The sequence below is a fragment of the Ostrea edulis genome, chromosome 2 (genome assembly GCF_947568905.1).
Source record: "Ostrea edulis chromosome 2, xbOstEdul1.1, whole genome shotgun sequence".
Taxonomy (NCBI): Eukaryota; Metazoa; Mollusca; class Bivalvia; order Ostreida; family Ostreidae; genus Ostrea; species Ostrea edulis.
The window spans coordinates 200,051-344,229 of NC_079165.1; the positions used below are offsets into that span (position 1 = coordinate 200,051).

A 144,179-nucleotide genomic window follows, 5' to 3' on the forward strand; every position below is an offset into this window, starting at 1 on the left:
TAATTTATTTCAAATATTTTTATATATTCTAATAGCCCTGGTATCAAAGATGTGCAGAAAGTTGACCGAATGAAAATACTCAAAGTATTTTAGGAGATAGTGCTAGTTCAACCAGTCTATTCCATCAGTTTTAGAGTAGTATTTTTGTCGAGCTCGGTCCATTCCAGCCAGATTTTTCCATATACCTCATTAATTTATTTCAAATATTTTTATATATTCTAATAGCCCTTGTTTTACAGATGTGCGGAAACTTGACCGAATGAAAATATTTCAAGTATTTTAGGAGATAGTGCCACTTCAACCAGTCTATTCCATCAGTTGTAGAGTAGTATTTTTGATGAGTTTGGGCCATACCGGCCAGGTTTTTCCATATATCTCATTAATGTATTTCAAATATTTTTAAATATTCTAATATCCCTGGTTTCACAGATGTGCGGAAACTTGACCTAATGAAAATACTCCTAGTATTTTAGGAGATAGTGCCAGTTCAACCAGTCTATTCCATCAGTTGTAGAGTAGTATTTTTGTCGAGCTCGGTCCATTCCGGCCAGGTTTTTCCATATACCTCATTAATATATTTCAAATATTTTTATATATTCTAATAGCGCTGTTTTCACAGATGTGCGGAAACTTGACCGAATGAAAGTACTTCATGTATTTCAGGAGATAGTGCCAGTTCAGTCAGTCTATTCCATCAGTTTTAGAGTAGTATTTTTGTCGAGCTCGGTCCATTCCGGCCAGGTTTTTCCATATATCTCATTAATTTATTTCAAATATTTTTTATATATTCTAATAGTCCTGGTCTCACAGATGTTCGGAAACTTGACTGAATGAAAATAATGAAAGCATTTTAGGAGATAGTGCCAGTTCAACGTGTCTATTCCATCAGTTTTAGAGTAGTATTTTTGTCGAGCTCGGTCCATTCCAGCCAGATTTTTCCATATACCTCATTAATTTATTTCAAATATTTTTATATATTCTAATAGCCCTTGTTTCACAGATGTGCGGAAACTTGACCGAATGAAAATATTTCAAGTATTTTAGGAGATAGTGCCACTTCAACCAGTCTATTCCATCAGTTTTAGAGTAGTATTTTTGATGAGTTTGGGCTATACCGGCCAGGTTTTTCCATATATCTCATTAATGTATTTCAAATATTTTTAAATATTCTAATATCCCTGGTTTCACAGATGTGCGGAAACTTGACCTAATGAAAATACTCCTAGTATTTTAGGAGATAGTGCCAGTACAATCAGTCTATTCGTTCAGTTTTAGAGTAGTATTTTTGTCGAGCTCGGTCCATTCCGGCCAGGTTTTTCCATAGACCTCATTAATTTATTTCAAATATTTTATATATTGTAGTAGCCCTGGTTTCACAGATGTGCGGAAACTTAACCGAATGAAAATACTCAAAGCAGTTTAGGAGATAGTGCCAGTCTAACCAGTCTATTCCATAAGTTTAAGAGTAGTGTTTTTGTCGAGGTCGGGCCATTCCGGCCAGGTTTTTCTATATATTTCATTAATGTATTTCAAATATTTATATATATTCTAAAAGCCCTGGTTTCATAAATGTGCAGAAACTTGACCGAATGAAAATACTCAAAGTATTTTAGGAGATAGTGCTAGTTCAACCAGTCTATTCCATCAGTTTTAGAGTAGTGTTTTTGTCGAGCTCGGGCCATACCGGCCAGGTTTTTCCATATATCTCATTAATTTATTTCAAATATTTTATATATTGTAGTAGCCCTGGTTTCACAGATGTGCGGAAACTTGACCTAATGAAAATACTCCAAGTATTTTAGGAGATAGTGCCAGTTCAACGTGTCTATTCCATCAGTTTTAGAGTAGTATTTTTGTCGAGCTCCGTATATTCCGGCCAGATTTTTCCATATACCTCATTAATTTATTTCAAATATTTTTATATATTCTAATAGCCCTGGTATCAAAGATGTGCAGAAAGTTGACCGAATGAAAATACTCAAAGTATTTTAGGAGATAGTGCTAGTTCAACCAGTCTATTCCATCAGTTTTAGAGTAGTATTTTTGTCGAGCTCGGTCCATTCCAGCCAGATTTTTCCATATACCTCATTAATTTATTTCAAATATTTTTATATATTCTAATAGCCCTTGTTTTACAGATGTGCGGAAACTTGACCGAATGAAAATATTTCAAGTATTTTAGGAGATAGTGCCACTTCAACCAGTCTATTCCATCAGTTGTAGAGTAGTATTTTTGATGAGTTTGGGCCATACCGGCCAGGTTTTTCCATATATCTCATTAATGTATTTCAAATATTTTTAAATATTCTAATATCCCTGGTTTCACAGATGTGCGGAAACTTGACCTAATGAAAATACTCCTAGTATTTTAGGAGATAGTGCCAGTTCAACCAGTCTATTCCATCAGTTGTAGAGTAGTATTTTTGTCGAGCTCGGTCCATTCCGGCCAGGTTTTTCCATATACCTCATTAATATATTTCAAATATTTTTATATATTCTAATAGCGCTGTTTTCACAGATGTGCGGAAACTTGACCGAATGAAAGTACTTCATGTATTTCAGGAGATATTGCCAGTTCAGTCAGTCTATTCCATCAGTTTTAGAGTAGTATTTTTGTCGAGCTCGGTCCATTCCGGCCAGGTTTTTCCATATATCTCATTAATTTATTTCAAATATTTTTTATATATTCTAATAGTCCTGGTCTCACAGATGTTCGGAAACTTGACCGAATGAAAATACTGAAAGTATTTTAGGAGATAGTGCCAGTTCAACCAGTCTATTCCATCAGTTTTAGAGTAGTATTTTTGTCGAGCTCGGTCCATTCCGGCCTGGTTTTTCCATATACCTCATTAATTTATTTCAAATATTTTTATATATTCTAATAGCACTGGTTTCACAGATGTGCAGAAACTTGACCTAATGAAAATACTCCAAGTATTTTAGGAGATAGTGCCAGTACAATCAGTCTATTCGTTCAGTTTTAGAGTAGTATTTTTGTCGAGCTCGGTCCATTCCGGCCAGGTTTTTCCATAGACCTCATTAATTTATTTCAAATATTTTTATATATTCTAATAGCCCTGGTTTCACAGATGTGCGGAAACTTAATCGAATGAAAATACTCAAAACAGTTTAGGAGATAGTGCCAGTTTAACCAGTCTATTCCATAAGTTTTAGAGTAGTGGTTTTGTCGAGGTCGGGCCATTCCGGCCAGGTTTTTCTATATATCTCATTAATGTATTTCAAATATTTATATATATTCTAATAGCCCTGGTTTCATATATGTGCAGAAAGTTGACCGAATGAAAATACTCAAAGTGTTTTAGGAGATAGTGCAAGTTCAACCAGTCTATTCCATCAGTTTTAGAGTAGTGTTTTTGTCGAGTTCGGGCCATTCCGGCCAGGTTTTTCCATATATCTCATTAATTTATTTCAAATAGTTTTATATATTCTAATAGCCCTCGTTTCACAAATGTGCAGAAACTTGACCGAATGAAAATACTTCAAGTATTCTAGGAGATAGTGCCAGTTCAACGTGTCTATTCCATCAGTTTTAGAGTAGTATTTTTGATGAGTTTGGGCCATACCGGCCAGGTTTTTCCACATATCTCATTAATGTATTTCAAATATTTTTATATATTCTAATAGCCCTGGTTTCACATATGTGCGGAAACCAGCCTGAATGAAAATACTTCAAGTATTTTAGGAGATAGTGCCACTTCAACCAGTCTATTCCATCAGTTTTAGAGTAGTATTTTTGTCGAGCTCCGTCCATTCCGGCTAGATTTTTCCATATACCTCATTAATTTATTTCAAATATTTTTATATATTCTAATAGCCCTGGTTTCACAGATGTGCGGAAACTTGACTGAATGAAAATAATGAAAGCATTTTAGGAGATAGTGCCAGTTCAACCAGTCTATTCCATCAGTTTTAGAGTAGTATTTTTGTCGAGCTCCGTCCATTCCGGCCAGGTTTTTCCATATACTTCATTAATTTATTTCAAATATTTTTATATATTCTTTTAGCCCTGGTTTCATAAATGTGCGGAAACTTAACCGAATGAAAATACTCAAAGTATTTTAGGAGATAGTGCCACTTCAACCAGTCTATTCCATCAGTTTTAGAATAGTATTTTTGTCGAGCTTGGTCCATTCCGGCCAGATTTTTCCATATACATCATTAATTTATTTCAAATATTTTTATATATTCTCATAGCCCTGCTTTCACAAATGTGCGGAGACTTGACTGAATGAAAATACTCAAAGTGTTTTAGGAGATAGTGCAAGTTCAACGTGTCTATTCCATCAGTTTTAGAGTAGTGTTTTTGTCGAGTTCGGGCCATTCCGGCCAGGTTTTTCCATATATCTCATTAATTTATATCAAATAGTTTTATATATTCTAATAGCCCTCGTTTCACAAATGTGCGGAAACTTGACCGAATGAAAATACTCCAAGTATTTTAGGAGATAGTGCCAGTTCAACGTGTCTATTCCATCAGTTTTAGAGTAGTATTTTTGATGAGTTTGGGCCATACCGGCCAGGTTTTTCCACATATCTCATTAATGTATTTCAAATATTTTTATATATTCTAATAGCCCTGGTTTCACATATGTGCGGAAAGCAGACCGAATGAAAATATTTCAAGTATTTTAGGAGATAGTGCCACTTCAACCAGTCTATTCCATCAGTTTTAGAGTAGTATTTTTGTCGAGCTCCGTCCATTCCGGCCAGAGTTTTCCATATACCTCATTAATTTATTTCAAATATTTTAATATATTCTAATATCCCTGGTTTCACAGATGTGCGGAAACTTGACCAAATGAAAATAATCAAAGCATTTTAGGAGATAGTGCCAGTTCAACGTGTCTATTCCATCAGTTTTAGAGTAGTGTTTTTGTCGAGCTCGGTCCATTCCGGCCAGGTTTTTCCATACACCTCATTAATTTATTTCAAATATTTTTATATATTTTAATAGCCCTGGTTTCACAGATGTGCGGAAACCTGATCGAATGAAAATACTCCAAGTATTTTAGGAGATAGTGCCAGTTCAACGTGTCTATTCCATCAGTTTTAGAGTAGTATTTTTGATGAGTTTTGGCCACACCGGCAAGGTTTTACCATATATCTCATTAATGTATTTCAAATATTTTTATATATTCTAATAGCCCTGGTTTCACAGATGTGCGGAAACTTGACCGAATGAAAATATTCAAAGTATTTTAGGAGATAGTGCTAGTTCAACCAGTCTATTCCATCAGTTTTAGAGAAGTATTTTTGTCGAGCTCGGTCCATTCCGGCCAGGTTTTTCCATACACCTCATTAATTTATTTCAAATATTTGTATATATTCTATTAGCCCTGGTTTCATAAATGTGCGGAAAGTTGACCGAATGAAAATACTCAACGTATTTTAGGAGATATTGCCAGTTCAACCAGTCTATTCCATCAGTTTTCCATATACCTCATTAATTTATTTCAAATATTTTTATATATTCTAATAGCCCTGGTTTCACAGATGTGCGGAAAGTTAACCGAATGAAAATACTCAAAGTGTTTTAGGAGATAGTGCCAGTTCAACCAGTCTATTCCATCAGTTTTAGAGTAGTATTTTTGTCGAGCTCGGTCCATTCCGGCCAGGTTTTTCCATATACCTCATTAATTTATTGCAAATATTTTTATATATTCTAACAGCTACCAAGACAAGAAGAAACACGCTTAGAAAGTAACCTGACAAAAAACTGGGCGGAGTCCCGCAATCCTGCACCCGGAACATGTCAAAGTGCCCTATCCTCAACCCTCATACACTTATACTCAACGCTTAAAAATTAATCCTCAACCCTCAGAATTTTATCCTCAGCCTTCAAGAGCTTATCCTCAACCGTTTGAGACTGATCCTTGTCGCTTAAAAATTAATCCTCAGCCATTAGAATTTGATCCTCAGCCCTCGAAAGCTTATCCTCAACCCTTAGACACTTATCCTCATCGCTTAAAAATTAATCCTCGGCCCTCATAATTTTATCCTCAACCCTCACTTCCTTATCCTTAACCCTCATACACTTATTCTCATCCCTTCATAATTAATCCTCAGCCCTCAGAATTTTATCCTCAACCCTCACTTACTTATCATCAATCCTCAGATACTTAACCTCATCACTTAAAAATTATCCTCAACTCTTTTACATTGATCCTCAGCCTTCACTTGCTTATCCCCAACCATCAAACACTTATCCTCAGCGCTTGAAAACTAATCCTCAACGCTCAGAAATTTATGATCAACTCTCACTTCCTTATCCTTAACCTTCATACACTTATTTTCATCCCTTAAAAATTAATCCTCAGCCCTCAGAACTGTATCCTCATCCCTCGAAAGCTTATCCTCAACCCTCAGACACTGATCCTAAACACTTAAAAACTAATCCTCAACCCTCAGAATTTTATCCTCAACCCTCAAAAGCTTATCCTCAACCCTCAGACACGGATCTTAAACGCTTAAAAAGTAATCCTCAACTCATGGAAATTTATTCCCAGCCTTCAATTGCTTATCCTCAACCCTCAAACATTTATCCTCAACGCTTAGAAATTAATCCTCAACCCTCATAATTTTATCCTCAACCCTCAAAAGCTTATCCTCAAACCGTGGACACTTATCCTAAACGCTTAAAAACTAATCCTCAACCCTCATAAATTTATCCTCAACATTCAATTGCTTATCCTCAACTCTCATACACTTATCCTCAACGTTTAAAAATTAACCCTCAACCCTCACTATTTTATCCTCAGTTCTCAATTGGTTTTCCTTCACCTTCACACACTTATCCTCAACCCCTAAAAATTAATCCTTACCTTTATCATCAACCCTCATTGGGGCTGGGATATATAAGCGCGGAAGCATCACATTTCAATCAGTTAGAGTTTAGCTGTAGAGGACCTGGGTTAGAAGTAGGTTTCCTTTATAGCGGTCCTGTACACATTCTTATTAAATATTATAGTTGGTGCTTAATTTTTCTTTCAGATTTGCATCAAATTTGTTTAACTATCTAAAGTAATGGGTAAGTATTTGATTTTCTTGAATATCATTCGCCTCACCATATTTATCTAAATTATCTAAGATAACGTTAAACTTCCACTTCTTGTATTGAAGAGATAAATTCTTTTTAACTCTTTTTCTGAAATGGTTTATGGATAACACATTTCTTGGCATTGAAAATACACTACTCATCAAGAAAAAAATAAAGTTTTATTGATAACTAGGATAAACATTTCACAGGAAGTAGTTTTAACAAAAATCAAACTCGTTTCATTGATTTCACTGATTGTTTTCTTTAGAGGGAGATAATGAATCAGTTATCGTGCAAGTCTTGGATCGCAGGGTAAATGTTGGAACAACATTTCCCCTCTCACCAACGAGGTCCTGTAAACCATAGCGCGACCAAAACAAACTTCGTGACAAAATAGGCGATGAAATGGTAAAGGCAGCATGAATGCTCATGTTCTGTCACGAATTATTGTACACCCTGGGCGTGTAATAAACTGACAGAAAGTTAACCAAAACAAGGTCCAGATTTATTCCGTGCCAATATATGGTAAAAGACTGAAATACAAATTGTAACAATCATAAGTACAGCATTTGAATAAGAAATCATTTTGATGTCACGAATTGCGTTCCGTAGTTTTGAAATTTGAACAGCATCTTAGAGTAAGAAAATTATGCAATAAAATATCTGATTCCTATCAAATGTCTATAGTTATTTCGCTTAAACAATTATCAAGTATAATGATATTCAATAATATTAACTATTCACTAAATATACATTCATGAAACACAGACGCTTAGAGAAGACAACGAACGACGCGCCATACATCTACATGTGGCTTACTGATTGTGCAGTTAACAAAACAACAAAGCATTTATCTCCTAACTTATGCATTGAACAGAATATTCTACATATTCATTAGAAAGTTTCTGCATACATACAAAATTACTTACACTGTAATTACCTGAGATTTAGATAAAAAATCAGACGGAGACTGTCGACGCGTCTGCATCATGACGTAACATAAAGGTAACCAAAAATAGCAAGTCGTACCAATTCGATTCGCTTATCGCGACAGCACACTCCCCGTCTGATATCTTTAAATATCACAATATTTAAACTTCAACTATAAACAGTAAGAAATTCGTAATGTACATGTCTGTGTCTATTACAACTAAATATGTCAAACATATGTTCTAACACTGCCTGAAAGCATTTTCAAGATTCAAAGAACAACATATTTCTGAAAGTACATCACTGTTCCAAGAGGATAACAATATCGTTCACCGGCCTGGTGTATGAAGTGATCTTGTCATTCCGGTTGACCTTGACCTCCACTTTACGCACTAGGTCATCTTGTCCAGGAAACACCTTGGTGACGATGCCTAAGGGCCATTCATTTCGATGCATATCTTTCTCTCTCATCAGTATCACATCACCAACACGAACATTTCTTTGGGTCTGATGCCATTTCTTTCGAGTCTGTAGAGTGTGTAAATATTCCTTCTTCCACTTGTCCCAGAATACCTTTGCAAAGTGTTGTACTCTTTTCCACTGAACACGCATCAAATCCTTAGAATCAGTTTCACAAATCTTTTCGTTTAATACATCCATCTTCTGAGTTAGTAGAATGTTTGGTGTGAGGATGAATGATGAGTTTGGGTCAGAAGGGATACCCGTCAATGGTCGTGAGTTGATCATTGCACTAGTCTCTGCTAAAAGAGTAACCAGCACTTCATGTGTAAGTCCAACCCGTCGGTGATCTAGCAACATGCTATCAAGAATTCGTCTCGTTATCTCTATAAGTCTCTCCCATACACCACCCATGTGTGATGCATGGGGAGGATTGAATTTCCAAATGGTCCCTTCGTTTTAAAGGAATTGTTTCAATGGAAAGTCTTCGACCCAGATTGCATCTATGTGTAGAGGGTCAACAGCACCAACGAAATTTGTACCTCTATCCGACCAAAATGTCTTCACTTTACCACGGATTGCCATGAACCGTCTTAGAGCATTTATAAATGATGATGAGGACATCTCTTCAAGGACCTCTATGTGTATTGCGCGAGTGACGAGACAGGTAAACAGAGCTGCCCATCGTTTGCTGCTTGCCGAGGATCCTCTGGTTCTACGAGTTATGACGTTCCATGGTCCAAAAACGTCTACCCCTACTGAAGTAAAAGGAGGCTGCCCTGGGTTCAGGCGTTCTTCAGGTAGGTCAGACATTTTCTGGGTCTCGCATTGTCTACGCAATCTTCTGCAAACTACACAGTTGTTTAAGATCGAAAGGACAAGGCGCCTACATCCAGTTATCCAATATCCACTGGATCTCACTTTGCCTTCCGTGAAGTAACGACCTTGATGACGAACTGACTGATGACACTTGATGATCAGAAGCTTAGCGATATGATGTTTCCCAGGTATCAATATAGGATGTGTGCATACGGTGTCCACTCGAGCATTTTTCAGCCGACCACCTACACGGAGGATACCTTCGTCATCTAGGAAAGGATCTAAAGAGAGTATAGGACTGTTTCGTGGTAAGCTTCGTGAAGAACGTAAGCAGTCTGTTTCCTCAGCATATATTTCTTGTTGTACGGCTTTGATGATAACTTTTTCAGCTGCCTTATATGAATATATGGACTTTGGTATGATCTTGGTTTTATTCTATGCTCAAGAAAGCGTTTCAAAAGAGCAATAGCTTCAGTGAGGTGGTTCCATTCTTGGAATCTCTCAAACCTGTGGGTACCCAGCGTAGGTGTGTACTGAGTCTTCAAACAGGTGTTACGAATTTCTTTGTCCTCTCGGGGTTCAATGAGTTCGAACATCTCACTGGTTGTGTCAGGAGTCTTGTTCAAGAAATCAGAGGGTCCATTTAACCATACACTCCTTTGTAGGTTCTCTGCCAGTATTCCTCTGGATCCTTCATCTGCAGGATTCATATTTGTTGGAACATAGGACCACTGTTCAGGTAGACTGAGGTTTCTGATCGTCTCCACTCTGTTAGAAACATACACATGAAAACGTCTTGTGTCGTTGTGAATGTAACCTAGGACAACACGACTGTCAGAAAAATATTTCACATCCTGAAATTCAATATCAATGTGATCTTGAACATTTTGAGCAACTTCTATGGCTAGAACTGCTGTGCATAATTCAAGCCTTGGAATTGTGTGTCCTGATGAGGGTGCAACCTTTGTTTTTCCCAATATGAATCCGACTTGTTGAGATCCACCCTCATATGTTGTCCTGAGATAAGATACCGCCGCTATTCCTTTTTCCGAGGCATCAGAAAATGTTAAGAGTTCTCTTTTTGTAGATTTGCTCAAATTTTGTGTGATTGCACGTGGCACATGACTTCTTTCCAAGGCTTGTAATGATGATTTCTAAGTTGCCCATTGAGACTTGACAGGTTCAGTCAGTGGTTCATCCCAATCATATGTTTCCGAGACGACCTGCCTCATAATGAGTCTTCCTACGATGATCACTGGTGCAAGAAAGCCAAGAGGGTCATATAAACTGTTAACTGTCGACAAAACGCCTCTTCTTGTCAATGGTTTGTCCTCTGTTGAGACACTGAATATGAAACTGTCACTGGTGAGATTCCAATTGATGCCAAGACTCCGTTGCATTGCTGGATCATCCTCCAAGTCAAGATAATAGACACCATCAGCCAAGTCATCAGGATCAAGGGTTTTCATTACAGTGGAGCTGTTCGACGCGAACTTGTGTAATCTTAGATTGCCATTTCGTTTCAATGCATCTTGAGTTTTCTGCAACAAACTTATGGCTTCTTCGGCTGTGGGACATGATGTTAGTCCATCGTCTACATATAAGTTTCTACGGATAAACTGTGCGACTTCTATTCCATGTGTGTTCTCGGATATGTCAGCAATTTTACGAAGACCGTATGTTGCGACTGCCGGGGATGGTCTGTTGCCAAATACATGCACAAACATACAGTATTCCATCAGCTCGTTGTTCACATCATTGTCTCTGTGCCAAAAAAATCTCAAATAGTTCCTGTGTTCTTCTACAACTTTAAAACAATGGAACATGTGTTGTATGTCTGCCACTACCGCTATCATTTCTTTACGGAAGCGTAGAAGTACACCTAGGAGACTGTTCGTCAGATCCGGGCCTTGGAATAAAACATTGTTCAAGGATGTTCCCCCATAGGTAGCTGAGGAGTCGAACACCCCTCTAATTTGGTCTGGTTTCCTGGGGTGGTAGACCCCAAAGAATGGAAGGTACCAGCACTCTTGGTTTTCTTTAAGAGGTTGTGCTGGGCCAGCATGTCCTCTGCTGAAGATTTTCTCCATGGATGATATGAAATGTTGTCTCTTTGTGCCATTCTTACGGAGACTAGTTGCAAGAATGTTAGCTCGTTTTAAAGCCTGTGGCCTGTTATTTGGCAATTTTTGTCGGTATTTCTTGAAGGGAAGAGGGACTTTCCAGCTCCCATCGCAGTCCCTTTTGAAATCTTTATCCATTAGAGCGACGAAATTTCTTTCTTCCTCAGAAAATCTTATCTTCTCATCGTGAGCAGATCTTGTGAATATACCTGGATCAATAGGATTCTGGATAGTGTTTGGTTGACCAATGGTAGATTTGTTTGAAGGGAAGAGGGGCCTTACAGCTCTCGTCGCAGTCCCTTCGGTAATCTCCTTGACGTTGAAAGCACTGTTGCACGGTAGAAATAAGGATGGACGACCACTTCCAAGGATGTTAATTTTATTCACATTCACAATCTCAGGTATGTGGGTCTGGTTATGGCAGGCTTCTCCAACAATCACCCAACCAAGATGAAGTCTTTGAGCATACGGTGTGGTCTTAGGACCAAGGCGTTGATCTAAGACATGGTGTGCCTCTAATAAGTCTCTACCTATTAAAAGCAGTGTGTCGCATTGATCGTCCAAATCGGGAATTGATCCAGCGATGTCCCTCAGATGGGGGTAGGATCTGGCAACACATGGAGTTGGGATCTCCGAACGATTGTGTGGAATGTGGTTGCACTCGATAACAATGGGCAATTTAAGTTGAGTGCTGCCATCTAAGGACTGTATTATGAGACCAGTAGCACTTCTTCCTTTGGTAGGACTCGAACCTGCACATGACGTCAATATGAAGTCTATGTATTCACTCTTGACTTGTAGATCATTGAGTAGTTTTGACTTTACTAGGGAACGATTACTCTGATCGTCTATTATGGCATACAGTTTTACTGCATTGTCTGGGAAGCCTTCGCGGAAAACTTTCACTAAAATTGTCTTGGAACATGATTTGCTAGTGAATCGAGCATTACCACAAATTTGGGTACATTTTGAGTCAACTTCTGCGTTGTGCTCCCCGTCATGAACTTCAGTCATGTTGTGAGTTCTCGTTAACTGAGGTGTGATGTGCAATGCTGAGGGGTGTGTGTCGCTACCGCACTCTGTGCACTTTATGACTACCTTACAGTCTCGTTTGAAGTGCTCCTTGGATCCGCAGCATCGAAAACATAAACCATTCTCCTTCACGAGTTGTCGTCTCTGTTCAATAGACTTGGCCCTGAATGCTTTACATTCGTTCAAAGTGTGCTTCGAGTTAGTATGTAGAATGCACTTAAATACACTGTCAGTGTTGCCCTTCGTAGCTTCAGTCTTTCTAACGTTCACTTTAAGTCTGTTGTGAGTACTTGGGTTCGTTGAACTTGGTTTCTCTACGTTATTGTTCACATCGTAGATGAAGCTAGGATCGTTCTTTATCCGACTCATTTCTTGCATAAACACGACAAGTTCGTCGAAGGGTGGAAATGTCACTCTGTTTTCTCTTTTGTAGCGGACAGCTCTTGACGTCCATTTTTCTTGCAAGGCATACGGTAGTTTCCTTATGATGGGGAGAATGCCTGAAGAAGTGTCATAATATGCCAAGAGATTATGGTACTGGTGATTGTCCTTGATGCTCTGTATTTCCGCTAAGATGTCAGTTAGGTCGAAGAGCTTCTTGTTGTCTTTGTTAGACAGTTTAGGGAAATGTTCCAATTTCCGTTTTATAGCCTCTTCCACCATTTCAGGGCACCCATAGTGATCATCCAGTCTCTCCCACAGCCTTTTGAGTCCTAACGATGGATTGTTCACACTGGAAATTTTGATGCTTTTAGCATGAGAAGAAGACACTGGTCCCAGCCACTTTATCTAGAGTTCTATTTCCTCAGAAGCATCTACGCTTAGTTCCTCCATTACACGTCTAAAGGTTCCCTTCCATGAGAGATACGACTCTGGCTCCTCTGAAAAAACACTTAATCGTGCAAAGAGTAAGTCTTTCTTCAACAGAAATCTGGTGAATTCCGATGACATATGATTTTGAGAAGGATATGTGTTCATGACAAATGGAGGCTCTCGGACTTCTTCCAGATGTGTGTCCATCCTCGATCGTGGTAGTGGTCGGAACAACTCTGGCGACCAATTGCGATCTTGTGCAGAGTGTGGATGAAATGGTCTTGCAGCTGGGTTTAAATCAGCATGTTCGTTTAAGTTAGCATGGCTCTTTACATACTGTTCAGTTCGACCTGAAGGGCTCTCCTGTTCTTCCAGTAATCCATCCAAGAGGCCTCCTTGCTCCGGTTCACCTCTAGCCATCTCCATTGCTTTGACTTCAGCTTCTGCTGCGGCCAATTCTCTTTCATATTTGAGACGGTTAAGATTTGAGTCTATCTCAGCCTTCCTCCTGGCTGTCTCAATCCTCATCAATGCTTCTTCTTCTTCTAAATTGATCTTCTGTTTCATAATATCTCTTTCTTTATCAGAATATTTGATCTTCACTCGAGCTGCCTCTACTTTAGCAAGTGCTGTGCTGGTGTTTGAACGATTAGACTTCGCGGATGATCGTCCTGAAGATCTACTGCCTCTTTCCTGAAGTACTTGTTTAATTTCGTGAATTTTCTCAAAGGTTTTTTCAACAGCCATGTTTCTCTGTTTGTTTGTTTCAACAAATACTTCGTACTCCTTCATTGCACTTTCATCATTGTTTCTAATAATGAACTCCTCGCAGTCTGACACTAATTTTGAATACAGCCTAAACTTGTCTGAAAGTTCTTGTTCCTTGGTTTCGATAATTGTTATGCTTTGTAATTTGTCCCAAAATGTATGGTGTAGGATATGGTCAATGTCCTCCCATAAACGGTTGATTTTGGTAATTCTTTTCATTTTGTTTTCCTCGAAAAATTCTTGCCCTTTATCAGTGAGGGTCCTTTCTCGTGGAACTCCTTCCCTGGTTTCCTGCTCCATGCTGATCTAGTGTAAGGAAAATTCTTTTACTGTTCTGTCACGAATTATTGTACACCCTAGGCGTGTAATAAACTTACAGAAAGTTAACCAAAACAAGGTCCAGATTTATTCCGTGTCAATGTATGGTAAAAGACTGAAATACAAATTGTAACAATCATATTAAGTACAGCATTTGAATACAGAAATAATTTTGATGTCACGAATTGCGTTCCGTAGTTTTGAAATTTGAACAGCATCTTAGAGTAAGAAAATTATGCAATAAAATATCTGATTCCTATCAAATGTCTATAGTTATTTCGCTTAAACAATTATCAAGTATAATGATATTCAATAATATTAACTATTCACTAAATATACATTCATGAAACACAGACGCTTAGAGAAGACAACGAACGACGCGCCATACATCTACATGTGGCTTACTGATTGTGCAGTTAACAAAACAACAAAGCATTTATCTCCTAACTTATGCATTGAACAGAATATTCTACATATTCATTAGAAAGTTTCTGCATACATACAAAATTACTTACACTGTAATTTCCTGAAATTTAGATAAAAAATCAGACGGAGACTGTCGACGCGTCTGCATCATGACGTAACATAAAGGTAACCAAAAATAGCAAATCGTACCAATTCGATTCGCTTATCGCGACAGCACAAGCGTCGTTGTTGTTTTGAAATGAACTCTCGTCATACGCGTGATATAACGATATAGCCCAAATCCTGGCTGTCAAAAATTGGCGTTTACCTGTTGTACACGAGAGAAGCGAGGTCAACAGGGTACCAGTTTACCTTCGCATGAGATAAGGAGTAAACATGTGTAATGGTGTAGGCCCATATGTCGCATTTATAACATCTATGATTTTCTGTTGTTTAGAGACTGGTAAGTAGATTCATAAATCCACCTAGTTTTTGTTGACATTGTATCTCATTCAATTATAACGTTAAACCGAGCATTTGGTTCATATCTTATGTTCATTACTGGTGCGTAGAATAATTGGAATGGCGTCTCAATACGAATGGCGCTGTAAAAACCGGAATGCGACACAAAATTACCGTAATAGCGATCATATGTTTATGAGTCACTCAGGTACTTATTGCTATGAGTATGCGTCCGTATTCGTCCGTCGTGCAATAACAGGTGGATATTATAACTTCTTGATAACTACAATTTCATTTTGATTTCAAATTAGTATGAAAAATCTTCGGGATAGAAGAGACATAAATTGTAGATTTCAGGACTTTTGCTCCCCCAGGACCTTACGGATGGGGCAAAGGCTGCCGGAATGTTATCGATTTTCAAAACTCGTTTTCTCTACAAAGGTACATCTGTAAGAAAAAGTAAATCACGTAGAGCTGGAGACCCTCTAACAAAATTGCAAATTTCATGATCCTCAGCGATAGAGATACTGGTTCCTGGGTATGGCAAAACTTGGCATATTCTGTAAAAGATTTAAATCATATTTTCTTTAACGTTACTGATACCAAATTGAAACTGAACAAGATATTTAGAGGGAGCAGAGAGTCCTATCTTAGAATTGTGAATTTCATGATCCCAGAGGTAGGGATTTTGGTACCAGGGTTTATGCCAAAGTTGTCATAGTGATTAATGTTTTTATCATTTGAAATATTTCTTGTCCATTGTTTGCTGATACTGTACCAAAACTAAATGCATTAAGAAAAGATGAAACAAATGTACCGAACATGTATATTTCACATACCCAGGGTTCTGACTCTAGGGTGGATCCAAATATTCATAGTGAAAGGTGAAGATAACGAATGACGATCAGTCTCATATTTTCTTGGGATTTGTGTTCTACGGAAACATCTTGAATGTACTACTGCTGAATATCAGAAGTAGTCATAGATTTGCAGAATATATAAATTATTATAGATTTCTTAGCCCTTGGGAATAGTGATATTTTAATCTAATACTCAGGTGACTGACAATGCATGTCAGTGAACCTCTTGTTTGAGCAACGAATAGGTTATTTGGATACTAATTCTTTCTTTGATTATTACTGCATGACTGAATATAATGCACTCAAGTATTTTGCAGCGTGTTTCTTTTTATTTCATGTTATTTTACAATATATATTTTCTGATACTATGTAAAGGAGCGTAGGTATATCATCCGAGGCTCTCACGTGTGGGTGTACACCATTACTTTCATATATTCTGATAATCTTCAGGCTGCAGGGATAATGTTTGAGAGTTAAGCTGTTTGTCCTTTGGCGAAATTTATGTATTGCGAATTTTTTTGTCATCACTTTTGCATACTTTGTAAAGTAGATCTTTAAGATCTACAAATAATAATGTCAGTTTTTGTTTAGAGCTCATGTGATATAATCTTTGCTCCAAACCAGTATATTAGTATCCAAAATGTAAGAAATTTAATGGGCCGTTATTATTTTAAAAAAATATGAAATAAGTTATTCTTATAATTATTATTATTATTTTGCATTGATATTTTGGTGAAAAACACACGTTTGTTACAGTCCGTAACAAAACACTGTCCCTTCAGTTTTGTAAACCACATAAAATACATTTTTTTTTTAAATTAACCCGGCTGTCTAAAATATGTATTGTAATTTAGAGTTAAGATTAGGGTAATATATAGGATTAGCTATTCCAGTTAGTTGTTTACTTTTGTGTTTTTGATTTTTTTTTTTACATATCTAATAACCATTAAAGACTGAATAATTGGTGCGTCAATCTAAACCGAATTTTTAAATATAGTAGAATGTCATTATCCGCCAGTTTTCTCTGCTTATCCGCCATGTCATTAATTGATTTGCTATATAAGTTTAACGTCCATCTCGAGAATCTTTCCTTCATGCATGCATGGAGACACCGCCATATGAGATGAATATTCTATTGTTATATGTATCTAGGATTATAAGCTATATAAGTTTACGATTTTCGCCACGCTTCATTTGCATCACTGTTTCCGATTTACCTGTGCGGATAGCCTCGACAGGTAACATGTATACATACGATATTAAAGCTGAAAAAAATTAATTAAATATAGTAGAATTCTCTATGTCCGCCATATTTATCTGCTAATCCGCCATATTAGATGAATTTTTTATTGTTATATGTATCTGGGTTCACATGTTATATAAGGGGACGAGTTTTGTTACGCTTCACTTCACATCAGTGTTTTCGATTCGCAGTTGTGTTAAGTAGGGTCTTAGGAATATGTCAGGGGAAAAACATTAATAAACGGATCAGTTTTTGACAAATTCTGTACACACAAACCTTTTATGCAAAAACAATATGTATATATAATTAAGTGCATATTGACCCCCCATGCATTTTTCACCAGACCGACAGTCTCTACATCAGCTGTATATCACGTGATCAAATATCACGATAAAATCGTATCGTGTATGTATAAATCGTTCTATTTGCACGATACCCAGATAGCAATGCAAGTTGAAGTTGATAACTTCAAAGCATATTAAATCTTAATTTGGAAAGTGATGGGAACAAGTTTATCGTGACCTGTAACACGTTTAATTTTTGCATTGAATATGCAAGATGCGGCGATTTATGCATATACGAAGTTGAATCTAGCCTGAAAAACATGTTTTCTGTTGAAGCCACAACTTGCTCCCCTAACTTTCCTTTTACACCGAAGTTCACGTCACACAAATCAAACATTTTTCACTCAAAAACCTCGGGGTTTTGTGACGATGATGAAATTTTTATGTACGGAAACCCTGTTTATGCAAATGAGTCCATTGTGAAAGGTCAGTATATGTGCAGATTAGGGGCGATATCAAGATCAGAATATAATATGGATATTATTTTAGCATGTATGTTATATAAAGATGAAATTGAAACTATTTCAATACCAAAGAGAATTAATATAACCCATTTGACAGAAACTTTTACACTATTGCGGTTTATCGTTTGACAGCGGTGGTAAATAACGAAAAAATATTTTGACATTTCCAACCGCAAAAGGACTGTAGATATGTACTTCATGACCTTCGTCATGACGTATTTTGCATTGTGACGTGATGTAATGTGCCAGTGCGGTAAAGTACATTTTTACAGCACTGGTATTCATGGGGAAAGCCTTAACTCAGCCGCGTTTACCTGTGAGGGTAGCTTCGACAGGTAACACGTACATCTCCAATACTAATTTATAGGACATCAAAAAGAAATAAAATCACGTTTTGGAACATGCACCATGCAGTGATCAAAACTTACAACAAAAATATCAAACTGTAGTAATAAATCATTCTAATAGTTTTGAATAAATCAATTTAGATAGAATGGCTGCTCTTTACATGCAGGTACGTACAGTTGCAGTAATAATGTCAAAAAACAAAAACAACCCGCGAAATATTTTTTCGATTATCTATTGATAAAATGGAATAAACAAAGGTCATAACATTTATTCCATTCACTCTCACTTCAAGTCAAATGCAAATAAATGCGACTGTACTTACGCACATGTCATGGATGCTAGCCATGAAAAAGCATTGAATACGGACGACTATTTACCTGCGTCTATCGGTAAAGGACCGCAGATGTACGGTTGTCGAAAATATCCTAAGTAGTAGTAAAACGCCCTTTATTTGCATAATCCGTGAAACAAACGATAAACTCCATTTTGGAGGTAAGATATTATACTCTTTATTGCTTAAGACATAGGCTATGTCTTATCACATCAATTTCATAAATACATAAAAATGACATTGTATGGCGGTGTACAAATTCAAGCAAGCAACGGAAAATAACTTTTAAACAAAGTTTTCTCGAAACTTAAGTGCCAGACATAAATATTTCCCTAAATTTGTATTCCTACAGTAAACACCGCGATAAACTTTGCCCCTGCCGATCAGATATCTTCAATCAGGGGAATTATTAAAGTAGAATATGTATCCTGTTTTGTGCATGAATCCTTATACCATATACTTTACTGGTCAGAGTGTTGCAGATTTGTAAATCGGGAAATCGTTTAGATACAAAAAATGTGCATGCATGTATGAATTTGTATATATATATGTACAACAATCTACGAGTTATGGGATTGGGATTGGGGAGAGAGATTTAGATAAAGAGAGATTGATTCAAACGATGATCATGTTGTAATATTGTGCTCTAATCAGGACAAATAATATCGTTAATTCAATAAAAGAGAACAGTAACTCAATAATGCTCTCATTAATTGATAGTACAAATTCATTTGATTTATCTAAAGCACGTAATAATTAAAAATTAAACACATAATTAAATAATGTTATTTTCAATTACTTCATCTTATGCTAATTTGTCGCTCAATAGATCTTATATATCTATGACATTTTGCGTCATTACATTCTGCGTTGAACTCGATGCAAATTCCATTCTACGTTGAACTCGACGCAAATTGTACAAGTGCAAAATGTAATAATTGAGTTTATTATATTATGTGTCATTATCAGGCACATAGAATCAAGGGGAGGGGACAAGGGGGCCTGTCCCCCACCTTTATTAACACCCTTTAATTGTAATTTTGTCATAGTAAAGTAAGGAAGTAAGTAATTTTTATTTAAAGTCGGAACTATATACAGGTAACAATAAACATGAGCTAAGAGCTCTTTAACCGACTATATAGCATAAAAAACCCACAAAGCACTAATGATATATAATTGCATACATAGACATAAAAACAGAAATTTGAAATAAAACAGGACGCATACATGTATACAGACATCACAAGTCATGCATATATATACACAGGGATTAACTATATTAAGATGCACATGCAGCATTGAAAACAGTTTGCAACACAAACATAAAAATATGGATATATACATAGACTAAATAAACATGCATACCTAAGAGACAGAGCAGAGTAAAAATAATACAGTTAAATTTGTACATGTAAGCTTAGAAGCATAGTTAGAAGTTAGATCAAAACTTTAAGATTTAGGCAGGAGAGGCTGGAATCTGCATGAGCTGCATTTACAATTTAATTCCCCACACCAATTTTGAATATAATTTGAGAATAGATTATATGATGTAACATTTCTTGCTTCGTTTGGCAAAGAGTTCCAGAGCTTTGCTGCCTCATATCTAAAAGATTTAATCCCGTACCTGGTTGTTCTAGGTCTTGGTACTTCCGCTGTATTTGTATATCTAAAATTGTATGAATGGTTTTTTTATAACAACTAGATCTTGTAAAAAAAAAAGTGGGGACATTTTGTTGATAATTTTAAAAGTTTCTAAAGCTATTGTTCGCATTCTTCTGGTTTTTAGTGAAGGCAATTTAGATTGTTTTAATAGGTTTTCGTAAGTACTTTTATAGTCACCATAGATAAACCTCAGAGCTCTTTCCTGAATCTTTTCAATTTTGCGGGTGTTTTGTTCAGTGCAGAAGTGCCATGTCAACGGGCAATAACTAAAATTTGACATAATAAATGAATGATATATGGTTAATTTACCTAATTTGCTAAGATGTTTGCCTATTCGTTTAAGAACAATTAATTGCCTTGCTGCCTTTTTACAAATATTGGTAATATGTGTGTTGAAAGAAAGTTTAAAATCAATTGTAATGCCCAACAATTTTATTTCTTCATCACATGAAATTTTTATCGCATCTAAATCAAAAACTGTGTTTTCATTGTGTGTTTTGTTTCCAACAGAGATAGCTTGGAATTTTTCTGGATTTGCCTGCATTTTGTTTGATTTAAACCATTTAATCAGAGATATACTGTCATCTTGAAGTGCTGCTATTACATGATTTAAAGATTTATCTGATTTTGATAAAGTATTGTCATCTGCATAGTTGTAGAGATTACATTTATTTACAAAGTGAAAGAGGTCATTGATAAAGATGTTAAAGAGTAAGGGGCCGAGGATAGACCCTTGTGGCACACCTTTGATTATATTTGACATGATGCTGGTGTGCTCCCCTACTTTAACACACTGTTTTCTACATGAGAGATAGTTACTTAACATCTCTTGTGCTGCTTTTGAGAGACCATATGCTTTTAGTTTAAGAAGAAGTAGTTCATGAGGAAGGCAGTCAAAGGCTTTAGAAAAGTCCATTAAAATTGCTGCTGTGTACTCGTTTTTATCCAATGCTTGTTTCCAATCTTCAATTACTCTCAATAAAGTTGACTGACATCCAAAACTTGACCGAAAAGCTGCCAAAAAAGGATTGAAAACATTTTTAAAAAACATTGTTAACTGATTTTCAATTGCTCTTTCAAAAACTTTTGAGATTGCAGGAAGAACACTAACAGGTTTATAGTTGCCTTTCTCTAATGAACTATTCTTCTTGTGTAATGGTGTCACTTGTGCTATCTTAAGCTGGTTAGGGAAAGCTGATGTTGATAGGGACATGTTAATTAGTTGACTTAGAGGTTTGCTGATAACTGGTAAAGCGATGTGTAAGAGTTTTGGAGAAATTCCATCAATACCAGTGGCTTTTTAAAATTTATTTTCTTTATATTTTTTGTTACAAAGTCTTCAGTGACAGCTTTAAAGGAAAATGGATGTTGTTGTGATAATTCTGTTTTATTTGCTTTTATTGCCTGTATACTTGGGTGATTTTCATCTACTTGTTCTGCATCCCCAATATTTTTAGCAACATTTATGAAAAAGTCATGTAAATAAAAGATACATTAGGTGACCCTTCCAGCATTTGACCCCAGTTTGAAAGATTTGATATAATAGTAAGAAACCTACCAACACCACCAATTAAAAAGATGAAGACTGGGTAAAACAAATGACGAGGCACTCATAATAGAGGACTCTAACCACCCCAACCCCCAACGATTAAAGAAAATGAGGTGGGGGTTATTAAGGCAGTCATTTCATTTATTCGCTCAAATCATTCACAATGGTACCTGAGGTACAAAACTTGGTTTTGTAATTATATACTAGTAAACAATATTTCCAAGGGTATACATATATAAATAATGCATGCATATATATGTTCAATAGCACAAGATAGAGGTGGGGGCATAATGCATACACAAATATTCGGTCATATAAGAAATATACATGTCAGGGAGGACAGCAGACTATCTCCTGAATTTTAGAAATAAATATACATAGTTTTTCAAAGTAAAAGGCCCTTTCAACCCCTCCCCCACGAAATAGGACTTTGAACATCCAACGAATCATATTGCTTTGTGTTTGGGTTGATACAATGTCAATATACTATAATACATAAGTAGGATTTGCAAAAGCCAATGCTATAATTTTTGTTGTTGTTAGTAGTATCAATGTCTACATTTATATGGTCACGAAAAGCATTGTATAATTTACATCCGGATTCATGTACTGATTTGGGTATCAATAAAGAACAAAGCTGCATTTATTCTGGGGTTTTTTCCTTATAATAGATGTTTTGCACACTCGGTGCCGCCATATTTAATTACCTAATTATATATGCGTGTCAAAGGTCATAGGGAAAAAAACGACGTAATCATGGACGCAGCCTTTTGACAAATCAACGATGTATTGCTTTTCCCCCCAAAGTTTTTAATGATTTATCTCTTAGATTATGATACAATTTGTTTACATAATTGGTAAAGAGGACCAAAGGTTTACTTTAGCATATCTTTTATGGAAAAGTTCCTTTCTAGAATTTCTATGAGAAACTATATATAAATATTGACAACTACTATGATCAATACAGATACTATTTTTTAAAAGAAAATTTTACAAAAAAAAAAGGGGGGCGAGATTATACGCACGACGACAAATTTTGAAAATCACTTGTAGTCTACATATTTAGTGAAAGTCAGAAATAATTCAGGGCTTTTCCAACCCCCTTCTCTCCTTACACTCGTCAAATACACCACCATCTCCTTACATTCGTCTAATGCAAACCCTCCTTTCTTAGAATCGTCTAGTACCCCCTCCTTTTCCTTACACTTGTCTTATACACCCCTTTCTCCTTACACTCGTAAAGAGAAGGCGGTGGTTTAAATCAGACTGCTGAAAATGGATTGACTAACAGTTCTGTATTGGGTGGTGACCCATCAAATAAATTGCCTGGTTTATAATTAGTATCCTTATTATTTGCAATAAAGTTTCTAGCTTTAATATATATAGGTCTACATATGTTATACCTAAAAGTGAACTTTGAACTGGTCATTTGTCAAAGTTAGAGATAAATTAAATAATTGTGTAGACATCTCGTTTGATTTTTTTTAAATTGTCAGAAGCTGATAAGATTTAAAATCATACAATTAAATATATCTCTAACTCTGTCTCATGGGCAAGAAGAAGAAATTTATAATTGGAAAAGAATATCGTGCGGATAGGAGCTCTAATATAAAGCCAATTCAACTTAATTAGTAGATTATCATCCAGGGTCAGCAAAAAGTATGGGGCCGGTGGGAGGATTTTATTTTTCAATTTTTATTTTCTGAGAAAAATATCAAAGACAAACGAGTTTTTCCCCCAACAGATCCGCATCATTTAATGGCAGATGGATATCAATCTATGATAGAGGGCGAAGCCCTCTCACGGCCCGAAGGGTCGTGAGAGCGGAGCACTCCCTATAGGTAACACATATATACATGTTTAAAAGGAAAATATAGAAAACTAATGAAAAATTAAACCATACCTATGGAACTTGAAAATGTTGGTCCCAATGGCGTCGATTCGAATATTAGCGCGTGGACATGTATTTCTCCATTTTGAATCTCGTCTACCCTAGTTCACGTCGTTCTGAGATGTTACATACAATCCGTAAAAGCATGCAAATCTTATTTTTTAATCATATAATCACTCCTCGATTAACGCCATCTCGTGCCATGGCTCCTATTTTTGTAAATTTGCTAAATACCGACGTTGAATATGACGTCACAATGCACTGTTTACATCAATACGGGACTTTCGAGATACGGATCCACTCTGACTTTTATCGCGCGTTGAACGTAATTGTAGGGCATGTCACTTCCGGATTACAATAACAACTAAGTAAACAAACATGGAATATTTCAATTGCTATCAATTTCCTGCATTTAAATGCTATCTTTGAAAGAAAGGAATCATTACAACCATTCTATAGGGAAATGGAATTGATTAAATTATGCTAGTCGGCGCGGGAAATAAATCTAGGGAATATCTTGAGGATATCGGTAAAACTTCACGCCTTGCATCCAATGGTACGCGTCTAAATGCGCCTTTTCCCTTCCATCTAATTTACACCCAGGTACTAAGCACCAATAATGACTTGGATCGTCATCGTGGGACTGCGCATAACTCTTTACGGACCGTCTGTTAGCGAAACACCATATGTATCGATGTCAACTTTGCCCTACAATTGGTTATTATCACGTGACCGTGGTGTATAAACGTCAAATATAATCGGTCGTTCCGGCATATCCCGAAAGTTTCGTATTGCGTTATATTTCCCGCATTCAATATATAGGCGGATCAAATGTCCAAAATTAGGATGCTTTGATTAAGCTCTGTCCTCGTGCTAACTTCGGGTTGTTTTTTGTCCTGTTTTGGATATAGATACTAATGCCAATACTTTTTGCTTCACCCTCAAACACGATCACACCGCAAGACATTTTATTTTCATACACTAATTCCAGATTAAGCTTTAATTTAAGGATATAACGCGAGTAAGAAAACCATATCAATCTATTTTCTTCACGTGACTTTTCACGTTCCTATACCGGAAATGTAAACAAGGAGTGTAAATACCGGAGTCGGACATGAAAATATTCCGGAAATCGCAAGTTTCGCAAAATAAAAAAATTCGGGCCGGGCCAATTTTTGAGGGGCGGGTGGGGATGATAATCTATCAATTAAGTTGAATTGTCCTAAGCGCGGCCGTCGTGCGAATAGTGAAAATTATTGGCACGACAGTCATGCTGATAGACACTTAAAAAACCCACCAAACAACTCGTAAAACTTACTTCAATCCAAACTTCAAAATCCTTAATTGTGGGAGGGGTGACTTAATTCATAGGTTCAAACTTAATTACTACTCAGTACTGCATACCACAGAAGAGATAGAGAGAAGAGGGGGTAAGCCGATAAATCAAACCACTTTGTCATTTTAAAAGAAAAAAGACACATTGTCAATAAAATTATTGAACTGTTATCACTTCTCTATACAATGTACTACTTCACTGGGTTAATTTTAGAGAGCTAATGACTGTAATTCGATAGAAAACATCGCAAGTGAAAGTAGCGAACAGATATAAACAACCTATACTTCACCAGCTCAAATTAAACAAATGTGAATGAAACATTCTAATGTGCAACTCTTAGTGGTAACTTTAAAGTGTATTTTTTACGAATGGTATATATATATTTTTATCATCTTACATGCTTAAACAAACTATGTCTCACCAATAAAATGTTGGTGAGCAGCCGTCGTCGTTCGTTGTTTCACATTGACAAAGGACCCGGATGTAAGATTCCCCCCTATGACCTTTTGACCTAGCATGACGTTAGAGTGTGCAAAACATCTATGAGTGTGATGAAATTAAAAGGATGCCTCAGAGAAAAACATGCAAAATGGTCCAGTAGCAAAATTCTCTGTTTGGATTCAAACTTTGCAAGTAATTTCTAGTATGAATGAATTGAAATTCTGAATATTTTTATCCCGATCATTCTACTGGTACAAGGTGTAGACCTGTTTCTAAAAATAGACCTTCTGTAACAATATTTAAAGTCAAATTTTACTGGTTTTTGTCCAACTTTGGGGATAAATCAAATGGAATCTTAAATAACTGTTGATAAATCAGATAAGCACTTCTTGCAATTACAGTCAACATGGCTGACATCCATCCTGTTTAAGCGCGAAAAGGTCATGAAATTGACACATTGTTACATTTTGAAAAATATGCAAATATTCTAACCTTTTAAAATACTCTTACAGCCATAGTGGTGAATCAAATTAAAAAAGTTCTTTTGCTTATTGTTAACCAATCTATTGTATACAAAAATATAAAAAAAATCCGCAGACGGCAAATGCATTTTATAGTATTTTTCTAGTGTAGGAATATATGGTATATTTTCATGACAAAATGTCAAAATTTTTAGAGCATGGGTAGTGTTATACACACAATGAATTAAAAAAAATTGAAAACATCAAAATATGTCACTGTGGTTGTTCAAAAATATACATTTTAAAAGAAAAATACATCTATGATTTCATTCAGATCATAATAAACAACAAATCATTCATCAGAAAGGGGGGTGGTGTCACATTAAAATGCAATTTCTAACAGATACCATTCTCTCTAACAAGTTTGTAGACAAGTGCAAAAAGGTCAGATTCTAAAAAAATCTTGGAATGTGTCTAATTCAGCAATACACGTACAACAATACCTAGATAATCATCAGATTAGAATTTCAGATTACACATTAACTTTTCTGACTACTGATGAGGTTCCTTAGTACAGTCAAATAATTTTGTCTAGTATATATATATATATATATATATATATATATATATATATATATATATATATATAAACTTTAAAAAATGTACCATTCTGTAGATTGAAATATATTTCCTAATACGTTTCATAGTTATATGCTAACATGCATGGATACTTATTGAACAATTACAGAAGTAAACACATCACTGACAATACTACTCATTTGCTCAACATGATCATTTGAGTGTAAAGCAGAAACAAACATTTTTCACACAACAACTGCTTCTTTTTTTGGCTTCAGGAGGTTCAATGACACTCTTAATTTTTTGGACAAATATGAGGCAATTTAACCACTTAATGGAGAACTTTGTGGCCTTTTTTTGCATTTCAATGTCCATTCAGTTCTTTTTTCTGCTACTTCTTGGTGGAGTCCATTGTCATAAATTCCTGAAATGACTGTTTATATCAGCAGATCATGAGAAATACTGTCATACATATTAACTGCTGTGTCCATACTTGATGTTCAACTTGAATTGTAAGAATGATTTCAAATTGCCAGAAGTTTTGCAACATTCTTGCATGATGAGTCTTATGAGAGTTTTGAGATTGATCACTATTCGTTGTCTTCGCCTTTTCACAAGGATAATATTGTTGTTGAGTACTATTATCTGTGCTTCCTGTAGAACGACATACAGAACTGTTATTGTATGTAAGTATCTTCTGACTCTTGATCAGTCAATTCATGGTGTTGATTGAGCAAAACAGTACCTCTTCTGTGTTCCTTTGCTCTTGGAAAATCCTGTATGACCCGCAACATGGAAAACAATGCTTTAAAAGTTGATTAATGATTTATCATATCCAAAACCTTGCCACACTAGTGCCATCACAGTAAGGCCAAAATAAAATGTGTGTTTCCTGTTTCCCTTTTTGCTGCTGACCGTAAATATTTTAAAGATAATATACATGTATGAAAAATAAAATAAAAATCCTGAATTTGGAATTTCTATCTCTTTGCATTGGAGTTTATCTGATGTACATCTTACTAGTATTGATCTTCAAAATGTATGAAAAGCATTTGTAATGTATATACCTGTATTGAAAGCATATCAAAAACTAAGATTTCAAATAAAATATTTCAATAAAATAAAATGTTTCACCTACCTTAGTACCCTACCTAATTTTTTAAAGAGTGAAATAGGAAACACACATATCTTATTTTGGCTTAATCTAATGTCAAATACCACCTTTTTGAAACTTCTTAAACTTGACTAAATATGCAACAATTGTCTAGTATGGTGTAAAAGACAAGATAAATAGTAATTGTGAATACTTAAATCATTACATGTATATCATATGTGAGTCTGTGACTCTTGTGAAAACACTGTATATAAATTCAAAGATTTTACCTGCGCAATCCTACAAGTATTCCATTGTTAAATGGTAATATTATAAAGAATGAATTAACTCTATTCTTACTGTGACCAGGCAACCATGCAAGTTGCGAAAAAAGTACTCGTCCTGGACAAGTTAAAATTGGCCCAGGAAGAGTGAATGTCATAGTACACTCGTCATTAGTGACAAGTAAGATTTTCTGTAATTGGGGAATTTATTAACATTTGAACTAGTTCCAAGTCTCAACTACCTGTATCATGAATCATAAAACTGAACTACACGGATAGGAGTATAAAAATTGAAGATATATTGGATGAAACAGAAGCTGTAATATCACACAGATTTAGAACTTTTTGGTAAATCAATCTTTCCACTACAATTTTCCCCCCAGTGTTCAGACTAAAACGATGTACTTTCTGTTTGCACGTTACTTCCGCAGTAATGTCAACATCTAGGACCCTATCACCGGACATGATAAAGTGTATTTAAAAATATATTTTAAGATTTGTTTTGATCAAATAAACTGTTTTCTTTTATAAATTAAAAAGGAAGAAGTTTTGATGCAAAATAATTGATGTGGTTGTATGTATATACATCCTGATATTCAGTATGATGTCCTGAAAAATCATTTGTACAGAAATGATATATTGTTACAAGTTTATACAACCATATTCTAATTATGGTGATGATTCTTAATATAATGTTAATAATTTCAAATTAATTTATGATTATTGTTCTGGTTATAACTAAACAAGAGTGTGGGTGTATAAAACTCTTATTATGTCATCAGGTAATTCCAATTTTAGGAGTAGATACTAGTGTAATGTCCTGATGAACTTTTTCGATTGTTGACATGATATCTAGGCTTTTCTATGATTTGTCTTCTTGATAGAAACAAAAATATCTTTAAGAAAAACTCAAAAACTTATTGATGTCGGAGGGGGTGGGGGTGGAGTGGTTAAGCTGAAAGAGACTGATACACATGTACTACCCAGGTTCACCTTTATCATATTTACTGTTTAATGACTGAGTCAATATGTCATTTTGTTTATTCATGATTAAAATTCACTCCCTAGATATATACCAGTACACACACAGAAAAGTGGGTTATGTGTATGTGTGTGCACGTGTGTATATATACACAAGTGAAATATAAACATATGTAAAAATCATAAATAGATACACATACATACTTATGATATTTATTTTCTTCAATTTGTTTAAGAATTAGGTCCTACCTGGTCCAACCATAATTACAATTGTCCGTATCGTTCTCAACCGGCCAGTGTTGACAAAGTGTAGAGGTTGCCCCTCATTGTGGTTTAGCTTTCTGTGTTGTGGTCTGGATGACAGCACCTAGCTTTATTTCTCCTCCATTGTAACCCAAAATTCGATCGAAGCTTTTGATATATTCTTTGTCTTGATATGCCATTGTCCATGTAAATATTACAATTTTAAACATCAGAAAGATTGCCCCGGCACTTCCACATATTTACCATACTGTCCAGGAAGTTATTCAGAGCATTGTAACAGTCGCAGGTGACAAGATACATGGGCCCTACATTCATATATTTGAAATATATGGCATTCACTAACGCAGTGTTCGAAAATCCGCAAAAATCATACATCTAATGCAATATATAATGCAGTCGCGTCTGCTCGCCATTTTTCCTGTACTTGAATAAAGAGCGGTATTACGGGAGATAACTCTTCCAAACATCCTCATAATCTTGTAATATTTTTTTCATTTATGGTATGTACTGTTCATTTTTATGTTTTGCATTCTTTCTTGACTTTATAATATTCATTTACAATAAAATTCGTTTATTACCTATAAAATAAAACAATATGAATTATGTTTAGATAAAAATATCAAGTAAACAAGATATTGGTTAAACTCACTATGGTCATTATTTCAACTACTTACTTAATATTTTAGATATGAAAAGCCATCAGTGGATTTTATATATTTGTTAAAACCTAAATTGATCTTTATAATTTATATCATTACATGAAATTTTGATCTCCATTTAAACTGTACTGCTGCACCAAACTTGCATATTTTTTCTGCAATTCCAAAGTTTAGCCTACATATGGCTTTATCCTTAATTATAAGTAGATGCAGTCAGAGTAAAACATTAATATTCTTTAAATTTAATGTATGTTTTGATGATATAGCAAAGATAATATTTTTTTTAAAGTATTGCAATTATTTCAAAAGGCATCAAACTTCCATAATTACTGCTATGCATGAATGTCAATTATTGCTATATATCAAAACCAGTTGTTTCTAAAACTAGAAACACGTGAGGAAATTCCAAAGCACATTTTTCATATCATGTTACACCCCAGATAATAAAAACATATAACAAAACGGAATGTTCTATGTACCCATCTGGACGATTTTAGCTATTTTGCATGTTTTTTCTGTGAGACATCCTCTTAAAAGAAAGAAACCCACATTTGTATTCAATCTAGATGCAATTCAAAATGAATTCCTTTCTCCTCTGACCAAAAGCATGCTTCAAAATTGTTCGGTGATGAATTCCACAGATAAAATGATTAATAGGGGAAGACATAAATTCGAGCTCCTTTTGGATGTAATGAAATGTATATATGCAACTTTCTTTCAACACGAATCGAACTTGTGTAAATGTTATATCAGGCATGTATACCAGACGTTGGGATGGACACAGGGCCTGCTAATTTACTTCTCCGTTATTCTAACATACAAAGTCACTATTTTCTACATGCAAAGTTCAACCTTATAGTTTTTTTTTTTTTTTTTATTTCTAATGAAGAAGTCAATTATAAGTATCAACTCCTGTAAGTTTTCAAAACATTGTCAATCACAAATCTTAAAATAGCTGGAAATCTTTAATGCTTGTAAGCTTACAATTGTATCAGTGATCAATTATCTTTCCTTCTGTGAAATGATATTGTACATAGAAATAGGATAGTCTCTCTCTCTCTCTCTCTCTCTCTTTCTCTCTCTCTCTCTCTCTCTCTCTCTCTCTCTCTCTCTCTCTCTCTCTCTCTCTCTCTCTCTCTCTCTCTCTCTCTCCAATCAATAAATATATACATGCAAAGTGACCGTAAATAATTATGTGATTCCCAAAGAGACAACGAATTTTGAAAGTTGAACTATATTTTCTTTTATGCCTCCTATGAGAAGAGTCAGTCCAAACAGTGAAAAATAACCCAACACTGTAATGCAATGGGATGGGGGGATCTGGAAGCCATCCCTTAAAAGAGCAGCCAGCTGCTGAACTCAGATGTGGATGGAGATACATTTTAGAGATTATATGTCAAATGAAGAGATGCGGATGTGTCTGTGAACTGCATTTGAGCGCCATCTTCCCAGCTCCTGAATGTAGTATAAGTTGTAGCACCAATGCGAAAACAGTGTCCTTTGTATAATTTTGGGTTGAGGCCTATGAATGAGAGTAATTTGTTTAGCTGCTGGTTGACATATCGATGTGTGACAGGTTCCCTACTCATATATTGAAAAAGTGGCCCTGAGGTGTGAGCAAAGTGAGCAATGTAATCATACAAAGCCCTCACAGGGCAAAGTGTAAAGTGATTGGTTTCTGTTCGATGTTATGTTTGTAGTGTTTCATTATAATGATAACCACAGACAAAACACCATTAGAGAATTTGAAATTTACATTAGAACGCTGTAAAACCTGACTGGCATTAGCAGAACGAGTAGCTAATGCACCCATTCTTAAAACGCTTGAAAAGCCAAAAAGATAGCAAGCTTTGAGTAGTAACCTATTTCCCCAAATAGGTTCAACAATGTTGATGGCATGAATGATTTGATGAAGGATGTCCGTTGTAAATGGAAGCCTAGCATCCTGTTGTGGTGTTAGTGCATTGCATCCTTGTTTAAGATGAATGTCTAACCTGGTCTGTACACATTGATTCTTTATGCAAGACACTTTCACAGAAAATAGGCATTTTACGTCGTCTGCAAACTTTATGTCAAATGCAGCATTATTGAAAATTTATAACACTGTTATATTTCCTCATTTTAACTATTGTTGCACAGTTTGGTGCTCAGCCAAAAACAGGGTTTTTATTGACAGGCTTTTTAAGTTACAGAAAAGGGCAGCCAGAATTATATTAAAGGTGAAAGTAACTTATGGCATGTCAAACGTTGCAATATTTGACCCTTTCCATTTATACTGCATAATTTTCCATTTGTATTCTATATTTTCCATTTGCATTGTATAATTTTTCATTTGCATTGTATAATTTCCATTTGTATTCTATATTTTCCATTTGCATTGTATAATTTTTCATTTGCATTGTATAATTTCTATTTGTATTGTATACTTTTCCATTTGTGTTCTATATTTTCCATTTGTATTGTATAATTTTCCATTTGTATTCTATATTTTCCATTTGCATTGTATAATTTTTCATTTGTATTGTATCCAGGGAATGTTTATTTTGATTTGTTACGAAGGATTTCATTAGTTAACGTCACTGATGTACTACATCTGTAGACGTGCTTAGCACACAGGGCCGTAGCAATGACGATTCTTTATCGTGCCAACGCCTTTGCAGCGATACGGAATATCTGTTTTAAGGTCATTACGGAAAGACCCGTGATTATCACTTTAAAATGCCGAGTGTTTGGCAAAGTAGCAATCACTGTCTTTGTTTATGTCTTAGGTTTGATGCGGCAATGACAGTAACAGTTCTCGAACTCACGACCTCTCGCCCACAAACCAAGCGATATATTACTGAGCTATCGCGATCAGGTCCATGCAGGACTAGTTATTTTTGAAAATACGTAGCTAGCTCTAGTAATGACGAATCCCCCCCCCCCTGATAATTTAAAAAAAAAAGTAGCACTGTCCAGAAAAGCATGCATATTTTCATTTAGTCAGAATTCAGTAGATTCGGGGGACTTAATTCTAAAGCCTAGTGAGTCCAGTACAAAGCCTTGGCGGAGGGGGGGGGGGACTTGCAGGGGAAGGGCAAAGTCAGTGGCGAATTTAAGAGGGGGCGCAACCGGCGCCCCCCCTCCCCCAATTTTTTTTTTCAAATTTAAGGTAAATCTTGGTATCTTGTTTAGAAAAATGTATTAAAAGATAAAAGAAGCAATAATTTCTTCCATTCCCGGAGAAATAAATGACAAAATCTTTCGATTTCTTGAATTACTTTATTAAGAGAACTTAATTTTTCTAGAAACCCTTAAAATTTTCGTCATTTTACTAATTTTACTTTATCAAAAATGACATATTTCAAGCCCTATCAAATCTGTAAAATCCAGGAGCTTCCGGTGGCTTCGCCCCCTGGAACCCTACCAGGGCTTCACCCTGGACCCACTGGGGGCCGCCTCAAGGCGGCCCCCAGACCCCCTGCCTCATAAAGTGGCGCCCCGTAACCGCAATTTCTGGATCCGCCCCTGGAAGTCCCCTGGAACAAGTGCGTTCTGACAAAATAAAACGTACATGCATGCTTTTTTCGACATCAATATATAAAATCTATTTGTGAAGGGAGGGGGGGGGGGTCTCCCGGCGCAAGATTCCTCATTGCTAGCTAAATGTATGTTCAACTAGTCCTTATATGGAACCGATTGCGGTAGTTCAGTGATATACCGTTTGGTTCGTAACCGTGAAGTCGCATGTTCGAGTTCTACTCATGTCATGGCTGCATCAAACCAGTTAATACTTTCCCATACGTATTGCTATCTAAAAGTGAGAATCACAGATCTTTCGGATAATGTGACCTTAAAAGCAGACATCCCGTGTTGCGACAGGCGTTGACACGTTAAAGAACCCCACTGCTACGCCACTGTGAGCGTACATGTAGCATAGTAAGTCTATTTCTGGTACGTCACGGCTAAATGTAAGTGGGACCTAAACTAATGAAATCCTTCGTAACAAATCAAAATAAACAATCCTTCGGAAAGCTTTTGCAATGCAAATGGAAATTATACAATGCAAGCGAAAAAAATATATTATACAAATGGAAAATATAGAATACAAATGGAAAATTATACAATACAAATGGAAAATATAAAATACAGATGGAAAAATATACAATACAAATGGAAATTATACAATGTAAATGAAAAATTATACAATGCAAATGGAAAATATAGAATACCAATGGAAAATTATACATTACAAATGGAAAAGATCAAATATTGCAACGTTTGACATGCCATAGTAATTCAGACTTCTACAGCTGATATTTTTAGTGTTCTTAAATGGATGCCTGTTCATGATTATTTTGTATATAGAAAACTAGTGCTTGCTTTTAAGGTTCTTAATAACATGACACCAGAATATATGAACGTTTTTAGTTTTGTCAGCCAAGTTAGTTCCAGAACAACAAGAAGTAGCGATAGTGGCATTTTATATTTACCAAAAGTTCGAACTGAATATTATAAACGGTCTTTTAAGGTATCCTCCACAATTTTATGGAATCAGTTGCCCGAGTCTGTCAGAAGCTGTGGTTCTATTACATCTTTTAAATCAGCATATTTGCAGCATTATTTCTCAAATAAGTGATATATAGATATGATGTATATGTTTATTTTTCCCCCAGTGATATCGTGTGTATATTTTATGTATATATTTTATATTATGTTATCTATTTTTCTATTCTCTCATTTATCTGTCTGTGAATATGTTTTATACAGGACCACAATGTAACTAGCCATTTGTACCAATTGTGCTATCCTGTCTAAATAAAAGAATTTATTATTATTATTATTATGAAGGCGTTTTTTGGGGAAGGAATTTTTCTGTAGGATCTGGTAAGCTGCAAATCGTGTGCAGGTAACCTAATGTTGATACGCGTGATGAAACTGAGGATGGGTATAATTCTCTGAGAATAGGTATCCAATGAAATTGCACAAATCCACTTCAGATACTGGTATTGAAGTGCAAGACAGTTTCCATTGAAGGAAGAGCTGCCAACTTCGAGAGTATGCAATCCTTGAAGATGGTGAAAGTGCCGCCTGAAGAAGATGTTGAGAAGATGCAATCAGATCTGCAGTAAGTGAAGTGGAATAAATGTTTGTTTTGGAGATAGATATGCGGCAATTTTGGCAGCCTCCTGAAATTGAAAACGAGACAATTTATCGGCTAAAGACTTAAGTTTTCCAGGGACATGGTTTGCTTTAAACAATATATTGTTTTTCAAGCAGCATAACACAAGACGCCGGACTAATGGCATGAGGGCAGTGTTCGTTGATGATGTTTTATTTACAATGTTCACCACTGCTTGATTATCAGACATGAATAGAATCTTGTGGTTGGGTAAAGATCGGACCCATACTTCCATTGCAAGTACAATAGGGAAGAACTTCTTAATAGCTATTTGGTAATCTTCAAGCTGCTTTGGCCATTTTAGAGCAAACCACTTGTTCCCCAACACACCAACAAAACCTATAGACCCTGCTGCATCAGTCAAAAGGGTCATTTCCTCCGATTTGACCCAGTATTGTGACAGAAAGATCGATTTACCATTGAAACAATCTGTAGAAATCTTCCACATATTGATATCTGCTTGAGACTCTTTATTAAGACTGATGGAATGAAAGGGGTTTGAAATATTGCATGTAATATTAATCAAGCGGCGAAGGAAAGCCCGGCTTGGCACCACAACTGAGCAAGCAAAGTTTAGGAAGCCCGCGAGTGATTGGATTTCCGTTAAAGAAGTCTTGGATTTGCCCTGAAATTACTGCAGTTTTAATTTTTGATTTTTTCAACTTTTTCTTGTGGTAATCGACATTCCATGGAAACTGTATCAATCTGTATACCATAGATTGCGAGGCAGGTAGCAGAAGTGACTGTTTTTTTCTAATTTGACAGGACTTTTAACCTGACACAGAGAAAGAGAAAATTGGTTAAGTCATCTCGACAATTTAGTTATCAGAAGGGCCAACAAAAAGGAAGTCATTTAAAATATGTGACATACCAAGAGCGCCGAGCTTTGTATACATTGTCCACTCTAAAGCCATGCTGAAGGATTAAACAAAATGGCATGCACTACTGGCCCCATAGGGAGACAACGGTCATAAAAGATTGCAATCCCATGAAAAGCCCAGAAGATAATAGTCTTTAGGATGAATGGGTACAATTCTAAACGCATTCTGAATGTCTATCTTGTCTAGCAAACTTCCTGTTCCAAATTTTTGAACAAGTTCAATGACATTATCAATATAATCATAGCTTAATTTGGAATTCTCAGGAGGAATAAACATATTAACTGAGTTGGTCCTTGGATAAGACAAATAGTGGATAATGCGAAACTTACCTGTCTCAGATTTTGGAACAACCCCAAGTGGAGAGGATTCAAATTCTTCAAATGGAGTACTTCAAAGGGACCAGCTAGCCTACCTTTTTGTAAACCTTCTTGAATGAAATAGACTATGACTTTTGGATGCTGGGAACAGCTTTTGTGATTCTTAGAGACATTACTAGGAGGAGAACCTTGCCAACCTAAATGAAAACCCTCTGATAAACCTTGTATCAATTTTGAGTGGGCATTTTGGTCATAACCTGACAGGAAGTAATTAAGGTTGTTTAGGTTTACTGGTGCTGGTAGTGGGGTTACTTGTGTTAGATTTAGATTGCTTGGTGTAAACTAGGTCCTTGCAATTGCGCTTTGGGTGTGATCCTAAATTAAATGATGGAAAAACTGAAATAATGGTGGTTGCTAGTGCCCACAACCAGTGCCGTGTGAATGATATCCGTCTGAAGATTGACACCTAAGTCTACTGTAAAAAGCCTTGGTGCTGCCCTGGACGCCACACTATCAATGGAAATACAAGTCAGCTCCGTGGTAAGGAAGATGTACTTCAACATTAGGAGAATGTCCAAGGTGAAACGCCATCTCACCCAGGAATCGTGTGCAAAGGTCACCAATGCAACAGTCATATCCCACCTTGACTATCACAATGCCCTCCTGCTTGGCATGACCGATCGCCCCATGCACCGACTACAAGTGGCTCAGAACAACACTGCACGTTGTCTCACAAGAACATGCAACATACAGCATATTTCGCCGGTACTTCAACAACTACACTGGCTGCCTGAAAAAGCAACGTGTTGTGTTTAAAGTGCTGACAACCATACATAAGGCACTACACTCTTTCTCAGCATAATTGATAGAGCTATGTCCTGTTTACCAGCCACATAGGACTTGAGATCATCATCCGACAAACGGAAACTGGTAGTGAAGGAATCGTCAAAGAAATACGGTGCAAGAGCCATAAAAAATTAGGTGCACAATTGTGGTATAAACTGTCGTTGGAACGTCGAGAACTTGAAGCACATGGAGCATTCTGCAAGACTTAAAAACACTATTGTTCAAGCGATAAGATGCCCAGTGAATGTAAAATTCAGTGCAATATCAAGGATTCCATTTGCAATCTCTTGCAAACTGAATTTTGATCCAGTGTACGAATACCGGTGTGCCAATTTATCTTGTCTAGTCAAAGTTAACAACTTTGTTATCTTACTACCAGGTTTTATTTATATTCTTTCTATTGTTTTATCATTTCCTTTATAGCTCTTGCAGATATTTTGTCGGTATAGTATCATTGATTATTAGCACAAACATTGTACAGCGCATAGAAACTATATGTAATTTTGTGCTTTATAAATCGATAAAATAATAATAATAATAACAATCCTCTGCATTGCTGGCAGATGTGTGGATTTTGACTGGGGAAGGATTTACACTTGTCTCCCCTGTTGAATGCAAAATAAACGTTGTCCCATTTGTTGGATTGCTAACTCTTGTGTGTTGGCCCTTAGATTTTGAAAATGCTTTGACATGAAGGTCTTCCACTGACTTTCGCCAAGGAAGATTGGTGGATTGCCTTAGACGACGAAAATTGTCATCGTATGTACGTCAATCACCATCGCTTGACAGGATGTAAATCTCTCTAACTAAGCTGCAATATTTTAAGAGATTGGGGCCTTCGAAAGGATGTTCTTGTAGAAAGATGCAGGGAAATATGAGGGAAGCATCAGTCCACTGGTAAATAATTAAGGGGATTTCTGCTTATTGCAATGTTGTAAGTTGATGGAACCTGCAGCAATGGTAACTGACACAGGGTCGTCAAATTGTTTTGGCAATACGGAATTCATATCTATGAATTCGTTGTCTCAAATGTTTTGTTTTGTTTTTTGACTTATCCCTGCCCCTAGAGGAATACCATTTGAAATATCTATGATGGGTAAATAATTTTTCCTTGCTGACTCACCTGATTGATTTCTAACACATTGTCAATTAAAGACAGTAGATCTGCGGGCTGACTCTGAGCCGACATAGATTAAGCTGGTAAGGATTGTGGTGAAGTGGATGGAGCTGCAAGGGACTGAGGTAAAGTGGAAGAAGCTGAGGTGGATGGAGATAAGTTCGAAGAGGGTACGTGATGAGATGCAGCGTGTTGTTGCTTGATAATTTCAGCTGCCAACTTTTCATAGTCCACCTGAATACTTTGGGAATTCTGGTTTGAAAGTGCCATAATTTCATTTGGTGTTTTGTTTGTGTGTTTTGCTGTTCGTCTTCGGTTGGGTGGCTCCACTGTTTATTGCTGAGGAACACATCTCTTTTGCCTCGGCATGGTCCCTGTGTTAACTGAAGAAGTGCTTAAGACAGATATGTTCATAAACTACCATTAACTTAAAGCTGACATCAATTAATAAATATAATAGAATTCTATGCGTCCACCATATTTCTTTGCTAATCCGCCATATTAGTTGGAGATTCTATTGTTATATGTATCGGGGTTCGCATGATATATAAGGGGGGGGGTTGCTACGCTTCACTTTACATCAGTGTCCTCGATTTACCTGTGTGGGTAGCTTCGACAGTCGACAGGTAACACGTACATCTCCGATACTAATTTATAGGACATCAAGAAGAAATGATATCACGTTTTAGAAGACCATGCAGTGCTTAAAATTACAATAACGATATCGTACAGTAGTAAATCATTCTAAAAGCTTTGGATAAATGAATTTAGAATGGCTTTTTTTTACGTGTATGTACGTACATTTGCAGTAAATATGTCAAAACTCAATAAAAACGCGGATGAATATTTCATCTATTATCTATTGATAAAATGGAATAAGCAAAGGATATAAAATCTATACCATTCACACTTCAAGCAAAAGGCAAATACATAAATACTACTGTACTTATAAACATGGCATGTATGCTCGCCATGAAAACGCATCGAATGTGGACGACTATTTACCTGGGTTTATCTGTAAAGGACCGCAGATGTACGTGTACACTTGTTGAAAATACTCTAAGTAGTAGTTAAACTCTATTTATTTGCATAATCCAAGAAACAAAAGATAAACTCCATATGTATTCCAACAGTAAACAACATTGACTGCGAGACATGTAGTCCGTGCCGATCAGCTATCTTCAATCAGGGACAGTATCAGAGTATAATATTTACCATGTGTTGTGCATGAATCCTTATGCCGTATGATATACTGGTGAGAGTATTGCAGATTTGCTAATTAGGAAATCTTTAGATACATAAATTGCATATATAATTTGCATATACAACAATGTACGAGTGGTAGGGAGAGGGCTTAAATAGGATATGCCTGCTGCCCGATCCCATTCACTTAGTGAATAAAATGTAGTTTAAATCCGAAATTAAATGTACATGTGTATGGAGAGAGAGAGAGAGAGAGAGAGAGAGAGAGAGAGAGAGAGAGAGAGAGAGAGATTCAAACGAGGATCTTGTGAGGATCTTGTAATAACCGCGTTCTTATTAAAACAAATGATTTCGTTATTTCAATAAAAGAGAACAGTAACTCAATTTTACTCTCATTAATTGATAGTACTGATTTATTTGATTCATTTAAAGCCCGCAATAATTAAAGATTAAACACATCATTCAATAATGTTATTTTCTATTGCTTCATTTTATGCTAATTTGGCGCTTAATAGATCTTATATAGCTATGCCATTTTGCGTTATTACATTCTGCGTTGAACTGGACGTAAATTGTACTCATCAAAATGTAATAATCGAGTTTATCATAATTATTATGCGTCGTTATCAGGCACATAGAATCAAGGGGAGGGGACAAGAGTGGCTGTCCCCCACCTTTATATCACTGTTCGTTATCTTCACCTTTCATCCATTATTTGTTATTTTGTAATGCAAATAAAAGATATATTGGGTGACCCCCACTTGACCCTAGCTTGAAAGTTCTGATATAATAGTAAAAGACACACACCACCACCAATTAAGAAAATGAAGATATTATGAGACACTCATAGTAGAGGACTCTAACAACCCCACATCACCTCCAACGATTGAAGAAAATGAAGTGTAGTGGAAATCATTGAGGCTTTCAAAGTAAAATACTCTTTAACCCCCGACCCCACCCCTGAATTAGGACTTTGAACATGGGACAAAACATCTTGGTTTGTTTGGGTCTTTCGTTTTGTTTATTGCTGTTTTCGTTCATCTTTTTTTATTATTATTTTGAATGGCAAGAAATTTTGAAGAATCCAATTTTCCAATTTTTCTTATTGCTGTATCCCCATGAAAAATGACGACACATGCCTGATTATTACATTTTGCTTTGCAACACATGTATGCATACTAATTGTATGGTGTAGAATTACACCCTTTACCAATTTTTTCTTTATTTACACAGTGTAAGGAATAGTAAACCAAAATCACAAAACAAAATGCATGAAGACCAAGCTATTTTAGGCTTAGAAACTTCATTCACGAATACATTACTACGTGTACATTGCATTAAAACATCGCATGCATGCATTGGATTACAATAGCATATGTGTGTTTTAACGTTTCTGTAACATGCAATGATGATTACTTTCAGGCCTGAGTGTAATTTATTCATAGATATTTTCATTTCGTAGATCTGGGGCAATGGATATATACTGAAAGTAGACATACCGCTGTATGTCGAAATTTCAAATTCAAATGTATTCAATAAGATGTTAGTATTCATAAATCAGTAAAATTCGTGTTGATGTTTTTTTTTATATTTAAATTGGACATATTATATTGTATGAATATACAAAGGGATTGGTTACAAGTTCTTGCAATTAAAAAAACCTCTCCCGTATACAAAATATAGTATGTTATACATGTCCAACTATCTATTTTGTATTGCTTATAGGAGTTAAGAGATTGATCACTGTTCATTATCTTCACATTGCACATGTACAAATAAAGATTGTCGTATCATAAAAAATATAATATTCGTTATAACATACAATTATGATAATATACAATGTAAGTTTAGGTTCATGTAAGTACATAGTCAGGCATAAAATGTAAAACATATTTTAAAGAGATTTTATTTGATATGATACAATGTCAATATACTAATGCACAAGTACGATTTGCAAAAGGCAAGGGTATAAACATTTTCTTTTTTCAATAGTAGTATGAATATATGAATATCGAGGAGCGGATCTCTGTACCTAGAGAAAGTACTATCACCATTTCCTCACAGTGATGGGAGTGGACCACTTATAGATTATCCCCAAAATTTCAGTCCCCGAAGTAGGGGTCTTTAATGATTCCGAACCCGATGTTTATTCATTAAGTGCTATGCGGATCTCCTTAACTAGATAGAGTACCATCACCATTTCTTCACAGTGGTGGTAGTTAACCATAAATACCCTACCCCCAACATTTCAGTCCCCGGAGTAGGGGCCTTCGATGATTCAGAGCCTGATGTTTATTCACTAAGTGTAATGCGTTATGCATACAAATTGGAGGGACGAATCTCTGTAACTAGAGAAAGTATCATCACCATTTCTTCACAGTCGGGGGAGGGGGGTGGACTTTCGATGATTTCGATCCCGATGTTCATTGACTAAGCATAATGCATTATTTCATTAGAGTACTGAAAAACGATAAGTTGACTTCATGAGTTATGTCTGTAATGTTAATGAGCAGGAACAACAGGAAATTAAGTTCATGTATTATTCTTTCTTTTTTCTCGCACAACTAAATAATACATTTTCTGTAAGGAAATAAGAAATATGGATGGGAAACAATGTCCTAGAACTTTTCACTGTGTTGAAATATAAACTTTATATGCCGTTGTTAAACACAATGTTATCCACAATAATTTTGGTCACATCTGGATCCTGTCCTTGGATCATGAAATTTACAATTTTGGTAAATGACACTTGCTCCTTTTAGATATCTATTCAATAAGAATTTAGTACCAATAGCATTAAAGATGATGTTATAGAAATGTTTACACATAAACACTATATACCCATTTTGGCCCCACCCAGGAGTTAAAACCTATATCCCCAAAGATCATGAAATTTACAATTTTAGCAAAGGCCTCACTGCTCCACAAGACTATGCAACATTTTTTTTCCTTACTGATGTGATGTTGCAGAGGAAAATACTTTTGGAAATTGGTTAAGTTTTGGTAGTGCTTGAAAAATTGAAAGCAATTGTTATGGTAGCTTTCAGTTGAAGGTGTTCAATTGTTATCACACAACGGACGCTGATCAATGACAATAGAAATAAATGGAAACTTTCAAACCTATCATCATTTACAATAACTAATATCTAATATATAACTTACTACTGTGTTCTAGTTTGTGTGAAACGTTTTTAGAATACAACTAAAATGAAACAAGTCACTAGTTTAATATATACATGTATGTCAAACACGAAAGAAAGGAGCAAATAAACAACTGGACAAAAAAGAAAAAATACACATAACCACATATACCAAGTAACAAGTGCCACATATATTCATGTAAAAACACATCAACTTAGTAATGTAGATCTATGAAACACTTTACACCCATTTCATCACCTTACCAGAAATCATTTGGATGTGTACATAAATATATATCTATATGACTTAATAATGAAGTTGATTTCAATTCAGAATCGGGTTGGAGAGAATGCGAATACAAATAAGCCAGTTAGATATATATACAATTAAAAGCAAAATTCAGGAAGTTATTTCAAAAAAGATATGTTCATTATACATGTGCAATATTAATAACTTTAAAACTGAATGCTGCTTTATCAACAAGGATGGAAAGAACCGATTTTTAACATGAAAGTTAGTGCAAGAGGATATAACAAATCTAATGTAATAAATTAGATTAATATATATGTACATGGATTTACATCTAGTCATTGTAGCGAGTGTTGATATGCACATCTACCCCCGCAATACTTAAATACTTAGAGATTGTACACAAGTACATTATATACTGTACTCATCAACATGTGTGTATTACAGTCCTGGTGTAAAAGATCATATCCATATTGCGAAGGAAACTCACTTCTTAGTCTTGGGTTTGGATGAGACACAATACATTGCTATTGTTTGAATCTTACAAAAATGTTCTTTATATGAAATTGCAAATCAGAATATTCACTGCTTGTGTAGGAGTTCTAATATGAAAAAAAATCATAACTGAAGTGAATGGCAATAAACATATTTACAACATGTAAATGTATAAGCTCAATGAGAATCACAAGCTAGGCACTTAAAAGTTACATGTACAAAAGTAATTTTCAAATGGTAATGTTCAAACCTACTGTTATACCCAACTAAGCTTGACAGGTCCCTTAACAAAGATATTACGGAATAGGTAGAACCAGTCTGATATTGACAGGTGTAGCTTTTGACAAAAGCTTGGGGAGTCCGCCAGTGAAATTTCCATAATCAAATCATCTACATATTAAATGCTCTAAACTCAAATACGGACTGTATATCTATTTGGTATCATCATCTTCCGAACGGGGAGAGGGTGTCGGTCTCCATCAACTTTAATAAAAATCATCACTACTAATATTGCTACTGTTAGAAATAATAAAGAGGCATCTCGCCGAAAAATACATTTTTTTTTATGTGAAAAGATCATTCACATAATACATCTGGGGACGTGGAATACAGTCAGTAAAAGCATGCCCCTAACTTCTTCATCTTTTGTACGTTTTGAAATAGTATATACCTGTACCTGTCATTGTTAATTGTTTTTGTTTGAAGAAAAACAAATTGAAAACACGACTCCTTTACATTTTGTGTTGCATGCTGTGGACCTCAAAGCATTTTACATTCATGCTTGATGCAATGGCAACCTTTATCTAACACTAATAGATGTATTTCAGTGAACAGTTCTCGTAAAATTCGAGGCGGTGTTTTAAAACCAAGGCATTGTCTTCCGTAAACGCAGACATATAATTTTTTATACCTTTTGTCTTTTCCCTCCCCTAACAACTTTATTCTTATCTTTGAAACTAAAAACAAACATTTAACACCATATGGCGATATAAAAGGTTTCCTGTTTTGCTTAAAATAATTGGTAAATACTTTATCATGAAGTATACATATTACCTTTTTCAATGGTTTCACCTTCGGTATGTTTACTTATTGAAATAATAGCAAAATGTTCAACTAAATTAATTTCTCCTGTCAGAGACTAGTAAATGAGTATACTTATATAATTTACAAAAATGTCACTTTTTTATACATATTCTATCCATTGTCCAACGAACTATATTTCCGAACAACTGCTGAAAATTACCCGGACGGATATGAATGTAAATCCCGTTCTAGGTCGGTTGCAAAATTACGACTAATTTAAACACGACTTGTTTACTACAGCGATGCATAAATTTGCCTATAGGTGGCGATAAACCGGAAACTTGATGACGAAAGCAAAATCCAACTGGTGATATTAAAGTGCAGCTACGCTTAGCTCTTTAAAAAGTTGGAGGAGCGGATCTCCGTAACTAGAGAGCGATTATCATCATCATTTCTTCAAAGTGGGGGTAGTGGACAGTTGATACCTTACCTCCAAAATGTCAGTCCCCGGAGATGGGATCGTCGATGACTCCGAGTCCTACGTTTATTGACTAAGTGTAATGCGTTATTAAAAAAAGGAGCGGATCTCTGTAACTAGGAGAGTACCATCATCATTTTTTCACAGTGTTTGGCGTGGACCACTAATACCCTACCCCCCAAATTTCAGTCCAAGGGACAGGGGTCTTCGATGATTCCGAGCCCGATGTTTATTCACTAAGTTTAATGAGTTATGCATAAAAATTGGAGGAGCGGATCTCCGTAACTAGAAATAGTACTATTTGCATCTCTTCACAGTGGTGGAAATAGACCACTAATATCCTACCACCAAAATTTCAGTCTCCGGGGTAGGTGTCTTCGATGATTGCGAGCCCGATTGATTGATTGATTTATTGATTGTGTTGATGTTTTGTTTCAGTTATATAGTGGTGTCCCGTTTTTGTTGGTTGAAGAGAGAACCCATATACAATATAACTGGGAAGAGACCACCGACCTTCCAAAAGTAAACAGGGAAACTTTCTCACTTACCGTCGCGAACGGGATTCGAACCCGAGCCCGATATTTATTTCCTATTTGTAATACGTTATGCATATCTATTGGATGGGCGGATCTCCGTAACTAGAAAGAGTATTATCACCATTTCCTCACAGTGGTGGGAGTGGATCACTGATAACTTACCCCCACAAACTCAGTCCCCTGAGTAGGGGTCTTCGATGATTCCGAGCCCGATGTTTATTCACTAAGTGTAATGCGCTATTAAAAAAAAGTTGGAGGATCGGATATTCGTAACTAGAGGGAGTACCACCACCCTTTCTTCACAGTGGTGGGGGTTGACCACTAATACCCTACCCCCAAAATTTCAGTTCCGAGGTAAGGGTATTCCATGATTCCGAGCCCGTTGTTTATTCACTAAGTGTAATGCGTTGTGCATAAAAATTGGAGGGACGGATCTCTGTAACTAGAGAGAATATCATTACCATCTCTTCAAAGTGGTGGGAATAGATCACTAATACCCTACCACCAAAATTGCAGTCCCAGGGGTAGGGAGGGGTCTTTGATGATTCCGAGCCCGATGATGTAATGCGTTATGCAGAGTACCATCACCATTTCTCCAGTGTTTGGTGTTGGTAAATGGCACCACATTCTTATAATTCCATTCTGGAGTTCTTTTTATGCAAACAGAAATTTGAATTGCGAAATGCGTTCTAGAATGCAGTTCACTATTGAATTGTGGATAGTGAACTGCGAACTGCGTTCCAAAATCTAATTGCCAGTGATTTTTTAATCGGTTTTCGTGATTTATCTTGGAATGAAGAATTTTACATTTCAGGTTTATCTCTTGTTGTGAAGGTTAATCGAAAAATGTCTCCAAATTTATTTGTTACGGTATTAGTTGATTTATAAATTTGTTAAGTTTCCACTGTACTTTAGGCGAGACCTAAGTACAAGTTTCAGTAATAACAATAAACTTGCTAGAACTATTTTAGGGAAAAACAGAGTGCCAAAAAGTGGAGTCAAATTCGTCTAAGGATATGAGCTATGCATGAGCGAGATAATCCTTAATTTTGAAATGAATTTCTAAATTTTATCGCAGCAATTAAATATAAATCCATATTTTGAAGTTAGTAGCGAAGTACTTAGCTACTGGGCTGTAGAGACCATCGGGGACTAACAGAAAACCTGGTTTTGAAAATTCTTATTATAATCCTCTAATCCCTTTCTTCATTAAGACATGTAAAAAAATTATGGTACCGGTGATAAATATTCTTAAAACACTATTTGATATATATTTAATATGAAACGGTGAAGATAACGAAAAGTAATCAATCTCATAACTCCTATAAGGAACACCCAAATTATGAGTTGGGCAAACACGGATCTCTGGATATACAATGTACCAGATATCAGGTGCCAAGAAAGAGTTTACATGTTCATAGGTATCCTGGTGCTATTGCACATAAACTAGGAAATGTTATGAAAAATTGCTCTTCATGGCTTGTAGATAATAAACTGTATCTTCACCTTGGTGAAACAGAAACCATTTTATTTGGACCAAGCCAAAAACTGAAAATGTCACAAGTTCTAAAGTTTTATGTAATGGTCATGAAATCAAAGGATCTGATAATGTTAGATATTTAGATATATGTATAGATGCAAGGTGAAGATCACGAACAGTGATCGATCTCATAACTCCTGTAAGCAATACAAAATAGATAGTTGAGCAAACACGGACCCCTGGCCACACCAGAGATGGGATAAGTGTCTCGCATGTGAAAATATTGTTTTAAGCAGCATACAAAAAGGTAAAAGCAACACTTCATTTTTTGTACAGAAATGCATCTTGCCTAAATTAACAGTCAAGGAAGACCTTATGTTCCACTTTAATACAACGCTATTTTGATTATGCATGTTCTTGATATTGTGGCAATGACAAACAAACACAAAGTGCAAGAAACCCAAAAGAAAGTTGTCAGATTTATTTTCAATATAGGTCCTAGAGCCAGCATTTCTTGTGACATGCTAAATTCTTTGGGCAAGTTAAGAGTGGATGACAGAGCTACTCAATTAAGATTAAACCATGTATTTAATATATTTCATAGTGAAGTCCCATATTATCTTTGTGATCAATTTGTTCTAAACAATAATATTACTAGAAGTGCTACAAATAAAAATGGTATCATACCTAAGATGAAAGACAGGAATATTCTTGTTTTTACAATGATATCAAGGTTTAGAATAATTTACCTTTAGATACAAAAGAGTTGGAAATGAAGCAAAATTAAAGGAAAAGCTGTAAAGTCCTTATCAACCAACAAGGCAAGGGGTATAACAACATTACATGTCCAATTTTGTTTAATACTTATTTTTCTTAACACTTTAGTTTTCTATTATAAAATATGTCTGAAGCTTGTCATTTTTCAACGCATTATGCAACTATCAATCAAAACCTGCCAACATTCCAATTGTTAGTCATTTTTATTCTTTTTGTCTGTTGATCATATCTATCATGTAAATATTAGGACCTCATTGGAAATAGCTAATTTAAGCTGTTAATGGGTTATCCATAGGTTATTATATATCATCATATGCCGTGTCATTCATACATTTACTTATTCTTTAACTGCTATAATTGCATAATGCTAAAGATTATGCCAGTTTTTAATTTGTTATTTTGAAATTATAATTATGATATTCTGTGATATTTTACACCTGAATACGATGAAAATTAAGGCACCTCCTGTCTACCGACAACACCCGCCTGGCGTCCTATATCTTCATCAGGTAAACGGAGTTATTTGTAGTCAAAATCAGTGTGTAAAGAAGGGACTAACAATTGGTATGAGACACGTCAGACAATATTTGACGCAATGGCATGTTGTAGATAGATTATCTGGAATGATAGCATACAGAGAGGTGTCATCCGCAAGCAGCCTTATATCATTACGTAGATTCTCAGCACTATCATTAATATACATTAGATATAAGAAAGGGTCGATGAGATAGCTTTGGTATACTCCTGTTCTTGTTGTTTCACTAAGGGAAGAAAACCCATCACGTTTTGTTTTCTGTCTGTAAGATATTGTTCAACACACTGAACAACAGTAGTAGAGATTCCATAAGCATATAGCCTTTATGCCACAATCTATCAAAAGCTTTTGAAATGTCGCAAAATGAATCTTACCTTTACCTTTATCTAAATTTGAAACAATTATATTGCATATATCTACTAGCAGTTGAATCACCAGACTAATACTTAAATAAGATGTTTTTATCAATGACGAAATTGTGATGGCGGTTAAAGAGAATTAATTCCATGAGGTTTCGTGTTATACTTGTTATGGAGCTAGATCAATAGTTAAATGCATCTTGGGAATTGCTCTTATTCTCATACACTGTAGTTCTTATAGCTAATTTCCATATCTTTGGAATTTTTTTTATTTGAGTAGATTGAATAACTTAACTAGTGGTATTTCAATTGACGATGCTATTGGTTTTGATAATTCAGGAGATGTTACACCAAGTCCAGGTGGCTTAGTAGCATCTATTGTACATGGAATTAAATGGAACGCCCGCTTTCTGATCAGGCGGTCGTGAATTCAAAACCCGATCGTGCTATTAAATCTAAGACGTAACAATAGGTAGTGATTGCTCCTTCCGGTCATTTGGATATGATTTTAAAAGCAAAGATCACATATCGCGGCAGGCAAGCCTCATTGCAATTGCCCCGACCACTAAACATCGATCCACAGTGGCACATCACATACAGTTGGTGACGTCCGAATATGAGTAAAACATTATCGAAGGGACGCAAAACAACAAACAACAACATCAAAATCTCTTTTATTCAACCATGCAACCTCGCACCATCAGTCTGAATGTACACATATATCGTTGTGTCAAGTCGATCGTTATAAGTGCAACATTGCTACCCCCATATGATAAAACCACTAATACTGATATGCCTCACGGGTATTTACTGGTAGTACAGATACAGAGGCATAAAGGTTAAAAAATCATCAACACTTTTACATTAGCGGGGGAAATGCCACTTCGGGTATGAATGATTCCTCGTTGCAGGTATGAATATTTCATTTAATTTAAAACTACTGCTAAGAGCATTTAATGAAAACGTTACGATGTTTACAACGGGAACGTAACCACAAAAAATAACGTGGCTCATCTATGGCATCAGGGCTTAGATATATACTCAATTGGGTTGTCACGGAGGCCAAAAATATCTTACAAAGTGTCATACCCGTGAATAAACAAACGGTCCGCTTCATTCAAATTCATCGTCAAGACTTGAGTATCATAGCCTATAAAATGTTTCATTATAAAACAAGGAGGAACTGGATTCTTAGGGGGAATAATCATTCGACATTTCTTTATGAGTGTTGTGGTAAGAAGATAAAAAAAAAAACCATGGATATTATCTACTCCTTTCTTAAAGCTAACACCCCCCCCCCAAAAAAAAAAAACACCAAGGAAAGTTCTAAAGAAAGTTACAAAACTGATCAGAAAAGTAGATGTCTTAAAACCAGTATTCTGATGAAGACTCGTCCTCTGTTGTGTAGGATCATATTTTGTCTGCGGGTTATACATACGTTTGAATCCCTTAAAACATCATATCAAATATGATCCTACAAAAAAAGGACGGACATTGTTCAAACATGACTCATACGAAAAAAATGTGAATCCCGATTAGGACCTCAATAACATCTCTGACAAACCTTATCCATCCCTCATTATTCACCGAACATATTGCTCCAATTTCTGCTTTTCAAAGACCTGTGATATCGTGTACAATATATGAAAAGGGGGCTGTTCCCCTTTCACTCAGAAACGACGAATTACTTCTAAGAAACACATTATGAAGCACATAGTATATCTTCAACCTGTGAAAAAGACCTTTATTCATCCAGCAGAAAAGAGGATTGGTCATCTGTTTACTGTAAACGGTATCATTTCCACAGGGTCATATTACCGCAAATTTGAATTTTCTCTGGTCCGTGACTACGACATTCTGCAGAATTTTGTATATCTAAATTTGTAAAATATGTTGCACATATACTGGGTTTTTTGTGTGTGTGCCTCTAGTTAATTGTGACCACTATGTTGCACAATAACCAATCGTAACGTTAAAAGAATGCATCTTAAGTGCTATTACAGTTAGTTACAATATTCTTCACTGTGAACAATAATTATCGTTATAAAAAAAATGCTGATACCTATTATTATTCTTCAATTTATTACGTAGATATCGACTTGTATACACAAACGACGGGATATGATCGCTAATCGACACACCTCCTGAGACGCTGGTATAACAGTCTGTTGGAATCCCCATGGTCACGAATTGTACTCCTTTGTTAGCTGACCTGCTTTTATATTCATATAAAACAGAATTTATTCAAAAAGTTCTACGTGAGAAGAAATACCTCTTGCTGTGGGCTTCAATTTGACATTTAGATATATCAACGATGTTTTATCTATTAACAATGATAATTTTCATCCATATGTCAATTCGATATATCCCTGACAACTCGAAATAAAAGACACCTCAGAGTCGTCCACTTCTGCTTCATGCTTAGATATTTCATTCAAATTAGATATTAATGACAAACTAACAACAACACTTTATGACTCACGGGATGATTTCAGCTTCTCCATCGTCAACTTCCCATATTCATAGAGCAATATTCTATTATCACCTGCATATGGTGTTCATATCTCTCAACTGATTCGATACGCAAGAACTTGTTCTACTTATGGTCAGTTTTTAAATCGACACAGGCTACTGACAAACAAGTTGATTCTTCAGGGGTTCCAAAATATCGTTTAATGTCAGCCTTTCGCAAATTCTATGGTCGTTATAACGATCTAGTTTGCCAATACAACCTATCATTGGGTCAAATGCTGTCTGACGTGTTTCATACCGATTGTTAGGCCGCTGCTGACACACTAATTTTGACATCGGATAATTCCGTTTAACTAATCAAGATATAGGGCTCCTGGCGGGCGTGACCGGTCGACAGGGGATGCTTACTCCTCCTAGATGCCTGATCCCACCTCTGGTATATCCAGTGGTCCGTGTTTGCCCAACTCTCTATTTTGTATTACTTATAGGAGTTATGAAATTGATCACTGTTCGTTATCTTCACTATTAATACACCTTCATGGTGTAGAAGTTTATGATTATAGTGATTGATAGATACATCCTGTTTCTAATGACCCAAATAATTGATATTTAACAAACATTGAAATATTTTTCGGCATTTGAACTACATTGCAGAGAACAAAATATGATGTAACATCACATCGGTAAGTGTTTCCTCTACTCTAGTTTAGAAAATAAAAAGAATCGAAAATAAAACATTAAAGGTTTAAGTCACATCGATATCGTGTTTCTCGTATATGGATTTTTGTTTTTATTTCAGGTGGACAAACGATAACATTATGTTCCAATCCTGTTAAACAAAGTTCATGCTTAATAACATGCAGTACACCAGATACTACGCAAGATGTTACATTTTTCCGGGGGCCTTCATTACAAGGAGGTTGCATTTATACAAGAGGACCCCCAATTTGTCCTCCGGATATATCTCAGAAAGGAACCGTTACTATATTCACCATTTCATCACTGTCCAAACCTGCAAATGAAGGAGACTGGACGTGCAAATATGGAGCCCAGACTTCAACAGCTGAGACTCTGACAGTATATAGTAAGGATTATATATTTAGTCCATCAAATTGATAAATTATAGGTTTAAACGTTTAATATACGGCCCTTCAGTGTCTTTCATTTGTCATTGATATTTTCAACTTTTTCTCAGAAAATGTTTGACCAAGTAACACCAAACTGGTGTAACTTCAGTGGTGGTAGGGATATGGGACCTCTCCCATCTTATTATTACTATTCTGATATAGGATTAACACACTTATATCCATTAAATATAATTCAACTGTGAAAGTTGTCGTCTCTGATATGTACTAGTGAAAATAACGTATCCGGGATCATAAGAAGAAGGAAGGCAAGCTGTTCATTTCCCGTCGCCCGCCTCACATGGTTTAAACTTCGCATGTTTTTCTTTTATTCAAAGCAAGCCAACACATTCCATATGCATAGATCAATAAATTTGTTCGATACAGGGGTTTCAACAGTCTCGATTGAAGTAAGTATTTCGCAAATTCTATGGTGGTTATAACGATCTAGTTCGTCAATACAACCTATCATTGGGTCAAATGCTGTCTGACGTGTTGCATATCGATTGTGAAGCCGTTCTTGGAACACTAATTTTGACTGCGGATAACTCTGTTTACCTGATTAGGATATAGGGCTCGCGGCGGGTGTGACCGGTCAACAGGGGGTGCTTACTCCTCCTAGACACCTGATCCCACCTCTGGTGTCTCCAGGGGTCCGTGTTTGCCCAACTATATATTTTGTATTGCTTGTAGGAGTTATGAGATTGATCACTGTTCATTACCTTCACCTAACATTCATCTTTATTTCCCTGCTTCCGTTATGTTTTTTAAAAACTTGCCAATATCTAAATAATCGATCAAATCACTCACAATCAGGGCCAACTTCGTTGCTGTGCATCAGCTGGCTCGGAAGTGTAGGAACGATAATGTTCCTAATGACAATTATGCACACAATAATGATCAAAGCATACGAAAGGTATTGAAACGGGTAAAACGTATTTTTCCTTCCCGATGGTAGGAAAAATAGTCTGCAAGAAGGAAATTAATGCATGGTAACTTTCTCATTTATTCTTAAACATTTATAGGTAAATGACAAATATTTGAAGTAACAGAAGTTTAACAAAAGGATGCCTAATCCTCATAGGCACATGACCCCACCTTTGCAATATCCAGGGGTCTGTGTTTGTCCAACTCTATCTTTTGTACTCTTTATAAGATTGATGAGAATCAAGGGGGAGGGAGTGCCCCACATATTTTTAGTAAGACCATTATTTGTTAATAACACAAATCAAATATAGATTGAGTGAGAGCCCCATAACTATTTTCAACAGTACTAGTGAAGGAGAAGAATGTAAACTTTACATGTCTAATATGATAGTAAAATACTCCAACATCGAACCCTACGAAATAAGAAAGTCTGTCGAGGCCGTCCAACTAGAAGACTCCACCCACCTACCCAGCCTCCCCACCTACGAGAAAGTGACTATGAATTTTTAAAAATTTAGATTTTGCTTGTCAGGATTTCTGAGAAAGTCAACTATCCAATTTTTCTTCCACCCCTCTCCCAAACTTTGAAAAACGATGACTGTCTGTATATCAATATGAAAAGGTGAAAATAACGAACAGTGATCAATCTCATAAATCCTATAAGGAATACAAAATAGATAGTTGAACAAACACGTACTCCTGGATATATCAGCCGTTGAATCAGGTGCCTAGAAGGATTCAGCATCCGCTGTTGACCGTCACACCCGACGTGACCAATAGGATTTGATAAGGTAAACGGGATAATCCGTAGGCAAAATTAGTGGGCCAAAAACGGCCTAACAATATGTATGAAACAAGTCCGAGAGCATTTGTCCCAATGATAGGATGTATTCATGAATCATATCGCAACAATAGAATTTGTGAAATGTTGACTTTAAACGAGACACTATCATCCACTTATTTGTCAGTAGCCTGACACGATTTAAAAATTCTTCATATACACAATAAGCTCTTGCGTATTGAATCATTTGAGAGACATAACATAATATGAAGGTGTAATGTAATGGGCAGGAATGAATCATAAAGTTTTCATGGGGAAAAGAAAAATGACTTGATAGTCACTAAATCATTGACTTTTCAACCACTGTTATCACTATATAACAATTACACAAGAGGTCTTTGTTTTGTCCACATCTGATTCTTATTTAATCGTATTTTACTCTGTTCCATTGAGAGGTTTACACACGTTATTTGAAGAAGCTATGGCTAGTCTGTACTTGGATTTTTGAACACCTGAATATAGACTAAACTCTATGATTATGGATGTTGCCCATCACAGGCTCTGTAAACCAGCACGAACCATGGATAATATCATTGCTATCGTTGGGTCAAATGCTGTCAGACGTGTTTCATACCGATTGTTAAGCCGTTCTTGGCACATTGATTTTGACTGCGGATAACTCGTTTACCTGAGCAGAATATAGGGATCATGGCAGGTGTGACCGGTCAACAGGGGATGCTTACTCCTTCTAGGCACCTGATCCCACCTCTGGTGTGTCCAGGGGTCCGTGTTTACCCAACTATTTATTTGTATTGCTTATAGGAGTTATGAGATTGATCACTGTTCGTTATCTTTACCTTGCATTTAATCTATCGTTTAATGATCCAAGTTTCTTGATGGGCTTGGATCCAACAATTTAAACAAATTACATTGTTTTATTATACACTCAAATAAATATGTTCTTTCCGATTAGCTCAGATCCAACAACCGAGGAAAAAATACAAAAGGATGCTCACCAGTATGCGAAATGGAATAAGAATGAATTTCGAATTATTAGATCATGCAATCGTATGACATTCCAGAGGTCAGTACTACGATTCAGCTATCCTGGAGATAGTTAAATCATTCGATGTTCTGAGGAATTGCCATTGATTGTTTTATTATATAATTGAATGATTCAAAACATCGAAACCGCTAAATTAGACCTCACGACACGATACCTTGTCATATTTATTTACAACTAGAGTGCAAAATCCAAAAAGCGATAAGGGTCATGTAGATTTGTACAATGTACCAATGCATTTAGGGTTCTGTAGCATCGAGATATATCAGTAACTAGAGTGTTACAGACGAAGCCGAGAGAAATGGGCTTGCTCTAGGGGGGAATGAAATGTTGTAACACCTATATATATATATATATATATATATATATATATATATATATATGTGTGTGTGTGTGTGTGTGTGTGTGTGTGTGTGTGTGTGTGTGTAATAAGGTAGACATCGTTAAACATTCATACAAATTATATGAATTTTTCAAATTTATGTCGTCTCTAATTTCTTTTCAGCTGAGCCATCAGTAACAACCTTCATAAACGGATCAAGCACAACACCAGTACCATGGACAGCATTCAAGATAGTAAACATATCAGCAAGAAGTTACTGTTTTTTCCCATCAGTCAACTCAGCAAATCTTCAATACAGCGTTGGGGTTAGTAATTTTTGAATATTTTTTTAACCTTCATATTCATAATATTTTTACAAAAAACAAACAATAATATACACATACGTATAAACGCGTACATATACACACATACATGTACATACAGACATGAATATATATACATGTACACATATACATATATACACACACATACGTGGAAGATTATTTTCAACTATAGAAATTATTCATAGTTAATATTAAAGAATATATATATGAAGGTTTTGAATGTTTTTTATAGAAGAAAAGAAGACAGGTTAGAGATAAGAGTTTGAAAGGAAGGGAGAAAGTCATTTACAGAGATGCATAGAGATAAGCAAGGGTTTTCATAGCTTATGATGAAATCTCAATTTTTGTAAGGCTTTTTTCAAGCATTCGTTAAATTCGTTGTACTTACAATTTTTCAGTAGAATCATTTTTTCAACATCTAATCGACTAATTACATTCGTTTTTAAGGTCTCAAAGCTCAACCTTTTAAAGGGATGAACTTGTTTGTATAAATATAGTATATAATTATTAGAATTATCAGATTTTCCAGACGGTGTAATCTAACACTATTCATTTTACCAAACTAATGAATTTCTGCTTGTGTTTATATCAATATCTAATGTAGACTTTAACCAATGTTCTACCTCAAACCAAAGATTGTTTTAAACATTCTGAAAACAAATGATCTATTGTCTCTGGCAATTGATTGCAGTAATAGCATAGTGTAGAGTCTTTGATAATACATCTATTCAGGTAGTTGTTTGTAACAGATCATCTGTGATGCATTTAGAATTGAAACCACTGCAATTTTGTTCTGCAGTTGTTTTAAATGGAAGCATATAAATAGTACCCCATTCTTTTCTGCTAAAGTTGATCCCATTTTCAATCCATTTGAAGGATAACTGATATAGTGATCTTTTACAATAATCTTGTTGTTCTGTTGTATATATTACCTTATTGCTGTGACAAAACATGAAAACTGGAGGAGGGTTACTTTTTCCGTAGACATATCTTTAAATTCTGTAAATTACACGAAAGAACTGTCCATATTACATACATGTAGGTCACCAGTACGTATTATATTATCCTTCGAGAACTCTTTACAGGGCGTTTGTAATTTATCAATTTTTAGATCTGGGTTATACCACAGATGTTCACATGCAACATTTTGACGATTATATTTGTCAGCATTACTTATATCAATCAAACTTTTGACAGGAACAACTGATTCCAAAAGTGCCAGTGAATAGTCATGGGCACATGGCACTGTTTTATTTAACTCCATAGTTTATGTAATAAACATATTTTCCTAATAAAAGTGTGTGTATTAAGGTAGCGACGGATAGCAACCACGTGATCAGTAAAAATTGTGTATTTGCACGTGAATTCATTTTCCGAAATTCCTTACTCCGTCATAGAATAGTTGAAAAACAAAAAGGGGTTCCGAAAGTGTTTTGTTGCTGTGACTGACTCGCCTAGAGAAAATCAGCACATATCACATAAGTATACGTCAATATCTGTAATAATGGTAGATCAAATGTTTCATCTGTGTGAAACTTTTTGCTAATCGAAATGTTAAACCAACCACCAATCCATGTACATAGATGCGCTACGTAAACAAAGTTGTTGGTTGATACGTCGTAATGTCCGAGTGCAGCATGCTGCGAGATTAAATACTGTTTATACAGTCATTGAGAGGCTAAACAAAATTTCTTGCAAGAAGAGAAAGTTGGTGGATGCATTCAACTTGGACAACGAATTCATAGTTTCGTTTGGTGAGTGAAAAAAAATGCCATAAATTTGTATTCAAAAGTTCAACTCACATTTCCTCTGCTATTTCACAACGCGATTTATAATAACATCTGTAAGTTTAAACACACGACATACAGTAGATGTATTATTTTGTATGTATGTATTCCATGTGTGCTTAAAATATAACTCCCACCTGTGCATGTGATTGTAAACGAAGGGATGTCATGTAAATGTATACCACATTTGTAAACATGGGCTCTCACAACTCTTTTATTAAGAAAATATCGTTATGAAAATAACCGTTACGAAAATAACATACCTTGAACTACATGTATGAAAGTAATGAAAAACAAATATCTGTATAGACCTACTATCTAGGGGTATGAGGGAACCGGATATAAAGTGGAGGGGGGATGTGTTGAATTATAATTCCCTAGACTATAGTATACATATACTATTACTTTGAAATTTCAGTGACCTATGAAATATATCAAACCTGAGGTTTTGTGTTTCACACAAACATGTAGGTTGGCAAAACCTGTTTAAAAATAATGTAAATTAATCACAAGTCTGCATATGCCCTCTCATAGGCAAATGTATGCACTGCATGTATAAGTAAGATATGTATACTACACGTATGCCCTTCTCTTGACCCACATTTTGTAAATAAAACAGATATGATAAGTATATGGCAGTTTATGAAAACATATACATATATACATGTCATCTCATATTGTAATTTATAATTTTGAAACATCAGTATTTAAATTTTCACTGAATATGTGTTGAGACACAATTTTAAAATTCACATTGTCTGACGCAGTCTAATTACTCAATGGTATAATATAGACCTAACTATGCAAATATCAATTATGATGATCTTTTTTCTAGGCATCAGCCTGAGGACCAAGGGGGGTTAAATAGGATCAGTTCAGGTTGAAGTGGATTTCGAGTCAACAAGTATAACAGCAAGAGAGGTACTATATTTTCTTTTGATAAACATTTGTAAAGACAATTCTGAGTATATCAGATATTCATCTTTTTTGCTATATTTAAATATATTTATCTATATTTTGAACAGGTACTCCATTTACAGTGATGATGACATATCCCCTGGACCCCCACAACTCCACAAATTTAAAATTGTTTGATCAAGTTCCGAAGATTAAAAAACTACTGCAAAATTTGGGACTTGGATGAAAAACATTAATTCACTGATATGAGCTCAGAGCAGTGGATGTTGTACAACATACTTTAAACTAAATTGTGAATTTAAGGGAAAACAAGTACATGTACTCGTGTATTACATGTACATGCCTTTTGAAAGACAATAATATTGCATAGATGTAAAGGAAATTTCAATGTTGATTATTCTTTCTTCGATATATTAGTAAAAAAATGTGCACATGATAGAATATCAATTTTATAACTTCAATCAATGTGTTTGAATTATCCTTGTAATTCAAAATTTAGTTGAAACATACATCATTGATACATTAATGTATATCAAATTTTTAGAAAAGTTTCATAATGGAACTAATTCATCCCCCCCTTATACTTACAGTGAACATAGACCTTCACCTGGGGAAAACTACAGTTAGTTAATGCAATATACATGTACATGTATTCTCAGTTATCCAATAGTGAGTTTTTGGTTCATTGTGAAACTACATTTAGAAATCTTAAACTTATGAAAGACACACCTATCTGTGAGGGCAAGATGACTCAGATGGACTTACATGTAGAGATCCATGGGCAGCCCATGGGTCTCTTTGCATTGATATTAATTATTTATTGAAATATGAAATGGTTATTTAAACATGTTTGGTGTATTATACTGTATAGTGATATAAATTTCTATCAAAAAATATGTATAGGTAATATATTTGGTCCAGTTATTACAAGAAATTGTATGAAAAATAACTAAATATTTAGGCAATAATTGTGAGTGCGAAAAGGTCAACTGCAATAGCACACACTATATATCATTCTTAAATGGCTCATAGAAACTTCTAGTATTGTGAGTTTCAATGCTCAATGTGGTAATTTGGAAATGCTTAATCATTTAAGGTCAATAGTTTATCTCTGCTGACTGTATCTCTTAAAATTCATTTCTAGAAGGGAGGGGGTAGGGTTACAAAATCTGACATAGTTTCAGATTAAACCTCATTTGGTATATTTGTTTTCTATTCAATATTTTAGATACTATTTGACTTATTGTAAAAATGAAATAAAATTAGAAATTTTATGAGCAGAATTTTGTTGTTGTCAGAAAATGTATGCCTGATAGTATTTGAGAAACGCCATATTTAGGGTAAATTTGACCAATTGCCAAGTCGAATCATCCCAATGTTTTCCTTAGATGCATTTTGAATTTCTAATCAATGTTGATTTTTTATCTGTTTGTGTTTAATTTACATAACTATATATGACAAACAATATTTCTGGTGTCAATAAATTTTTTATTGGCTTCTGTGTTAATTTGCTCAATTTTGGCATTTTTTGCCGTTTGGGGCTGCAAAAGAGGGGATTTCAATCTCGCTTTCCTCGAAAATTAACCTGATTACTTTTGTTGATTTTTTGATATGTTTTAGGATAAAGTCAAAATGTTATAATAAATAAAATTGAAAAAAATTCAATGAGCGGTTTTTTGGGGGCTAGCTATCAATAGCATACCTTGATTTTTTAGAGTAGCAGATATGTGTATTTTCATGGGTTTTCAAAGCTCAAAGAAACTAACATATCTTTATAAACGTAAATGGTATTAGTCTAGATCTAACAAATATTGTATGCTCTTGTTAAGTAGTTTGCGAGATATGATTTTACTAGCAGGATCCACGAAAACACACAACTACTCTATACACATCGAGCGTATTATCATTTAATACTATAGAAAGTATAATGCTGAAATTAAAATAATTTTTATTTTCATACCATACCGTGAACTGCTGGGTAGTAATCGGAAATACATGGGCAGTGTAAATGGTTAAAACGATACACAGTTGACAAAAACATCTGGGATACCAGATCGTTAGATATGATAATAATAATTTGTATTGTACTGACGATGTAATACTTATTGTCCAATACAATACATTTACATTATGTCTACCCACAAATATTTGAATACATAAATACATAGCACAGTGTAAATGGCTAAAACCAGACATAGAACATCAATTCTTGCAGTAAGGCTCGACCAGCGCCGTGTTCTCCATCATTATCACTTCCTTCGTGCATCACTCCGTCTGCGTTTGTGAATATGTATGGATATATATTGTGTGTTTCACTTGAAACTTTGGGAATCCTGAAAATATCTCTAAGGGTCTGATTTACCTGCTTTGCAGATGATACCTTGGTGGCATGTGATGTAAAAACGACCCCCTTTGTCCTCGATCTGTTTATCTTGATGGATTTCGGACGGGTTTTTGTAGCTGGGACCTTCAAGAATGCTGCAAGCTTTCGGTCTGGCAATTTTTCACGGTGCACTGATCCATTGTTGTTAAAGACCAGCTTGTCACCTTTGGTCTTTCTAAGGATATTCTTCTCTTTGTAGCTTTTCTGGAGATCATAGAGCCGTTTGCGTTTTTCTCTCATCTCCTCGGGATAATGGTTGAAAATCCTAATGGTAACACCTTTTGCTTGGATCTTAGGAATTTTTTCATGATCTTCTCCTTTTGGTAAATGTCTTGAAACTGCACAATTACAGATCTGGGAAATATTTTAGCTTTCGGATCACACTGCCTGTACACCCCAACGATACCGACTTCGCTCATTTCCTCATCCGATATTTCCAAGTGTTGTTTGGAAACTCTGATATGCGCTCGGGAAGAATTTCACGCTCTCTCTCATTTAAACTAGTAATAATTTGTCTCTGTGGTTTTCAGTTTGAGTTCAAGGATTTGATGAATTTGTAGGTCTACCCTCTGTTCTAGTTTCACTACAAGATCCTTAAGCATTGTTATTTCTCTGAACATTTTCTGTTTGTGATCAAATTCTGTAATTTGTGAGATCGTGTCATCAGCTTGAGGTTGAACTTGGAGTCTATTTTCAACACCGTGTTTCCGTAGACATCGTTCTTTATATCTGCCAGCTCCTATCCTTGTATCTCAAAACTTATCATAAGATTAGCGGGAGTGCTTTGGATGCTTGTTAAGCCTTTCATGACATCATGTAGTTTATATTTTTCCACGTATTCGAAATACTTGCTTGGGCTGACCGGTATTGCCTCAAGGTTTATTTTCCTACTGCCCTCCAAAGTCAACAGATACTCACAAGTATTTAACAACAAAGAAAGGTCCAAAGTTTCTTTTAAATATCCGTATACACTTGGTCTTTATACATTGATGCGTCTTGATCGTCTTATAACTTTTCCAAATGATTTCAAACCAATCACAATGGGTTACATATGAATTTAGATATAACACCCAGGAGCCGAAACTGAACCTACAAGGCCAAGTCTACCGGAACCGGAAGTCCTATTGGGGTTGGAATTAATAGGAATATTTATGGAAAGGAACATCGTCGTGAAACTAGTTGTTTACGACAAGTGGAAGATTTATTTTTTCAAAATTAGTTCCCATGAACTGAAATTCGTTCTTTTGAAATAAATTTCGTTCCTATGAAATAAAATCAATTCCCTCAAAATGAAATTCGCTCTCATAAAACAAGATTTGAATAAGAATGAAAATTAAAAAACACCGAGGCTGACTTTGGACGGCAATCTACAGTGTAGATAATGTAGCTATCCGGATTACCACTGTGCTAGAACCTCTTACATATCGTGAGCTTAAAGGTTTCAAATAACACAATAGGAGTAGGGAACAAGAGAAAAAACTTCCTCACTGTAAGAGCATTGAACGAATGGGTCCTAATGAAGAAAAGTTACCGAGGTACAGACAGATTTACCTGTAACTACAAGTAACTATATGATTTCCATATCATTTCATTTTCGTTGTGCCAACGATTCTGAATGATTGCGATTTTGTTAATCGTTTCATTGACGAGATGCTCATACACAATTGAGAAGGAATGGGTAGAGGTATACCGCAAAAAATGGAAGGAAAACTTATGTATTATGCGCTACGAAAAGAAAAATAGATTAATTCCTTAAATCAGAATATAATATGTGACAGAAAAACTTAAAATTGTGAATTTACTGGATGATATTAATCAATATGACAATTTTTGATATCTTTTCACCTTAGTAATGCTACATCTTCCATCTTTTCACCCTGCGTTATTTTCATTTTCAAGTATTTTGTCAAAATAGACTATTATGAATCCCAATTTAGTATGAAATTGAATGTCTTTTTATATCCTTGTGACAGATTATCATGGTTCTTTCTCAAATTGTTTCAAACCTTGAATTCAGCTCGTGAAGCAAACATCCGTGCGAATGGTAGTAGGTACTCGATATTAAACACGAGTGTTTGAGAAAAGTAACTACTTCCATTCAAAGTATGGGGCATATTCTGTTTCTTAATACTTCTGTGCATTCTGTGCGATATGTGTTAGACAAATAAAACTCTCATTTATGTTTTTGAGAAAAATAAATCGACCGATCGCTTCAAAAATCTAGAAACCCTGCGTTACTGAATATTTTTACCATCGTCACGATGGTCCACGGTGGATATAAATATTTGCATATATTTTTATGAGAGTTTCTGACTTTATACTATTTTTATAATTTTGCATTAAAATTTTAAAAGGGCAATATATAATCATTTTATATTACCAAACAAAACAAAGAACGCAGCTCGATATAGCACATAATCAACGCCTGGTTTTGTCGTGGCGGCTTACATATGACGATTTGATATATCCCCACGAGTTCGAAATAAAAGACACCACATAATCGTCCACTTCTGCTTCATACTTAGATATTCTATTGAAAATAGATATTAACGACAAACTAACAACTCAACTATATGACAAACGGGATGATTCAGCTTCTCCATCCTCAACTTCCCATATTTATGTAGCAATATTTCATTATCACCTGCATATGGTGTTTATATCTCTCAACTGATTCGATACGCAAGAAATTGTTCTACTTATGGTCAGTTTTTAAATCGACACAGGCTACTGACAAACAAGTTGATGATAAAGAAGTTCCAAAATCTCGTTTAATGTCAGTATTTCGCAAATTCTATGGTCGATATAACGGTCTAGTTTGCCAATACATCCTATCATTGGGTCAAATGTTGTCTGACGTGTTTCATACCGATTGTTACACCGTTCGTGGCACACTGATTCGACTACGGAAAACTCCATTTACCTAATCAAGATAAAGGGCTCACGGCGGGTGTGACCGATTGACAGGGGATGCTTACTCCTCCTAGGCATCTGATCCCACCTCTGGTGTTTCCAGGGATCCGTGTTTGCCCAACTATCTATTTTGTATTGCTAATTGGATTTATGAGATTGATCACTGTTCGTTATCTTCCCCTTTCATGTAAAACTTGAAATCAAATGGATAAATGAGATGTTACTGAATAAAAGGTATCCAAGTGCATTATTGGCTCATGTACAAAAATAAGCATATATTTTCTTTGTATCACTCAATTAGATGAAAGGAAATAGTTTCATACGAAATATATGACATTCAAATGTATATCAATGGAATCAATGATGTTTTTCATGTAATATACTGGTTTTGCAACCGCAGTACGCCATAAACGGTAGAGATGCTTGTAATTTTTAAACGTACTTGTAATGAAATTTACGCTCAGATTTTTTGGACGTCTGAAGGCAGTCATGGGAGGTTTTTGAGGACCTAGGTTATTCTTGGGTTAATGGGAATATGCTTTTTCAGAATTTTGTTTGCTTTGTACGTAGTAACCACTAGGACTGTTACCTACCAATTTGCCTTTACATTGTAGTAGGAATTGTTCCAAAAAGTTGTAAACAATGTTGATGACTCACTTCAAAACCATGATCTTCTGTTTGGTTTTTTTAAACAAAGTTTCATACTATAATTTTTTTCATAATGATGTGGAACGCAAATAAAAATATGTTCATAACTTTCGGCACACACACGTCATCTTTATCCATTACATGACTTATTTAACTTCAAGATTTCGCGGTCGTTATTTCCTTTTTGATGGTCTTCCCATCTTTTTTTCTGATGTCATTCTCTCCGCAAATTGACATGGTGGTATGAACTAAATTGGAAAATCCTTTGCCTAACGGGTGCTTTAAAACATGTACCGATGACAGATGCTTGATGTGCAAACACATACCTTTTAAAAACATTGTCACCGGCCGATGCCACCGAATTCTTGGGGACACATCTTGTCGCACGGTCAACTGCATTTATCTCATAAGCTGCAAGGTATGTAACCAACAACACGTAGGTGAAACTGGGGACCTACGTAGAAAGATCAATAACCATCGGTCTACTATTAAAACTAAAATGGGAAGATATAACGGTAGTGGTTATTTTGACCATTACACTCACTGGACTGATGTGGAAAGAGAAAAGCAAAGAGAAATTCAGGATGCATAGAGTGAAGTCACTCCCCTCCAATGGCATGGAGAAACCCAATGACATCACCAGAATGAATGTGGCTTAGCTTCCCATAGTTATTATTCGGTGTTGTTCTGTTTGTTTTTCACTCTCTTTTTGCTGTCTGCTTCTTGTCACAGCATCATCATTAGCAATTGATTTTACTATTGTCTTCTTTAATTTTTATCATTTATTTATTATTATTTATGATATCCTAACTTAATCCCCCTATTTTTTTTTTTTTTGTTATTCTATATTCCAATACCCGATTTTATTGATTTATTATCACTGTTCGCTATCTTCACCTTTCATTACGATTTTGTAAGAGTAGATTCTGTTAAAAATCCGCCTCGTCTACTCTTACAAGATCTTTTGATATCAAGAACCAAAAGGGTTTATTATGTTTTAAAAAGTGCTAGATCTCTCTTGGATGGTAGATTCATCTGAGTTCACACCATGATTCTTAAGCAAGGGTGAGAGATAAATGAAATTTATTATTCATCAGAAAGCTTTTTCTGATATCTAGGTTTCTCTTGTTGTATCCAATTATCTTATTTTACACCATGTCCCTTAATCAGGGTTGGGATATAATTGGAATTTGATATATTGATTAATTATTTTTCAGATATTTGGATCACTACAGCTATTAACTACAATTTCAGTAGTTGGAATACAAGGCTCTAGTGTAGGATGTGACGTTTATGAATTTGACTTACAAGCAAATGCAACAGTAGACATAGAATCGTCAACATATGCAGAACTGTCTGGAAAATCAAATGTTTACTTCCAGATCACATTCACAAGTAACCTTGGGACTCAGTATTCAACAGATTTCAGACTTGGGCCATATGATTTTGAAGGTAATTATCACTGGTGTGCTTTGAATGTGAATTGCATGCATCTATGACAGACAAATCAAGCTGAAAAAACCACCTCACAATGATAATCAACTAAGTTTGATCCATTTGTTATATTCAATACTATTTATTAAATAAAAGGCGAAAGTAACGAACAGTGATCAATCTGATGTGTTTAAATACCATTTGAACAATTTAAGCTTCTTATCATAGGTAAATTTCATTGTTTTGGGGATAAGGGACAAAAGCTAAATCGCGGGAGAAAAGATACAGGCTCGAATCCTGGGACCCCCACCCTCTCCCCGAGATTAGTGAAAAAATATATGTTTGCTTATTCTACGTCACCTGGTTAAACCCCCAAAAAGCATGTAACATTATTGGGATGAAGAGGACGAGAATTCTGACGTTCAACGCCCCTGTCCACCAAAAAACAAAGATGTAATTTTCGAAACAATTCATTTCAGCTAATACACAAACTGTGTGTAAGGAGGCCTACACAAAAACTGAAAGGCCTTACCCATACTTTAAGGAGACTTAGTCCTAGTGTCGGGTTTCACTTCTCATACTGATATTAAAATTATGTTGGAATTGTACGAATCATGCGCTTTTATAAGCTAACCGGGTCTGTGTTCTTATGGGGAGGACTTTATTCAAAATTCCCTTCATGAAAAAAGTTCTTGCTGCGGCCAAACCAGTTTGAGCACGGCAATGAACGCCTTAGATAGATAGTAAACAATTGCCATTATGATATCCCCGTTTGTATACCGTTAGAACAGTTTTGCAACATTTTTGTAAAACGTAGGTACACCTAGTTTGGTGAGATGGGGCTTTATAAAGAACCATCACAATAGTATTTGATTCTAGTTAAAGTGCCACTGTTTATCATAATCGATTTTGTTTCGAACGCCTGTTTAGTAGAAAACAACCTTGTGATGAAACAAAATATGATAACAAATGAAAGATATTAAGTAAGGAAAGGAGGGTCTTTTATCATTCTGACGAAAACATAGTTTATAGATTACACCTGGAAATTTATCACATGCATATGTTTTACCTCACCTGAGGTAAAAGCTCAAATCAGCTTTTCTGATCACATTTTGTCCGGCGTTTGGTAGTGTGTGTGTGGAATTTTAGCATTTTCTGAAGAACTACAGGGTCAATGGAATTTGCCATAACTCGTAATGAAAAATGTTTTCAATACCAGCAGAACCATAAATAGTCATATTAATATGCAAATATCACCAGGTAATACATAATCAAATGTATTCAAATCATTACCCTGGAGGATAGGTAGGGTAGGGTCACAATAGAGGATCGGGTTTTTACATGGCGATATATGTGGACGATTTTAGAAATAGTTTTCAGATGATTAGCATGCCCCTGGTTAGTCATATCGCTAGGCAATCATCGTCGGGCAGTGCATATTAAAGCGTCTTCAAATCATGGTTCTGGATATGTTAGGATAGGCATCGATAAAAGATAATCCAGAACATTGGAATATATATGATATTTGGTAAATTTCTTATGAAAAACCACCGACTATGATTAGATAGTCAGATTGATAACCAAGAATTCCATATTACTAGGGTCGGGCTTCAATAGGGATGCTACGTTTTACATAAGAACATAGGGGGAATTGTAAAGAATTAAAAAAAAACACTTTTCGAGAGTATGGTCACACTAAATCATATTGATATTCAAACGTTCCCAAATTGCGAGAACTCAATTTCTTCCGTGGACCACAGGGTTGAAATTGGACTAAAATCGGGGACCTAATGTTATGTACTACATGGCTACAGGGGAACACATATTTAAACTCTTCTCCAAACTGTGTTAGTCATATTGAAATTAAGTGCTCCCATGTTGTATATATTCAAGTTTGGTAAAATCATTACTCTGTAGGGATTGGTTGGGATTATAATATGGGGACATTATTTATATAGTCGTAAAGAAATCTGTTAAAAATACAAAGGTTTACTTCTATTCTGTCCAATTCTATAGATCGTGGAAAACGTGACAAGAATTTAGCAGTTTTCCGATTTACATACCCTTCGAAATTGGACCAGTATAGCTACATAGGCACACACACAATCCAGGCATCGAAAGAAAGACAAAACTCAGTCGTAGGTAACAGAAGAAAGGGAAGGTCGGAAAGGTGAAAAAAAATCACCCTAATTGTAAAAAAAAGTCCCACGCACACACTTTTTGTTTCAGTGACCCTTGTGCCGTGATCTTTGGAAGCTAGAAAATCGATCCCAATGCTTATTATGTAAAATATTATAACATGCTTTTCCTTGATGCAGAGTGTGTATTGACACAGGGGTTCATATTTCACAGGATTGTTTTCTACGACTCCCTCCCCCTTTTTCCAGCGGATACGGAGAAAATGGAGGTTGATCATCTCAATATCGACCGGAAGACTTATTCGTTGCTTGCAACGATATCGTGTCTAGTACTATTAAGGTATTCCGTTTCCAGTGGAAGACTTTCTTGTTATGTCCCCGTACACATAGTGTCGGGGACATATTGTCATTGCTCCGTTTCTTATTATTAGGGTTTTCCGTCTAACACCCTTCTATTATTCCATTGTTTCTTTTTCACTTTTCTTCTTCTTTTTCTTCTTCTTCTTTCCTTTGTGCAGAGGGTTTCTCGGAGATGGCGTGATCGATTTGCTTCACATTTTCAGGGTTGATGCGTTGCCATCTGAAGTTTCAATATTTGAGAAATCAATTCCGGTCGCAAGTTATCGCTCTTTTATCGATTTTTAGATGACCATTTGTCTGTCCAAAATCTCAAAAAACAATAAAAGCTAGAATGCTGAAATTTTCAGTGATGTTAGACGACATGTTGTAGTTGTGCACCTGGGTTTTCAAAATTTCTGGAAGTACCTGGTATGGAAGCTCGGTAGGAGTCGAAAATGGAGTTTTAAAAAGTGTCCCGTTTTTTGAGCACGTTTCAGATCATAAGTCTTTACTCGTAAATAGTTTGTTTGGTCATATATAACAAAAATCTACAGTTTATTGATATATTTCGTGACATATCACGAAATAGGCCCGAAGGCCTCATGGCGCGCCTGAACCATTGAATTTTTGTTACAGTGATTAACTTTTTCCTCACGAAACGTTTGATAAAACATGTAGAATAAAAGTTGTTCAGTTTTCCAAGATCTATCTAATGATATACAAAAATAGCCTCCGGGCGTCATGGCTCGCCTGAACAGTCGAATTTGTATCGCAGTTAATAACATTAATAACCTTTTTCTCTAGAAAATTTTGACAAGACATATTGAACAAAAGTTGTTCAGTATCGCAAGCTTTAACTAACAATATTAAGAAATATGCCTGCGGGTATCATAGCTCACCTGAACAGTCGGATTATTGTTGCAATCTATAACATTTTTGTCAAAAAACTTTTAATTAGACATATAGAACAAAAGTTGTTCAGTTTTGCAAGATCTTTCGAAAAACATCATGAAAAAGACTGGCTGGCCTGAATATCCTGATTAGTGTCACAATCAATAACTTTTTTCTCGAGAAACATTTGATAAGACATGTAGAAGAAAAGCTGTTCAGTTTTGCAAGATCTTTCGAACAATATCATGAAAAAAGGCGAATGGGCCTCATGGCTGGCCTGAAGAGTCTGATTAGTGTCACAATCAATAACTTTTTTCTCGAGAAACTTTTGATAAGACATGTAGAACAAAAGTTGTTCAGTTTTGCAAGATCTTTCAAACTACATCAAGAAAAAAGGTCCACGGGCCCCATGACTCACCTGAACAGTCTGATATATGTCGCAATCAATAATGTTTTTCTCGAGAAACTTTTGATAAGACATGTAGAACAAAGTTTGTTCAGTTTTGTGAGATCTTTCTAATGATATAAAAAAAATTGGCCCCCGGACATCATGACTCGCCTGATCAGTCGAATATGTATCGCAGTTAATAACATTATTAACTTTTTTCTCGAGAAACTTTTGAGAAGACATAAGCCGTTCTTGGCACACTGATTTTGACTGCGGATAGCTCCGTTTACCTGATCGGGATATAGGGCTCACGGCGGGTGTGACCGGTCAACAGGGGATGCTTACTCCTCCTAGGCACCTGATCCCACCTCTGGTGTGTCCAGGGGTCCGTGTTTGCCCAACTATCTATTTTGTATTGCTTATAAGAGTTATGAGATTGATCACTGTTCGTTATCTTCACCTTGCATTGAACAAAAGTTGTTCATTATCGCAAGCTCTAGCTAACAATATCAAGAAATAGGCCTCTGAGTGTCATGGCTCGCCTGAACTGTCGAATTTTTGTCGCAATCAATAACATTTTTGTTCAAAAACTTTTGATAAGACGTATAGAACAAAAGTTGTTCAGTTTTGCAAGATCATTCGAACAATATCAATAAATAGGCCCACGGGCCCATGGCTCGCATGATCAATCGGATTATTGTCGCAATCAATAATTTTTTTCAAAAAAAATTTTGATAAGACATATACAACGAAAGTGGTTCAGTTTTGCAAGCTCTTTTGAAGAATATCAAGAAAAAGGTGAAAGAGCGTCTTGGCTTGCCTGAACAGTCTGATTAGTGTAGCAAATTTTTCTTGAGAAACTTTTGATAAAATATGTAGCAGAAAAAGGCCCACGGTCTCATGGCTCGCCTGAACAGTCTGCTAAGTGTCGCAATAAATAACTTCTTTCTCGAGAAAATTTTGATAAAACATGTGAAACAGAAGTTGTTCACTTTTGCATGTATAGGCGTTCTTCACTAATTGAATTATTCAAGTCAAGATCTTTTCTCGTCAGAAATCGGAGGGAAGACCTACTCGTTGATTGTAACGAGATCGTGTTTAGTAATTATTATTATTAAGTCGGGGACATTGTTTTTGCTCCGTTTCTTATTATTCTTCTTATTTTAATTTTCTTATTATTATTCCTCTTCTTTAGTGAGAACTTTGTCCGCGCGATTTTATGCAGTGCTTCGACAGATCCACTTCAAACTTTGTGAGCTAATAAGGGGTCATTAGGAGGGGTGCAATCAACTTTCCAGATTTCAAATTCTATTTCTAGGGTAATTTGATGACCCCCGAGTCTATTTCCACCATCAAAAACAATTTGAAGCCGCCATTTTCAAAATGGTCGCCATATACCGAAATATTTGAAAGTGTTAAAATATCTACAACATTTGGGTTCTGGGGTCAATTGAGGGTCCACAGTTCATTTCTAGCATCAGCATTTCCTCTCAATCAATTTTCAAATGTTTCAAAATGGCCGCCATTGAAGAAAATGGCGGCCAAAAATCAAGTCCGTCGGATTTGAACTTAATTTACTTTCTAGGGTTTATTGAGGATTCTGGGTCTATTTCTGGAATCAAAATTAATTTCTGACATGGGGAGGTGTTCGGCGATATTTGTGTTGGCATCCCAACACAGTTATAGCTCGTTTTTCTTAAGTTTTTTCTCTATTATTATTTTGTTTCTTACAAACAATTACACGATTTCTCGAATATGCGTCAACCGACTGTCGTCAAATTTTCATGAATGATAGATATTCACTTAAACTCGACAAGATTTTTTCCAATTTTTCTACGTCAACTATTACGTAAGCTATAGACGTTTTAGTGAAATTTTTGTGGGTCACTTTGTCCGGGAGTGTTCTCGGAAACATTGAAGATATTAACTTCAAATTTTCAGCGATTGTAGAAGATACTTCATAATTGTGCATAACAGCATTCAAATTTGTTTAACGCAAAAAACGTCAGAGCTCGCTAGGACCCGAAAAAGACGTCATGAGTTTTTATGGCATTTTCGGACACATTTTCTTTAATATCTGTCTATGCAGAAATAATTTGAAAAGACATATATAACAAAAGTTGTACATAATGACAAGACCTATTCGATGATGTCAAGTTGTAAGGCCAGATCCTCAAATAAAATGCCGAGAGGGGTCAAAAGTATTTTCTAAATATCTCAAAAACTAAAGAGAATTTGTGAAGCATTATTGAAGCAAAGTTGCTCGTTTTGATGTTTTGCAATTGCTGATGTCGGCGAAATTTACATTGATTACGTAATAATGGATTTTAAGGGGAATAATGTACGAAACTTTGATGCCTTCTATCTCCTATATAAAAGATATTTTGTAAAGCGTTATATAACATAACTTGGTCAGAATGTGTCTCTAGACATTAAATTTGGTCTAATATTCAGGAATTCAGGGGGTGGCCCTTAGAACTGAATATTTTTTCTATCTTGAAAACTAAAAACATTTTGTTAAACGTTAAGAACAAACGCTGTAGATAATGACGAGCCCTACTCGAACATGTCAAGTTTTAGGGGCCAGTCCCATAAACAAGAGGCCGAGGAGAATTAAACATCAACATACATTTTCCTATTTTTTTTTATTAGAAAACAAGTGTTGTTTGGTTTATTTAGCTTGATAGCAATGCAATATAGGTAAATAAACTACTATTTAGCAAACATTTTCAATGCGATACACTTTCGACACAAATGGGAGCGAAAAGGTATGAGCAACATTTCGAATTCACTAAATCCGGGTCCCGTGGGGATCCGGGTTAGAATAGGCCCCCAATACCCTTTGCTTGTCGTAAGAGGCGGCTAAAGGGGGCGTTCCTTCAGATGAGATCGCAAAAACCGGGATCCCGTGTCAGAACAGGTGTGGCACGCTAAAGATCCCGATAAGCATGGAAGCTATCGTTATATGGTCTTGTGATTATGATTTCTCTACTTCCAAAAAATATATTTACCGAATGCACCAAATCGACATGCCAGAGAACAACCCATCAGGCAACATGATGGTTACAAAATGAACAACTCTAAGCTGTTGCAGCCGCAGAGAGTTGGACTTAACTTTGATTACATGTCAAAAACTGATGTGTAATAAAAAATACTAGTTAATTTTAAGCGTGGCAGAATAATTACTAAACTAACAAAAATGGACATTCGGAATGCTCGCCATTTGACCTATAAGATCAAATTAGTTGTTGGCACCATTTGAGGTCTGGTGTCCGCTAACTAAATCCCACATGCGAACCACTAAATATAATTTAACCAACGTGGCAGAGTTCTTCCAGAATTGCTGTTTTCCTAATGCAGATTCGTTAAGAGTAGATACAACACATACTTCTTTCTGGAAAACATTGCTATAAAACAAAGCAAACTTTTTCTCTCTAAACTGCTATTAATAAAGGTAACTGAAATTTGATACCGGTTTTTCCCATGCAAAGAAATAACAGTCTTTAAAACATGTTGACACCAGCATCTTCTAAGCGCTTTTGATAAGATAATTTTTGCACTTTCTTTTATTATTTTTTTTTTTACAAATTATTTATTTCCTTTTTTCTTCTAACGGGCTGGATTGATCTATGTTAGTATTGATCTATATTATATGTATACATGTATATGTATGTGTGAGACTGTAGGTGGAGGGTTATGTAAGTATGTGTGTATGTGTAGCACATCTTGATCTATAAAAAATCAATTCATATCAAAATTCAACAAAACTCTTATTAACTATTTTCATGTAAACCTCATTACAATATTGTTAAATCTTCAAAAAATCCTTTTTATCAATCATACCTTTGTACTTGACCTCTGCATTTGAGAGAGGGCCAAGATAGGCTATGCCTGTTGCCCAATCCTGTTGAGTTTCTCAATGAAATATGTTTAAAGAAAAAAAATGATAATAATAAAGGCACCAGCATCACTCGAAACATTCGTGTATACAAAGTGAAATGTCTTCCCTACTGTAAAGTTTGCTTTGGATATTTTAAAAGAAAGCTTAAAGAAGGGACAACTCTCGGATTGTAAAATGACGATAAACCCGAACGAAAGTAAATATAACCAGAACACATAGTTAAGTAATATCTATTTAATGTTAAATACCAAACAAAAACAACAAAGTCAAAGCAAGAGAGGAACGAAGCGTAATCCACCATGGGTTTCCGACGATGATGTCAATAAAGCTATGTTGAATTTTCATATGCAAAGTCAGTTTTGTTGGTCGACTTTATCGCACCCTTTATGTTCACACCTGTCCTGATCGATTTATTTCCATCTGAAAAATAAAAAAGAGTAGAATAAATATGTTGTATTAGGATGGACATGAAAACACTCAATGAATCTTTGCATAGGAACAGCTGAAGATCGCGGTAAAAATACCAAAAAAAAAAAACAACAACCAAGTTTTATTATAGTATAAGTGCTTGTACTTTTTGCATATATTTTTTCTGCTTAGGTAGAAAATGGGTCTAAGAAGTAATTGACAAACAGTGCTCTCCGCACATAAAAGGTTTGTTTAATAAATACAGACGCAGTGTTACACGAAATACTACTTGGTTTTCAAATATTTCCTGTACCGAGTAATATAAACTTAATCCTAGTCGCATGACGGTTGGTTTCTTGAGAAATCAGACCATTAAAAATAGCAAACAATTCGACACTTCACGTTGCTTACCTTTTGTAATAACAACAGAAGTAGCGGGTGTGTATTAAACAACTTTTCCCCTAAATCATAACCAATTCATTAAATCATAATTCATCCCCAAAAGCATTACCTGACCCGTTTGGATTGGAGTTTTGGCAAACTACAAACACAAACATAAAAAAAACTAGAATATTTTAATTTCAACATGCACAAATCCTCCCTAGAGTGGTCAACTTATTTCTACTGGTTAGCTGATTGAGCCGATATTGACCCTGACAATTGAGAGTCGTGAGAAATATTCAAAATTCAACCTCCTTCTGCTCTCGGAAAATCAGTTCGTGTCGTCTTGCGACCTTAAATATGGGTTATTGTGGTTATTTCGTGTGCTTTAATCATTTATACAGCTGACTACATTCCCCGATTTTCGTCAACAGTGGTTAAATTATTATAAACATGAAAAACTCAGATCTACCTACCAGTCGAAGCGGCGTGTTGTTCTCTTTTAACTCATAATCGGAAACACTCCAAACGAATTTTCTTGCATAACCGATATCTTATGATCTAGGACATGGTAAGCTGTGTACCTGCTTTGGCTGAAAATGTCCATTTCAAAATCTAAAATCTATTTATTTAGTCAATAATTTTGTAACGGGATTAAGGAGGACAGAAATCTTCCGATGAAGATAAGTGGGGCCAATGTTGTGCAATATATACTACTCAAAATTTGATAAGGATCACTAGGTTATATGTGTGTAATTTACCACTAACATAACAAAATACATAAATTTGACTCAGATACGTGTTTACTCAGGTTATGAATGAAAATTCAGGAACGGCATGAACTTTTATCAATACGGAATGCTTGAAATCTGATAACAACACCAAAAGGCATTTCATTACAAAATGTTATCAGCAAACCAGAGAAAGAATTACACAGTTTTTGGGGATAGTCCATCATTACACTTAGTCGATGAAGTGTCAATACCGGGTATGGCCTCTCCTTGCATCAATGACGGCTTGACAACGTCGAGCCATGCTGTCAATAAGCACCCGGATGTTTCCAATGGGAAGGTTGTTCCACTCTTCCACGAGGGCGTTTCCGAGCTCTGCCAAAGTCGTGAATTGTGCTCTACGGCGTGAAAGGGCAACCTGCAGCATGTTCCATACATGTTCAATCGGATTCAAGTCCGGCGAGCGCGCTGGCCAGTCCATACGGAGAATTGTCTCCTGCTGAAGGTACTGCTCCACCACCCTGGCGCGATGAGGACGGGCGTTATCATCCACCAGGATGAACTCAGGGCCAACAGCACCAGCGTAGGGTCTGACGTAAACATCAAGGATCTCATCCCGGTACCGCACCCCCGTCATTGTTCCTCTATCTAGGACATGAAGATCTGTTCTTCCATCCCTGCTGATTCCACCCCAGACCATGATGGAACCACCACCATAACGGTCATGTTCACTGATGTTGGCATCATGGAAACGTTCACGTTGTCGTCGCCACACTCGGTGCCTCCTGTCTGTAAAGTCCAAACAATACCTGAACTCATCGGTGAACAGAACTTGAACCCAATCGTTCTGTGTCCAAGTGACATGATCTTCAGCCCAGTCCAATCGCTCCCGCTGGTGTCGAACAGTCAGAGGGACTCAAACACATGCCCTTCTCGAGTTGAGACCTGCATTGTGAGGCCGATTCCGTATCGTCTGAGTGGACACATTCACCCCCGAGGCGTTCAGGAGGTCGTTACGTAGGCTGGTTGCTGTCCAGAAGGGATGACGTCGTGCCTGAAGAGCCACAAAATGATCTTGGCGTTGGGTTGTCGACCTTTGACGACCACCCCATGTCGGTGTGCTGCTGTACCAAAAGTTTGCTGTCAGTTCCAGGCTCTGTTTACAACGCTCTGGCTGACGTTTAGTGCATTTGCAACGTCACGTTGTGAATAGCCAGCGTCAAGCATTCCAATGCATCTGTCCAGTTGTTCTGTCGTCAGGCGACGCCTTACACGTTGAGGGGGCATTGTGTTGATAAACGTAGTGTAAACACTCAAGTGAGTTTGAAATTTTAGAAAGAATCAGACACCGATGCCTGAGTGAAAATCGTGTAATGGTAGCAAAAGCATAAACTGTGATGAGAAACGCATTTCCCATGGCATGAAATGCACGTGCAAGTTTGTTGAAGACGTTTTTGATTTCACTTGGACACAATATTGCCAGTTATGCAGTTATTAATTTTTTAAACAGAAAAATGTCTATGATCCTTATCAAATTTTGAGTAGTATATATACATACCTGATTGACACGAGGGGCTTATTTTATAAAACAACTTACGACAAAATCGCAAGTCTTAAATTGTAGTACAGAGTTATTAGTTTAAATGCATGAATTAAAACGTTTCTGAGACTTAAATTTCAGCATTATTTTTTCACTATTTTGCAGTTATGAGAGTAATCACTGTTTGTTATCTTCACCTTTCATAGGAGTGAACGAGCTTACAATAAAGAAAATATCAGTATGTAAGGTAGGCCGTAAGTCGTACGTTCTTATATGAAACGCACCCCTAGGGTCTAGACAATATTTCAGACGTTTTATTTCCAAGATGATGTTTATCAGTTCAATATAAAGATGAGGTAACACTTGTTTTGTTATAACAATGTCCGTTCCAGAAGTAAAGGCCCTGAACACTTCATTTTAGCATAGATAGACTGTAGCTTTTGTGGTTTTAAGCACTCGATACGGAACCATTAAGAATTAAGAATTATATGAGCACTTTACGGAATTGCATTTAAAAAGTTGCATTTTGGGATTGATTGGATTTAACAACCCATTTGTAATAGTTTATATTTGCATGTATGGTTTCAGTTCGCCGGTAAACCAGCACCGAACACTCTTTTGTGCACTTTGGTTTAGACCTAATGTAAATTGATATTTTTCTCAGTAATCAGTTTGTCTGTAAATAATTGTAAATACATCATTAAATCTTTGAATTGTCTGGGATTTGTTTTTGCTGGCCTCCTTTCATTTTGCTCCTTAATATAATTGGTGGCTAGTCTGGAATGAAGAATTATCGCATTTTACAAGATTTCTACATAGTTTACTTCAATTATTGAATTTCAGAACCAGAAGAGTCAACATGTTTTGGCTACAGATTTTCATGTCTCGCCTAATGCTCATGTTGATGCTTTGAAAAAAAAAATGGATTGATTAGATTAGCTGTAAATTTCGGATTAGAAATTAAGATAAATTCTATATAAAAATAAAACCAATCAGATAGAGTCTGGCCACTCACTGTCAGGGATTTCTTTGATTCTAACTTTATTTGCAATACCTTACATAATCTTAACCCACCACCAAATTTATAATATCCGTTGCCATAGGAAAGTACTGGTTTATATTTTATCTCTGATTCCTCCACAAATGTGTTTATGTCCTGTTTTAAAGTCAAATTGAACAAATTTTTCTAGCATGTGAGTTTACATCAAATCATTGGGCAAATGTATTTTATTCCTCTCTAAAGATTACATACATCAAACCCTTATATGTCATAAATATAATTATTTCTTAGGTTCTCAAGGATTGAATAAATCCAAACAAATTTCAAAGAGCTAAAACCCAGCTCAACAACATTTTCTCCATGGTTGTTTTATAAAGAATTGCATTTTTTAAATTATTCAAAATATAACATATATGTACATATCTTTCCCAGCCGTTGTTAGATGATCGGTTTTCATGGCAACCGTTGCTAAGTCAGACCTTTAAATGTCCTTTTTGTTTTATATCTATCATAATATTGTTATATGCAGTTTCATCAAAATCTGTAACACACCGTGACCACTGAAGTTTGATAGTTACATAGAATCAGTCTTAAATCTTCCATGAGAAAGGAATTATAGTTAAGGTTGCCGAAAAACGTTTACAGGAAGGAATTTTGAAAACATACGAATTTTCAAAAGAAAGAAACTTACAAAGTGTCATTCTATCGTTGCAAAAGGTGTCCATTCTTTGTTGTTAGCTTTACAACAATTTGGTGTGTATTTGAATGTTACAGCATATCCAATTCTAGTTCTACAGATCATAACCCCCTAATTTTTTGCGTAAAATGTAAAGAAAATCAAAGACTCGGAAGAGTGAGTTTATTATTTTTATATATAAAATTATTAGGATGTCCTGTACACAAAATGTGCTACTGTTTCAATGACATAAAGATACTTACAACACTAAATTGTGAATATTCTCTGATTTTGTCATTTTATATGGTATCCCCTGTAGATCAATCTTCAAATCAAATATATACGGCGAATGTGAAATCCAGCGGTACTTTTCAGTAATGTCTATACCTTTTAAAACAGTGTACAAAGTATGAAAACCAACCAAACAGGTTATATCCTTGCAAACATCCACTGAAATTGAACTGTATACATTTTCCTTAACTCGGCGCCCCCCCCCCCCCCCCATTTTTCTAACGCAAATTTAAACAGAATTTATGTTAATGGCGGAAAACTCTGTAGTTAGGTATGATCGCCATTTTGTATTGCATGTACATTTCAAATAGTTAGTTCCCAATCGCCCGTTTACTCGTATTTACGTAATGCTAGCTACCACATCAATACCTTGTACACTTTTTTGTTTTAGCGTCCAGTGTGGACCAATTTTTGGTGGGATGATAACATGAATAAGAAAGACACGAGAATTTGAGGAGATACCGTGAATTCTTCAATCAATGTACCATTACAAGATATGTGATTTGCATTTAACTCATTACGTTGTATCTTCTTTACTAATAAATTCAATAAATGATGAAAATAATTTATCTCAGTTTCTTTTTTCTTTATTATATTGGGTGTATAAAGGAAGTAAACACAATATAGGCGATAGCCTTGACCCTTCCCCACCGTCTCCACGTTTCATTACAGCAAACTAATGGTTCAAATTTATAACAAACAGGTTGTCTTCAGATTCTCCGTCGTCAACTTCCCGTCGTTGTTTAGCAATGTTCCATTATCACCTATATATGATGTTGGTGTCTTTCAACTGGTTCGATGGAACATGTTCTGTGGATCATACTTTTTTTCAATGAAAGCAAGCTATGTAACACAAGTTAATGTTACATGGGGTTGCACAGTCTCGTGTGAAGTCTGTATTTCGCAGGTTCTATGGTCGTTATGATGACCTCACAATGTACTTGCATATACAACCTGACATTAGGATGAATAATATCTAGCATGTTTCCATACCATTTGTGATGCTGTTCATTACAGACTGATTTTTACTAAGTATAATTCTTGTTTACCTGACCAAAAACTAGAAGGCGTACAGTGTGACCGGTCAGCAGGAAATGCTCAGTCCTCTTAGGCACCTGATAATTCCTTTGGTATGTTCAGTGGTCCGTGTTTGCCCTACTCTTCATTTTGTATTCTGTAGGGGATTGATGAAACAGGTTAATATTCGTTACCTTCTCTTTCTCATTAAAGATTTATCGACAGATAAATTGCAATGCACACTTTCTAAATGAGAAACACTCAATGCATTTTATGCACATGACAAGACGAAAGACAACGAAGAGTTGGTAATCTTATATCGTTTTTGAAGCATTCTTTTCCATTCGCTCAGCATGCGTTCACTGTGCGTTCACCATGCGCTCTCCGTTCACGGTTTTGCGTTCACTATACATTCATCGTTCGTTTACCACTAGTCTTTTGTCTTTGTATTGTTATTCGGAACATAAAAATGAAAGGACCGATCTTCATAGTGAGGCAAAAATGAAAATGAAACGTGTGAGTAAGAGTAGAAATAAACTTTCTTATCATATCAGGAATTCAATTCTGAAGTACTGTTGTGTGAAATATTGTACTTGATTGACACCTGTGAACTAGACTGTTCCAGATTTTGAACTGTGTTTCTTCAGTAGAAGATGATGTAACACTTAAAGGGACTGATTCACGATTTCCCCCAAAATTTTGTTTTTCACTTTTAATGATCAAAATCTATTGTCTAATGTGTTTAAAAGATTTCACATAAAATTAAGGTTATACATGATCAAAGAAGCTTATTTTAGAGAGTTTATTATTTAGATCGGTAAAGTTGGCTACTAGTAACCAGCTACTAGTAACTGGCTACTTAAAAAGAGAAAAGTTGGCTACTAGTAGACAGCTACTTGAACCAGGAAAAGTTAGCTACTAGTAGCCAGTTACTAGTAGCCAGCTACTAAAATTAAGAAAAGTTAGCAACTCGTAGCCAGCTACTACAAAATATAAAAGTTATAATTACTGATAGCCAACTACCAGATAAAGGTTAATGAGTTTGAAAATTATTATCTATCAGATTTATTTCTAAAGAGGACGAGGAGTCGTATGAAATTTCATGCTCAATTATCCCCAATTACATAACGTTGCAATGCAAAATACGAATGAACTTTTTCAACTGAGTGTTTACTTTAAAAATGATACGGATTGAATTCAGACCTTCATTCATTTGATATACCATCCATTTTGAGATATCTGCTACTTTTACAATTTGATTCGAGTTACCCTGAAATTTCAACATTTGTGTGAATACCGTAAGAAACTTTATGATTGTATTAGATATCTGACGAATTTACGACTATACATATAGCAAGAAGTGATATATGGCGTTTTGATACGCCGCGAATTTTCAGATATCGCTCTTTAGGAAATCAGTTACCTATACATTTTGATTATCGGTAAAATGAAATTTCAAGATCTGTGTGAATACTTCGTGTTTATATCATATATTTAACTAACTTACAACGATACGTATGGCGAGTAGTGATATTGGGTCTCGTGATATGTCATGAGTTTTCAGATATCACGCTTAAGGAAGTCAACTACTATACCTTTTGATGGCAGGTAACCTGAAATTTCAAGTTTTTCGCAAATATCTTAAGGCACGTTATGTTTGTATTAGATATCTCATTAATTTACCAATATTCATGTGAAGAGGAGTGGTATTAGATATCTTCATCAGCAATCAATTTTCAGATATCACCATTAAGGAAGTCAACTACTTATACCTTTTGATTCCTGGTAACCTGAAATTTCAAGATTTTCGTAGATATCTTAAGGAAATTTGTGTTTATATTAGATATCAGACTAATTTACAACTAAAAAAGTGAAGAGGAGTGATACTAGGTATCTTGATATGCCATCAATTTTCAGATATCACCCATAAGGAAGTCAGCTACATATACCTTTTGATTTCAGGTATTCTAAAATTTCAGGTTTTTCGCAAACATCTTAAGGAACTCTGTCTTTGTATTAGATATCTCATAAATTTACCATCTCACATATGACAAGGAGTGATATTAAGTATCTTAATATGCCATCAATTTTCAGATATCACGTTTAAGGAAGTCAGCTACTCATACCTTTTGATTCCAGGTAACCTGAAATTTCAAGTTTTTCATAAATATCTTAAGGAACTCCTTGTTTGTATTAGATATCTGAATAATTTACAATTATCTACGTGAAGAGGAGTGATATTAGGTATCTTGACACGCTATCAATTTTCAGATATCACCCATAAGAAAGTCAGCTACTTATACCTTTTGATTTCAGGTAACCAGAAATTTCAAGCTTTTAGAAAATATTTTAAGGAGCTCCGTGTTTGTTTTACATATCTGATTAATTTACCAATGCACATATGACAAGATCTGATATTAGGTATCTTGATATGACATAAATTTTGAGATATCACGTTTGAGGAAGTCAGCTACTTATACCTTTTGATTCCTAGTAACTTGAAATTTCAAGTTTTTCATAAATACCTAAAAGAATTCTGTGTTTATATTAGATATCTGACTAATTTACAACTATCCATGTAAAGTGGAGTGGTAATAGATATCTTGACATGCCATCCATTTTCAGATATCACCCTTAAGGAAGTCAGCTACTTATACCATTTGATTCTAGGTAACCTGAAATTTCAGATCTTTCGTACATATCTTAAGGAACTCTGCGTTTGTATTAGATATCTGACTAACATACAACTATCAACGCGAAGAGAAGGAATATTAGATATCTTGATATGCCATCAATTTTCAGATATCACCCTTAAGGAAGTCAGCTACGTATACCTTTTGATTCCAGGTAACCTCAAAATTCAAGTTTTCCATATATATCTTAAGGAACTCTGTGTTTGTATTAGATATCTGACTAATTTAGAATCATCCATGTGAAGAGGAATGATATTAGGTGTCTTAATATGCCACCAATTTTCAGATATCACGCTTAAAAAAGTCAGCTACTTATACCTTTTAATTCCAGGGAACCTAAAATTTAAAGTGTTCAGCAAATATCTTAAGGAACGCTGTGTTTGTATTAGATATCTTATTAATGTATCTATGCACATATGACTAGGAGTTATATTAGGTATCTTGATATGCCATCAATATTCAGATATCACGCTTAAGGAAGTCAGCTACTTATACCTTTTGATTCTAGGTAACATAGAATTTCAGGTTTTTCGAAAATATCCTAAGGAACTCTGTGTTTGTGTTAGATATCTCATTGATTTACCATCTCACATATTACAAGGAATCATATTAGGTATCTTGATATGCCATCAATTTTCAGATATCACCCTTAAGGAAGTCAGCTACTTATACCTTTTGATTCCTGGTTACCTGAAATTTCAACTTTTTCGTAAATATCTTAAGTAACTCTGCTTTTGTATTAGATATCTGACTAACTTACAACCATCCAGGTGAAGAGGAGTGATATTAGGTATCTTGATACCTTTTATCACACCTCTTCACGTAGATAGTAGTTAACTAGTCAGATCTAACACAAACACAGAGTTCCTTAAGCTATATACAGAACAATTTAAATTTCAGGATGTCTGGAATTAAAAGGTATAAGTTCCTGACTTCGTCGAACGTGATATCTGAAATTTGATCGCATATCAAGACACTTCATATAAAGCCCTGTAATATCGTGGGAAAAAAATAGTCAGATATCTAACATATCTATCTGAAAATTGATTGCATATCAAGATACTTGATATCACTCCTCTTCACGTGGATAGTAGATAATTAGTCTTATATCTAATACAAACACACAGTTCCTTAAAAGCTATCTACAAAATATTTGAAATTTCAGGTAATCAGGAATCAAAAGGTATAAGTAGCTGACTTCCGCAAACGTGATATCTGAAAATTGATGGCATATTAAGATACTTAATATCATTCCTTCTCATATGTGAGATGGTAAATTTATGATATATCTAATACAAACGCAGAGTTCCTTAAGATATCTACGGAAAACTTGAAATTTAAGGCTACCTTGAATCAAAAGGTATAAGTAGCTGACTTCCTTAAGCGTGATATCTGAAAATTGATGGCATATCAAGATACCTAGTATCACTCCTCTTGACTTTGGTAGTTGTAAATTAGTCAGATATCTAATATAAACACAAATTACCTTAAGATATCTACAAAAATCTTGAAATTTCATGTTACCAGGAATCAAAAGGTACAAGTAGCTGACTTCCTTAATTGTGATATCTGAAAATTGATGGCTTATAAAGATATCTAATACCACTATTCTTCATGCGAATATTGGTAAATTAATGACATATCCAATACAAACATGAAGTGCCATAAGATATTTGCGAAAACCTTGAAATTTCAGGTTAACTGCAATCAAAAGGTATACGTAAATGTCTTCCTTAAGGGTGATATCTGAAAATTGATGGCATATCAAGATATCTAACATTCCTTCTCTTCTCATGGATAGTTGTATGTTAGTCAGATATCTAATACAATCAAAGAGTTCTTTAAGATATTTATTAGAAAACTTGAAATTTCAGGTTACCAGGAATCAAAGGGTATAAGTAGCTGACTTCTTTAAGCGTGGTATCTCAAAATTGATGGCATATCAATATACCTAATATCAGATCTTGTCATATGTACATTGGTAAATTAATCATATATCTAAAACAAACACGGAGTTAATTCAAATATTTTCTAAAAATTTGAAATTTCAGGTTACCTGCAATTAAAAGGTATAAGTAGCTGACTTTCTTAAGCGTGATATCTGAAAATTGATGGCATATCAAGACACCTAATATCACTCCTCTTCACGTGGATAATTGTAAATTAGTCAGATATCTAATACAAAGGCAGACATCCTTAAGATATGTACGGAAGACTTGAAATTTCAGGTTACCTAGAATCAAATGGTATACGTAGCTGACTTCCTTAAGGGTGATATCTGAAAATGGATGATATATCAAGATATCTAATACTACTCCACTTCACATGGATAGTTGTAAATTAGTCAGATATCTAATACAAACACAGAGTTCTTTAGGATATTTATGAAAAACTTGAAATTTCAGGTTACCAGGTATCAAAAGGTATAAGTAGCTGACTTCCTTAAGCGTGATATCTCAAAATTGATGTTATATCAAGATACCTAATATCATATCTTGTCATATGTGCATTGGTAAATTAATCAGATATCTAAAACAAACACGGAGCTCCTTAAAATATTTTCTAAAAGCTTGAAATTTCTGGTTACCTGAAATGAAAAGGTATAAATAGCTGACTTTCTTATGGGTGATATCTGAAAATTGATGGCATGTCAGGATACCTAATATCACTCCTCTTCACGTGGATAATTGTAAATTAGTCAGATATCTAGTACAAACACAGACTTCCCTAAAATATTGATAAAAAAACTTGAAATTTCATGTTACCTGCAATCAAAAAGTATAAGTAGCTGACTTCCTTAAGAGTGATATCTGATAATTGATGGCATATCAAGATACCTAATACCATTCCACTTCACATGGATAATTGTAAATTAGTCAGATATCTAATACAAACAAGGAGTTCTTTAAGATATGTATGGAAAACTTGAAATTTCAGGTTACCTGGAATCAAAAGGTATAAGTAGTTGACTTCCATAAACGTGATATCTGAAAATTGATGGCATATTAAGATACTTAATATCACTCCTTGTCATATGTGAGATGTTAAATTTATGAAATATCTAATACAAAGACAGAGTTAATATGTTCGTGAAAAACCTGAAATTTTAGACTACCTGGAATCAAAAGGTAAATGTAGCTGACTTCCTTAAGGGAGATATCTGAAAATTGATGGCATATCAAGACACCTAGTATCACTCCTCTTCACTTTGATAGTTGTAAATTAGTCAGATATCTAATACAAACAAGGAGTTATTTAAGATATTTATGAAAAACTTGAAATTTCAGGTTACCTGGAATCAAAAGGTATAAGTAGCTGACTTCCTTAAACGTGATATCTGAAAATTGATGGCATAATAAGATAATTAATATCACTCCTTGTCATATGTGAGATGGTAAATTTATGAGATATCTAATACAAAGACAGAGTTCCTTAAGATGTTTGCGAAAAACCTGAAATTTTAGACTACCTGAAATCAAAAGGTATATGTAACTGACTTCCTTATGGGTGATATCTGAAAATTGATGGCATATCAAGATACCTAGTATCACTCCTCTTCACATTGATAGTTGTAAATTAGTAAGATATCTAAGACAAACAAGGAGTTATTTAAGATATTTATGAAAAACTTGAAATTTTAGGTTACCTGGAATCAAAAGGTATAAGTAGCTGACTTCCTTAAACGTGATATCTGAAAATTGATGGCATAATAAGATAATTCATATCACTCTTTGTCATATGTGAGATGGTAAATTTATGAGATATATAATACAACGACAGAGTTCCTTAAGATGTTTGCGAAAAACCTGAAATTTTAGACTACCTGAAATCAAAAGGTATATGTAGCTGACTTCCTTATGGGGGATATCTGAAAATTGATGGCATATCAAGATACCTAGTATCACTCCTCTTCACTTTGATAGTTGTAAATTAGTCAGATATCTAATATAAACACAAATTTCCTTAAGATATCTACGAAAATCTTGAAATTTCAGGTTACCAGGAATCAAAAGGTATAAGTAGTTGACTTCCTTAATGGTGATTTCTGAAAAGTGATGGCTGATGAAGATATTTAATACCACTCCTCTTCACATGAATATTGGTAAATTAATGAGATATCTAATACAAATATAACGTGCCTTAAGATATTTGCGAAAAAACTTGAAATTTCAGGTTACCTGCCATCAAAAGGTATAAGTAGTTGACTTCCTTAAGGGTGATATCTGAAAATTCATGACATATCACGATACCCAATATCACTACTCGCCATACGTATCGTTGTAAGTTAGTTAAATATATGATATAAACACGAAGTATTCACACAGATCTTGAAATTTCATTGTACCGATAATCAAAATGTATAGGTAACTGATTTCCTAAAGAGCGATATCTGAAAATTCGTGGCGTATCAAAACACCATCTATCACTTCTTGCCATATGTATAGTCGTAAATTCGTCAGATATCTAATACAAACATAAAGTTTCTTACGGTATTCACACAAATGTTGAAATTTCAGGGTAACTCGAATCAAATTGTAAAAGTAGCGGATATCTCAAAATGGATGGTATATCAAATGAATGAAGGTCTGAATTCAATCCGTATCATTTTTAAAGTAAACACTCAGTTGAAAAAGTTTATTCGTATTTTGCATTGCAACGTTATGTAATTGGGGATAATTGAGCATGAAATTTCATGCGACTCCTCGTCCTCTTTAGAAATAAATCTGATAGATAATAATTTTCAAACTCATTAACCTTTATCTGGTAGTTGGCTATCAGTAATTATAACTTTTATATTTTGTAGTAGCTGGCTACGAGTAGCTAACTTTTCTTACTTTTAGTAGCTGGCTACTAGTAACTGGCTACAAGTAGCTAACTTTTCCTGGTTCAAGTAGTTGACTACTAGTAGCCAACTTTTCTCTTTTTAAGTAGCCATTTACTAGTAGCTGGTTACTAGTAGCCAACTTTACCGATCTTACAACTGAAGACCTGTCAAATAGTGCCAAACAGAGCTGCCGTACAACGTGAAATTTAAATACAAAAACAGGATTAATGTCCACAAAAAATGAAAGAAATGATGTGGTTTTAATCTGTAGGATGTCGTCATTAACTGTAAGTATAAAATACACGTTAATCGTGGCATTAGACAGTGGATGACACAACCACATCGCCATTGACATTACATAAATAGCTAGATTTTGTTTCATAAAATGTAAGAGCGTCGACGATGTAAAACATTCGAGATATATCTGTAAAACATTAAAACAACAATTTCTTGAGTGCTCAGGAACAATTAAAACAATAAATGCACATTTATACATCTCAAACTGAGAATACGAAACTAACGCTAAAAAGTACATGATGTCGACAGCATGTTAACAAACTTCTACGAAATCTCGAGAAATCTTGCTCAATAATGAGAAAAGCAAAGGTGTATTCATGTAAAGTACAGTTGAAGAAAAGTAGATAACATATACAGATTTTTGTGGTATGCATCCTGAATAATGAATTGGAGCATTTATAAATATAGCAAGCGAAAACAGCGAGTAACATGTGCTAAAGATAGACTTCAGGCGCGGATCTAGAAATTTTTCAAAGGGGGGGGGTTGAAGAAGAAATGCACGGGCGGATCCAGGAATTGCTGTTACGGGGGGGGGGCGCCACCTTATGAGGCAGGGGGTTTGGGGGCCGCCTTTAGGCCCCCAGTGGGTCCAGGGCGAAGCCCTGGTAGGGGCCCATGGGGCGAAGCCCCCGGAAGCTCCTGTAGTTTACAGATTTTATAGGGCTTAAAATATGTCTCCTATTTAAGTCATTTTTACTATTTTCTATCATTCTTAATAAGGTGAAATTACTAAAATGAAGCAAATTTCAAGGTTTTTTGAAAAAAAATTAACTTCTCCCAATGAAGTAATTCAAGAAATCAAAAAGATTTTGTCATTCCTTTCTCCGGGAGTGGAAGAAATTATTGCTTCTTTTATTGTTTAGTACAATTGTCTAAACAAGATACCACGATTTACCTTAAATTTGAAAATTTTAGGAGGGGGGGGGGGGCACCGGCTGCGCCCCCTTAAATACGCCACTGAAAAGAGAGCTGTTATAACGTACGTTAACATAGTTAAACGACAACTTAACAGGAATGCTATCAATTTGTATTTCTAAATTCAAATTTGGATTAATGTTATTGTATAATTATCAGACATAGATCTGTCACTCTTGATTTTAAAACAAATCCTCTTTTAAAATGCATTCCGATTTACTCCCAGTCATTCATTTTTTTTTTAAAATAAAATGAAATATTACAAATAAAAACTATATAAAAGATAATTTGAATGATCATCAACTGATAGAAATGTTGACGCACAATTGTATAAACAATTTCCATCGCCTAGGATTTTAATAACTCTATAGTCATTCTCTCTCTCTTTTTAGCGAATCCAAGGGGGGGGGGTGCAACCCACGTAACCCCCCCCCCTCTAGATCCGCCACTGGACTTGAATACATACGGTGACATTTCATGGGAATTGGGATCACATTTTCTATCCATTTTAAAGTCCACCCCGTTGATAATCTCCGAATTTTAATATGTACATTTAACAAGCAATAAAATGTATGTGCAGTCACAAAATGTATTAACTCCCTTATGCCTTTTACATTATTTATTTGAAGCGTTTCTTGGAGGGGGGGGGTTATAACCCACTAAAACAACATTTAATTTTGGAATTACTACTTTTAATATACGCTATGCAACTTATATCTGGAGGATGAACGTAAGAGGTATGTTCACTAATTCAAAAAATACTGTTCGAAATGACTATGCGGAACTGAAACCAAATGTGATTATTCTGTTTTTGATATTTTAATTCCTAGAGAAAATCATTCCTTTGTAAATAAAATTGATCATGAATATTGTGTTAAAAAAGAACATTCCATTAGGTGTTAGTTCAGGCGCACTCATCGATTTTGCCACAAAACATGATATACCTAGGAAAATACTTTTGAAATATAAAAAAAAAAAATTGAAAATTTGACAACATCCTCCATAATAATTGTTTGATTTTGCATGGTTCTATCGTAGTCAGTCTCTTAATGAAAACTATTTTTCTATCTGTCAACAGCCCTAAAGGTAACTTGAATATTATCATATTTGCATGACCAGGTGCTACGAAAAGTAAATTTCTCATTACATATTTATGTTTCTTCTGTTGTGTACTACTTGCACTGAATTGACATATGTAACCTAGATGGTTCTAAAGCTCATGTTTTCTTCTTGAACAGAAATATGACGTAATAGTTGCATCATTGTCTTTCAAGATTGTGCTAGAAAAGCCATTCTTATTATAGATACACTATGAGTTTTTATGATTTAGAACTCGGTTTCCACACTTTAGACATTTTTGGATTATTTTCATAACTGGGAACTAGGATTTTGGAATTAACTATTTTGTGTGTGTAGATTCAGCTCTGCACGGAGTTTGATATTTATTGTTCAACTGCCTTAAGGTAGTATTTTGCTATTGTTACAATTTTCTTTCAATCATTAATTCTAGATAAATCTTATAAATTGTTTGATTGCGTTTATCGATGAATTATGCTGTTGTATTAGCAAAGGTATTTCTGACCTATTACACTTCTAGATATAAACAATAATGATTTCATGAGAGCAGAGAGAAAGATGGAAAGTTAAAGTTTAAAAGCATTTGAATCTCATCATTTGAGTTTAGATCTCCCAAGGTATATAGTATAGTTTCTGTAGATAGCTGTATACTCTAACTAAGAACTGCCTTTACAGTTGATTTCAGCATTCATTCAATGTTCATACTAGTCAAGATACAAACTGAAGTTCATTTTGTCCTCTTCAATACACCCACTTCATCCCCAGAGGTTTAAAAACATGATAAAAGGCAGTAAAATCTTTTGTAATTTGCATTCAGTGTTCATTACATGAAAAAAGGTTAGAAGAGCAAATTTTAGCGATCATTCAGCACAGCACCCCTAGAAGAAATCACACACCTATGATTTGGATTTTTGAAAAAATCTACGATTCATGTGTTTTGACATTGATCTATTAAAGAGAAAAACGGAATTTGACTCATTGAAATGAATAAATTATAAATAATAAATAAATGCTAGTACAAAAAAGTAAATGAAACCTTTATTGAATATGTAAGCGCCAAGGTTCTACAGTTGTGTGCTGTGTTAATCGATACCAAACGTTTGAGGTAGACGAAAATTAGGTGGACCCGATAAAACGAAAAACAATTCCGCAAATTTCTAGCACACAATCATTTAATTGGGACAAACAAATTTCTTCCCATGGAAGTGTTATTTGCAACAAAAGTAGCTCGCTCTTGGAAGGTGAGAATTGCGCGTTCCAGTCTCACAAGAAAACCTGTATGTGTAGAGGATGAATATCCTGTGGATGCACCACCTAACACGTTAGCTAAAACATACTAACTCATCACCAAGTATTACCTTACTAATCCCATCAGTTGGAGCCAATGTCCATGTGCAGTATGCAAGCTACGTTTTCCATTTGGTTGCTCTGCCAGTTTAGTTTGTTTTAGATAAACTTATCATATTTCCTATCGGTGCAGTATATTTGCCAAATAATCGGTTTCACTTAGATGCACTTGACGGAATTCTTAATTACAAACAACATCATATTTTAATCGTACTGATTTAATGGAACTAACAACAGGAATTCGTGAAAATGCATTAAATGCATTATCTTCACCTTTCATTAAAAAGAAAGCAGAGATGTATTGTTTTTGACAATGATAAGTCCTTATCAGAATAGAATATTTTGAATTTGACAGGAATAACCCTGTCGATGGCCTCTACTAAAAATTCAAAAGAGAAATCGGCAAAATTATCAAACTCGTACATCTGCTAGGAAGTGTCCCTAAGAACATTTATTTCTCACTATGGCTTTCACCACATCACAAGAGAAGAAATCTCATCACATACAACACAGTTCGCTCAATCATTATTTGGACACAGCATATCTCCAGCAATTTGGAAATTATATATACATACAGAAAGGTTTACAATTAAAATTCCAACACAATTGATTCTACAACTGGATGCATCATCAATGTAATTGGTCCCTACTTCAGTGGTGGCAAAATAATTATGCACCGATTCTGAAGTATTTCATACAATTTGATATTGAGGGGCTCAAACAATTGATGAATGTATCTGTACTTGTAATAGACCACAATTTTCGAAATTCTGTCACACTCCTGCACAAACTAAGCATTAGGCAACCGTGATGCAATCATTTCGTGGTAAAGCGAAATGAATATTTTGACCTTGGGGTTTTAGTTATTGCAAACATGCATTTTTATCAATGAAGTTGAACATTCGAAGGATAAACAGTCTCCACCCTATTCAATATACAATTCCAATTTTCCCCCTAAAACCGCATTTTGCTTGTAAAGGTAAACTGAAATTTTTACAAAAAACTTTGAAACAGAACTTTGAGTAACTTTGAAATCACAAAACTTTTCTCAAATTAACGGCATCATAATTTTTCAAGACTTTAAACGACTATTCCTCACGGTAGATAATATCAACTAGGCTTTTTAACATGAAAAGCTGTTTCTTCAATAAGATAGAAAAAAAGAAATATTCATATCTTGTGATCAGTCATTCAAAAAATTTATTTCTCTCCAATTCAAGAACACCAATCTGATTCTACGCACAAGTACCATGAAGTTGATATTAAAATATGCAGGAGTTCCTTGTTGAAAATATATTCGTAGTCTTTGGTAATCAATCCTTCAAAAAGTAGATTAGAATTCCATAGGTACGAATTGTGCTCCTTCTTTAGGTGGTCAGTTTTGATATTGCACGAGGCAGAACTTATTCAAAAACTTTTACATGAGAAGAATAAATCTTCAGCTCGACTTTTCGATACATAAGCTATGATTTATCTATTTACAATATTCATTTTCACTCATATGTTGATCTTTATGGAAAATAGACTTGCATCTTCAGCTACCGATCTGATAATTACATAAAGACAATATATGAAAACAGAAATTCCGTTAATATATTTTATTTAAATAGTGATGAGTATTCTGATCTAGACAATACAAAGCAAAAGGAAAATTCAAACTTTGTGACAGAAAATGATGTGCAGTATATGCAATATATATCAAATACCGGTATGAAACAAACAAGGTTCAATATTCTAGAATTAATGATCATACACAAAGTATATTTCTTTAAATTTGTAAATCCCAGATATACCATTATACATAATAAGCTTTCATTGATATCAAAAATATTTACGAGATTCATCAAAACAAAATCATCATTATCGTGAAGACTGGTTGTCCGAATTTCATGGGAACATACTAGTTCTGAAATGAAGTGTTGAAGTACACATTAGTCGGCAACTGCATCTTTGAGTTGTAATAGGTCTCATCTTTTCCATGATATGCTAAAATAATAAAAATGTAATAATATTATTTGTCGACAGAGTACATGGATGTAGCAAATATATAGTAAATTTTAAAAAGATGCAGTAGTTAAGAATAGAGGATGACAGCAGCGCATTGGAAAGGAAAAATTACATATATGACCCGGGGACCTTTTTATGACATCAGAATCTTGTTTGGCCTTTACGAGGATGTACAGTAAGGTGAATTAAGGTGAAAAGGGAAACTTATATGAACGTTTGGCCGATGTCATTATCTTGTTCGTTTTTTTTTACTCTCTAACATAGTATTGAACATAATCCATATTATGACAACATTTGACGTTTGATGACAAATCAAAAATGAAATTTACTTAACGCCAGGTAACAAATTGCCAGAGCGTCTTTCAATGTGAAACTGGGAAATCTCTCAATGACCGGATACTGATCTGTTCATGAACATCCTGATTCCAGTATACACCCGCAACATTGCTTTTCGTGTATGAAGCATCGGGTGTGGGGACTATATTGCATAGATATATACACCATTCATAGAAACATGTTGGTGTATTTAGTAATCAATTTGTAATTGTAATAAAGAATGAGGTTTGGAATGTTACTATAAATAAGCTGTCGGTGGTTCGGAGTATAATTCCCAGACCAAACATCTTTAATAGTATTGATTGATCCTTTACCAAGCGCTCAGAAATGAAAGTGACGGGACTTTCAGATGATACATAGTAAACCAAATTTCAGTGTTGCATTAGCTGTTCACAGAATACATAATTATCACTCTTACGGCCCTGCGTGTCTCACACTTGTCAAAATATGTGGCATTTTGCTAACAACTGATATGCCTTAACATGACTGAATCTCGTACAAAACGTAAAACACCAAACAAGCAACTGTATCATCATTATAATCCTCAAATATTGCAATGGGTTGGCTGCTATAAATATAAGAAAACGTGAGTGATATAGCTCCGCTAATCTAGACAAAAGCATCATATATTCAGTGATCAGACTTAAATATGAACTCACAATTCTTTACTGTGAAAGATAAAGATAATGAACAGTGATCAATCTCATAAATGCAATACAAAATAGATAGTTGGGCAAATACGGACCCCGGGACACACCAGAGGTGGGATCAGGTGCCTGGGAGGAGTAAGCATCCCCTGTCGCCGTGAGCCCTATATCCTGATCAGGTAAACGGATTTATCTGCAATCAAAATCAGTGTGCCAAGAACGGCTTAACAATCGGTATGAAACACATCAGACAGCATTTGACCCAATGATAGGTTGTATACATGTGTATAAGTTAAATGTTATATACTAACGGACGCAGTGGGTCAGATAATATAACGTCATGGGTTCGAGCGCCCCTCCGTCATTTACAAGTCACGGGTCTTAAAAAAGTGTGGAAAGGACACGGAACAATTATACAAAAAACATACTAGGATCCATATTTCGATATAAATGTTTATACTGCGTAGTATCTAACTATCCAGTATGTCTCTATTCAATATGAGGTGACAGAATGCATACACCAATGGTGGGAAATAAATGTTTGGAAAGAAAACATTTTATCCGGTAGACATGCTTTAAAATATAACACATTTTCCACATAACGCTAGAGTATTTAAGATTGCTGCGGTATCACTTACACATACCTTTTTGATCTTGTAAAGCTTCATATTTGTTCTCATCGCTCTGAATATGTAAACTTTCATATGTTGCCCTATATAAGACAGAAAGAAGGCAAATAAGTCATATAATCAAACAAAATTCTAATATATTACTTTAGAATTGTTTTCACAATGAAACTAGACAGGATAACAAGTATAGAAACTTATTTCATACCTAGCATCTCCATGATCATTCACTGAAATAGAAGATAAACAAGAAATTATAATATGTGTAAATAATTTGATTTCAGTGTATGACTCATGTTGATCAAATAGATGTCAATGTAAACATGGAGCTCAGATTTCTCGTCATTTAATGAATTCAGAGTCTTGATATTTCGAGGATTATCCCATTGTTACATTAACCATCAACACAATGATTGAGAATGAGTGGAAAAACATTACAAAAACTTCGAATGGTATTTAGGTGTTGGAACCGGGATGTGTATTCTTAAGCCCCTACCCCCTTTTCCAAAATTTACATGAATCATCGACGGATCCATTTTCGATACTTCTTTTGATCCACGACCTTGCTGTTTTAATTTTTTTTATTTTAATTTTTGATATCAATATATTTGTCAGTTAATGAGTCTGGAAGTTATTCTGTCACATAATTTGTAATATATTGATTATACAGGGAATTAGCTAAACGTTCCGTTACAGCAGATAATCGAAAACGTTATTCCTTTTGTAGTTTAGATTGTGTTATTGTTATTTTGAATTAAAATTAAAATGTTAGTATTTGTTTTCACTCATCTCTTACATTTTATTAATTTTGTTATTCAAATTTCTTTTGATAAAAAGGTTTTGCTTGGTCCAGTTCAGATTACTAGTTACAATATAAAATTGATACAATATAATGGTATCGTGCTTCAGTAGGTCTCTTATCCTAATGTCTATCATCTCGTAATGCAATTTAATGATGACTAAAATTTAGTTACACTGCAAAACCATTTTGAAGAATTAAAGTTTAATGGTATGGGAAATAAAACCAAGTAACATTTTACACAATATAATATAAATTGAATATACGTCAAGTATAATATATCAACTATAGCGCAAAGTTATTGCTTATTTGATAGCATTAAATTACGTAATGAATTAGAATTTCCCCGCCTTTTTTTCAAAAATAGCTTAACAACTGTTAAATTTCATCCAGATAATTCCTTAGAAAAATGTGTGCCTGTCTGTCGAGCAAAGTGAAATTGATATATATTGTGTGTTAATAGAATATGAAAACATGTTGAATATTACTTTGATCGGCGCATGTGCTGTATATTTTTCTGAAACCCCCTGAATTCATGATCTTTTCATTGATTTTGCATCTTCTTTTTTTTCAATTTTATTCCAAGTTCATGCTCGTGTCATATAACAAAGCAATTTTGGATCAAATCAAATGTAGTTTGGGTTTGTTTATATATTCCTAATTTGAATGCCGGATTTTGGGACTTCTACAGAAATCATCCCTTTTCTGGGCCAGATGACTGCAGAAACCATATTTGCTTCTTTAACAATAACTATTACATTCATGAATGTCTGCCTATGGGATGTTCTGTATCTTGCAAAGTTTTTGAGGAATGTGCCACCCTTTTGAATTAGTTGACAATCAATCAGTGCGACTCTGATTCATTTGATCACAATAGCGATGAGAAACATAAGATGTCTGGCCTCTGCACCTTCCAGAGTCAAACACTCTTTGATATCCTGTGAACTTTGAACTGTGGATGTTGATATCTTTAAACTTTGAATGTTGAATGTTGCTTTGCAAGAGAGTATGTTGGATTTTGATTTTATTTTTATGATGCTTTTGTTGTTTGTTGAGGCTTTTTCTTGATCATCCTAGCGGTACAACACTTTTGTGTTGTAAATACCCCCGTTCCCATCAACGCCAAAATAAAGAAATAAGCATTCATATTTTTTTCTGTTCATTAATACACTGAGGTAATACAAATTAATTTAGTCGGATTATAAATTAATAAAGCTATTTTCCTATTTAGTATGCATTCTCCGAGTCGGATAGTGAACGCCCCTTTTGGAAATATTTATGATCATGTGATCTTGCATGTGAAATATCGAAAGCAAACAACTATAGTTCAACGTTCACACCCGCCGTTAGCCCCATCTCAATCAGGTAAACGGAGGAATCCATAGTCAGAATCAGTGTGTAGAGTGTATTATCACACGCCATAAAAATGAATCTATCAAAGGTGTAACACAAAAAATACGTGAACGGCTATGAAAATGTCAGACAGCATTTGACCCAATGGCAGATGATATTGACAAACTAGATCGTTATAACGACCGTAGAATACAAGTAACCAGTGTCAAGTTTGTTGGGTATGTGAGTGGTTACACTGAAAAAGATAATAATGGATGCATAACGACGGGTATTTCATGTTGCTAAGGCAAGAACAGAATTCGAGTAATATCATGACCCTTTATGACCCCTCTTTCAAATTTAGATTAGGATTTTGTTGAATTTTCTAAATAATTTATCTATTTGGGGGAAGGGTAACTGTCAATATACGCACATACATGTTTTATGTTACATCTTTGATAGATTCATTTTTTATGAAGTGTGATAAATCAAAGTTGTGGTTATTTGTAATTAATAGAAGAGCAGAAATTTTTCGCTTTTTCGGACTATTCAGATACAGATGCAGTAGATTGATATCTCTAGCTCTCTTGGAAATAACGGATCATACCAGAGAGCTACAGATCCAACTCTTACAAAAATCTTCGATTTACGGCGCAACAAAAACTGCGCACTGCTAAGGCCATGAATCACTGTATGCTAGCATCGCCGTCTCAAACATTTACTATCAAAATCTCTAACATACTTCCCCATTATACATATGTCCAAACACACATTCAAACATTTATTGAAGCCTCGTGTAAACCGAAAACTCAAAAGCTTTAAATGTGTGTTTCTTTTTTATGTAGCCAGTAAATTCGAATCTCTGTTTATTTTCATGCTCAGTTTTTAAATCGAGACAGGCTGCTGACAAACAAGTTGATGGTACAGTGGTTGTAACAGTCTAGTTTAAAGTCACAATTTTCCAAGTTCTATGGTCGTTGTAACGATTATGCCAATACAACCTAGCATTGGGCGAAATGCTGTCTGATTTGTTTCATACAAATTGTTAGGACATTTTTAACACACTGATTTTGACTACGGATCACCCCGTTTGCCTGATCAAGATGTATGGCTCGCGGTGGGTGTGACCTGTAAACAGAGGATGCTTACCCCTCTTAGGCACCTAATCCCACCTCTGGGGTCCGTGTTTACTCAGTCCTCTATTTTTGTGTTGCTTGTTGGAAGATGAGGTTGATCACTGTTCGTTATCTTCACCTCTCATAAAAAGAATTGTTTAAATAGGTGTGGATTTTGAATTAAATTTACGACTTTCATTCATCTGGTCTCCAGCCCCGCCAAGTTATAATTTTACATGTCAGTATTAAAAATGGGCGGGGACCACACTAGGCTTTTATAATGTACCAGTATTACTTTTCAAATACGCAGGAGCGTAATTTTCATCCAGTATTCGTATTTATGATAAACAAAGATCAAATACATACTTCACATTGAATATAATAAGTAGATATAGAAATTAACTGGATTTCAATTTACTGCTACCTAACATGGTTAAAACTACAAATACAAACGAAATCATTTGAAGGTGTGAGTTTGGGGTTCGCAGGGGCTTTAATGAATGTTTGGACAGCGATAGAAGGCCCCAATCATGTGCTTAATTTTCTCTGCCGTAAATCGAAGCATATATAAAGGGTGGCTCTGTAGCTCTCTGGTCTGTCACAACATTTTGCTAGAGAGCTGTTGATCTCCACTAAAAGACATGTACATGTAATTCCAAATTGTCAGTACTTTTAGCTTGCTTTGTACCCTGATACTGTGCTGTACCCGAATGTTTGATTGAATAAAGTTGTATAACAATTGTAATGAAGTTCTTTTGGATTTTGTGTAGGCAATAGAGAAAATGATAAATCGTAGAATAAATAAAAAGAAAATTTATTTAGCTATAAGATAAGAAGTATATAGATTTGAAAAACAAAGAAATCACACTTTCACCTTCACACATCCATACTCTCTCACCGAGAAAGAAAATATAAATTGGTATAAATAAACCTGGCAATATTGACAATCAATATAACGTATAACTGTCAAGACAATTCAATAGTTAATACAACAAATATGTCATTCCAGGCTGAAAATGTAACTGGTAATAAATTTATTACAAAAATGATTCAAATAGTAGCAAATTCCGCTAACTACAGAAAAAGTTAAACAGTAAATTACGTTTTGTATATACAAAATTTCTCAAATTCCTTTTTGATAAAATGTTAATTTACTGAAACTCAATATGAAAGTTTGGCTACTCAGCACAATTCAATTTAACGCCACGTCACACTTGGCACAACCAGGCCTCCATACAGCTCGAACAGCCCCTCCGCTTCCAGTCCCGGACTCACATGTCTCTCACTGAACAACGATACTGGGTATAACGCCGACTTCGAACCAATGGCAACACTAGGTTTACAAAATAATTGCCGAGTCCACCACGTGGAACACCCATGTACGTACAGCACTGTCTCACGTGTTCTGATTCCCACGCCGAGCACCTACTGAAACGCTGAGAGTACTGCCTGATATGGCCCAGATAGCTTCTTAAATCCCCTCTGCACTGTAATAGCAATAACTTAACCTAAAACCTATACACAAAGTGATTTGGGTAACAACAAAAGGACAAGGGACGTTATTGGCTATATACCGCCGAGATTTTTTTCATTTTTTCAACTTTCATACTATGCTTAATTATTCTTCTTATTTACACAACTAGGATGTTCTTCTAATCCCACTTACATGAAAATGACGTAATATTTTATTATGACGTCATGAATATACGCTAAAGATGAGCTGTTTAGCGGAATCTGTTGATTTGAAATAAATTATGAATAAACTTTAGCAAAAACTAATACTTTTGCATGCAACAACCAGATTTATATTTTGCATGTTTAATTATCCATTAATATTCTTCTTTCATTATCAATATGGTGTCGGTTGTTGGTTGCAAACAATATGAATTTAAAAAAAGAATGAATGCGAAATCGGCTGTTTTCGATACACAAAGTCAATATTTTGCATGTTATAGAACTAAAAAAACAAACCACTTTTGCATGCAACAACCAGATTTATATTTTGCATGTTTAATTATCCATTAATATTCTTCTTTTATTATCAATATGGTGTCGGTTGTTGGCTGCAAACAATATTATTTTTTAAAAAGAATGAATGCGGAAATCGGCCGTTTTCGTTACACAAAGACAATATTTTGCATGTTATAGAACTGAAGCAAACTGTTCCATCATTTAACCTCATAAACTTTTACTTTCTTTGCGATTTAATAAATACATGTATGTCCAGTCAAACAATTAATGCGTTACCTAGTTTGCCATAAAAATCTACACCCAATAAATGCAGATGATGTCTGCCTTTCGAGTCACGGAGGCAGATCAAAAATCCACCGCATGATGAATGGAAATTATTCTACTTTCGTTTTTAAAGGTCACGGGAATATGTTTGGACGTCCTGTCTTTTCAAAATAAGATTATTTAAGAATAAATTGCATTAAAAAAAGGATAAAATCAAAGACACACATAGACCTTTAATAACTCGAATTTATTTTCGGACCAAAATTCGTTCATTTTCGGCAAAAATGGGTACTGATACGTTATATCTCAAGAACTAGATAGTTGGGATGTCTGTTACTTTTTTCGCTAAATTTTAAACTATCTTTTATACAAATATATCAAATATAATGCGGTTTCTTTTTTAAAGCAGTTTTCTTACATCATTTTTTACGTACATGCATGTATGTATATATGATGCATGTTGAAATTAAATATTACTACATTAGTAATTAGATATTGATTCCAAAGGTTCTTAAAACGGTTTAAATTAAAAATAAAATAACAGCAAATCATTATTTATATCTTCCAGCGAGATGTGGTTTCTTTAAAACGTCGAAAACCTGTGATCGATTTGAAACTTCGACCATTGTGGTGGCAGATTTTTTTTCTATATCGCATATGATTGATTGATTGAATATTGTTTAACGCCCCTCATGAGAATATTTCACTCATGGAGACCTCACCACTGCCGGTGAAGGGCTGCACAATTTAGGCCTATGCTCTGCGCTTATGACCATTGAGCAGGGAGGTATCTTTATCGTGCCACACCTGCTGTGACACGGGACCTCAGTTTTTGCGGTCTCATCCGAAGACCGCCCCATTTAGTCGCATCTTACGACAAGCAAGGAATACTGAGGACTTACTCAAACCCGGATCCCCACGGGTTCATATATACATGTATATGTAATAGATCGATGCACATTTACAGGTGCACATATATAACAGAGGTAATTGGGCAGGATGAACATGTGTATATATACATGTATAGATATAAATATTCAGACACCGTAGTATCGAGGAGGGGTTGCCCCTCCATTTTGAGGGGGGGGGGGTGGGGTGATGTTGACCATTCCCTTGCTATGGGAACAACTTGACCAGCCTAATGGCACTTCAACTTTTATCAATCTTATAAAATATATATGTGTTGTGATGATTGTTACTAAAAGTTTATATTAGTATTGACGTACGCCCCCTCCATGATTAGGAATACTGGAGTATAACCGTAAGGTGATGTAGACATCCCCCCTCTCTCTCTCTCTCTCTCTCTCTCTCTCTCTCTCTCTCTCTCATGTCAAGGTGTTCTGGATAGGCCTGGCCCGCACATTGAAAAACGAAAATACATGCATGATATTTACTAAATTCATTTTTATAAAAGGTATGTTGTAGTTACATATACTGTCTCTTGGAAACAGACACGTAGCATCATCTATCGGGGGGGGGGGGGGGGGTCGAAGGATAAGTTGGTAGTTAATTAGCAAATGAAAAAAACCTTTCTGCCCGATCTTCGAATTCTTAAATCGTCGGGAGGTGGAGGGTTATCCTTCGCTACATGGGTTCAATTAATAATTTTAAGCGTATTTTTTTCTCATTCAATACTACTATCAAGAATATGGGGGGTGGGGGGGTCACTCAATATATCCTTATTCGCATATAAAAATAAGTGCCTGGGAAAAGCAGTTACATATACCACATTGTCTATACATGTACTCAAACAACTTCCCAGAGTCCGTTCTAGATTTGGACTGAATGTCGGTGCATGCAATGACATGCCCACTGACTGATGTATTTTCATTTATCAAAGATGAACACTATATGGAGAGAGAGAGAGAGAGAGAGAGAGAGAGAGAGAGAGAGAGAGAGAGAGAGTTGGAACTACTTTGTTGACCATTTAGGGGAATGTAGATATAAACACGGACACATTTTTGTGAGGCTTTTAAATACATTGGACGCATTTTTGTGAGGTTTTTAAATGCATTTGCTATATGAAATATACCATCTGAAGTTACATGCATATTACTTGACGTGTTTTACTGTACCCAAGAAAATGATATCCCATTCATGCAACATAAATTTGTATCGTTTAGTATATGTACATTTACCACACTTTATTCAATATATTTTGTAAATACCCACAGCATATTTTATTCGTATGTACTGTAACATGTATATTGCATACACACGTAAGCAGACCTGTTATATAGTCCTTGGTGTACATGGCATAACAAGTAATTTTATCCGACTCAATCGACGTTTTTAATCAAAGTGTTAATATTTATGACCAAAAAACAAAACCAGGAAAAAGAAAATTCAAAAGCCATTTTATTTTTCATATTTCATTTGAATAGGAGGACATCGAACAGCACCTTTGAAAATATGATTACGTTCTACTGAACAATTTTTGACAAATACACGCATTATTTTCCTCACTCTAATTAACACAAGATTCTTCCGCAAAATGTCTATGACCACGATAAAGTTACATGTAAATGAATTATGTATTTTCCATAGCATGCCAGTTTTCAATTGTCTTTGATCTCAATGAGTATTTTTATATAAAAAGTTAAAATTGTAACTTTTAGAAAAATATTCTAGAAGAACCAGGGGACTGTAAATCCTATAAGGTCAATGACGTCGTTCCGAAAAAGCGACCGTCGGGAGATAGCGTCAGAGTTAACAATGCAATATTGTAACGTTATTTTCTCAATATCAGCAACAAGTAAATGGTACATGTTATATATGAATGAAACGAGAAAATTATCACCTTTCTACCTGCAAAATATGATCGGTTTTTGAAGCGCGGCCAATTTTGGCCAATAACGTCCCTTGTTCTTTAAAACACAATACACGAGAAAATTAACCCGAAACCTCGCAAATATTTTCACACAAAAATAGCTTACCGGCTGGAGAAAACCTATGCCCACACAGTAAAATTTTTGTCTCTCTGGCTACCCATTACCCATACTAACTTCTGGAATTCGCCAAGAAAAGACCCCTGCTGGACAGCATGAAAACGTGGCCGCACGCTTGACAAACAGCCGCTACTCTGACTGACCAAACCGGCATGCTAAAAATAGCCTTATCGACCAACACTCACACTACGGAAACACCTTACAAGCATAAACAACTATTTACAGACAACACCACAAAAAACTAACAAAATGAAAGTTAACTTCATCACAACAATGTATACTTCTTAGCAATAAAAGAAAACGCAAAGCTCCTGCAGGATAAACTTACAACCATTTTATCATGCGATTACTTTTTTAAAGTTTAAACATGAGTCAAGGTATCTGTATGAGTTAAACGTTTACATCTTGGTATGAAAAGTGAAATGAATAAATATTCTTTTTTGTTGTCTTTTTAAAAATATTTTTTTAAATCAATGAAAGATGTTCAGATTAGTTAAAACGTATCATGACTACCGTAATGATATACCAACAATTCGAAATTACATGATCTATTTTTTATGATATCGAGTTTCCATACAATACGCAAGTTAAATGACCAAGGCAGCCGTTGATTGTTAAAGCCAACCCTTCTCTCAAAAGTACATTATAAGTCAATAATTCCCGACGGGACGTAAAACAACCAACCGATATAAGTACTAAAGTTGTTTACCAAAGCAATTACCAATACAATAGATATTTTACTATAGTACATGTAAGTCGCAAAATTTTCATTGCATTGGAAAACAATGATTAACTATAGTTTACTGAAAATATAGTACGTTTTTGTTATGAAAATATTTGGTACACGTTTACTCGTGCATACACTTAATGAATCTTTACATTTATTCATTTCCTTACCGCCTTGTGATCCTATGACTTCATAACTATTTTCTGGATCTCTATCCCCTCCACTAAGTTCTTCATATTGAGAGCTTTATGAATAAATATTAATGATTAAAGTTCAAATTGAAACGATCAAATATTAATAATGGCCAATCAAAACGAATTTCACACTCTATGTGTCTCTATGCACTGCAGTTTTAGAGAAAACCCATGTTGGGATTATTATAGCATACAGAATGGTTCCTGTGAGACAAATACAACATCCGTGGTTTTCTTTCTTTGTCTTCAAACCCATTGACCACCTTGGCTAAACGTACAACAATTTACAGGATGATAAAGTCAAAATGATGATGTAAGATTAACTGCATGAGACGTACTATACACAGGTTTACCAAAGTAACAGGTACAGGAAATTCAACGGTTTGATGAACTTTATACGAATATTAAAGTACAGTACGTTAAATTTGAAAATGAACATTATGTTGCGTAGTTATTTTAATACAAAAACACAAATAAATTAAAAACCTCCATGGAAGGATCACAAACAAAACGGATGACAGAAAAGCTTTGATAAGAAAAATCTCATTTATTATCACTCATCCAAGTCAGAGGCATTAAAATTAGAAATTGATATTCAGTAGTTTTAATAGCAATAAATGTTCTTTAAAAAGAAAAATATTCAGATATATTTGTTTTCGTGTTAACATTACAATAAGTTTGACGTCTGTAGGAGAAATATTTGGAACCTGAAACAGCTGCCAGACGGAATACGGGTACTATTGCCGCCTAAGTTTGTCTGAAGACAAGAATCTCAACCATTTTGTAATATTGAACGTGTTTCTAAATTTTTCTTGAATCATTACCTAGCAACTGCTTGATGACCTAAAATGAAAATGTAAAAAGTGTTTGAAAGGGTGTTAAAAGGTCCACAATAAACACGAGAAGAAAATATATATAATCATGTTTATTTTATATTTACCTGATGATTCTATGTTCTCACCCAGTCCTTCTACATTCGTTACCTTGACACTGTAACAGATCAATGAAGTTTAATATATACTTGTCAGATAAAGTAAGGAAAGCATGTAAAGTTTGAAAATAGAACCTGTAAGTGAACGGTTGAAAAGTGTGCAATACATATAGCTCTTGTATCGAAGGACCAAAACAAACCCCGTGTGGTCATAGAAATGTCCTGTGTGGTAGTACCGTTCTGTGTATTGGTGGTGCCGTTTATTCTGTGTGAAAACCTGTGTGGTCATAGAACTGTGCTGGGTGGTGCTGCTATTCTGGGTGTTGATAGTGCCGTTTTTTATGTGTAAAATCCTGTGTGGAATGACAGTAAGTGTGTCTTTGTGATACTTTACTCTGTGTAGGTATCTGTATATATGCATAATTACATATATCATTTTCGTTAATTCAATGCTTGTACTGCATGAGAGTGTTCCTCTACTACTAGCAATGCCAAAATCAACTACCACGTGTACCAGCGTATTATACTTTGATGAGGTATAAAGAGAAATCTATGTGATGCGTATTGGAACTTCAGATAACAAGTGGTGACATAAACAACATGTGCAAGTATATTTACTATGTGTGCGCATCTTATTGTGAAGCAATGACTCGTTGAACGTTCTATTTACTTGATACTGGTCTGGGTTTGTATGAAATAAACCGTCTATCTTACAAAATATGTTCTTTTAATGGCATATGTTATGTGAAAGGAAAGGTGAATATAACGAACAGTGATCAATCTTATAGCTCCTACAAGCAATACAAAATAGATAGTTGGGCAGACACGGACCCCTGGACACACCAGGGGTGGGATCAGGTGCCTAGGAGGAGTAAGCACCCCCTGTCGACAGGTCACACCCGCCGTGAACCCTATATCCTGATCAGGTAAACGACGTTATCCGCAATCAAAATCAATGTGCCAAGAAAGGCTTAACAATCGGTATGAAACACGTCAGACAGCATTTGACCCAATGACACATTGTAGGTTGTATTGACGAACTAAATCGTTATAACGACTATATAATTTGCGAAATGCTGACTTCAATCGAGATTGTTGAAACCCCTGTACCATCAACTTGTTTGTCAGTAGCTTGCCGCGATTGAAAAACTGACTGTACGCAGAACAAGCTCTTGAATATCGAATCAGTTGAGATATATAAACACCATATGCAGGTGATTTATATGTGTGAGTTGTGTGTGCTAGTGAGCATGTAGAGTGTGAATGGATTTGTTTGTGTCCTTTCTGTGTGATTAAAGCTATTTTTATTTTGTGTTTCTCTTTCATGTGTCAATGTTCAGTTTGAAGACGAGGATTTTTTCCTACCTCGAGTCAAATTGTGACAGTCATATAAAAAATGAAGATGCACCATTAGCTTTATGTTTAAGTAAAGAAGTTAAAGATCAATGGGAATCAACAAGAGTAGATGTGATGGAATAAATTCGAAAGGGGGGGGGGTGAAAATGCAAATTTCCTAAGGAAAACTACTTGCAAGATCAGCAAAGCAGTCGACATTTCTTTGTCAAAGCAACCTTCGGCAAATGATATGGATTAAGACTCTGCTAACATCATAGACACTGCACTTGATAATGGCTCTAAATGTACAACATGTTGGGCGTTTTAATTTACAACAAATGTTCTAGAAGCATCCCCTAGAGTATCAATATTGAAAGGATTGAACTTTGAATTACGAAAATATGTAACGACAAGGAAAAATATGGGTTATCCACTAGGCAGGGGGTAACCACAATACAAGTCTGATCTCTATCCGTCAAAATGTTGTAAATATAATAGGCAATATTCTTTAAATATATCTTGAGTGAATTGATTTATAATCTTTCAAGGTTGAAAATGTTCAGGAGTCACGATTCTATAGGACATTTTAATCAATGCAGATCATATTATGTTCTATAGACATATAAGTCTACCAAGTTTGATATGATATGCAAAGGATACACAAGATACTGTGCTGGTAATATTTGCTGATGGCCAGAGTAGTTCGACCTTTGACATTGTAATCTAATAACCAATATCAGTTATTAAATTCATCAAGATGTATCAGCATTCCAAGCTTGACGTCTATCAAGTAAAGGGTTCTCAAAATATTGAGCAGACAATATCTTACATTGTTCAATTGGATGCTTGACCTTGAGACTTCAAAATGAGTAGGGTCATCTACTTATCAGGGAAACCAGTGTAGAAGGACTGATGTTTGTCCGGCAAAGGATTATCAGGATATCGAGCGGACAATATATTTATGTCCAGAGTGGGTAACCCTTGTTACCTGAAAACAAATAGAGAGATTTTATAAGAAATCGGGGAATTTAGTTTGTAGTCTGTCAGGCATATGTTTAAGTTGTTTATTGATTGTTTGTGTTTAACGCCTTGTGGCAATATTAATATTTCAGTGTTTTACGGCAATAATCTGAATGAAATATGACTGTTTTTGGATTAGTTTTGGAGTTTTCCCGACGGTACCGAACGTGCCTAATCTCTTTTTCGAAATTATGAAAAAAGTTCTTTTCCGTGGCAACACCCAATTCGATGGACATGAAAGTTATCATATGTAAAGAGGTAAACGATATAAGATTCCGTGTATATAAGCAGTTGTATTATAAAATTATACAGCATTTCAGTAATAATTGTATTATAATGTGATTGTCTCTGTTGTAAAGATTTCCTGAATTTATTGCACATCATTAAAGAGTATATTTCATATGGACAAAAAACCACCACATTCTAAAAGAATGCAATGCATAGTTAATACGCTGTCACAAGATATATATTAAGGTTGAAGTTATCAGTTAGTAAGTAAGAACATTTCAATTTGGAATGACCTATACATATTTTTGAAATAATCACTTCGTCCCGGTATTTCAGTACGATGTTACAGGGTCTGTTTACTTCTTTTAATACAATAAATTTGACTTATGCCACAGAAATTCCGATATACTTTCCAAAGAGACCTTAGATATAGTTTCTTGAAATATTTTAAATCAATGAAGGAAATTTTAAGATAAGTGACGTAATCAAAATCGAGAAAAATATATCGAGTTCAAATGAATATCTGCCATCCCTGGAAATCATACGACGCAGTTCCAAGAAATCGCGTGCACAAAAAATGTGTGAAAATAAAAATAACTAGAGACGATCTCGTTGCGAGAGCGAATAGCTCTGCCGTCTGATTTTGAAATGTGATGAAATTTCCTATATTTTCCCCTATAAATCACGAATTACGTAATTAATTATCGTTTAAGGGACTGACTCCTAATCAAAATGTTTTTCTTTTTTTTTCGACATGTATGAAAGGTGAAGATAACAAACATTGATCAATCTCATAACTCCTATAAGCAATACAAAATAGATAGTTGGGCAAACACGGACCCCTGGATACACCAGAGGTGGGATCAGGTGCCTAGGAGGAGTAATCATTCCCTGTCGACAGGTCACAATCACCGTGAACCCCATAACGTGACATATATCCTGATAATCTGTTTTATAAGTCGGTCCCCGATTTCCTAAAACGGGTACGCAAAGCGGCATTTGATAATTGCATACAATAAATATTCAACGCCATATTCTGACCAATTTTTGTCGATAATGACTTATACTTTTTTTAAGAGATAAAGAACATACAATTTTCGTACTGTATTTCCATATAAATCCTTTATTATGTACACTGTAACCAATAATCATTTTGCAGAAGGACACATCAAATAATTTTTCTTCAATAATGCTACACAAATTCGTACATTTTTGAAAGATGTAGAAAATAACTTTCACTCCTCTCAGTCACTTATCAAAAATTTGAAATCATCGAATACATCTCGTCATTGTTTACAACGTTTGTTCTATATGTCTTTAAATATATTCGTATAAACATATATTAACGACAATGCATCAAAAATTGGGTTCTCCGGGGCAGGACAAAAACTTCAAAAAATCTCCTCTCTTTAACCACATATGTGAAAAAAGAGAATAAATAAATGCATAGTCAGATAGCATAGGAAGCCCTTTATGAAAAATGTAAATTTCATTATCATAGGGGTAGGGGTTTTGGTATTGGGGTGCGACCAAAATGGTCACAATGATTAATGTAGAAACATAATTCAGAGTAAAGAGCTTTTAAAGCATCGATTTGATTTCATAAAAACTGATGTGAATTATTAATCATACGATTGTTGACCAATACCAAAAAAAAAAATCAACTTTGTACTTCATTTAGCTTTTTTTGACAAAATGAATTATTTTACAATAAGGATATGCTCAGCGGTGCGACTTGTGATATAAAGAATTTCTCGCGTTGTTTTGCAAGTAAGTTTATAATGTAGAAAATAACTACGCGTTTTCTCCAATAAAATTCTACATATGCATTGCGGTAATGAAGCGGAAAGCTGTATTTCCTATGTTATCTTTATTGCGAGAGTTATCGCCCTTGTCATTTTTAATTGCTTATTAGACATCCTCAAATAAATATTTCATGATGGTTAGTTTTGAATTAAAGTACATACAATTATAATCATTGTGTGTTTCTATAGTAGATTCTATAAAGATTAGCCAGTTTGGGCATGATTAGTATCTTGTCTTGATTTTTAAGTAATTATACACTACGGATCATTATGGTACTGCGGATATATAGGATTCTTCTACACATTGGTCAAAAAGACGGATCTAGAGGTAAAACTCGAAAAAACCCGCAAGGTACATGTACGTATAAGTGTGCGGACTTATATAGTACCTCTTAGTAGTAAGTGTGTGGTCATCCCTGCTTATCACTGTCAGAGTATGTGGTCAAACCCTGCTCTGGATTTGGAATATGTTAGCTACAAATGTGCGGACATCCCTGCTTGTTGCTGCGCAAGATCAGGTGTGAGGACATCCCTGCCTGTCTTGTGGTAGAGCTCTGGTGTGCGGACATCCGTGCCAGTGTCTCTAATTAGAACCGGTATTAAGAGAGTGATAGGTGTGCGGTCATCCCTGCCTATCACTGCGCAAGGGCAGGTGTGCGGGCATCCCTGCTTGTCCTTGTGGAAGTGCGCTGGTGTGTGGAATTCCCTGCCAGTGCACTTGTTCGCTACCAGTCAATAGATCCTATATAGGCGCAGTACAACTGATTAAGTATGCGCATTGTACATATTTGCAGCATCCCAGGGCTATATGTTTCTATCACGGGTACGAGCCCGCGGGGGTTCACAGGCAGTGACCTCCCTTGCACGTTACAGTAGTATTGGCAAAAACATAACATAAGATTATAACACCACAATAGTATCGTTAAATGTCCGCATTTCGCAAATTATCTGGTCGTTATGATGTTCTAGTTTGCCCACATGACCAATCATTGGGTCAAATGCTGTTTGACGTGTTTCCTACCGATCATTAGGCCGTTCTTGGTACACTGATTTTAAATCACTCAATTGTCTGATCGGTATACTGGGTCCACGACGGATGTGACATCTCCACAGGAGATGCTTACCCTTCCTAGGCACCCGATCCGGCCTCTGATGGGTCCTTGTTTGTCAGACTCTTTATTTTTTATTCCTTGTGATTGATCACTGTTCCTTATCTCCGCCTTTAATCTATATTCAAGAAATAACAAAAAAGCATATGGTTGTTTCTCAAGCTTTGTCATTGATAGTGTTGTCTCACATATAAGTAAAACAGTTGCCATTCCTTTTCGATATACTCGCCGTTAAGTTCAATACGTTTCTTACGCCGATCAGCCAACTTAGAAAATACTTTATTGAACCATGTCTTATCTAAGCGAACAAAGATCTACAATGTTTTGTGCTTCAGCTCCTCTAAATTCGAGAATCTTTAGTATCTCAGTTCAGTTTTCAAATAAGGAAACATGGCAAAATCCATTGATGGTAGGTCCATGCTGTATGGTGGATGATCAATCCTGTCAATTCTAAGGAAGTCTAGTTCTAAACGTGTTTGTCTTAGGGTGTGGCTTGGCGCTTTATCCTTGTGAAAAATAACATCTTCCTTTTTGGGGGCTAACTTGGGCCACTTTTTCCTTCAAGCATGCATTAAATCCCAACGCACATCTTTGTAATAATAGGCTGCATTAACAGTCTAACCAGGGGGGGAGAACATGCTTAAGTACCACGCTGTCATACCAAAAGTGTCTCCACACACTGGATTAGCGTTCTCCTTTTGGATCATAGCAATAAAGCCATGTCTCATCCATAGTTCTGATTCTGTTCAAAAATTCCTCGTGAACGGATCATATCCGTCTGAGAACATCCATTGATGATAAAATCCGTCTTTTGCTTTTCTTCATTTTTTAAATGTCGAGTGATTAACGGGTATCTTATCATATTTGTAATGTTAGATATGTTTCCGAATTCTTTCGGGTTCGTTATTCGGTTATATATACATTTGTGTATTGATTAAACGTGTGTGACTTAGTGCGTATTATTATTGCATATGAAATTCGTCCTGATGACACGAACTAACATGTGCAAATGTATCTTTAGTTATCTTGGATGTCCCTGGAATTGATGATTCGTGAACTGTTGTTACTATGAATTATAAACTGATTTTTTCTGTTAACACGTACTCTCATATTTACCCATCATATTGGATCCTGATTTTGGGCTGAGATTCTTATTTGAAATGAGTGAAAAGTAGCAAGCCCCAACGCAAGTATACAATTGCCCATTCCGATTATCGTGGCTACAATTAGAAGTTCCATAATTAGAATTAATGTCCGGAATTGGAACGTCTCGGAAAATTTCAAAAAATGGAAGAGACAAGTGAAAGTGTACATTGCGGGTTCTGGTTGCTCAGAAAACTCTAAAGGAGTTCAAGAGGTTATAATTCATTGTTGTGGAGGGCCCCACGTCGTAGAAATCTATGATCAATTTTAGCGGGATGACGAAAATGACAAAAATGACCCAGAAAAAACTGTTTGAGAAGTTACAAGCATGCTGAAATCCCTATTGAAATGAAGTTCTGGAATCGTACAGATTTTAGAAGCTCCGATATTAAGAACCGTTTGACAGTTTCCGTATGGATCTTAAGATGTGTGCAGCATCCTGTGACTTCCAAGAACCTGATAAGATGATGAGGGATAAGATCGTATTCACGGTCACCAGAACATTTCAGGAATTACTACTCTACGAATGTATGCTCACACTAGAAAGAACAATCCAAATATGTAGAGCACGAACAATCAAATAGAAATTTACGTGAAGCCAGCAGTGTGGAAGTGAACAAGTTCAACAAATCCAATGACAAGTACAGTAAACAAAAACTGGAGAAAAGGAGAGCTAGTTATAAGGTTCAAGTTAAGAAAAAGGACTGTGATTTATGTGGATACAAGAACAAGGGAAATAAAATTACCCAGCATGGTGTAAATCATCTGAAAGTTATCATCGGAGAAATTAATTTATAGCAAAATGCAAAGAGATACATTCAGTAAATCAAGACCTAGATTTCGATGCGGATAATTGGTTGAAACGCTCAACACTGGTAGCAAGGAAATGATCACAAACATGCAAGTCAATAACAAGTTCGATTTCAGCTAGACAGTGCTGCAGATGTGAACGTAATTTCTCAGTGTCACAAGAGTAATGAACAGTGAAAGCCTACAAATGTCCGCTTAAATATGTGGAAAAAAAGAAAAATGAAGCCACTGGGGAAAGCCAATCTGACTGTGACCAACTCACGCGCAAATGATGAAATAACTCCTTGGGTCAGCCAGATGATCATTGCCCGGAAAGCCAATGAAACACTAACACTCTTTATTGACGCAAAACACTAAACACGGCATTGATGAAAGAACATTATCGTTGACCTGTTTTGGACGATGTTCTATCGCAGCTCAGCAAAACTGGGACATTCAAGAAACCAAAAGAAGATTTTAGATTGAATGAAGAATCCAGCAAACTGACAACAATGATAACCCGTTTTGGGAAATAAAGATGGGCAAGATTACCGTTCGGACTAAAAGTCTCGATTGCAATATTTCAGAGAAAGTTCGATGAAATATTGGAAACATGGATGGTGTTTTCAGTGTCGTGGATGACATTACCATAGCTGGTTATAGGGAAACTGACCAAGACGCCAAGCGCGATCACGATCAGAAATTACAGAGAGTCCTTGAAAGATATGAAGAGTGACAAATTATCTTGGACAAGGATTGAAATATTGGACTCAAAAAGATATCATTTCATGAACATGTCATTAAGAAGGATAGTGTTAAAATTGATGACAATAAGGTAAAAACTGTAAGTGACATGTAACAGCCGACTGACGTATCAGGGGTGAAAAGATTGTGTGATATGGTTCAGTACATGGTAAATCCCTTCCAGACCTTTCAATGATATTGGAACCACTCAGGGAACTGACCCACATTGATAAAGTATGGCAGTGGTCAAAATATTGCTAATCATCATTTCTAAAAATTAAGAATATGCTGGGAGAAATGTCTGTACTTGCTTACTTTGACTCCGAAAAGGAAATAGTGATACAGGTTGACAGTAGGAAAGATGAAATTGGTGCAGTCTTACTTCAAGATGGTGGACCCGTGGAGTATGCATCAATATCACAGTATCAGAGAGAAACTGGGCTCAAATTGAAAAAGAAACGTTATCCGTATGGTATGGTTTAGAATGTTTTGACCAGTATATTTATGATCATAATGTAACGATACAGAATGACCATAAACCGTTAGAAGCGATGCTGAAAAAACATTTAGCAATGGCACCAAAGCGACTACAAGACATCGTGATGAGATGGAAGCGTTATGATTTTGATTTACCATAGCGGATACTCTGAGTCGTGCATCCTTAAATAATGAAGCAGGCAACTTCAGTGAGAGACTGAGAATCATGTCATTGTCAACTGAGGAAACATGGCATTTTAGAAATGAAAGTAGCAACAGAGACGGGTGAGGAATTGCAGACCCTCAAGGAGACAGTGATGGATGGGTGGGCAGAACTAAAATCAGACACCCCAGTAAGAGTTCGCCAATAGTTCAATTTCCGTGACACCATAACTCATAGTAATGGACTATTACTAAAAGGAAAAGCAATGATAATCCCTAAGGTTTAAAGGAATAAAATGGAGACCAGACTTCATACAGCCAATCGTAGATATGACAACATGGTGAGAAAAGCTCGTGGCATCATATTTTGGCCTGGAATGAAGTCTTATGTTAAACAGATGGTTGATTGTTGCATTTGTCAGGAGAAAAAGCCAAAGAACTGTAAAGAACCTTTGATTCAGCATTCAACTTGTGAATTACCCTGACAGAAAATTCGATTGGACCTATTTAAGATACGAGCGAAACACTACATGATTTCAGTGGACTATTTTTCCAATTTTATTGAGGTATATTACATATCAACAACGACAAACGCAAGAGCAATTTCTATGCTGAAGAAGAAGTTCTCTAAATTTGGGATACCAAACGTTAGAATTTTGACCACACGTTTTCATCACCAATGCATCAGCAAGGAAACAGAAAAGCTGAATTCGCGCTGAAGATCATCAAAACGTTGATGATAAAAACACAGGCGGATGGAACAAACCAATATAATGGATTACTCGAACAACGTTGTAGCCCTAGACATGATACGGATTTAAGTCCAGCAAAGATAATGTTCAACAGGGAAATACGTGCTACGCTTACACGATATATCTGAGAAATCTTCAAATGAGACGTAAACATCAATGTATTTTTATTACTAAGTGGTCAGATTGGTTGGTTAATGTTCATCAGTTAAGTTTATCAACTATAAGAGGATTGGATCAGAATTCGTTTATTCTTGGCCATCTTACCTTGCTGGTTTTGGATATCTTTCTGAAATTATAATAAATATGACTTCGTGATAATTCAAATTTGAAATCCTGAAAAAAATAACACTTGTAATTCGAACGTTAACTGTAAAGAAACTGATAGTATTTACCTGTACATTTAAATTTGTATTTCCTGTTTATCCATACAAGAACGAAAACGACGATCATTAGGATAATGACACCAAGTGTTCCACTAATAATTCCACCAATATTTGATTCCACAGCAGTTGGTTTAACGTCTGAAAATGCTATATAAAATGGGGGGAATCAAAGTAGGAAGTTACGTTTTATGAACTGGAGATACTCGTCTTCGACGAGAAACTTAAGTATGGGCATGTGCTACGCTATTGGCTAGCAGAATTGTTGTTTATTATGTCAAGTACATGTTACATGTATTTCAGTGGTAGTTTTGGAAAGTAGATCAGAAAGTTTTAGAAATGTGAATGACATATTCATAAAAAAAAAAAAAATTTCAGTAAGATTTTTAATTTAGATACCGTTTGTTTTCTTTAAGGATTGGTTTACCTCCCCTCAAGAATAAAGATGTCATCTGCTTTTGACGAGGTGCTACATATTTTTACTTATGCAAAGCCAAAGGTGTAGCAGTGAGATTTGTAATCGTACCAACATCAACCATGATGCAAAACCTCACTCAGGTTACGTAATGCAATTGTTCTTCGTCTGTCGTCATGTATCGTTCATTAACGATTGGACACCTTTTAACTTCTTCATAAGCACTATACCATTCCAATGTTTTTCAGATTTAGTATGACATATTGTTGGGACAAGGTGACATGAATTGTAAATTTCCGGAATTATTCACCCATTGGGCCTTGAGGACGAGGAAAACTAAACAAAAGTGCATAATGTTCAAAAATTATTCTTTACAACAAACTTCAGGGCAGGCCAAACTAAGCATATAGTGTTTATATGTAAAACACTCAAACGACATTTTCTAAAACTAATTGGACATTTAGAAGAGTAAGGTACCTGTTTTCCAAACTTGAAAATTTGATGATCCCAGGGTAGAGGTTTTCGTACAAGGGTTTTGTTATATTGATTGAATGTGTGTTAACAATTGAACTTTGCAATTTCTAGATGAGTACCAATCCAAGGTTTTTTTTCAAATATGGTATGAAGCATATTTGGGATAAAGGGGAGATAGATTGTAAATCTCAAGACTCCTCCAACATTGAGGCTTTACAAATGGCGTAAACAATTGGCAAAAATGATCAATGTTCAAAATTCTATATTAGAGCCGCATATCTGCAACAAAAATTAAATACATTACCATGTAGAGCAGGAAGGTTTATTACAATATTGTAAATATCATGATACCTGGGGTAGATTTTCTGATTTCAGGGCTGAGCCAAATTTGGTATTGATTGAGTGTATATTGTTTAACGTCCCTTTCGTGAATTTTTCACTCATATGAAGTTGTCATACCAATACCGGTGAAGGGTTGCAAATTTAGATATATACTCGCCGCTTACGGTCATTGAATAATAATAATAATAAGACCTTTATTTAACCAGGATTACATATTTAGCGATAACGCTAGTTTTCAATATGGTCCTGCATATAACATACATACAGACAGATATTAGTAAAATAAACACAGATTAAAAGAAGTAGAATACATATAAACTTAAGAAATAATTATGAATGTAAGATAAATAGAATACAAAATGAAGCTTAAAAAGTATGGTGATAATCTCTAAGATAATTTCTCTTAAAACACGCAACACTCGTTGAGTTTCTTATGTTTTGACTCAAGGCATTCCACACTGTGCTCCCTGAAATGCTGAAAGATCTTCTATAATATTCTGTTTTTGCCCTGGGTATATACAAAATATTTGAATAAGAATTTCTAGTTTGCCTCTGACTGACTTCGGATACATATTTAAAAACATTTAAATAATCTGGCATTAAACCATGTAAAACTTTATACACTAAAATGACTTTTCTATAGACAAAGTAATCTGATAGAGGCAACCAGTTAAGTTCTGTAAACATGACATTAGATGGTGTTTCAAAATTTCTGATGTTAAGAATTACCCTTGCAGCTCGTTTTTGCAATATAAAAAGCTTATTCACATTTTCAGCATTTCTTGGATTGCTCCATATAGTACAACAATATGTAAAATGTGGAAAAATCATAGTATTAAAAATCTTCAGCAGCGCATCGTTTGACATAAAATATCTTATTCTTCTTAAAATGCCAATTCTCTTGGAAATCTTGTTCATAAGTGATTCTATATGACTTTTCCAGGACAAAGTTTCATCAATAATAATACCAAGTAATTTTGACTCCTGAACACATTCTATGACATGGTTATTTATCACTAAATTTAATTTTCGATACTTTGATAATTTTTGTGCCGATCCAATAAGCATACATTGAGTTTTAGACAGGTTTAAGCTTAATTTATTTTCCTTAATCCACATTATACTGCGCTGAAGATCTTCATACATCTTTGACTCAATATTTTCCACTGACTTATCTGTTACATCTTGTGAAGTATCATCTGCATACATATTTACATGAGAATGTTTCAGTGCTTGTGGATAGTCATTAATATACAGGATAAAAAACAATGGGCCTAAAATAGAGCCTTGCGGAACTCCAATGGTTACATTTCTTTCCTCCGATAAATTGCCTTTCCAAATAACTCTCTGTGCACGATTTGTTAGATATGATTTAAACCATTCAAAAGTATCATTGCATATGCCAAATGACTTGAGTTTGTGTAATAAAACCTTGTGATTTATAGTGTCAAATGCTTTCCGTAAGTCTATAAAAATTACACCAGTAAGTTTACCTTCATCAATATTTTTAAGCCATCTATCTACTAGAGAAATAAGACTACTTTCACATGAGTGTTTTGGCCTAAAACCAGACTGACAATCTGTAATTAGAGAATTTACTGACAAACACTCATAAAATGAATTAAAAACATGCCTTTCTAAAATTTTGCTCACACAAGGTAAAATGGATACAGGCCGATAATTATTAACTAGACATTCATCCCCTGATTTAAAAAGTGGTACAACTCGTGCCTTTTTCCAGTCATCTGCACAAGTACATGAAGATATAGAATAGTTGAAAATATGATGAAAGTTTTAGAAGTTTGACAGAGATACCATCCAAACCTGTTGCCTTTGATGCAGACATACATTTTATCTCATTTTCAATAAATTCTGCAGTTATACCTGGTATTGTATAAGAATTTTTAGGCATTTGTTCTTCAACTGTAGGTAAAGTGTCATCAAAATGTTTTCCTAGCTCATGACCAATGTTACAAAAGTAATTATTAAAACATTCGGCAATATCCTTTGTATCTTTAAAAATTACGTTATTGTCCTTAAGAAATGTACGGTTTGTATACGTTTTCTTAGATGGTAAGAATTGCCTAAGTTTGTCCCACATGTCCTTGGGCTTGTTTTCTGCCTGGGAAATTGCTTCCTCAACAAATGCATGTTTTGCCTTCCTGATCTTTTTCGTCACCCTGTTTCTTGATGCTCTGTATAGGTTCCACGCGTGATCATCATTACTCTGTGTCGCCTTTTTAAAGAGGTGTTCACGACAGTGCATTTCTGTAAGTATGTCATCGTTTATCCATTCTTCTGAACTTGAGTTAATTCTTCTTTCTTTTAGAGGAATGTGTTTATCCACCACTTCAAAAAATTTTGAATAAAAGAATTGCCACATAGTATCAATATCCACCATTTCATATATGGGACTCCAGTCAATAGTGTTTAGTTCTTCTTGAAAACTGCTCTCATTTAAGTTTTTAAAATTTCTATATTTAATATGAACGTGACTGTTTGCACCGGCTCTAATTTTACCATTGAACAGTGATAGTTCTTTAGCGTGCAATACATATTGTGTCATATCCGTTTTAAGGTCTTCCTTAAGGACCCGTAATATTCACACCTGAAGCCGAGCGTTTGGTGATTGAACTGTCACTACCTGTTTTATCAAATTAGGTCTGTCGCGGTCGAGATTTGAACCCCGACCTTCCGCATGCTTGGTGAACGTTTACCTTTTAGAACATCGCGGTGGTCCAAACTTGGTATCGTGTTCTTGTGTAAAACATTTCAAATCATCTTTAACGCTATTGATATTGAATTGATCCCATGATACATGTAAGGGTTTCTTTCCAGTTATAGTGATTATTGTCTCAACTGAGCAGCATTTAAAAGACTTCTTTATCTCTGTTGATTTTATATAAAAACTAAACGCAACTAAAATTGTGACTTGTGTAACCCCAGAGCTGTGACTCTAGGGCGTGTCAAAACAATGTGGAATGCCTTGAGTGAAAATATAAGAAACCCAACAAGTGTTGTGTGTTTTAAGAGAAATTATCTTAGAGATTATCACCATACTTTTTACGCTTCATTTTGTTCATATTTATCTTACAATCATAATTATTTCTTAAGTTTATATGTATTCTACTTCTTTTAATATGTGTTTATTTTACTAATATCTGTCTGTATGTATGTTATATGCAGGAACATATTGAAAACTAGAGTTATCGCTAGATATATAATCCTGGATAGATAAAGGCTTTATTATTATTATTATTATTATTATTATAAACTAGTCATATAATGTTAACATATAATTATATAAGCTCTTTCATGCAGTAGGGGCAATTTCGGTGGCATTTGTGTTTGAAGAACACATATTGTTTTATACTCTGCTGAGTATCATCATTTATCTTGCATATGCAAAACAGGAAAATTATTATATATTACATTGTCCTTTGGGTTAGGTATACTTTTAATCGATACTCCGTTGACAGATAAGGTCCGTGTGCTTCTATTTTAAAGGTATTACATGAATATTAAATTACGAAGAACTGCAGGATAGCATGTTGAACGAAACACGTTTTTTGCTTCTTTGAAAATTGACCACAAAAAATGAAGGAAATATCTGATTAGTACGAAAGCCCAGAAGGCTCCTTCGAGATTCGAAATTCAAAATACGAGATTTGAAATTCAAAATACGAGATTCGAATTTCGAAATTCAAAATCAAAATTAACCAATCAAAATGTAGGTCATAAAAGATTAAATGTTAGAGGACACACCCATATAAACCAATATGTTTACCACACAACTAAACATTTCTTTTGAAACTATAAATCAAGCTTCCCATAAATAAGCTTCCTGAAACATAAAAACAATATAAAAAGAGACAACATAGATCGGAGAGAAATATTTATGGATGGTTCGAATTTCCTCCATTGTTTACACACAGGCGCCAATAAAAGATGAACGGGTGGGGAAGATATTTGCTCAGGCACCTGGAGTATCGATACCAACACCCACCCACCCCGTTTTCTGATTTTCTTCTGCGATAATTTCTCCGAAATGAATGGATCCCTTGTCAATTCCCAACCCTAACCCTGCTCCATGAATAAATATTTCTCTCCGATCTATGTTGTCTCTTTTTATATTTTTTTTTATGTATCAGGAAGCTTATCTACGTGCGTCATTACCATATAACACTAATTCATCCATGTTTTAAAGAATAATAGCTTATCCCATTGATTCATAATGTACATGTTCTATGTTCCAGTATGTAGGCGCTATAATCACAAGAACCGAATTTTGTCTGTAATAATATTAGTAGGGTTCTACACTATATCACCTCTCATAAAAATTAGGAGGTGATATACTATAGACCCCTACTATTATTATATTACAGACAAAATTACCGACTCCTTTGGTATAATATTCATGAATCAGTGGGATAAGATATTTTTTTAAAACGTGTGTATATTAGTATATTCTGTTGTAATGACAGTGACACATGTAGTTAAGCTTCCTGGAACCTTAAAAAATGTAAAAAGATACAACATAGATCGGAGAGACATATTTATTGATGGTTCGAATTTCCTCCATTGTTTATATGCATGTATATAGATAAGTACAATTTTCTTGACACATACACCCATGTAGCCTCGGTTAACGTCCAGGCTACGTTCATTGTAGATGTCGTTATGAAAATAGATCAATAAAATAAAATGGATTGAGAGGAAAATAAAACGTAATGAAACTAAAAGAAAAAAAAATAAGCCTACATGAAAATATAAAGAAAGTATCGCCTCTGAAACTCTAGCGGATGGAGTATACTAGTTAGTACTTAACCTATTGATTAGTACTTAACTAAAAAAAATCAAACTAGAATCAATTGTTGGAGGGGTATCATCGGTCAATAGGATTCATATACGATTTCACTTTAAGGTATATTATGAGGTGTATTCATCATTATTTTTTCTGGTTACTACACAATATAGCGTTAAATATGTGGGTGCTGGAACAAGTGTTCTGTCCCTTCCCTTCCCGCTTTCTACGGGCCTGTCTGCATGTTAAGCATACATCATAACATTTATAGTTTTAAAAGAAATGTTTCATTGTTTGGTAAACATATTAGAGAATAAGCTTTCTGTCATATTTTAAGTTTATATGCACATACCCTCTAACCTTTAATCAATTTTGACCTACATTTTGATCAGTTAATTTGGATTTTGAATTTCGAAATGCAAATCTCGTATTTTGAATTTCGAACCTTGTATTTTGAATTTCGAATCTCGAATGAGCCTTCTGGGCATTCGTAGATTAGCGAATAATTCATAGACAGTTGTAATACTAAAAAGACATAATCATGAACGTATTAGATCTAGTATTGTGAATATATTTGTAGTTCAGTACTATCTTTAAAGTCCATTTATAAGTCGTTTAGATGATCAGGTAGGTGGATTGGCATTCCAGATTGAGTCGTTAAATTTGTAGATGTTAGAGCAACGTTAGGGGTCTGAAGTGGTTATATGCGTTTTGGGTGTGTTTGGTGTCAGGCTGTGGGCTGACTGTTGCTGGTGAGATGAGCTTGGCCATTTACCTGTTAGTAGATGATGACGCTGCTGTATTTAGAAATGTAATTGATCAAGAGGTAGATGTAGCTAGTGGTTCGTTTGTTGCTTTAAGGTGTACTGTGTTTCGTCAGTATGTAAGAACGAACATCTACACGATGGGTGGCTTTACTATTGCTGTAGTTTTGATTTATCCCTTTTCTCGAGAGGTTTTAGAATCTTGAAGTTTTTGTCCCAATACCTCTGTGGTTTTAAAAACAATGGCTCCCATCAAAAACCATTTGAATCGACACTAATTGTGTTTTGGCCATGTAATATTTACGAAGTTAATTGCTAGTAAAATGATAAATATATCGCTGCAAAATCGCCATCATCAGGAGTTTATTTGGAAATCTGTTATACAGATTATTTGATTAGGGAGGAAGTAAGCATATCGCCCATATTGTTATTGCGTCTATACGACACAATTGGCAAATATGAGAATGCCTTTTTACAATTCTCATCTCTTATCATGACGGGCAATACTTGATTGATTTTCGTTTTAGTATTCGAATCCCCGGGTTATATTTGGTTTCAAAGACAAGCAGATTGCTCTTTTTCTTTGTATTTTAATCAGTTGCAACTATCGTGTCTCTATCGTAAGTTAAATGACAGCTTCTATATTTTCCTAAATCTCGTTTCCATTATACTTTTTTTCCGGTTCATATGTAAATTCACCTTAGGTTTTGTTCAAAATAATTGAGTCGCTTGTGTTTCGCATATGATGAATTGTTTCACTTTTGATGAAACCTTTGAAAACTGATGCATTGTGCGCGCTACTTCGTTGCAAATACTGGAATGTATTAATTAGTTTAATGTTAGTTTTCAAATCAAGGGTTCGGTTGTTTATGAACCTAATTCTTTTGAATACCGTAGTGTGAAAGGTGAATATTACGAGCAGTGATCAACATCATAACTCCTATAAGCAATACAAAATGGTATCTTAAAGATGAATACTTTGAGAGGAAGTTCAAAAGTCAATTTAAGGAGTGAATCATGATTATCTGCTATGGTGAGTAAACCACTTTTATTTCCATGAAATATTGTAAAACCATTGTCACAATAGCGAATATGAAACGATATCTTATTTCTCTGGGGAAATTTCTTAAAAATCTCGTCTGTTATAATAATAATAAAATAATATATAATAAAAGTACACTTATATAGCGCCTTATCTAAAAATACTCTAAAGCGCTGTACAAAATACTAAAATTTACAATTGATAATTAAAAGAAAAACCATAGAATACACAACGAATAATCCTTACACATATAAGCATGGATGCAATATTATGTCATAATGGATAAAAAGTACAAATCAAGACAATTTAAAGTACAAAATATGATGCAAGCATACAACGTCCTAAATATATGAAAAACAAACAAGTAAAACCACTCAAAGGAATCTAAAACACAAATGTGCCCAAAGTTCATTAAATTCAACAGTACATAGCTATTTAAAGGTTATAGGATTGACAGAAAAGATGAGTTTTTAACAGACATTTAAAACATTCAAGATTTTTGGCGTTTCTAAGCTGGCTAGGCAGATTGTTCCAGAGTGTGGATGCAGCCTTGTCGAATCTGCGTTCACCGTAGGTCTTAGTTCTGACTGATGGTACAGTTAATAGATTTGCGGTTTCTGAACGCAGGGCTCTTGTCGGGTTGTATGGAATAACGAGTTCCGTTAGATATCCTGGAGCCAGGTTGTGGAGACTTTTAAACACATAAAGGAGAATTTTGTACTGGATACGATAATCAACGGGAAGCCAATGAAGATTGATCAGAACAGGTGTGATATGATCGTGTTTTCTAGTCCGTGTAATTATCCTTACAGCGGTGTTTTGAATTCGCTGGAGTTTGTTTGTGAATTGTTTGTTGATTCCATACAATAAAGCGTTACCATAGTCCAGCCTCCATGTAACGAGAGAATTCACTAGAATTTTACAAGCATCATCAGTTATAAACGGTCGAATGCTGCCTATCCGACGTAGATGCATGTAACACGATCTTGCAACGGAGCTGCATTGTTTTTCCATTGTAAGGGATTTGTCGAGATACATTCCGAGATTTTTCACACTTTCAGTATCACAAATGATGTTTCCATCGAAAGTTATGTTGAAATTATTGTTATCGTATTTGCTTCGTTTTGGGACAAACACCATTAATTCTGTTTTCTCTTGATTTAGTTTAGCAGGTTAGTACACATCCATTTACGGATATCTGAGAGACACTGTGTTAACCTATTCGAAACATCATCCCAGTTTTGACGCGGTTCGACTACAATATATATCTGGCTGTCATCAGCATAGCAGTGATAGTCCATGTCATGAAGATCACATATTTGTTCTATCGGTTTACTGAACAAACAGTAGAGCCGAGGCCCTAATACAGAACCTTGCGGAACTCCAATCGTAATTTCCTGGGATTCAGACAGTTCGGAACCAACGGCTACACGCTGACATCTGTCACTCAGATATGATTGTATCCAAGATAAAAGTTATCTAATTTAAGCGAACATTACAAACAGCAGAGGAACAGTTTGATCCCATAGCACAACCTACAATTTGCTTATAGGTGAAAGGCGAAGATAACGAACAGTGATCAATCTCATGACTCCTATAAGCAATACAAAACAGATAGTTGTGTAAACACGGACCCCTGGACACACCAGAGATGGGATCAGGTGCCTAGGAGGAGTAAGCACCCCCTGTCAAAATGAGATTTAAATTCAAAAATGTTTTCTAAAATTAGCCTGAACAAATAATTCAGATCCGATGTGGGCGGGGTTGGTAGTGCATATACACTCTTGTCAAATTTATCGTGGTCCGTTTCTACCGCGGCGATAAGCTCCTCGAACTGCATATTTGTGTAAAGTCGTGTTACATCGTAATTGACCAGGATATACTATGTGAGGTCGTAAAATTTTCAGTTCTTATTATGAAGTCCGAACTGTCCCTGATAAAAGTGCTTACGTGTGTACAATTGGTGTAATAAATAGTCAACATATTGACTAATACTTGCTTTATTTGGGGGATACTTGGTATTTCCTGGGGAATGACAGAAACGCTTTTACAGGAAGTATTATTCTTAATGGGATTGAATGCTATTGTCTCCAACTTGTGTATTATAGGGAGCGTATACAACCCCCTAAACCTCACTTTCTAGCTTTCTTTAAAAGGTTGAATGTAATTTCTTCAACAGTACCCTTTGTTTTCATTTCAAGATTTGTTTTTCTTAAGTAACATTCTTGAGACGCTTTAAATAGGGATTTGTCATCTTTTGGTAGTATTTTGATTTTAATTGTCTTGTACCTTCTGTTAAGAAATCTGCCTTGCGCATAACAACAAATTTATTATTTTTGTGTGCCTTTCTAATGACAATATCAGGGCGTTTACTTATGTTTTCTAATGCTTTCCAGTTGAGACAAACTCAAATTATCAGAATTTTGACAATTCAAGTTTGATTTGTCGATGCATGATAAAAGAAAGTCATTCAAACAATTCGGTTCATATCCACTTTTTAAACTGAAGGGATGAATTCCACTGTCTTCTTCGGGGCTATAAAACATGTACCTATATTTACGTTTTCTAACAAATTCATGAAAATTTCGCATGAGGAAGTTTGTTTGTTGGCAGCGAGATAGGAGATGGTATAGATTTTAGTTCTTTGGACAATGCAAGATACTCACTATCAGTCAATTTGTCTGCATGACGTGAGATTAATTGCATGCTCTTGAGCTATGAGAACTTTAGTTTTCTGTTCTCTGCTTTTACGGGCTTTCTTATTTCAAACCCTGAGCAGATTACCCTTAACTTTGGCGTTTCGATCGAAACGACGTGCCATTTTTACGAAGTGGTGAGATTCGAATGAAGCAAAATGAGAAGTTTTGCGCATTCCCTTTCTTGTAAGGTTTTAGAGTTTTGGAGTTTCTGTCATATTATTACTTCTGTGGTTTTATACTTCTGAATTTTGCATCGAAAGCCCTAAACCTGTTTGTCATCAGAGTGTTTGCCATCGGTAGATGTGCACTCATACAACACTGAGAGAGCGCTGAACGAGACCAGTGTCCTGTTTTTGAGTTCTTTATAAGAAGAAACACAGAATAAGCATCCTTTCTTTAGGCTTTGCATTTCTTGGAGATATATTTTGCTGTTTTAACTGCAGAATCGGTTTTAATATTGGCCTGACAATTCCCAGGACTGCTGGGTTGATGTTGGGTTGATATATACAATCTCTAGTCTATGAAATTCAGGAACTTTAGGTACTGGACATAATTGCTTGATATAGCAGTGGGTAGTAAATATCGAGTTAAGTGTTACGCCATCTACGCAGAACATCAACCTCGAAGTAACCTGAGAAATAATCAATACAAATGGTTAGTGTTAACCCCTAACCATGAAGCTAAGTGGTATTATGACGTGTCTCGCCTTCATGCTACAGTTTAGTGAACCCATTTCAGTCACTGGTCATATTTGACAAATACAGACATTCAATCGCTTGTCGACGGATTCCAGTGATAACTAGATCAGAGCAAAAATGTCTCTCATGCATGTTCTTTCTTCGTGCGAGAAGCATGATGAGCTACGATTCTCTTTCTACGACGACTGAGCCACCAGTGAAGCCGATTTCAGTTTTTGAAGATGCGTAAAGACCATTCGTGTAATTTAAAGTGGCTAGTAACCGAAGGGTCATGAGTTGGTAACGGGGTGATCGTGAACTGAGTGCCATAAGACGCAAATATTTGCAGTGATCCGTCCTTTTCCTAAGGCTCGGCATTTAGAACTGAGTGTCACGGGTCTTTCCTTGAAATAAGGGTCCCGCATTGCAGCAGGAGTTCGTACATTAACGAACTCAGCTTTTGTATTCCTGGGCGCTAGATATAACTCTAGATTTATTGTATTTCACCTACAGTTGTTGACACCTCAAAATGAGTGCACAATTCTCGAAAGTAGATACGAAAGGCAAAACTAAAGCTTGTACAACCTTTGGAATATCATTCAAAATATTTTGGTATCAGTTGTTGATATCACTGTTCTGAGCGCTGAACAAAGGTCAATATTTGTAGTACTTTACCTAAAGTTGGTGATGACTCAATATACAATATAAGTGAAAGTAAAACAAAAAAAACTAAAAGCTCGAACCTTTGACATATCATTTACAAACTATTTCTCTCGATGTAAAACATGATAACTTCTGACCTTGCGTCTTTAAAAACAACAGGGGTTGCCTTTAAGTAATTGGGACTCTTCAAGTGAAGTTATTTATTGGCTGCTGGTTTGGTTGTGTATTCTCATGGTTTATCTCTATCCCGAATTTAAATTAAAAATATCCATACAGGACTTAAATAATTAGCAGAATCTGAATTGCTTGAAATTTTCAAAGTCCAAAAGGTTCAATTCATCGAGAGGTACATGTATTCGACCAGAACGAAACACAAGCTTGATCTGCATATATCTCAGGAAGAATTCATAGCCCATATTTCAATTCAAAATGTCGATGCATGACTCCGATAATGTACAGAAGTTATGAATTCGTTAAAATGTATACGTCTGAGGGACCCAAGTTTAATAATTATTCAACCAGAACTAAATAAAAACTTGACGTAAATATTCTTATGGTTTATCTTTATGCCATTCAGTTGAATATATGCATATATAGCGTAGTTAACAAACAGAAATTGAATCATAACAGAATGACGTGAAAGGTTAACGCTATATGTCGCAGCTATTTCATGGAAAATATAACAATGAGAGATGAAGATAACAATAAGTGATCAATCTCATAACTTGTATATCTCCCAGTATGTAACCCAAACCCGTTGGTCCAAAACATTAAAGGGTTCAACCTTAAGTCATGGAATCTCTTGTCAAAGCTTTAAATAGTGTCTGTGATGCCATCCAAAAATACTTTCTTGCCATCTTGCTTTATGTACAGTTGCATTTCTTTATCTAGATAATTGATATATCATTCGAAAACAAAGTATTCGATACAGATCGATCTTTGACATTAGAGTCTCAATGAAGTTTGGAACATGATCACATGAAATTTCTTACCAGAATTCTTTGAAGTGTATATATATTAGATTTTCTCAATACCTTTTGTTATGCAAAACTCTTCTTCCTCAGAAAATGTATGACCATTCTTATTACTTGCGATGACTTTAAAAAGATATATAGATCCATCCTTCAAGCCTGTGATTGTTGCGTTAGGTAATGATGTTTCAGTTGCATTCTTCTGAAATCCATCACTTCCTCTGTAAAACACACTAAATGTCTGTGTCGCTCCTCCATCAAAATTTGGTACCCAGTTAACTAACGCAGTTCCTCTCGATATCTTACAATCTACAGCGATGCTGTATGGAGAATCTGGTTTTCCTGAAATTGTAAATGTTGATTTCAAAACTTGTCTCTGTCATTCTATCAGATTGAGATATTTCCTAAAATTATGTCGTTAAAGAGTTAATATCTTTTTTTTCATTTTACGTCACTTCGAGCATTTTTCACTCATATTCAGACGTCAGGGGCTGTACTTGACGTACTTCAAATTTAAACCTATGGTTAGCACTCAAAGCCGTATCCGTGGGGGTTCATTAATGTGCCAGCGCATACCACGACACGGGACATTCTTGTTATGGTCATATCCGAAAGATTCATGATATCCACGTCTAAAGGTCGACCGCCTTTGTTAACAACTTAGGTTTGACATAAGCAGGGTATTAGCGAGGTGCGAACTCACGAGCTCCCGGTCAGGAAGCCAATGCCCTACCAAAATTGCAAAAATATTCTCAATAATAAAATGATATGTTATCTAAATGCATATTTATAATATAATCACAGAAATTTGAAACACAGAATATATTAGGGATCAAATAGCAAACATTTACAACCGCAAAACATACCCGTTAAACGGTATTTATATGCACGTCCACAAAATACCTAATTTGTATATATGATGTTTTCATGTGCACTGTATATAGTTCTTTAAACGTAATGAGGGGATTAATTAAATTACAAGTACATTGTTATAAAAATGTCAACAAATGTTATGTCTTCAAAACGTAATGAAGTTCTTCAAAACGCACATCAAATTTGGACGATCTTTATCCGTATGATTTATTTGCTGTCGGCGTGATAATAAACAGGAATTTCTGTGAGACGCTGAAAATTCGCGTAGAGAAAGTGGTGACAGCAAGGATAATTACTCCGACCACTTGATCAAGAGATAAGGCTCATGGCGAGTGTGACTGGTCGCCAGGGGATGTTTACTCGTCTTAGGCACCTGATCCCACTTTTGGTATATCCAGGATACCGTGTTTGCCCCATCCTCTTTCTCATATTCCTTATAGGAGATATGAGATTGATCACTGGTCCTTGTCTTCACCTTTCATGTATCTTGGGTAAATCACAGGAAATGATATCATTAACTATTCAAACTCAATCAATATCATTGCCTGTTGGGTCTATATGGGTTTAGGAATATTCTAAATTTGTCTTTAACTTTATGATATGCATGTCATGATATAAACACGAAATAAAAAGAACAAACGTATTGGCCATTACTATTTTTTACCAGGGTGTTGTAACCGCATTTTCTACGTCAACATAGAATATATGCTTCTTCGTATTAACATATTTATCATTTAATTATGGAGCATAAGCTTACTTTCCGGGAGGACATGAAAGGTGACAGTGTAGGTTTGGGATTGCTTTCCAGGAGTCGTTGCTGTGACAGTGTAAAATCCAAACTCCTCTTGACTCAGAGTCTCTTTGGTTATGCCTGTCTGGATTGTTGACATATTCACCGGTCTGGAATGTAGCTGGTGTTGCCCGGGTACTGATGTTGGATTGTCTGTCACATTCCTTTTAAAGTTCCATGAGAATGTCGGGAGAGGATAACCAATAAATTGTGTCGATACATTCAGTCCTTCGCCTGCCTTTATCCCTATGTCAATACTGGACCTTCCATCAGAAGGTCTTGGACTACCTAAATAAAAAAGTGAAGATTACGAAGTGCTATCAATCTCATATATGTCCCCTAAATGTTCCTCCATATCGTTGCTCCTCATGAAAATATTAACAGCTGTGAAGGGGAAACTTCAAACGTACTGTGCGACTACATATGCCAGACGTGGTGTAAATCAAATGTGAATTCTAAAAAAAAATCTAAAGAACTTTTAGTAAACTTGAAATCACAAAACTTTTCTTAAATCAACAACATCAAAACGCATGACTTTTCAATTCTTTACATGACCATTCCTCACAATAAATTAAATACTAGATTTTTTGACATCATAGAGAGTTGCTTCTTCAACAAAAATTGGAAGACGGAAATATTCCTAGCTAGTGATCAGTCATCCAAAAAAGATTACTTCGTTAATCGACACTCTGATTCCACGCACAAGTACTCTGAAGTTGAAACTAAAAAAAATATGCTAGAGTTCCTCATTGACAATATCTTCGTGGTCTTTGGTGATGAAATCTTCCCAGAGTCTGTTGCAATTCCCATGGACACAAATTGTGCTTCTTTGTTAGCTGACCTGTTTTATATTCCTATGAAGCCGAATATATTCAAAAACGTCTACATGACATTCGACATTAAGATATATCGAATATGTATCACCTATTAACAGTAACAATTTTCAGTCATATCTCGATTCAATATATCCCAGTGAACTAAAAATAAAGAAACCGCAAAGTCGCAAACTTCAGCTTCATACTTAAATATTTTATTGAAAATAGATATCAACGGCAAACTAACAAATCAAAATAATGACAAACGGGATGATTCCAACTTCTCCTTCGGCAATTTCCCATATTTATGTAGCAATATTTCATTATCATTTCATTATCACCTGCATATGGTGTATATATCTTTCAACTGACTCGATACGCAAAAGCTTGTTCTGGGTACGGTCATTTTGTTTTTAAATCAAAGCAGGCTACTGACAAACAAGTTGATGGTGCAGGGGTTCCAACATTCTCGTTTAAATTCAGCTTTTCGCAAATTCTATGGTCATTATAACGATTTAGTTTGCCAATACAACCAATCATTGGGTCAAATGCTGTCTGACGTGTTCAATGCCAATTATTAGACCGTTCTTGGCACACTGATCTTCACTACGGATAACTTCATTTACCTGATCAAGATATAGGGCTCATGGCCGGTGTAACGGTCGATCAGGGATAATTACTCCTCCACTGTACTTGCGTGTTTGGTAGTAATTTATCTGCCTGTCATTTATAAATAATATGCATACTTGCATGTTTTATAGTAAAACTTGAAATTCAAATTTGTTATTGCTTATTGGATTTATGAGATCATGGCGGGTGTGACCGGTCGACAAGAGATGCTTATTCCTCCTAGGCACCTGGACCCTTATTCACAAAATATCTTAGGACTAAGATGAAAAAAATAATTCTGTCTGATAATCAAATACCGATCACAAGATAATAAGTATGTATTCAACTTTTATAAACCATGGATGTACTTTACATATTAATTAAGAAAGTCTACAAGAAATGAAAAATAAGAAAATTACAGTGTTTGTAAATTTTGATCTTAGTTGTAAGATATTTTGCGAATAGGTGTCCAGATCCCACCTCTGGTGTATCCAGGGGTCCGTGTTTGCCCAACTATCTATTTTGTATTGCTTATAGGAGTTAAGAGATTGATCACTGTTTGTTATCTTCACCTTTCATTGGTAACTGTTCGTTATCTTCACTTTTTATACAAAATAAAATGTAGCTTCAAGCATCCGTTTCGAAATACAAACGTTTTATCAAGTTAAGGGGGGGGGGGGAATTGAAACGTTATATCTGACAAATATAAAACAGAGCAATATCCAATCAATGAAACTGCTTCAACGACACTCTATTCAGAAACAAGTGCTTCCAAAAGTCAATAACATATTTTTCTCTTGTATTAATACAGTACCCGCAACGTTATTCTTGACATTCCTATCGTGCTCTATCGTGCGTGTATCCTATCGTATCATGCGTGTATCCTATCCTATCGTGTATCAGGTTTTCCGTTTTCTATCGTGTTTTGCGTTTATCAGGTCTATCGTGTATCGTATTTTGCGTGTATCAGGTTTTCCGTTTATCGTGAAAATCGTTTATCGTGTAGCTTCGGAAACTATCGGGATCGTATATAAAATATAATGAAAAAGTACGATACTTTCCGAAACCTTTATTCGTTTTGTTAAAGAAGATATTTTTAGGAATCAAGGAAAGACGGTATATTTGAAGGAGAACATAAAGTTGTCGATTTTAAGGCATAAGAAGAGCTATTTGTCTGTCCAGAGAGAGTGAAAATTTATCACAATTTAATTCTAAGTAGTCTGGAAAGTAGGCAGTGGTCCGTCGAGAGAACCGAGGACAGTAAATCTGAAAGCTCCTTCATCTGAAGTTCATAAACATTAACACTAACAGAAAAATAGAAAGTTCCGAGTTGAAAGGGAAAATCAGTAAATTACATACATGTATATTTTGATAATGGTTCTTTTTCTTCCGATTTTTTCATCTGTATGTTACCTATATAGCAACTGCTGAACTTGTGCGCGTCCTTATATCTGATTTTGTGTATCAGCCGTGTTTTGACAGCTAGTATTCTCAGGGATATTGTATTTCACACATTTAGAAGATTGAGTTTAAAAGGGTGCAAGGGTGTTGTATCTCCCGAAATTCTGCTCAACTGGGCACGATTCCGCTGTCATCGTTGTTTTTTTTTTACTTGTACATGTACACATGTACCAATAGACGTACGTGTAGATACTGGAAATTTATCCTGGTTTTGATGATTATTTGAATTTTTTACACACTAAGCGTTTCAAAATTGCGAATTTAAAACAAGCCGGGTTTTGTTTATGTTTTTTAAACAGTTTATTTATGTTTTGTTAACAAAATATAAATTCAAATAAATATGTTCCAATTACTTACGACTATCAATTATCATTCATAGTGTTAAAATATCTAACAGGTGTAGTGCGGTTGATTTTTTTTAAAGCGGTCGTTATGAAAATAACTTGAGATGTTGAATGAGCCGTGAACTTAGAGCTTGATGCAAAATAACCCCCTCCTCGCTACACACACAATATTGCTTGGTTTTATTTCATATTCAAGGTAATATACATTAGCATAAGAGAGCTACTGAAGCATGATATCACTACATCATATTACATTTAGCTAATTTCCTGTATAATTTATATATTAAACATTAGGTGACAATATAAATTCTAGAATCATTGGCTGAGAAAATTCATATAGATATCAAATAATGAATTCAATGCCGTATATATATTAGTTTGTTTTTTTTTATTTTAGCTGTGATGGCATAAAAAAAATTAAAAAAAAAAAGACGTACGACCGTGGGTTAAAGAGTTTTTATGGTACAAAACCGATCAATGTTTTAAACAAATGTTACCGCGACAGGGATAGGTAACTAATAGTCATCCCGCGATGAGAACGCGGTTTTCCCGAGTTACCTATAGATTTTTCCCATCGCTAGAACGCGGAAAACAAGAAACCCGCGTTGTCCATAATGTAGGTATATACTGAGCATTGAAATCCTTCAATATTATTATCAACATTATGTAATTATGTTGTAGGTATCAAAATTTCGTTCTGTCTAAATCGTTTCTAAATTTACAACATTTCTATCAGGTTTTCCGTTTATCGTGAAGATCGTTTATCGTGTTTTGCGTTTATCAGGTCTATCGTGAAGATCGTTTATCAGGTTTTGCGTTTATCAGGTTTATCGTGTATCCTATCGTATCGTGCGTGTATCCTATCGTATCGTGCGTGTATCCTATCCTATCGTGCGGGTATCGTGTCCTATCGTTTATCATGTCAAGAACAACGTTGCGGGTACTGTAACGTACACTAGCTAAAATACTTCTTGTGATACAGGGTAAGCACATATAATCAGATATTTCATACATGTGTTCTCTTTTAGCTGATATTCTATAATTTTTGGTATAAACAGCATGATATTTGTAGTTCACTAATTTTCAATCATTATACTTTCATTATGCCAAACAGATACTCACAATAAACCTGAATTCTTTGTGTCGTTGATGATGTAGATCCATAGGAATTTGTGCTGTGACATACATAATTTGCAGTCTGATAACACTTGGCAGATGATTCTTGAAACGTTAGAGATTCTCTTGGTCCATCAGATGCTATTGATTCTCCAGTCTCTAAGTTTTGAATACTAATGGCAGAATAAGGATAACTGTCAACATTACATGTTATACTGAATGATGAAGACTCTTCATAAGTCTGGTCACCACTGGCTTGGAAGTCCCTATCTTAGGAAGGTCTACAAAAGTCATTCAATTCTTAATAGCATAGTATCATAAATATTATAAACAACATACAGTACTAATATGTAGCATTTTCTCAAAAATCCACGTGTTCTCTTTAAAGACAGAAGTTCCTTCTAACCATTATGTCAAAACAGAAATAAGACGTCGAATTAATTCATTATTAAGTAAAGATAACAGGTGGTCACCATTCTCATTAATCCTAATAATACAAAATTAAGAGAAATCCAAACTTGGACCCCTGGAGATACCAGATATTGGATTAAGTACATGCCTAGGAAAAGTGGTTAAGTATGGTTCCACGTAAAAATCAGGCAAAATCGCATTTTCGTGATAAGTCCATGTTCACGAAATGAACCCAAACTTAGCATACTAACTCACCGTAATATGTTTGGCAAATATACAAAGTAGTTTTGATTTATTTCGCCTTGTTCCAAAATTATGGACAGATAACTATGAACATGGAGAATTCACGCTTAGTGCAAATCTATACAAAACACTACTTGTAATCCCTTTGAAATCTAAAAACAGCAAAGCAGGTATGAAAATATATCATTATATAACATTAAACAAATAAAAAAGGCATGCTCTGAAATAAATATTTTTTTTTGAAAGTTTCAATATAACATTTTAAAACCTCTCTGAATGTTTCGATTTTAATGCAATTTCGGTTATCGTTCTTGAATTTAACCTCGATGATCGCTAGGGGCGCTGCTTTGTCAACACACTAAGTGCGCGGAGTATGGCGGATCCAAAACTGAATGCCGTGTAGGACAATATTCCGACAGAGTGTGAACTACCCTCAAGCCTCCTCTAAAGGAAACGAATATACTTACCTTCGGAGAGTGTCAGAAATACATTGATGTATATGTCGTCACTGAAGATAGAACGTGTGTGGAGGAGCCGACAACGAAGACCGAGCAACATATCTTATATGACATGTCACCAAGTCGGCGCATTCCGGTAATTTCAAATGGTGTGATTTACATATTTAATAAGTCAAAATTCGCAATATTTATTATTCATGTTATTACTACCATAAAAATCATAACGAATGTTGTATTATACAATGTAGCATTGTATGAGACGACTGTGTGCAGATGACACCCACTCCCTTGTTTCAAAAAGTCATACTTTCAACAGTTACGCTATATGTTTTAGGCCTAGGCTAGTCGACGGCATGTTTCATTTGTAATGGTCTGCAATAATAGCAGACATCTACGTATCCTCCACACAAACGCCTCTTGTCTCAGATAGAAATGTAGATTATGCCTAACTGAGGATCAGTAGGAGTAGGTATCATCTCAAAAGAGTGTGGTTTTATGTACTACATGTAGATTTCAGTCGAATTTGCATATAAAAATTTAAGACATGATATAACTTTGTGAGATGCAATGTTAAGTATATAATGTGATCATTCTCATTACAAGTCACAGATAGCTAAGTGGTTAGGTATCCGGATTAGCATGCCGTAGGTACCGGGTTCAAATCTCAGAATAGATGGGATTTTTTTTTCTTCAATTTATTTTATATACACATCATTGTTTTTTCCTTCAAGGTGTTCTATATAAACACACACAATTTTTTTAAATATTATTTCATATGCACAAAATCATTTCTTTTAGTGGTCACCATTCAGCTCTTGACAAATCGGAATTCATATTTTAAAAACATATGCAAACTATTAGACATATCAAAGAAAATATTTAGGGTCTGTAGTTTTTTTTAAAGAATTCCATTTTATTGTAAAACAATTCATAATGTTAATTATATCTTGACATTTTTATTAGATATCTATTATATTACTATTTGAAGTCTGCCTCAATCTGATATGGTCATGGGGACTGGTTAATGTATGGGTTCTTGAATTTATATTTCTAATAATAATATATAAATATAACAAAGATCAAGTCATTTAGCTAATGTATATTTCTTTAAAGTTTTCATACCAGCATCATGGAGTGTCATTACCATCACTACATGCATTGGAAACCTCTGTGGTAAATACATGTAGCACATATGTACCAATGAATCTAAAGTGTAAATGTTTTATAAACCTCAAACTTGGTAGAGCAGTATAATATTATATAATAATCCTGATATACAAGCACTATATGACCCCTTCTGATAATGAGGTCAAAGTCAACCAACCCCCAACCCACCATTTTAGGAAAATATTGGTCACTCAGAAACCAGACTCAAAACCTGATACAGCTGTTGCCCTGACTAGTACCCGAACCTACTTGTCACTGATTTAGAATATTTGGAACACCTTCTCAATGCCATATACAAGTTTCTTTAAGCATTTCTTGTTTTCAAAAGTTTTATATGCTGTTTTAGTATTTTATTCTTTCTAACTACATGTATAATTTAAAAATCAATGTGTACTATGACTACTAGGCTCTGAGTCGTGTACTTTATTGAAAGTTTTATGATATAAAATGTTCAAACATTCTCAAAAACTAGAGAAATATATATTATATACATGTATATAGAGGAGAGAAAAATAAGTAAATTCTTGTGTCCTGAAAATCAGTGTCTATCTTATTGTATTGTAGGTCTCTGCAAAACCCAAGGATATACTTAAAGTGGTAACAGGAGGAAAATCAATCAAACCAAGTGAAAGTACAATACACTATTACAAAAGGAAAGCAAAGGAGTCCATAAATTCAATGTTGAACATCAAGACAGTCTAAAATATTGAATCCAAACAAAATATCAAAACTCTATGAAGAAATAAATGACAAATTGTCAAATAAACATGAAAGCATTCTTATATATGGTGTTTTATTCAAATTATTTCAACTGAAATTCCTAATGTACCTAAATTCGAAAGGGAAACAACTTATGAAAAAATTAAACACCAATAGGTTGAATTGTGTAATGAAGTTGTGTTGACATGCAAAAATACATGTATAATGTGATGCATCATAGAATAGCTCAAATGGTCTATTTTATGCAATTATTGGGCTCTTCACCCACCCCTTTCTGGATGGAGAAGGTAAATACACGAGTCACAAAACCTCCATTCCCACCCTTATATTTTTTTCTGGATCTGCCTCCATTTTGTAAATATGTTCGTAACAAATATATTTCTGTGCTCATTTGTTCCTTTATCATGTTTATGCCTTGTTTGGGGTTACACTTTTTAAAAAGTATGATTTTGAAATAAAAATTTTAAGCTTCAAAGAACTCTTCCGCGTACATCTTTCAGTATACAGTTTATAAAGGATCTAAACTTACAAGTTGCAACCAGGGCCGTAAATTACATGGAGGCGGAGGAGGCAGCTGCCTCCTCCAACTTTTGAGCCAAACAAAATTAAAATTTAAAGTTCATTAGAATTTATGTTGTTTCCAATAACTAAGAACATGATACCTCCCTTAAAAAGCATTCCAAATCTTTCTTTTAGAATGAGTTAGTCAAGTAACATCTTAGAAGGCCCTAGAATCAAGGATTTTGCACGAAACGTGTTCAGTGTGCACAAAATGTGCTCAGCGCCTAATTTCCTGCCTCCTCCAAATTGAAGGTTAATTTACGGCCCTGTGCAACTGTTAAAAAATCTTATAGATAATGGAATGTATTGATGAAATAATTAAGAATTCATTTTCAATTCACTTTACAGACACTAATATCTACATGGATTATGTAAAACAGTTGTTTTGTCATCTGAAAGCAACCTGTAATCATACTTGGTAAAAGATAGTGCCATAGACATGATAAATGAGTCAACTTACATTTTTTAAACTACATTATTGAATTTTAAAACAATCCCATTTCTACATTACATGTATTTTCATAAAATTATATAAAGTCAATATAAACTGTCCAAATTTTACAATATTAATGACACAAATGTCTGCAGTTTCTGTTCTGATTTTTATTTTTTCCTGAACAAACATATATATTATACGACTGTAAAAACGTACATTTCACTAAAAGTTTTTGTTCCACTCTTACATAAGGAAATCAAGTGCTAAAAAGTTTTATTTTAAAATTTGAGCCATATCATGTTTCTAGAATTGTTAGCCAAAGTTTAAAATGTCCAGATGCTTTGTAATAAATGTATTAAATTTCATATTACACAGAGCAAAAATGAATTCAAAATGATTTTTCAAATAAAAGATATTTTCAATGAATTATTTAGGGTAAAACACAAAAGTTGATAAATTATGTCTTAATGTTTTATCATAGGATTCCCTTGAACATGTTCAATGTATTTTCAGTAGTGTTTTTTTTTTAAAGATATACGTTTTTAAAGAACATGGGCATTCATTCTCTTTATACTTGGCACTAAAATGCCAATCTCTTGTTATTCGAGCAACCTACAACGTACGTCGTTGACCAGCCTCACAAGAGTTGTTGATAGGTGAATTTCAAAATGAAAAACAATTGCCAACCAAGCATTTTTTCTTTAATCTGTTAATTACCCACTATTCGAGCAACCTACAACGTACGTCGTTGACCAGCCTCACAAGAGTTGTTGATAGGTGAATTTCAAAATGAAAAACAATTGCCAACCAAGCATTTTTTCTTTAATCTGTTAATTACCCACAAACTCACAACTATCCAGCCAAAAATACTTGCAAGTTAAACTCTCCATTCAGTGCAAAATATCCTATAAAGACCGGTCTAATAAGTTGTTTACAAAAACCTGAGGAAATCTGAAAGAAATGGGTTAATAATAAACGGACTTTCGATCCCGACCCAAAATGCTATGCATCGTTTCTTGCATTTACATCTATAGACATATCATTATGGTATGTAAACACATAAAGAAGATCATTTTAGATATTTATAAATATGATAATTACTAGAACATGACAAAAAAGTGTGCTTGTTGAATAGTTTGTAAGTAGAAGAAAATTTAAAAACATGAAAATATATTATTTTCCCGCCATTTTTCACAATCTTCATATATTTTTTTCCGACTACAGTAAAAACTTTCAAAAAAAATATTGAGTAAAAATTATTCAATAGCATGTACTTCATCCGTCTAATTATAAAACTTTTTTGAAAGTGTTTGCTGTTTCGAGAAAAATGGTCTTAAAGTTGGAATGTTTTTCCGTTAGAAAATCCTTTCGTTAACTACAGGAACGGTTACCATGGTAACACATAACAAATACTCACTATGACAACAGAAATTCGTAAACAGTAGCGCCTTCTTCTTCATTTTATATAAGCCATTTGAAAATGTATGATCTTTTCATTTAACAAAACCTTTAAGAATACATAGCATTTGTATGAGTCAATTTTGGTCAAAACATGGGTATTCTATTTTTAGTAACACAGCTCTGAGAAGGTGCGTCATATGAAAAAAATATTATCACCGAATGATTTCCTATAAACAATGTTACTATATATATAAGTATCGGCTCGATCCCTGACGGTCGACTTATCACCCTCTGCCTGATTTTTACATGGAACCATACTAAAATGATTAATTTCCATGTTTCAAGTGTGTATTCATGAGAATTAAAGTAATTCTACCCTCCTGTGATGTCAAAAATAGCATCAAGTGGCTGAAAATTGTAAAACCGTCTACAATTTCACTTACCACAGCCACTTTTACCGGTGGAGCTAATTACCCAAAAAGGATGTTAGGACCTATAACGATCTAGAGATTTAAATATTAATTTATTTAATAGTACGTATATTATACTAATAACAATTCTTTCTATAGATATAAATGTCTTATTATTTGTATCATTTGTATTTGTATCCAAATCACATTAACACAGATGTTTGAGGATTTAAAATAATGATGTTAACTTGGGAATTAGTGACAAGGTCATTTTGGCTGTATAAAGTAAAAGTGCAGACGTTTTACAGTGTTCAGTCCCTTGGAACCATCAATTTTAATTTAAAAACTATTTTATTATGAATAACATAAGAAGGATTAGGCAGCAGGCAATGCCTATCTAAGCCTTCTCCTTAAATGACTTCGGTGTATGAATTAGCATAAGGAATTCAACTTAGGAACGATATTTAATGCTGCAGATTTTATGTAATAGCTTGGTGCATTGCTCAAACATTTTGTTTAGTCATATAGTGCCAGGGCCAAGGTAAAATTTGATCAAAACTTATACACATTTTTTCGAATTCATCTCCCCAGATATTGGAAAGTCTACAGAATTCGGGATGAACTTTAGTAGCAAAGTAGATTGATTATATATGAATATATCATGATACAGATAAAAGATTTGAAGGTCACGAACCTGGAAACCCTGAATGTGAATACTATACTGAATCATTACTCAACGTCATTCCTTTTGCTGGCCAAGACAACTGTTTGTCTAACTTTTTCCCATGTGATTTGCAGTTATTTGGTGTAAACCATAAGTCTGCAGAACACGCCCTTTAATACGTGAGAGCGATGCGTAGCGGTGATCTACAGAGAGCTTCAGCAATACAAGTCGCTGAATCTGCCCTAGATGCGAAAACAATTGGGAAACACGTCTTGCCGTCACCCAGTTTTTCGTTAAACCAAATCCAGATTATGACAGAAATTATAGAGGCCAAAACTGAACAAGTTCCGGTTATCGCCGATTCTCTCAAAACCCCCCAAAAAGAATTATGTGTTTGTTGAGTCTACATATGATGATTTCTGGGCTTCTGGGCTGGACAAGGATGCTACCATTCACACGTGCGCTGAAGCTTAGCCAGGCACCAACAAACTTGGCTGCATTCTCTCAGAAATTGCCTCACGTCTCCGTCAACTCCCAAATCGTCCTCAGTCTCTTCAAACTACCCCAATAGAGAAAACCAGATCTCAACAAATAAATCTCGAACAGAATATCCCTAGAGATAGAACCAGATCTAAACAAGTGACTCTCACACAGACTACCCCAAGATGAAGAGTGTCGTCTCGGGAACCAAAACGGCATCTCCTAAAGGAAATGCATTTGACTCTAAAAATCGCGGCGGAAAGGGCTAATTTCACCCTAACCTTTTGTGCTCGCATAAGATCCAAACCCTTAACTCGGACTTCAAATGGACAATGTCTTTGTTTCTGTTTAGGTAAATAGAAATGTTTTTCTTTAGTATGATTTTTGTTTGTTTGAAACATGGACAACCTTAAATTTGTGTCTGTTAATGCAAGAGGTTTAAATACCAAAGAAAAGCGTTTAAAATATTATAATTGGTTAAAACATTCAAAAATAGATATTGCCTTTTTACAGGAAACGCATTTCATTGAAGAAAAAGAATCGTTGTATAATTTTTCATGGTATGGAAAAGCTATACACTGCTTTTCTGATTCCACATTTAGCAGAGGTTTTTCTATACTGACTAAATATTGATTAGACATTAATATCCTTAATATTTACAGATCAAACGACGGACGAAAATTATTAATCAACGTGAAATTGAACGACATAGAATCTACTTTAGTTAATATATATACACCAAATAGTGAAACATGTAGAATCCAATTTTTCAAAAGATTAAGAACTTTCATTAATAATTACTCGAACATTTCATCCAATATTATTATATGTGGGAACTTCAACTGTAAAATAGATAATTGTACAGATAAAAGTTCTAAAGTATTAAATGACATAATATTTCAGTTAAATATTGTCGATTTATGGACAAGTAAACATGATAAAACAGATGGTTTCACGTGGTGTGATGCTTCTAACATACTCAAAAGTAGAATCGATTTTGTATTCATTAAAACTTTTCTAAATAAATGCAGATCTCCCATGTTACGGAAAATTCCAGGAACTCATTCTAATAGAACCAGAACGTCTGACCACAAAGCAATTGCGAATATTTGTCAGTTCTTTCCCCTATTTCAAACATAGGTGGCGCAAGACTCGTTGACTTCCGATTTATATAATATTTATGAGAGAGTGCAAGGTTTTTGTTGTGCAAACAAGGATGGGGGTAGACTTCCCGAGAAATTAAGCTTTTAAAAAATTACAATTGGTTCATTGTCATCAAATGTGACAGTGACAACAATAGTTTTAGTTCCACGCAGCGTCGTGCGCTAGAACACCAGTCTTCAGTTCAGTCCGACTTCGCAGATGACGACTTTGTTGCAGAAAGTATTTACGGTGGGGTAAACATTTGCTCTGTAGATCGGAATATTCTGCATTTATGTTTTATGCTGAAATTTTATCTATCCTTTGTGATACAATCATTAATGATCTTATGATTCTATGGCTCGAATAGCTCTCTCTCTCTCTCAGTCTCCCCCCCCCCTCCCCTCTTCGCCGTCACTCGATATGACGACGGGACTGTAATGAAGGGAAGGCTATAATCAGACTGTAACTGTAAAACTTTGAATATTCCTAGATCTTGTTTTCGTTTTTGATGACTGGATTTCAAGTTAATTTCAACACTTTACTTTCATTGTTAATTTTGTTATAATGCAAAAAGTGTTGTAAAATATTGTTTGAATTTCAGGGAAAACGAGTCTGGATTCTTCAATACATGTATATGACATTAATCAAAATAAGCGATGAAATTGTCAAACTTTCATACCTTATCAAAGTTTGCATTATCATAGTTATTTTGTCATCTCATGTTGATCAACTGACCCACGGAAGTACAGTCCAATACGTCAAAGAAATGAACACCAGTTTTTGCCTATTTTAACTGTTGACGCAAATGAGAAGAAAAATGCATCTCAACAGATTAAGATATTTCTGGAATTTTTAGAATTAAAGTTTGAATCATATTTACTTTTATCAAAATTAAATGCAAATTCATAAAGCTATAAATTTATCCAAGTGAAGTAAATACAAATTTCGCTGTCATGGATACAATGTTGTGTTTATAATAAAAGTCATACATAGGCCTATTGTTCATTGTGGTTTTTATTATAAGAAACCATTGCATTACATTTTCAATATTCACTTGTAACTTCTATTCTGAAGTATGAACATTCAAATTGAAAAGTGTGCTACTTTTGTTAAGTGGTGTATTTTAGAATAAATCATTCATATCATGAACCGTCATGGTACATATAAGCATGGTAGATCCTTATACATGAAAGTAAACACGGGTCAAATTATGTAGACCTATATCAGTTTCCTGCAACACTATGGCCAAACGTCATTTGGATACAACCATTCCTATGCAGTCAGGATACATGCAGTCGTGCTTTTAACGCAGAGTACAATCAATTCGTAGTATATCAACCACAGTACATGTATATGGATGGAGACATGAATTTAGAAGTTGAAAGAAAGCTTGAACTTCTGTATTAAACTTGCAATCTAAATCGTAATATTCAATTAAAATGTAGAAACTCGAAATTTTGAATCATTATTGTATAAATAGCGTATGGGGTAGTAAAATTTATTTGACCTGCCAATTTTTGAGCTATCGCTTGTCCTATGGACTGTAATAAAAAAAAGTCTTTTTACCTACCGTAACGTCATCTCGTATCAATTCATTCATGTATGTGATATAAGTTAAAATACTCAAATAAACTGTTAAATATGAAGTTGAGGGTTATGATACATGTACTCTATTATCTATATACTATATCTTCTCTATTGTGAATTTTATTTTATAAAGAGAATTTATACATATACATTCACTATTACTACATATTTTAACTGCTTAATAATATAAATTCAGAGATATATGGATAATTGATATTATTAATCCGAGAGAGAGAGAGAGAGAGAGAGAGAGATAGATAGAGAGAGAGAGAGAGAGAGAGAGAGAGAGAGAGAGAGAGAGGGGGGGGGGGTCTGCATCTTATTGTTTTAAAAATATGCAATTCAACAACTTATAAAGAATTATGATGTATTGTATATTCAACCTAAAGTACTGTTTAAGCATGTAAACTTAATCACGAATTAGTTTATAGTGAAAACGGTCAATGTGTATTGAATGTCGTTATTAATCGATGTGACAGAGAAAATTCGATTTAAGCTGAAACTCTCAACGTGATCTCCTTTCCGACCAGAGAGTCTTGCATTGCGTTTTCTACGTTCGTCTCTAAGCGCAGTGAGGTCCCACGAACCGTAATCCGCCATTGTTACTAAATATTCAACAACTTTCTAATCTAAACGTGTCCTTCCGACGCTCTCTTATAATTGAGGTTAGAAACGCCTTGGACGTCAACGGATCGTGCCCCACCTGTAATCAAGGGCGAGTAATTTGAAGTTTTATTTGCCATTAGATTTGATCTTAATATACACGATAACAAGAGAGGAACAGGTTACTGGAAATTAAATACTCCCTACTTAAAAAGTAGCGAATATAAAAACCAAATTGTAAATATTATACAAAATATAAAAAAAACCTCACAAGGAACAAACACGCAAAAATGGGAAAATTTAAAACATAAAATTAAGCTACTTTCTATACATTTTTCAATCAAAAAAATCTTAAGAATACAATTTCAAACATTGAAAAAGAAATAAATGAAATAGAATCTCCCCCACATCTTCAAATTGATATGAATAAAAAAAAATCTTGAAGTCGCAATTAAATGACTTGTATGATAAAAAAGCAAAAGGGGCTCAAATTAGGTCACGAGCTAAGTGGATTGACAAACGAGAAAAAACACCAAGTATTTTTTAAGTCTAAAAAAAAGCACCAATCACAGAATGTTATTAATGAACTACAGAACGAACGAAAAGAAACTTTAACTACTGATGGAGATATTTTGGGTGAAATGTGTAAT

At 35.0% G+C, this 144,179-nt stretch overlaps 4 protein-coding genes and 2 long non-coding RNA genes across 7 annotated transcripts in view; 1 reads left to right on the forward strand and 5 right to left on the reverse strand.

The window, feature by feature from the left end:
* Positions 1–8,287: 8,287 nt before the first annotated feature.
* LOC130052217 (uncharacterized) lies at positions 8,288–8,860 on the reverse strand. Its single transcript, XM_056156623.1, has one exon. The coding sequence runs from the start codon at positions 8,858–8,860 to the stop codon at positions 8,288–8,290; it is 573 nt and encodes a 190-aa protein (XP_056012598.1).
* A 1,559-nt stretch (positions 8,861–10,419) lies between these two features.
* LOC130052218 (uncharacterized) lies at positions 10,420–13,083 on the reverse strand. The gene has a single exon (XM_056156624.1). It carries the CDS (start codon positions 13,081–13,083, stop codon positions 10,420–10,422), a length of 2,664 nt encoding a protein of 887 aa, XP_056012599.1.
* A 1,887-nt stretch (positions 13,084–14,970) lies between these two features.
* Positions 14,971–78,939, forward strand: LOC125667173 (uncharacterized). Of its 2 annotated transcripts, XM_056157249.1 has the most exons (6): positions 14,971–15,187; positions 51,846–52,130; positions 55,447–55,589; positions 65,474–65,708; positions 68,043–68,168; positions 78,766–78,939. In XM_056157249.1, exons 1-5 carry the CDS (start codon positions 15,121–15,123, stop codon positions 68,156–68,158), a joined length of 846 nt encoding a protein of 281 aa, XP_056013224.1. In that variant the 5' UTR covers positions 14,971–15,120; the 3' UTR covers positions 68,159–68,168; positions 78,766–78,939. The 2 variants fall into 2 exon arrangements, with proteins under 2 accessions (XP_056013224.1, XP_056013225.1); XM_056157250.1 differs by lacking the exon at positions 68,043–68,168 and having other exon boundaries at positions 14,981–15,187.
* Positions 73,567–74,821, reverse strand: LOC130052400 (uncharacterized). The gene is made up of 2 exons (XR_008800740.1): positions 74,613–74,821; positions 73,567–73,767 (listed from the first exon to the last, which is right to left on the reverse strand). It is a non-coding gene; the product is annotated as an uncharacterized LOC130052400 (long non-coding RNA).
* A 15,244-nt stretch (positions 78,940–94,183) lies between the features above and the next one.
* Positions 94,184–97,702, reverse strand: LOC125667192 (uncharacterized). Its single transcript, XR_007367083.2, has 3 exons — positions 97,442–97,702; positions 94,370–94,391; positions 94,184–94,247 (listed from the first exon to the last, which is right to left on the reverse strand). It is a non-coding gene; the product is annotated as an uncharacterized LOC125667192 (long non-coding RNA).
* Positions 97,703–129,008: 31,306 nt separating this feature from the next.
* LOC125676396 (B-cell receptor CD22-like) overlaps positions 129,009–144,179 on the reverse strand; it is a 154,743-nt gene continuing 139,572 nt past the window's right edge. Inside the window, exons 10-11 of the mRNA XM_056157244.1 lie at positions 133,252–133,526; positions 129,009–129,188 (exon numbers count right to left, since the gene is read on the reverse strand). Of these exons, the coding sequence (XP_056013219.1) occupies positions 133,456–133,526 (71 nt within the window). The 3' untranslated portion in view covers positions 129,009–129,188; positions 133,252–133,455. The remainder of the gene's footprint in view (positions 129,189–133,251; positions 133,527–144,179) is intronic.

What these genes read in the sequence shown, in the direction of transcription:
- LOC130052217 (XM_056156623.1), bottom strand. Translation starts at nt 8,860, where the DNA reads ATGGGTGGTGTATGGGAGAGACTTATAGAGATAACGAGACGAATTCTT.
- LOC130052218 (XM_056156624.1), bottom strand. Translation starts at nt 13,083, where the DNA reads ATGGTGGAAGAGGCTATAAAACGGAAATTGGAACATTTCCCTAAACTG.
- LOC125667173 (XM_056157249.1), top strand. Translation starts at nt 15,121, where the DNA reads ATGTGTAATGGTGTAGGCCCATATGTCGCATTTATAACATCTATGATT. An exon ending in TTTCTGTTGTTTAGAGACTG is followed by an intron (nt 15,188 to 51,845) that starts GTAAGTAGATTC and finishes TTTTTATTTCAG; the next exon opens with GTGGACAAACGATAACATTA. An exon ending in ATCTTCAATACAGCGTTGGG is followed by an intron (nt 55,590 to 65,473) that starts GTTAGTAATTTT and finishes ATTATTTTTCAG; the next exon opens with ATATTTGGATCACTACAGCT.